This window comes from Bufo bufo, chromosome 1 (genome assembly GCF_905171765.1).
Source record: "Bufo bufo chromosome 1, aBufBuf1.1, whole genome shotgun sequence".
NCBI lineage: Eukaryota > Metazoa > Chordata > Amphibia > Anura > Bufonidae > Bufo > Bufo bufo.
This window is the reverse complement of record NC_053389.1, coordinates 743472737-743616915: the sequence shown is the minus strand read 5'-3', so window position 1 is coordinate 743616915 and position 144179 is coordinate 743472737. Positions and strand designations below refer to the sequence as shown.

The window sequence follows — 144179 nt, the reverse complement described above, 5'->3', positions numbered from 1 at the left end:
TGATGGGCCCACCTCCCCTTGCACCATTTCCCATAACTTCTATTAAGAGTATATTACACCAGAATATAAGACATATAGGATGATGTCCTTTTATATACTAGAGTTTTTTTATGAACTGTCATCCCGTTTCCATCTGTTGACTAATGAATATGTACTTCCTATATTATATATATCACATTTTTAACCTGTTTTTAGATTTTGTTTATTATTTTCATATTTTATATTGAATTATTTTTCTGTTTTGGGTCATATGGACCTATTAAGAAGTTGCGGTTCAAATTCAACACAAAACGCATGTGCGTTTTTTAAATCGCACCAAAAACGCATGAAGAAATCGCATCATACAAATAAAGGATTCCAGCCCAGATTTTGTGGATTGCTTGTGACGATATAAAAGGGGATGACGTTTCAACAGGGATATAGCTACTGAGGAAGAGGACGGAAGTCCTCGAAACGCGTTTAGCGTTATATCCCTGTTTACAGCAATATTCCGGATATGATGATAAAGATTTAAATCATCCTTCATAAGTGGAGCGCTCCATCTCTACATCTTACCGAAAGCACCTTCTCACAGGAATACCGGAAGTGAATTTCCAAGTCCCGCGATACATCTGAGAAACCACGTGTTCAATACCAGAGTGCGAGGACGCCGAGAGTGAACGGTGCAGCGAGTGACCAGAGCCTGACTGCTGTAAATCCGCCCAGGACGCTGTAAGTGAGCGGTGCAGCGAGCGGCCAAACCGGACTGTCTGTAACACTCGTCTAAGGGTAAGCGATATTTACCTCCAACAGATTCTATGTCAAGGCCGTAATACAAACCGGCCAAAGGACTGCTGAAGTAAGCATTACATTTAGGGGAGTGATATCCCCCAGCAGCATCAATATCATAGCCATTGTAACTTGTGGATGTCCTTTTGGATCCGGAACAATTGAACACACAGACTGTGGACATTGTATAGGAGACCAATTGGTTTGGCGATTTATGCCACTTAAGAGACATTATTTTCAACAGGATTGATCAGGATACACACCGCTAAGCAATATTGTTGGTATCCATATATCCCAGGAGGTCCCATGTTTTGACATATGCGTTTTTGGATTTACATATCCACACAACCAGGGCATTTAAGTATTTTTATTCCTTTTAGGGTTTTTTTTAGTGCATATTTTTAGTGTAATGTTGTTTTAAATTGTATGTGTTGCTGCTACTACTCCATCGCTGAGTGGGCAGATAATAAATAGTACGTTTGATGTGTACCACATAGTGAGTGCCAGTCGTTTTTCTATCTTTTTATTCTATACCATTGGACTGACTGAGTGAGCAGCCCCTCGACTAGAGCACCCTTACCGTATTGAGAAGGGTGGTGAGCTATCCACAAACTTTTTACATTAAGTAATTGGACCTGTCAGGACTTACCACTTGGTCCTACCCTGGGTACCTATGGGTATATATCACCGGGTGTAGGCCATTAGTATTCAGCGTCCCTCTGATGACAGTCCTTATGAAGGGGGGAAGAGAACAAGAGCTGTAGAAAAGGCACACTTTAAGCAAATTGCTACATTTTTGTTAAGTGCAATGGTTAAGTGCAATCATTATAAATAGTGCATAAATTCACATTGCGGCACCTAGAAGGATAATACACACAATGGGCATGTTATCTTGAACGTTACATAATAGTAAACTTGAAAAATTAGTGCAAAATTATCACATTATCAAATCACAAAGAGCTCAGGTATCACGTTTGAGTCTTTTCTTTGGGTGCAAGCTTTTATGTTGCAATAAAACATTTTATAAAAGTAGTGCAATTTATTAGTGCAAGGATAGGCTCAACAATAACTTGAGTCCTTTTTCTTTAAGTGCTTGAATGTGGACAGGAACAATAAGTCCATAAGTCACTTGTAATCCAAACAAGGTAGTGGTTAATTGCTATAATGGGTAGTTTTCCTTACAGGAAAGTCTGGAAAACATCCTCCTGGATCCCATGTTTGAGGAGACAAAAGTTCTTTCTTAACCTGGGTGCTCTCAGCAGCTGTAGTGGTGCACCACTGCCCTCTTGTGGTGTCTTTTGGAATTGGCCGAGCAGTCAGCCTGGTGAATGCAGCTGTGGCATGCTGCAAGTCGGGATCCCTTGCCGGTGCAGAGGTGGACAAAACCTCCGGCTGAAGAGGTTCTGGTAGGCAAACTGAGAGTGCCTGTGGCAGCTTCCAGAGCAGTACGTAGGGTTGCACTCTGGGATTGAAAGTCAGGGCAGAGTTATTTATTTGCCCCACCTGTAGAGTTGGAGCCACAGGGATTTCAGAGCTCACTATGGGGACCCCAGGATTGAGACGTCCCGCTCTGGCAGTAGTAGCAGCACTGGGCGACGGAGTGGAAGTTCTGGCCGCCTCCGCCGCACCAGTAAGTGTCCTTGGCGAAGCAGGCCTAGGCCTGTTTGGGGTATCGGGACCCTCAGGGAGCGGTGCAGGGGCAGGTACGGACCGGGCCTGGGCCTCAGGGAGCGCGTCTGCTCCTACCTGATGTCGCGGCCGGTTCCGGTGCCTCCTGGTGGTCATCACGGGGTCCAACCACCGTCTGCGGTGCAGGCTGGTCAAAAGCCTGGGCGACTGTATCAGCGGCATCCTCCGCGGGAGCAGGCTCAGCATCGGCGGCCATCTTGGTTTCCGGGTTGGCGGCCATCTTCTTTTCCGTCATGGTGCATGCAGGAGGTGAGGGTGAAGCCCAGAAGGAGTAGTCTGCACTCCCTTGGTTCACAATACAAAGTTCATGGTGGGCAGTCTTTAGTTTTCCAGCTTCCAGGGAAGTGTATTCGGCATCTTCGCGCTCTTGAGAGGGCGTTCTTGTCTTTTCCCACCTCCGACAAGCATGGAGAGGCGGCGCCATCTTGTGAATACGGCGAATTAACCTTTTGAGTACTCGTGGGCACAGCATGGTGTTTTTTTTGCACAGCAACAAGGCAATAAAGTCAATTTTCAGGGTTTTGTACAAACTGCAGCTCTTGTAATACTGTGAAATATGCGATTGGATCCGTTTTAACACAGGATTGGATTCGGTTCTTTTGGACAGGGATGGCACACAACTCAATCCGATCCTGTTCGTGACGCCAAAATATGCAGTAAGCCGGATTGGGACAGATGCACACTGGCGCAATATTATTAGTTTTTAGTTTGTGACGCCAATTGCAGCTTGCGCACGTACTTTAACAGGGCACTTTAAGATGTTATAAGCTCACGTACCAGGTGAGGAATGCCAGAGGGGGATAATGTCTCTGTCTAGAAGATATGGTAGTGTCAACGGTGTCTCCTACCTTGGTACAGCTGGACTCCTGTATCCCGGCTCACATGCAACAAATTGAGTGTTGTTAATAGGAGTAATTGAGGAATGATGGAAATCCACACAGATAATAGGGTCCAACTTGTCTTTACTTGGTGATATGCAGATTTGATCCATACAATGTACAGCAATAGTCTAGGGTCCCAGCAGGTAGTGGCAATATGTGGCAGGAATTTATATGTACAGTATTCTGCTTCTTGTACATACGCCTATTAGAATCTGGCCGGTATCTATCTTCTGCTCTGTCTTTAGTCTGCTTGATATGGGTCTGATTAGCTGAAGAGGTACTTATCTTCTCTTTGTCTTTGGATCTGTACTTACAGGACTGCTCGCAGGGAATGGTGTTGTCTTCCTGGAGATCTATACGTCTGTGAAGGGCTGCTTTCTTTGTCCACCAGCTGAGGTAAGGGCCTCAGCCGAGGCTTGGGTTCAAGGTTGGGATCCCTGTTTCTGGGAGCTCCTACTAACACAGCCTACCCCAGAAGGGGGGCTGGTTACACTCACTAGAACTTTCCTTCCTCCCCCTGAAGTAGGATGTGGGAACATTCCACTCCTCCTCAGAAAGGGGGGAGCTAGTCTGGAATGAACTATTCCAGTCTAGGTCTAGTAACTAACCATGGTCTGCTTACATATTGCTGCCACCTGCTGGTGTACATTGAGAATTACAGCAAATATACAATACAACAGGCCTGGAAAATGCACATTATGGAGAGAGTGATGCAAACTTATACCAGATGACAATATGCATATACCTAACACGTTGTAGCAGGGGGAAAAGAGTTTAGTGACATACTCTGGGATGTTACATAGGCACAGTTTAGAGTGGTCCTCCAGCATACCACCTATTTAAATCAGGGTGTCGTCACGCGGTTCTGCAACTGGTCAGTCTGGGTGAACGGAACGGTGTTCACCGATAACAGGAAGAACATTCTGTCTGCACTGCATCAGGGAGAGCTGACACTCTTAGCAGGCAAAACATACCCTCCTTGAGCTGCAAAGGCATAATGGTGTTCCCCTACATATGTGACGTCTCCACACGTTGAAACCCCACCCTCCACATATTGGACCGACTGTATGAGCAGAGGAAACCCATGACCAATTTCTTGATGATGCAGATAGACAGGACTACTCCCCAGTGTAACTTTGATGTTAGACAGTGGAAGCTCATACATGACACCTGCCGTTTGCTCAGACCTTTTGAGAAGTCAACTTTGTCAGTCGCCAGGACTACTGGATGAACGATGTCATTCCATTCCTTCACGTCCTCGAGGGGATGCTGAGAAATCTGACTATCGAGGGGACAGAAGACATGGCGGCCACATCTCACGTCCACCTGAGCCCTGTGGAGGTTGAACTGGCACAGGAGGAGGACGAGGAATAGGACATAAACACCCAGTAATTCCATGCAGAACTAGGTGGCTTATCTGCCCAAGTGACAGGAGGAGCATGAGGAGCTTGAGGTCGACAACAAAGATGACACAGATGACCCCAACAGACCATGGCAGTATACAGTGGAGATGGAGTAAGTTAATCCCTCCAAGTCCCTTGCGCAAATGGCCAGATGCGTGCTGAGTTGCTTGCGTAGTGACAGCCGCTTTATCACCATTCGGCAGAGGGATGACTACTGGCTCTCCACAATGATGAAAAACTCAACTACTATGGTGACATCCGTTGTAGTTGGGTTGGTCACTGCCTACGTGCCCCATAGCCCATTCTCACGAAGGTCTAACTGGGGGTCCCTCTGAGCTCATGCTCAACTGCCTTGACTGCTGGAGGGGAGTGGATGGCAGGAGTAGCACCAGCTCTATCAGCAGCAACCTAAGTCTTGAATCCCTGATTCATCCGCCTACTGGAGAAAACACCCAGCAGGAGCAGCAGGACATAGAGCAGAACCTGAACTAGCAGGTGGTGGCATACTTGGACTGCACCCTGTCACCCCAAATCCAAGATCCCCTGCACTACAGGGGTGAGTTATGGACATCTGGTGTTATTGGTTATTTGTGCATATAGGTTCAGCATCTGCCCTTATCTATTTGTTGTGACATGTTCATCTATGTGTCTAGTGCCAGTGTTTTCTCTGAGACTGACTACAGTTTTACATAGTCCCATGGTTTTTTGTGCGGGTCCAAGATGGAGATATTTTCTGTCACCTCTCCTTACATCATGTGATTTTAATAATTTTGTGTACAATAAAGTATCATGTTTTTAACTGGGTACATTGTGGGCTCCGTTTTTCTATGTGGGTTTTTTTCTGGTGCTTTTTGGAGCTTGTACCTTGGTCACTGTTGACTAGTGTTCTATTAATCTAGCAACACAATCGTGGACTTTGACTGTTGATTTATTTTGCTACGAGCTCTAGTTTTGGTTGTTGTTTTTTTCCTTTGCCTTCACCAGTCTGTTACGGGGCCACTAGTGTGCCTGTTTGGCCGTGTTGACATCACCATTCATTTTTCAGATCAGAAGAACGGTCAAAGCTAACAAAAATACATGGGTTCAGTATTTAGCATCAGGATTTGATTATAATTTGGAAGCCAAAAGCAGGAGCGGGTCTAAAACAAAGAAGACAAGCAAATTTTTCCATCACATTGTTATCTCTGTTTTGGACCCACTGCTGTTTTTGCCTTACCAATACTGATCAAATACTGATGCAAAAAACTAACCAAATACTGACCGTGTGATAGTGGCCATTAAAGTCCTGCATGCAGGACTTCTTTTTCATCTGAATAAAGCCGATTTCAGAGGCAAATGGCCAAAACTCACGCAAATTGAGCATGAGGCCTCTATCATACGGTCAATATTTAGCATCAGGATTTGATCATTATTTGTAAGCCAAAAGCAGTAGTGGGTAAAATACACAGAAGACATGCAAATATTTCCATCACATTGTTATCTCTGTTATCACCTGCTTTGGTCTGACAGGTTACTTTCACACTCGCGTTTGGTGCGGATCCGTCATGGATCTGCACAGACGGATCCGTTCAGATAATAGAACCGTCTGCATCCGTTCAGAAGATATTATCTTTAACATAGCCAAGACGGATCCGTCTTGAACACCATTGAAAGTCAATGGAGGACGGATCAGTTTTCTATTGTGCCAGATTGTGTCATAGAAAACGGATCCGTTCCTATTGACTTACATTGTGTGTCAAAACCGTTTGACTCAGTTTCGTCAGACGGACACCAAAACGCTGCAAGCAGCGTTTTTGTGTCCGCCTCCAAAGCGGAATGGAGAAAGAAAGGAGGCAAACTGAGGCAAAATGATGCATTCTGAGCAGATCCTTTTTCATTTAGAATGCATTAGGGCAAAACATATCCGTTTTGGACCACTTGTCAGAGCCCTGAACGGATCTCACAAACAGAAAGCCAAAACTCCAGTGTGAAAGTAGCATAATTACCAAATAAGTGAAGTGTGAACTAAGCCTAAAGCCTATTTCACACGAGTGTGAAGGATTAGGTCCGGATGCGTTCAGGAAAACTCGTACCACTTTGCAAGCAAGTTCAGTCAGTTTTGTCTGCGATTGCGTTCAGTTGTTCAGTTTTTTCCGCACGGGTGCAATGCGTTTTGATGCGTTTTTCAAAAAAACTGAAGGTTTAACTGAAGGTGATAAAAAACAGAAGGTTTACAAACAACATCTCTTAGCAACCATCAGGGAAAAACGCATTGAATCCGCACTTGCTTGCGGATGCAATGCGTTTTTCACGCAGCCCCATTCACTTCTATGGGGCCAGGGCTGCGTGAAAAACGCAGAACATAGAACATGCTGCGTTTTTCATGCAACGCAGAACTGATGCGTGAAAAAAACCGCTCATGTACACAGACCCATTGAAATTAATGGGTCAGGATTCAGTGCGGGTGCTATGCGTTCATGTCACGCATCGCACCTGCGCGGAAAACTCGCTCGTGTGAAAGGGGCCTTACAGTAATGCACAGTCATTCTTCATCTAAGGCCTCTTTCACACGGGCGTCACGGATTTGGGCCGGAAAGGATGCGGGTGCGTCGTGGGAAAATTTGTGGTGATTTTTCCGCGCGAGTGCAAAGCATTTTAATACGTTTTGCACGCGCATGAGAAAAATCATCATGTTTGGTACCCAGACCCAAACCCGGACTTCACAGAAGTTTGGGTTTGGGTTAGGTGTTGTGTAGATTTTATTATTTTCCCTTATAACATGGTTATAAGGGAAAATAATAGCATTCTTAATACAGAATGCTAAGTAAAATAGTGATGGAGGGGTTAGCCCTGCTTCTCTTCTTTCTTCTTCTTTGAAGAAAAGGACCTGTGGTGACGTCACTGCGCTCATCACATGGATCATGTGACGGACCATGTGATGAGCGCAGTGATGTCACCACAGGTCCTTTTCCTCCTGATCATCAAAGAAGAAGACAGAAGAGAACCCTCCATCCCTATTCTGTATTAAGAATGCTATTATTTTCCCTTATAACCATGTTATAAGGGAAAATAATAATGATCGGATCCCCATCCCGATCGTCTCCTAGCAACCATGCGGGAAAATCGCAAGCATCCGCAAGCAAGTGCGGATGCGGTGCGATTTTCCCGCAGCCCCATTCACTTCTATGGGGCCTGCGTTGCGTGAAAAAAGCACAATATAGAGCATGCTGCGATTTTCACGCAACGCACAAGTGATGCGTGAAAATCACCGTCCATGTGCACAGCCCCATAGAAATGAATGGGTCCGGATTCAGTGCGGGTAAAATGCGTTCACCTCACGCATTGCACCCGTGCGGAAATCTCGCCCATGTGAAAGAGGCCTAACAGAAGGGATTCAAACGCATGTGTTTGCACTGCCATAACATAGGTTAAAAAAACTTTTTGTCTCCATGTCCTTATTTTGTTCCACTAAAAAGAAATTGGGATACCCGCTGGGGCGCGCAACATTTTTATTTATTTGCTTTACAGAAGGATACTATATGATTTTTTATTTGTTATAGCTAGTGGTTAGCTAGGAATGTTGGTGGCCTGCACGATGATGTGACCTGCCTGTCATTCAGACACACAATAACAGTTTCACTACCTGAAAGAACTAGCTATGCTTGTTGCTGCACCGCACAGTGATGTACAGTCGTGGCCAAAAGTTTTGAGAATGACACAAATATTAGTTTTCACAAAGTTTGCTGCTAAACTGCTTTTAGATCTTTGTTTCAGTTGTTTCTGTGATGTAGTGAAATATAATTACACGCACTTCATACGTTTCAAAGGCTTTTATCGACAATTACATGACATTTATGCAAAGAGTCAGGACCTCTGCAATTCGACTGGGCATGCTCTCAATCAACGTCTGGGCCAATTCCTGACTGATAGCAACCCATTCTTTCATAATCAATTCTTGGAGTTTATCAGAATTAGTGGGTTTTTGTTTGTCCACCCGCCTCTTGAGGATTGACCACAAGTTCTCAATGGGATTAAGATCGGCGGAGTTTCCAGGCCATGAACCCAAAATGTCAACGTTTTGGCCCCCGAGCCACTTAGTTATCACTTTTGCCTTATGGCACGGTGCTCCATCGTGCTGGAAAATGCATTGTTTTTCACCAAACTGTTGTTGGATTGTTGGAGGAAGTTGCTGTTGGAGGGTGTTTTGGTACCATTCTTTATTCATGGCTGTGTTTTTGGGCAAAATTGTGAGTGAGCCCACTCCCTTGGATGAGAAGCAACCCCACACATGAATGGTCTCAGGATGCTTTACTGTTGGCATGACACAGGACTGATGGTAGCGCTCACCTTTTCTTCTCCGGACAAGCCTTTTTCCAGATGCCCCAAACAATAGGAAAGAGGCTTCATCGGAGAATATGACTTTGCCCCAGTCCTCAGCAGTCCATTCACCATACTTTCTGCAGAAGATCAATCTGTCCCTGATGTTTTTTTTGGAGAGAAGTGGCTTCTTTGCTGCCCTTCTTGACACCAGGCCATCTTCCAAAAGTCTTCACCTCACTGTGCGTGCAGATGCGCTTACACCTGCCTGCTGCCATTCCTGAGCAAGCTCTGCACTGGTGGCACTCCCGCAGCTGAATCCTCTTTAGGAGACGATCCTGGCGCTTGCTGGACTTTCTTGGACGCCCTGAAGCCTTCTTAACAAGAATTGAACCTCTTTCCTTGAAGTTCTTGATGATCCTATAAATTGTTGATTGAGGTGCAATCTTAGTAGCCACAATATCCTTGCCTGTGAAGCCATTTTTATGCAACGCAATGATGGCTGCACGCGTTTCTTTGCAGGTCACCATGGTTAACAATGGAAGAACAATGATTTCAAGCATCACCCTCCTTTTAACATGTCAAGTCTGCCATTTTAACCCAATCAGCCTGACATAATGATCTCCAGCCTTGTGCTCGTCAACATTCTCACCTGAGTTAACAAGACGATTACTGAAATGATCTCAGCAGGTCCTTTAATGACAGCAATGAAATGCAGTGGATAGTTTTTTTTGGGATCAAGTTAATTTTCATGGCAAAGAAGGACTATGCAATTCATCTGATCACTCTTCATAACTTTTTGGTGTATATGCAAATTGCTATTATAAAAACTTAAGCAGCAACTTTTCCAATTTCCAATATTTATGTAATTCTCAAAATTTTTGGCCACGACTGTACACCAGGACATATTCTCCCTAAACTTTAACTGCAGGCCAGGATAGGCCTGATTGAATGCGCTTCATGACAAATTAATTGGGATCGAAGCAAATTTTTGGGAAAAATTTGGAGAAGCGACCGAATCGAATTTTTGAAAACTTCGCTCATCTCTACAGATTACCATTAAAATTCCATTGAAGGGGGTTATCCCATGAGTAATGTAAAAAACTAAAATCAGACATCATATAGTACATAAAAGTCTCTTTCTAACAAGCTTGTACCTAACATGGATCCAGAGATCTATCTATTTATTCCTGAAATTGTTTGCCAGATTTATTTCAACATGGCAGCTTAGGGGGTGAACACTTTCTCACGGGGTGTGCCCTTTCTACTGCAGCTGGTGGCAGTTAAAGGACGGAACTGAGCAGGTATGTGAACCTCAGTGAGCTGGACAGAAAATTTAGAAAAAAGGCAAACAGCAGATGGATTTCAGTAAATAATTAAATGCAATTATTTAATTACATGTGATTATTCAGATACAGGTGCTGGCTTGAAAAATGTAGAATATTTTTCATTGGACAACCTTACGAAAAAGGGTGCACCATTTAAATGTCTGCACCATTATTATCTAGGTCATAAAGAATAGTGTTGAGCACGAATATTCGAATAGCGAATTTTTGTCACGAATATCGCCACTTCGAGAATTCGCGAATATTTAGAATATAGTTCTATATATTCGTTATATAGAATATTCTGCATTTTTTTCCATCTGAACACATGATTCCTCTCTGCTTCTTGCTTGTGGGCCAATGAGAAGGAAGCAATGTCAAGTTCACAACAATACTTAGTGCAGCGATCAGTAATCTACAGTCAGACCTGCTAAAATGTGAAGTTGCACGTAGTGCGAAAAAATATTCTAATCACTGCCGATTAACGCAATCGCGAATATATTGGAGCAATTGACTAGTGATGGGCGAACATCGGCCGGGACGGTTCGCGAACGCGATCAAATGCTCGCGAACCGCAAGTTCGCGGCAGGCCCCATTCACTTTAATGGCAGTCACCAAATACTTAGTAGAAGTGTAAAAATAGTCCACAAAATGGACAGTGACATACTAGAGGGGGATCAATGACAAAAATTCCAACAAAAAATATGTATCTTAATCAGGGGCCATTTTTATGCGTCTTAAAGGGAAATTTTCTGAAATGTGCCCATGGGAGTACGGGCCTTAAAAATTAGGCATTCAGCTGACATAAAAGAAATTCTGATTATGTGGCTCGAGGTACATTATGCGGTGACTGAATAACAATTTTACTGTAGCCCACCCCTGCTTCAATCAGTTTTTTGGGGGGGCAACTGGTATATCACACCAGTAGAAATTATTTGTTCCAATAGCGTGTGTCACTCTGTGTGGCTGCAGTATCGCAGCAGAACCGCACACAACTGCTGCACAATACAAATGCACTATAATATACTTTATATGTTAGAAAGTATATTATAAGTATATCACACCCCTCAGTATATAACACCTATCAATAGCACACCTATACCAGTCCTTAAAAGGACTTTTGTGGCCCTATTAGCTAGCGTTTGATATCCCTAATAGTTTGTCCCTGCTCCACACAGCAACCTCTCCCTACACTGGCAAAAGACAGAACGTAAAATGGCAGCCAGATCAGGTTTATTTATAAGGTAGGGGGTATGTCCATGTGCTGAAACGTCTCATTTGGCTGTCCTGTACCACCTGATCAGGGGCGTAACTAGAAGTGACTGGGCCCCACAGCAAATATTTGTAAGGGCCCCCACAGCGCGCTTCGCACCTCTCTCCTCCTGTGTAAACCCCACTCCTTTGGCACAGTGTAGAGGTATACTGTACATTGTGTGGCACAGTGTAGGCTATATCTGTATAACAAACATATTTCATATGAAAACTTACAATTACTTGGCTTGGCCCTTGGGGATCTCGGACGCCACTTCAACACTTTGCCCGGGGGCTCGGCGGAGCTGATGTTGTGCTTTATCCTAATGAGAAAGATTTCATAATAAGGATTTGGAGAAGGGGCAGAGGGATAGAAGAGCAGGGATACGCTGGTGCTGCTACTAGGGGGTCATACCATGGGGGAGTAATAAAGCCCACCATAATGCCCCCCCAGTATAAATAATTCTCCTTATAATGTGACAGTGCAAAAATACCCCCTTGTAATGCCCCCAGTTGAGCTAATGTCCCCATAGTGCCCCTATAATGTTCCAGTATAAAATACCCCTATATAGTGCCCCCAGTAAATTCCCCCATAGTGCTCCTCTCCCCCCTTCCTGCTGGTGCCCCCCATAATGTACCAGAATAAAATGCCCCATATATAGTGCCCCAGTAGATGCCCCTCAGTGTCCGGCCTCTGATAGGCTGCCGGCCTAGTGTCCCCCATAATGCCCCCCAATAATGTGCCAGTAAGTGTCCCCATAGATGTCCCCCCATCATGTGCCAGTTTCAAGTGCCTCTCACCTCCCCCCCACATGTCCCAGTATCATAGTGCCATCTCCCCCCCCCCCCCAATGTGCCAGTATCAAGTGCCTCTCTCCTTTCCACCCCCCATGTGCCAGTATCATAGTGCCAAACCCCCCCATGTGCCAGTATCAAGTGCCTCTCTCTTTCCCCCCATGTCCCAGTATCATAGTGCCATCTCCCCCCCCCCCAAAAAAAGTGACAGTATCAAGTGCCTCTCCCCCCATGTGCCAGTATCATAGTGCCAAACCCACCCATGTGCCAGTATCAAGTGCCAACCCCCCCACGTGCCAGTATCAAGTGCCTCTCTCCTCCCCCCCATGTGTCAGTATCAAGTGCCTCTCTCTTCCCCACCATGTCCCAGTATCATAGTGCCATCTCCCCCCCCCAAAAAAAAGTGCCAGTATCAAGTGCCTCTCCCCCCCCATGTGCCAGTATCATAGTGCCAAACACCCCCCCCCCATGTGCCAGTATCAAGTGCCTCTCTCTTTCCCCCCATGTCCCAGTATCATAGTGCCATCTCCCCCCCAAAAAAGTGACAGTATCAAGTGCCTCTCCCCCCCCCTGGGTTTGCTGGGGCAGCTGTCATATATAGAGATATAGTAGAGCTGAGTGTGCTGGTACAGCTGTCATGTGTATTAGATGTAGCAGAGCTGGGTGTGCTGGGGCAGCTATCATATATAGAGATATAGCAGAGCTGAGTGTGCTGGGACAGCTGTCATATAGAGATATAGCAGTGCTGGGCAGCCTTTATGGCTGTGTGGGTAAATGCTTTGCCTCTGATACATAAAGGTTGTGGGTTTGAATCCCAGACACATCAGGAGACTTCAGGAGACAGTAAGATTAGATCACATTAGCGAGGGGGCCCTTAGACAAGAATCGATCATATTTGACTAACTTGAAAATAAACTGTCACACACGCTGCCGGGCTCCGAAGCAGCCGCTTCCCCGGTAGTTACTCCACTGCACCTGATGGATGTGTCATGGGTCAAAGTTCTTTACAATGTAAAAGAATATGGCGCCGGCGGACATCGCCATTTGTTCGCCCATTCGGTGAACTGCAAACGAGCAAGTTCGCTGGGTGAACAGCAAGGCCATCTCTACATTTGACTCTATCTGCATATAAAGCTATTCTAATGTTCTGCTGTGCCAACCATTTTCTCCAGTCTCAGGAAACTTATACCAGCTTGAAAAATGTAGCCAAAGTGACCCACGCCTGTATTTTGCGTTACGAATTGGCATTACGCGATTTTTACATTGAGGATTTTTTGCATTCAATAAAATAATCTCGAATTCTCGAAATTCGCAAATATATGACAAATATTCTACAAAATATTAGTGAAATAACGCGAATTCGAATATAGCCCCCTGTTGCTCATCACTAATAAAGAATGTATCTTGGATATCTGTAGTGAATTTTATTTTTCAAATGTATTTTTAAAGAGATCTGTCACTTTCTGACTACTGTTGACCAGTGTGTTTGCAAGATGACTATGTGGCACTTACTAATATAGTCTTTGTAGATATTCTGCACCATTTTCTATATTTCATAAGGTATGGCCTCTTGTTTGACAAGTCTTATGTGCTGTGCATAAATGGCTGCTGATGGAAGGTCATGTGACCAGGCAAAAATAACTCAAGACACAACACTCAGCCTTCTCCATTCAAGTACACCACACCTGCCATCTGCACTTGCAATGTTGGGAGTTTATTGCAGGGGCAGTGTGTGAATAGCGAAGGCCGACCGATGTGTCTGGTCAAATGACCATCCATCGTAGGCCATCTTATGGGTAGGACCAGGGGCGTTGCTAGGGTCTCCAAAGATCCGGGGCCCAAGCCCCAATGACTATGGCCCAATTCTCTAAGTCAACCCTCCCCCCGCACACTGCATTTTACTGTACTTGCCATACAGCAGCGCACACCTCTCACATCCAGGGCCTCCCAGGTGACATCTCCTCTGATGTAGATCTTCTCTGTCATCATCTTCTCCATTCGGTCCGGACAACTTCTTTCAGCCGCGCCTCGTCTCTACAGAGTGTGACACACAGACATCTTAGCTTCCTTACTTTTCTATCATCATCCCCAACCTCGAGTCCCAACAGTGTTATCCTGCTGCTCGCTGTGCTCCCCAATACCCCCAAATACTATCCTGAATGAAAATGAATACATACAAATAGTACTCCCCCATAGTAATAGTGCTCCTCAAAGTCCCACCAAAAGTAATTCCTTACTAGAATGCCCTTATTAGTAATACTGCTCTATAAAGTGCCCCCAACAGTGATAATGCTCCCCAAGAGTGCCCCCATTAGTAGAAGAGTCCCCCAGTATTAATAATTCCATCACACAGCCCCCAGTAGAAATAGGGCCCCCCTATTGTTCCCCTCAATAGTAATAAGACCCCGATAGTGCTCTTAGTAGAAATAAGAGCCCCCTGTAGCAATAAGAATGCCTATAATGTCCCCTGGATTTAAAATGCCCCTACAGTGCCCCCAGTATTTATATTGGCTCCTACTGTTACAATGCTCTCCCTTTAGTGTAAACAACATAGCCCACTTAACATTCAGTCTCATGTAAATAATATCACTCCGTCCCCCAGCCGCCTTCAACATGGAGTCCCATGTAAATAACATTGCCTCCCTCAACATTCAGTCCCATGTAATTAAAATCACTCCCTCCCACAGCCGTCATCAACATACAGTCCTATGTAAATAACATCACGCCACCCCACAGCTGCCATCGACATACAGTCTCATGTAAATAACATCAATCCCTCCCACAGCCGTCATCAACATACAGTCCTATGTAAATAACATCACGCCACCCCACAGCTGCCATCGACATACAGTCCCATGTAAATAACATAACCCTGCCCTGGTCCCCTCCAACATGTAGTCCCATGTAAATTCTACTGTTATATGTTCTAGATGACATAGCTTAGGGTACTTTTACACTAGCGTTTTTCTTTTCCAGCACTGATTTCCATCCTAGAGCTCAATACCGGAAAAGAACTGATCAGTTTTATCCTAATGCATTCTGAATGGAGAGCAATCCGTTCAGGATGCATCAGGATGTCTTCAGTTCAGTCTTTTTGACTTTTCAGGACGGAGATAATACCGCAGCATGCTGCGGTTTTATCTCTGTCCAAAATTCTGGAGCACTTCTCAGAATGCCGGATACATTGAAATGTATTAGTGCCGGATCCGGAATAAAAAATACCGCAATGCGCAGACCGGTAAAAATGTGAAAAAAAAATAGAAACAGATCCGTTTGTCCATATGACAAACGGACAGACGGATCCGTTCTTGCAATGCATTTGTGAGACGGATCCGCATCCGCATCCATCTACAAATGCTGTCCGTTTGCATGCAGATTGGCAGGCGACGGAACTGCTGGCCGGATCACTCTGCCACAAGTGTGAAAGTACCCTAAAGGGTCTCAATACCGGAAAAAAATGCATCAGTTTTGTCCTAATGCATTCTGAATGGAAAGCAATCCGTTCAGTATGCATCAGGATGTCTTCTGTTCCGTCCCTTGTACAGTATTTGACTGGACAAAATACCGCAGCATGCTGCAGTATTTTTTCTAGCCAAAATCCAGGAACAATACCGCACTTGCCGGATCCGGCATTAATTTCCATAGAGATGTATTAATGCCGGATCCGGTACCAAGTGTTCCGGAAATTGCTGCATCGCCGAATCCGGTTTTCCAGTCTGCGCATGCACCGGGATATAGGAGGAGCGGGTTTCACTTTTGATCTTGGAAAAAAGTGAAATACCGGATCCGTTATTCCGGATGATACCGGATGAGACGGATCCGGTAAAATAGGTTATCAGTTTGCATCCTATTTGACGGATCCGGCAGGCAGTTCCAGCAACGTAACTGCCTGCCGGATTCAAACAACGCTAGTGTGAAAGTACCCTTACTTGTTCTGTTTATCTTTTACCTAATAATTACTTTAGGACTTAGGAGGAGCATATGAGCAATAATATTGCCCTTTATACATATACACACTACGTTTGAATTAGTTTGGGGTTTACAATGGGTCTCTTTGATCTATTTATTTTCTTCTATAGTTCTAAGCTATGATAATAAAGACTTTGTTCCTTATATTATTTATAATAAAGGTTATTGATGAATGAATTCTTATAGCACCGATGTGTACAATTTTTTTATAATATTTTCTTTTTATTTGAAATGTTTGTATATGTTTTTTAAAAAAAAAATTCATATTACCTTTGCTCACTGCATTGTAATGAATTTATGCTATCCTGAAAATTGTTCATTTACAAAAATAAAAAATGTTAATACAACATGCAGTCCCATGCAAATAACATCACCCCCTCAACATTAAGTCCCATGTAAATAACATCCTTCCCTTCAGCCCTAACATACAGTCCCAGTTAAATAACCACAACTCCCAGCATTACTCTGCCTCTCACACTGAGAATCTATCTCTTCACTTACCTCTCCTCATGTAGCAGACCTCACCACAGCTTCTTCCCCAGGACTTCTCCCCTTCACCGCTGAGCCGAAGGTGACATCATTGCAGGTCCTCAACCACTGCCTTCAGCGCTGATGACATGACTGTGATCTCATCACAGGTCCTTCAGCTCTTTCAATGCATTAGATTCAATTGTATTGCCGTCTCGAGGACGGCAATACAGTTGTATCTATCTGGTAGGCAGGACATTCGGGGCCTGGGACAAAACATCAGGGGCCCAGGCCACAAAAGTTTTAGCCTAGCCCCTGGGTAAAACCTCAAATGCGGGCAGCACAGAAAATTTGTGGAAAAAGGGGACATGGCTTATAAAATATAGAAAACCGCACAGAGTATCAACAAAGGTTATATTAGTAAGAGTCACATAGTCACATCTTACATACACATTTGTCAACTGTAGTCAGCAAGTGGTCAACCCCTTTAATTTATTGCTACATTGGATAAACAGAATATCTTGCTAATATTTCAGTATTTTACAGGAGCTGTTAGAATGAGATCCTCTTACTTGATCCCTTGTCTGGTACTACTCCTAATGAATATAAACGGTGGATTCTCACGCATCAAATCAAGAAACAGCAAGCCACCGATTAATAGAAAGTCCGGCTCAAATATACCCAAAATAAATACTGGCCTCCCGCTCGGTCTGCTGCTCTACAAAGGCAACCGTCTTTCCCTCCATTTTAACATGACCGATGAATCTCAGGTTTATACTGCAAATTACACCATGTTTCCTGATGAACTTCACTATCCCCGGCCTAGAACATTCAATGTTTATGAAGAATTCCTGGCTTCATGTATGAACACCACACTGGAGCTGGAGGCAAACAAGGAGAAAATATCTAAGCTCGGTTCAGATGTTTATACAAGGGTGACATACCGCATTATTGAATTTCTCTGCACAGATAATTATAACAGGGAAGGTAATAATGCTGGTCTATCTCCAAGGGGATTATGGGTAGTGACAATGGTAACTGCCATGTTATTGGTTATGAACACACTTGACTAATGTAATTGTACCATACACTATGTTGTGGCTTAGTCTGACTATCATTTCTTGACACTACACCAAAAAGGAGCATTTAGATTACCAGTCTTCATTTGAGCAAGCCAGGTCGAAGTTCAGGCCTCATGCACACAGCCATATTGTAGCTCCATTTTTCACTGAGCCTTCATAGGGCATTCATTGAAGTGTTAACGGTTCTACTGTATCTCTATAGATCTAAGAAATCATGCAGAGGTTTTTTTTATTTTACCAATCAGATTCTATAAAAATTCTATAGAAAAAGGTGTTGCTCGAGGAGCCATTACTGTTTCCCACACACATCTTCCACACATTTGCCTTGTTTAGCTTGACAGAAGAGGACAAATATATATATATATCTATATACTCTTTCAATATGCAAATATACCGCACATACTCAGCAACTTAGGTGGGGTCTTATAATATAATAAGGGGGTTATAATCTCATATTTATGGAATGCAATCCATGACAGATGTAATGTAGTACATGAGAAAAAGCATAGAAATTTGATGATAATTGTCAATGTTTTTGTGATTTTTGCTAAAATAAATGTACCATAATTCACCCCAGGGATCTTGCAAACTATGTGTTACAATGGACTCTTCAGGTATTACTTAAAGTCTGAAGTACCATATGTACTATGCTATTGTATGTCCTAATGTATCAATAAAATGTGTCTGTGGCATATGGAATAAACCTGGTTGTTTCTACAAGGACAGCACCATAAATTTTAAAGAGTCACTGTACTTTCACACAGCTTCATTTCATTTAATAGAGAATTGTGTAACTAGTACAATGCTCCAGCTTACAGATTCCACAGAAGGGATATAAACCCTACTTTTGAGAGAACTGCATCTAGCTGTGCAGCTGAAACAGGGAATAATATTGAAGAGAAAGACTTTAAGGAAGCCCAAAAAACACCCGTTCCTTCACAGTTATGAATCTACAATGAAGCACAGCCATTATGCAAACTTTTTTTTGAAAACCCAGGTATGCTTTAAACTCTGTATAATGTATTTGTTGCATGTACAGTCGTGGCCAAAAGTTTTGAGAATTACATAAATATTGGAAATTGGAAAAGTTGCTGCTTAAGTTTTTATAATAGCAATTTGCATATACTCCAGAATGTTATGAAGAGTGATCAGATGAATTGCATAGTCCTTCTTTGCCATGAAAATTAACTTAATCCCAAAAGAAACTTTCCACTGCATTTCATTGCTGTCATTAAAGGACCTGCTGAGATCATTTCAGTAATCGTCTTGTTAACTCAGGTGAGAATGTTGATGAGCACAAGGCTGGAGATCATTATGTCAGGCTGATTGGGTTAAAATGGCAGACTTGACATGTTAAAAGGAGGGTGATGCTTGAAATCATTGTTCTTCCATTGTTAACCATGGTGACCTGCAAAGAAACGCGTGCAGCCATCATTGCGTTGCACAAAAATGGCTTCACAGGCAAGGATATTGTGGCTACTAAGATTGCACCTCAATCAACAATTTATAAGATCATCAAGAACTTCAAGGAAAGAGGTTCAATTCTTGTTAAGAAGGCTTCAGGGCGTCCAAGAAAGTCCAGCAAGTGCTAGGATCGTCTCCTAAAGAGGATTCAGCTGCGGGATCGGAGTGCCACCAGTGCAGAGCTTGCTCAGGAATGGCAGCAGGCAGGTGTGAGCGCATCTGCACGCACAGTGAGGCGAAGACTTTTGGAAGATGGCCTGGTGTCAAGAAGGGCAGCAAAGAAGGCACTTCTCTCCAAAAAAAACATCAGGGACAGACTGATCTTCTGCAGAAAGTATGGTGAATGGACTGCTGAGGACTGGGGCAAAGTCATATTCTCCGATGAAGCCTCTTTCCGATTGTTTGGGGCATCTGGAAAAAGGCTTGTCCGGAGAAGAAAAGGTGAGCGCTACCATCAGTCCTGTGTCATGCCAACAGTAAAGCATCCTGAGACCATTCATGTGTGCGGTTGCTTCTCATCCAAGGGAGTGGGCTCACTCACAATGTTGCCCAAAAACACAGCCATGAATAAAGAATGGTACCAAAACACCCTCCAACAGCAACTTCTTCCAACAATCCAACAACAGTTTGGTGAAGAACAATACATTTTCCAGCACGATGGAGCCCCGTGCCATAAGGCAAAAGTGATAACTAAGTGGCTCGGGGACCAAAACGTTGACATTTTGGGTCCATGGCCTGGAAACTCCCCAGATCTTAATCCCATTGAGAACTTGTTGTCAATCCTCAAGAGGCGGGTGGAGAAACAAAAACCCACTAATTCTGACAAACTCCAAGAAGTGATCATGAAAGAATGGGTTGCTATCAGTCAGGAATTGGCCCAGAAGTTGATTGAGAGCATGCCCAGTCGAATTGCAGAGGTCCTGAAAAAGAAGGGCCAACACTGCAAATACTGACTCTCTGCATAAATGTCATGTAATTGTCGATAAAAGCCTTTGAAACGTATGAAGTGCGTGTAATTATATTTCACTACATCACAGAAACAACTGAAACAATGATCTAAAAGCAGTTTAGCAGAAAACTTTGTGAAAACTAATATTTGTGTCATTCTCAAAACTTTTGGCCACGACTGTACATGTGATTAACAGCTACCTAAGTGCATGGAGGACATACTACGACTGTGCACAGAGTGAGCTCCATGGGATTCTTCTGAAACTTTGAGAAGAGTAGGTTTGATGCAGTGCGTTCATTTAAGATTGGAAAAATTGAGAAAAAAACATTAGAAACTAATTTTCAATTTTTTTTGAGTGCATACGCTCCATGTGAATCTACAGGAATAAAATTGTCTAACGCACCAAGTATCCCTTGTAGGGGTAAATACAGCGACACCATATGGCTGCACATGCAGTGCCCACTAGTCTGTAATAGGGACTTCCAATGTCAGAAGCAATCCATAGAAATCCATGAAAACACTTAGGCCTCCTGCACACGAACATGTGCTTCCTGTTGCCGTATTGCGGACCGCTTTTGCGAAACCCCAATACACTGGCACTGTTCCATGGGCATTCCGCATCACGGATGCGGACCCATTAACTTCAACTGTTCCGCAAATCCGGAGATGCGGAATGGTGCAGAACGGAAGCACGGAATGGAACCCTACGGAAGCACTACGGAGTGCTTCTGTGGGGTTTCATCCCGTACTTCCGTTCTGCAAAAAGATAGAACATATCCTATCTTTTTGCGGAACGGGCGGATCGCGGACCCATTAAAGTGAATGGGTCCGCGATCCGCTGCGGCTGCCTACGGTCGGTGTTCGTGCATTGCGGGCCGCAGCACAGCCATGGGGCGCACACGTTCCTGTGCAGGAGGCCTTATTGGAACATTTGCCAGAATTGCATATTTAAAAAAAAACAAATGCCAACACTTCTTTCTGCGACACTGCCAGGAATTTAACAAATGCTAAATAAGATACAATATATATGACAAGATTACAATATAAAACAATTACCTATAATTGCCCCATGTACCCCTTTATCTAGAGCACCACCTCCCAGCAGAAAGGAAGAACCACAGAAGAGGCTTTGCATTTTTGCTAGAATTTGTATTCTAATGTAAAGGTTCTAAATAATCCTAAATAATCCCTCACCGCAAATAATATGTATGCCCTGCTAATGTCTCTGACAGGGGTCTGCAAATCTCCGACACTCCAGCTGTTGTGAAACTACAGCTCCCACCATGCTCCATTAATTTCTATGGGAGTTCTGAGAACAGCCAAGCAAGAGCGCATACTGGGAGTTGAATATTTGTTTTTAATAGATTGCATTTTTCATATTTCACTGATCTCCTATTAGAACCAATTCTGCTCTTTGTTTTTGTGGATGGTAGGAGATCTTCAAATTTGTGGATGACTCTTATATTTAAAGGGGAACACAAGCATTAAACTCATGATGCACCTGACTCAATGGAACTTCAAGTGTCTGAAGTAGTTTAGGCTACTTTCACACTAGCGTTCGGAGCGAATCCGTCTGATGTTTCATCAGACGGATCCGCTCCGATAATGCAGACGTTTGCATCCGTTCAGAACGGATCCGTCTGCATTATTACTTAGAAAATTTTCTAAGTCTGAAAGTAGCCTGAGCGGATCCGTTCAGACTTTACATTGAAAGTCAATGGGGAACGGATCCGCTTGAAGATTGAGCCATATAGTGTCATCTTCAAGCGGATCCGTCCCCATTGACTTACATTGTAAGTGTGGACAGATCCGCTCGCCTCCGCACGGCCAGGCGGACACCCGAACGCTGCAAGCAGCGTTCAGGTGTCCGCTCACTGAGCGGAGCGGAGGCTGAACGCTGGCAGGCGGATGCATTCTCAGTGGATCCGCCTCCCTTCAAACGGTGCGCACGAGCGGACACCCGAACGCTAGTGTGAAAGTAGCCTAAAGCAGATTGATGCAGTGTTAGGTCAAGGTCCCACGTCTATTTCATTGTCTAATGAGATGGATTGATACATAACCTTATTATTAAAATTAAATTTAATCGGATCAGAGGCACACAGTAGCTTTCAGCTTCTTAACCCCAAAATCTCTAACGCTCCCTCCACCAGCCCATTTAAAAAACACTGGTGACTTCTTATGTGACTGGTAGCAAAGTATATAGATCTCATATGGCCCTATAGCAAAACTCAATGAAAGAAATGTTTAGAGAGTCACTGTACCTTCACACATTTCATCTTATTTAATAGAGAATGGCATAATTGGCATAATTAGAACATTTCTAAATCGCTTCATTAAAAAAATATGCCTGCATTCTACTGAAAAAAGCCGTAAAGTCATGGACACTAGGGGTCTCACTTCCACCCACGTTGCAGTCTAAGATCTGTCAGGCAAGCTCTGTCCCTAGTAACAGAGACACAGAGGAGGACTCACAGGAATTGGGGCCTGTCAGAGCTAGCTGAGATGCTGAGCCTGATAAAAGAACTGCTTCTACACAGCTTATGAAGATTATAGGAGCCTCCTGTACGTCTGTATGATGGATTTTCCCCTCCTTATCTATTCTGTGAGCTCTGGAGCTGAAAACAAACATAGTGGAAAGGACATCACAGCAGTACAGTGCTGGCAGATTTCAGAGAAGGGATACACCCCCTGCTTCTGGATGAAACTCATCTAGCTGTGCAGCTGAAACTGAATAATATGGATGAGGAAGACTTTAGGGAAGTACAAAAAAGCACCCGTTTCTTCACAGTTATGATTCTACAAAGGTTATGCAAACCTTTTTTTGAAAACTCAGGTACATTTTAATTTTTAAAAAGTTTTGCTCCACTTTACCCACTTTACACAACTTCTATGTTGGGAAAAGTGGAACAGGTGCTTCATATATATGGCACTCATTCTGACCACCATATTGTTTAATGTATTTATCACAAGCAGCCATAAATACATTGCTAGCCTTCTGCAGCGGGAGTCAGCTCTAATACACAGCCAGGCTACCGCTAGCCATTTGACCCTTTTGATACTGTAATCAACTGTAGCACTGACATCTATAGTTCTGTAAGTGATTTGTCATATTGACTGACTGACAACCCCATCGACCCAACGCAACAACATAGCAACTTGCTGATGGGTTGTTACAGCAACAGGGGGCCTAACAATGACCTCCAGGTCTGCAATCAAGCAGCAAACATCCCGTTGGCTGTCGCCCCACAAACTCCAACTGGGCAAGGTGGTCAGCAAGAGTGGAAGAGACATCATGCTACATTTGGGATAAATAACATATGCTGCCTCATGGCCCACGTGATAAATTTTGTCATGCAATGCATTTTAAAACAGTACAATGGCTTGCCTAGGAGACCAACCTCGCATTTCAGCCATTATTATGTGGCAAAGAACACCTTCCTAGATTTGCAGCAACAGAACATTCCGCCAGTGCACTGCTAGATTCATCACATGACAATTCACTGGAATTCCAACATGTACAGATGTAGCAGGGTTAACACACAAACTCTTACCTCAAATTTCTTAACTAATCAAGTTATCTTGAAACAAAAGCCATTGAAAAGCAATTGAAGGTGTTAGCTTAACGCATTTAGTTTAGATAACTTGTCTCATAAAGCATGTTGGTTAACTCTACTACATCTGTATATGCTAGAGCATCTGCACGAGCAGCGGACAGCCGTGAATGATTTCGTCATATACAGCAGACCACATCAAAAGGGGACTTGTTGTTTCGAGGTCAGAAAGTGGTTGCACTTCAGTGACATCTGTTGCGTACTCAGGCCCTTCGAAGAGGCCACCAGATTCGTCAGTGGGGACAATTGCGGCATCAACAATGTCATCCCCCTGATTGTTATCTTGAATATTTATCGTGATATTTATAAGCATAAGCTCATGCTGATGCAACAAGGGAAAAGAGGGAAGAAAAACAGCTTATGCATGTTGCTGGCTGGCCTGTAGCTGTTGGGGAACCACACTGAGAAAGTCCCACGGATGAGGAGCTGCCACTGGAGGAGGAGAATGAAGAGCAGGAGGAGGAGGATTACTTTGTGCAGGAAGAATAAGCTGCTGGCTGCTGATGATAACCAACTATCTCAGTGGGGGGCAGAGCTAGAAAGAACTAGGTCCTTAGGCACGCTGGTGAGAAATCTTTATGTTTGCTTGCTTATATAATGACAGAGGTATCCTTACAATCAAGCAGTCTAATGATTAGACTGCTAATGATTAGAAGGCTTGCACAGTAAAATATAAATTTTTGCAGATGACACTAAACTGTGTAAAGTAATTAACACGGAAGAGGACAGTATACTGCTACAGAGGGATCTGGATAGATTAGAGGCTTGGGCAGATAAGTGGCAGATGAGGTTTAACACTGACAAATGTAAAGTTATGCACATGGGAAGGAAAAATGCAAGTCACCCGTACATACTAAATGGTAAAACACTGGGTAACACTGACATGGAAAAGGACCTAGGAATTTTCATAAACAGCAAACTAAGCTGCAAAAACCAGTGTCAGGCAGCTGCTGCCAAGGCCAATAAGATAATGGGTTGCATCAAAAGAGGCATAGATGCCCGTGATGAGAGCATAGTCCTACCACTTTACAAATCATTAGTCAGACCACACATGGAGTACTGTGTACAGTTCTGGGCTCCTGTGAACAAGGCAGACATAGCAGAGCTGGAGAGGGTCCAGAGGAGGGCAACTAAAGTAATAACTGGAATGAGGCAACTACAGTACCCTGAAAGATTATCAAAATTAGGGTTATTCACTTTAGAAAAAAGACGACTGAGGGGAGATCTAATTACTATGTATAAATATATCAGGGGTCAGTACAGAGATCTATCCCATCATCTATTTATCCCCAGGACTGTGACTGTGACGAGGGGACATCCTCTGCGTCTGGAGGAAAGAAGGTTTGTACACAAACATAGAAAAGGGTTCTTTACGGTAAGAGCAGTGAGACTATGGAACTCTCTGCCTGAGGAGGTGGTGATGGTGAGTACAATAAAGGAATTCAAGAGGGGCCTGGATGTATTTCTGGAGTGTAATAATATTACAGGCTATAGCTACTAGAGAGGGGTCGTTGATCCAGGGAGTTATTCTGATTGCCCTATTGGAGTCGGGAAGGAATTTTCCCCCCCTTAACACCCCTTTCACACGAACGAGTATTCCGCGCGGATGCGATGCGGGAGGTGAACGCATTGCACCCGCACTGAATACCGGCCCATTCATTTCTATGGGGCTGTTCACATGAGCAGTGATTTTCACGCGTCACTTGTGCGTTGCGTGAAAATCGCAGCATGCTCCTCTTTGTGCATTTTTCATGTAACGCAGTCCCCATAGAAATGAATGGGGTTGCGTGAAAATCGCAAGCATCCGCAAGCAAGTGCGGATGCGGTGCGATTTTCACGCACGGTTACTAGGAGACGATCGGGATGGAGACCCGATCATTATTATTTTCCCTTATAACATGGTTATAAGGGAAAATAATAGCATTCTGAATACAGAATGCATAGTAAAACATCGCTGGAGGAGTTAAAAAAAATAAAAATAAAATTTAACTCACCTTAGTCCACTTGATAGCGCAGCCGGCATCTCCTTCTGTATTCTTTCTTTAGGACCGGGGTAAAGGACCTTTGATGACGTCACTCCGGTCATCACATGGTACATCACATGATCTTTTACCATGGTGATGGATCATGTGATGAGCGGAATGACGTCACCAAAGGTCCTGTTGCTGCACAGAGATCAGATGAAGCCAGAAGGAGATGCCGGGTACGCGATCAAGTGGATTAAGGTGAGTTAAAATTTATTTATTTATTTTTTAACCCCTCCAGCGCTGTTTTACTATGCATTCTGTATTCAGAATGCTATTATTTCCCCTTATAACCATGTTAGAAGGGAAAATAATACAATCTACAGAACACCGATCCCAAGCCCGAACTTCTGTGAAGAAGTTTGGGTACCAAACACGCGCGATTTTTCTCACGCGAGTGCAAAACGCATTACAATGTTTTGCACTCGTGCGGAAAAATCGCGGGTGTTCCCGTAACGCACCCGCACATTTTCCCACACTGCCCGTGTGAAAGAGGCCTAAGTGGGGAAAATTGGCTTCTACCTCACAGTTTTTTTTCCCTTCCTCTGGATCAACTTGCAGGATAACAGGATGAACTGGATAGACAAATGTCTTTTTTAAGCCTTATGTACTATGTTACTATGATTACTGCATAAGGCCTCATGCACACTACCGTTGTTTTATTCTGTGTCCGTTGTTCCGTTTTTCGTGATTTTCTGCGGACCCATTGACTTTCAATGGGTCCGTTGAAAACTCGACTGATGCACTGTTTGTCATCCGCGTCTGTGATCCGTGGTTCCAGTCCGTCCAAAAAATATAACCTGTCCTATTTTTTCAACGGAAAACGGTTCGCAGACCCATTCAAGTCAATGGGACCGTGAAAAAACGCGGAGGCACACAAGATTTTCATCCGCGTCCGTTTTTTTCCTATCATTTGCATGGCAAACCTGTCTTAGATTTTTTTTTTACTTTCCTTTATGTCTGGTGATCCTCCAAAAATAAAGGAAGACACACGGAAACAAAAACGGAAACGGATCACGGAACAACGGAACCCCATTTTGCGGAACGGAACACAACAACGGTCGTGTGCATGAGGCCTTACCGTGCTTTTAGACCCTTGCTACCAATGCAAAATGGGAGAATGTTTGCAAAAGGCAGACCAAATTACTTTATTACACTGTGTACGTAGCTTGCCGCAGCTTTCGGCAGGCAGCCCCCTGCAGTTTGTGTGTCTGACCAGGATGCGCCTCTCTGCCCCCCCCTCCCCCCCACGGAGTCACCCAAGTCCTGCCATCTCCACTACCGTAAGCAGCAGAAGCTGCAGCAGCCAGTTCAGTATCATCAACAGCGGTGTACAGGCTGACACAAATCAGCAAATGGAGACGTACCTACCTGGACTCTGGCCTTTCTCCAGTGCATATGTATGTTCCCTGACCCCATGGACTTGTGGGCAGGCAGATTGGAATGGTGGCCAGAACTGGCCCAGCATGCTTTCTCAGTTCTGTTTTGCCAGATGAAGTGCAAGTGTGCATGAAATGACTGTCGTCTGTTATATCCACACTTTATGTACCTGCTTTTGCAATAAAGACTGGATTTTACTGGACAATGAGTGTCGAGATATCTTCACATGTGGCATTTATAACTTTCACGTTGAGCACCACCCGATATACGGTTGAACCTCTAGTCTGCATAATGGTGGAATTTGCATTTGAAGCATTTGAAGATTGAAAAGCTACAGGAGTGCCAGCCTTTTATTTGTTGGGTTTGTTCTGTTTTGCCCAGCCTCCACTGTCATCTTAGAGAGGGTTTTCAACATGGTAGGTGGCATCATGACATCCAAATGGACAACGTTGGCCTCCACCAGTGTACAAAACATCAAAATGAAAAATTAATGAGGCATGGATCTGTGAGGATTTTAACACACCTCCAGCTGAGGCTGATGAATAGATCTGTCTGTGCTGACGGTGCTCCATCATTGCCGCTGTCTGCCTGCCTACATTCATGTTCCATACAGTATGGCTGCTGCTGCTGCCCCCATTACGCCACTACCACTTTCTACCTGCCTACCATCATGTTCTGTCCCATTTGGCTGCTGCCGCCGCCATCATGCACTGTGTCAGGTATTTATTTCATATAAGATATGAAATCATAAAAATTATGATTTCATATTTTTATGAAATATGAAAAATTAAAAATTAAAATTTTTATTGGCGGACATATAAACGCCAGTTCTTTTATTGATGAGATCTAAAGTTAATTTGTGCAGATAATGAAACAGGGTGCAATTAATTATATAAAATATAATTTATTACAAATAAATACATGCAGTAAAAATGGCATACAAATGAATACAAGGTTAATATCAAAATTGACCACAAAATGATGCTCCGCCGTTTACGCCGGGCTTACTTAATTTAGTACACCAAATACAATATAATGTTATTCAAATTATCATCAAATTATTATAATGTAACAACGACAATAAAACAATAGAAATGAATCTGTGGAAAATCCCTTATGCTCAATCAAAGAATATGGCAGTAAGAGACATCTTATAAATACGCCCGTTGGCCTAACTACGGATAATAAAATCCGCTCAGAGATTCCACTCTGATAGCAATATTATAAGAATTCTAATGATGTGCACGTTCATTAAAATTTCCCATAAAATTATTGTTTTAACACTATTGACCCACTAATAATGGGGTCTCAACTATATGCCAATTGGAGCGATTTATAATTACTGCAAATGAAATAGATTATACATTACCCCTGGCTTTGGGATAAAGAACTTTTAGAATGGACCCAGCTTTCCAAGATTTAGATATGTCCCGTCCTGCAGTATGTTCCTGACGTGTGAGTGATGCTGATGAATGAATCTTTGTGAAATGTTCCTTGTGAAGAAGTCCTTGTGAAGTTTTTCTTTTTGTGAAGTTTGTGAAGTGTTTGAAGAAGTTTTTTGATCTACCCAAAAACTGGATCAGATATCCCCATCCTTATCTATGCCCATCCCCTCTTGGAATAGGGATTACCAATTAGATAAGGTGGGTGTGACGTATGTTAAACATGGGAATGATGTCACTTAACTGACATTCCTCAGAAACTTCTGCCCATCTACCACTTGATGGCACTGTTGTATCATATAACAATTTTGAATATTTTAAGAATTAACATATATACAGATTGTTTTATTACTACTTAAACTTTGCCCTTTCACACCTTAAATCAATTAGGAGGGGTTCTTTCTGACACTTTGCTCAGACTGACTGGCGGTATCAGAAGTTTTCCTAATCCCTGAATTTATGGGGCAGATAGGAGTCAGGATGGTTTTTCTGGTTTGTGTACCTTAACTGTCTTCAGCTATTGAGTAATGATGTTTGAAATAACATCAGCTCCTCTAAAATAAACCCTATTTAAGAAAATTCTATATCCCCTAGAATATATCCTCTCAATGAGATACAGACACATAAAGATACATTAATAATATTTGGTTATAATACATCAATATTGCATAGTATATATGAATCATTAATAAATTCAAACGCTAAATAAATGCACACAAGAATATATCTATATGCGAATATATGAATAGATATCTGTTCCACACCAGATGTGTTTTATGGACGTCTCTTATCAGATCATGGTTTAGCCATGAAACACCCATTGTTCTTCAGACAGACAAGTTTAGAGAAACCTGTGTAGATAAATCCATGTCTCTTAACAATAATAAAAGTATAGTCTTCTCTATATATTCACTTTTAACACATTGAACTTGCTATGAACCCATCTTGGTTTTTTTCAGGTTCATGCTGATCACATGTTGTTAAAGGCAATGATCATCCATATTGAATATAGTATCATCAGATACATTGTACACTTATGAAAATGCACAACAAATCCCCCTTCATTCCAAAATATTCCATAAAATGTGAATGTATTTGGAATGCTTAAAAGGGCTTTTCATTATCTTCTTCGATGCGTAGACTTGGCTTATAATGTTCCAACCAGAGCTTGACTAAAGTTCTTCTGGAGAACCTTATCTAACGCATGACTTGGATGGTCAACAAACTCAACCATCCCATAGATCCTGCAAAACAGGATATAAGTTCGATAAAGGTTTGTTTTGATTCTCCATCTCCACGTGAATGTTTAATAGGTTCCTTTTCAATGAACCAATTTCTAAGTTCCAATATCTTGATGGAGATGGAATCGGCAACTGTCATACCGGTAGTAATAACAGTGCCCACTACGCCAAAGATTATGGCGGCTACGACTGCAAAAACATGAATCACTTTGGTTTGTAGAAAACTGTTCTCTGGTCAAAGTCTTCCTTGCTTGCTCCAGGATTTGCGTAATCCGTTCTTGGGAATATCCGATGTGCATCTGGTACCAGGCTTGGATTTCCGGGGACTGGATTTCGGACACGTTGAATTGCCTTTCGACGAAAACGCGTGGATCCAGGCTGATGTAGACCTTCTGGGATAATATCCTCTTGTTCGTCAAGATGAACCCCGCTGTATCTTGTAGCATGATCCCCGATGAAGGACCTGGCACAGCAATCGGCTCAGCATGGAACTCCTTCCCCAAGATCAGGACGACGTAGATAATGGCAATCATCTTTGATGACATCTTACGCCTATAAAATATTATATGACACATATGAGTATATACATTTTTTTTTTACTTTATCCTGCAAGAAAAGAGTTACTAATACCATATACCTCTGATTGGCATAAGTTCTTTTCTTGAACAGAGTAAGTTCTGGTTTCAGAGGTGAGTTAGGAGACATTTTGTTACAGAGGAAACATACATCAGGATGGGTTAGTATGCGTTAAAGATGTAGAATAACAGATAACGTTTTTCCGTTCATACGATACCAATCCTTATTTCCGTCTTTAGCTGGAACCATAAAGTCTTTTCACCTCTTTTCATCCAACTCCTTCAATCTCTCGAAGTCGTGCACTGGGATGACAAACACGTAGCTGATTAATGTGCACCCATTTTTCAATAAATTCATCCCCCTTAGGGATTTTGATCTTGTAGACCACTGGAGATAATTTGTCAGTGATGACATAGGGACCTTTCCAGGAAGGTAGGAATTTTCTCTCCTTCACTTGATCCCGAGCGAAGTTATAAAGATACACCTGATCGGAAATTTGATACTCCTTCTGTGTAGTCTTCAGATCATAGTATGTCTTAGCACTCACTGCGGCTTTCTCTATATTCTTCTGGGCGAACGCAAAAGCATGCTGAAGGTGCTTGCGTAAATTTTCCACATACTGATGCGATGTTGTAGCATTGATCAAGTTATGGTCTGTTGTTCTGTAAAGTAAATGCTGGGGTAACACCATCTTCCTTCCCGTGATCATCTCGAAGGGAGAAAGTTTAGTTGCTGCGCTTGGGGTGGCTCTGATGGCCATAAGCACCAAAGGCAACTTGACATCCCAGTCCTTACCAGATTCATTGACAAACTTTTTCAGGATGTTCACAATGGACTGGTTGTAACGTTCTACTCCACCACTAGAGGCTGGTCGATAAGCTATATGTAGCTTCCTCTTTACCCCCAGGATTTCCCACATCTTTGTCATCACCTCACTGGTGAAGTGACTTCCACGATCGGATTCGATGCGCTGTGGAAGACCAAATCTAGAAAATACATGGTTAATGAGTAGAGATGCACATGCGCTTGAACTGCATGTTTTGCACGGCAAACATTCCACCCATTTGGTGAACAGACAAGTTACGGTTAACATATACTTGTTGCCTCTTGATGAGGTTGTTACTGGTCCAATGAAGTCAATTTGGATGTCTGACCATGGCATGGACATCCCCCTTTTCATCAGCGGTGCCCGATGAGTGGGTCCTTGTGGCTGGAATTGAGGGCAGATTAGACATCCCTGACAATATGTTCGCACATCTTGCAGCATATGTGGCCAGTAAGCGTAGTCCCGTAGTAACTCGTACGTTATTTTCTCACCTCGATGACCAGCTGTTGGGGCATCATGTGCATGTTGTAACATCAGACCTCGGTATGCTGCAGGTACTATCCATTGCGTGATACCATTCTTAGAGGTTCTTATCAGCAGTTCATCCTGTAATGAGAATTGGGACTTACCTTTCATCAAAATTCGTAACTCCTCCTTACCCACACAGTCTTCCGTGGTTATGGGATAGTTATGTGGATCCTCAATGTGCTTATAAAAGAGACCAATAATTGGATCCCCCTTTTGGCTTGCAATGAGATCCTCACTAGGGGAATTTTGGCTCCACTGCGCCACATTGGCTTCAGCTCCCTTTTGGGCCTGACTCCTTGTCATAGCATCCACTTGGATAGTTCCCATGAGGTCATCAACGTCAAAGACTTCTCCGTCAATGGTTGCTTGCTTGGCAAGGGAATCCGCTAGGTCATTCCCCTCTTTATCCATGCCTGGATATTTTGAATGACCTCTTACCTTCTTCCAATAAATGGTAAGACTGTGGGCGGTAACCATCTCATCAATTTTACAAAACATCTTTCCATGCTTTACTGGCTTGTTATTACTTCTCATCCAGTCTGATCTTTTCCATCCGGGAAAGTACTCCACAAAGCTGTTACGAATATAGTCAGAATCTGTGATGATTACAAACTCCTTAACATCATATTCGATAGCCATTTGTACGGCTTTGTACACAGCAGTAAGTTCTGCAACTTGGCTGCTTTTGGAACCAATCTTGTATCCAACGGATACATCCAGGAATGTATTATTCCATACGACTCCAATACCTGCAACCAATGTACGTTCGGATCCTTCATCGACATGGAAGGAGCAGCCGTCTACGTACACACATGGTAACGATTTGCAATATTCCTCTTCATAAGATTTATATGGTGATGATGATTGTTCATCCAGGAAATCATTTTCCGTTGACTCACCTTTACGTTCCGTATGGGTACAGTCATGGAGGTCTGCTAATCCTTGAGCAACTGGGTTTTTATTATTTTGTTTGTACCTGATTTCCAATGGCCATCCCATTAAGGACATTGTCCAGGCGGTTATCCTGCTGTTTGACAAGTTTCCATCTCTTATACGATCACTCTGCAAGTATTGCAGTGGCTGATGTGCGGTCTCCACAATGATCCTTTCGCCTTGAATGAAACTCCTAAAATATTGCAAAGCCCACACAGTTGACAATAATGCTTTCTCACAATCATTGAATTTTACCTCAACCGGTGACAAGGACTTGCTGGCATAGGCGATGATCTTGTTTCGGTTTTCCTGTTTTTGGAAAAGAACTGCACTTATGCTTTTATCAGTGAAACCTGTTTCCACGAAGAAAGGTTTTCCCCCTTCTGGATAAGCAAGGCATGGAGCCTGGATAAGTTTGGCCTTGAGCTCAATTACAGCTTGCTCATGACGCTCACTCCATTCCCATTTTACTCCTTTCTTTAGCAACTGTAAAAGAGGTTTTGTAATTTCGGCATAATTATCTATGAACTTACGTGAATAGTTTATCATGCCCAGGAATGATCTCAACTCTTTGAGATTTGTAGGAGATTTTGTATTGGTCACTGCTTCCACCTTCTTTTTCTGTGGGTTAATTCCATCCGCAGTGATTTCATGACCTAGGAAATTAACCTTGTTCCGGCACCATTGAGCCTTTTGCAAAGAAAGTTTTACACCTGCTTTCCTCAGCTGGGTTAGTACATGCCTCAACTCCTGAATATGTTCCTCAAAAGTTGTACTTTTTATCAGGATGTCATCCACATATGATAAGGTACCTCGTTCAGTGGCATCAGGCATTGCCTTATGCATGAACACTGCAAACTCATGGCCTGCATTTATGTACCCGAAGGGCAGTCGGGTCCATGCATACTGTCGTTTGCCAAATGTAAAGGCCAGTTTGTACTGATCCCTTTCATCTACCTTAATCGTCCAATATCCTTGTGCACAGTCAAGGGCAGTGAAGATTTTGGATCCTTGTATTTGTGCCAAACACTGGTCAATATATGGCACGGGCCATCCGGACATATAAACACGTTTGTTCAACTGTCTTAGGTCCGAGCAGAGACGAAATTGACCATTAGGTTTGAGGACTCCAAGTATCGGATGATTGAATGAACTGTGTACTGGACGGATGATACCTTTCTCCTCCAAGTTTTTGACGATTTCCGATAGTGACTCGTAAGCCGCCAGCGGAAGTCGGTATTGTTTGACAAAAACAGGGGGTGCATCGGGATCTGTCTGGATTCTTGTAACGTGTAGGTCTGTTTCCCCACAGTCATAAGAATCCTTGGCGAACATCTCCTGGAACTCTGCGAAGAGCTCCTTTAGCCGTTGACGCTTCGACTCATCGGAGCATGCGTCAGCCATGGAGATTTGTTCTTCCACCCGCTCCTGAAATTCTGGGAAAATCTCAGGCTGACTTAACTCGTAAGCTTCTTCAAGCTCACTAGTTAAATCGTTCTGGGTGTAGCATATCTTATCCTTTCCTTGCTGGTACGATTCATACTCTTTTTCATCGACCTCATGGTTGAAAACCAATGATGATTCTTCGATGTGGCATGTACCTTCTTCAGAGCTGAAAGGATAAACAGAGTGGATGTTAAATAACCCCTCAGGGGTTGAGGAAAAATGTTGTTCCACTGTTTGTTCCTCTGTCAGGTATTCATCAGGAATTATTCCAATAACATCATTTTGGAATCCAAATGTGTAGTATTCCGAATCCATAGCCAAACCAATTACAGTGTCCTTTTGTAGGGATATGCTATGGGAAACCATGTTATGAATTACCATATGTAACGGATCCTGATGGATATTGATCAGGGGAGTAGGCTTTACCTTTAGGCCGAGTTGCTGTATTCTGTTTGATAAACAGATCAACGCGTCTGTGTTCTTCAGCTTCTGTCCCTTCTTTATTTTAATGGGTAGAAGAAATGGTTTGCATCCTTCAGGAATTTCAACTTTCTCAGCAACCATGATACTTACGGCATAGGGCATCTGTTGTCCCCATCGTAAGGCTTGTTCTATATCCTGGAATCCCTCTGGGTTTCCCGGCAATCTGGACCATAAGGTGTTATTCACCAGGTCAATCTGTACGGCAAATCGGTGCAGAAGGTCATTACCTATATACATTTGATACCGTGGTTCATTTATCACGATGAAAACGTGCTCCGTAGTTTTGTTTCCTATGGAGATAGACAAAACGCATCTTGCAAACACATTATGACTTTGGGAATCTCCATCCAGATCATGAACCCATTGATCCTGTGGAGAGAAACTTTTAATCATTTTAGGATTGGTGATCTGTTTCAAGAGTCCTAGGCTTATGTAACTTGCTTCGGATTTCAAATCCAACTTGGCAAATTTCACCCGGGCTATATTGTTTACCTGTACGGGAATCAATAAATTGTCATTGACCTTTTTAATCCGTACCATCGATTGAATGTGCCTTGTCAGGTCCGCGACTTCGTGATTCCCCCTTTCAAGAGAAATGGTTAAAATATTATCATCCAGAGTTACCTTTTTGATTTCGTCCCTCTGGATGGTAATGATGTGAGCGGCACCATTGACATCTTCCTCGGGTTTACCATTCTTCAGGATTGTGACCTCCGGTGTTTGATTGTTCCTGAAATGCACTTCAATAGAGCTAGGTTTCTCTTCAATCACATGACAACTGCGTTGTGCTTGTGTGTTGCAAGAGTATTCATAGGCAATGGGTGCCTTCACCTGAGTCCATACTGCTTCATTAATGAAATCAATTATGGGACTCAATCTTTTTAATAAATCGATTCCTATGATCATCCGATCATATGGAAGATCCACAATCAATGTGGGATGTCTAATTGTTTTCTTGCCAATCTTAAATGTCAACCAGGATGTTCCTTTTACCTGTAAGGCATCTCCACCTACACTTATCAAAGATCCATCAAATGACCTTAATCGTGGCTTCTTTGATGTTAAATTCAAAATCTTTTGGAAATAACTGATAGATAAAATGGTGGCTTGTGATCCAGTGTCTATTAATCCTTTGATTGGTCCGATAAGTTCATTTTGGAGATATATATCCACAAAGTATCTGCCATCCACCTGGAACAAATCACAGAGAAAGTTAGGATGTTTACCCATCTGCTGTCTGAGAGGTTGACCTCTTTGCAGCTCCGTGACCTCTGCATTCCTGAGTCTCCCAGGACAAGCTGAAGGAGCAGCATCAGCCCCCGCCTTTGGGACAAGCTGTGTGACACCACAAGTCACAGCTGGCTCACGGCTAGATGCTGGAACGATGGGATTACACACTGGAACAGACATCTGGTCATATGAATTGACATCATTAGACTGCAAGACAAATGACATATTAGACATTTCCCCCCTGGCCCTAATTTCAGGGTCAGAGGTACTGCAAGGAAATATTGAATTATGAATCATATCAGATTCTACCACAATCAACTTAATATCCTTACAGTGGCCTGTGTTCTGACCCGGCCCAATTTGTTTTATGATGTTGAGCTGGGACCTGGAGTTGCCCCTAAAAAAGGCTCAGGCTGTTTTCCTGGAGATACCAATTTCCTCACAATGTCACTCAACTGGGCCACTTGTTCTGCCAGCTGATCAAACCTGTTTGGTCTGGGCACATTTTGGTTTTGCTGAGCACCCTGGTTATCGGTAGGTGACCTACTCCTGGGTGAATTTGAGGATTCCTGCCTATCTTCCCTCTGTTGTTTGGGTCTATTATCCCAGCGCCTGTAACCTTGATAATTCTTATAATTATAGGGTCCGTACCCCTGGGGGCCCCTATTGTAATAGGGACGGTAGTTAGACCTCCCATTACCTGAATTATTCCCCTCGGATCCATTAGTATTTTGGGGTTTGGTCTGTTTGGGCGGTCCTACCTGTTGTTGCTGGGCTTGTTGAGCAGGTCCTGTAGACTGAGGGAACCTTCGTGGCTGGCTTTCAAATCCCAAGCTAGGGTTTACCTTAGCTTCAGCTACCTTTTGCTCTGGAGATTTTTTAAACCTTCTCTCCTCTATTGCATGGCACTCACTGATATTATACAGCGTGGTGGCAGCCGTCACCAACCAATCCAGGGGGGCATCAATATCCAGATCTCTGGCTAAGTTAAATTTGATCTGGGTTGGCATAGCGTCATAGAATAACTGTTTGAATTCTTCAGATTCCCAATTTGGGGATCTATATGCCAACCCATAGGCATTTTTGAGGACAGAGAGGAATTCACGGGGACTCTGATTGGGTCTACACGTAAGGCTATATATGTCCCGTTTTGCAGCGGTGGTGGTTCGGTACGGTCCGAATTCCAATTTAACCTCATGCAAAACACTTGGCCAATCTTGAATGCCTCTCTCCCCAAATGAGGTAAAGTAATGACGATACTTATCATCAAATGCCCATGGAAGGAATCTGATCCGGTCAGCATCAGAGTATAATTTTAAAGAATCCATAGTGGATTCATACAGTTCCAAGTGATTGGCTATCTGAGAAGAACCTTTCTTAGAAAATTTGGATACTGTAGTATTCAAAAACTTAATTATGCTGGCGGAGCTCTGATCCTTATCTGAATATTGGGAATTTTTATTCCTAGAAACCACCTCAGCATATGTTGGTCGCCTGTGATCCTGTGGCAAGGAATAAGTCACATGCTTCCCTACACCACTGTCAAACTCACATGCACTTTCACAACTTTCATGAGACTTATACGGCACAGGTGATTTAACCCTAACATCTCTTCTCAGGGGAACATGTGGAGAGGAACTTCTAGGGGCTTCCATGTTATTGGCACCTAGTAAGGCGGTTGCAGTTTGGAATGCCCGATTCAATTGGGTGAATGCCTCCCGTGTAATCATGCCAACACTTTCAGGTTGCTGAGTATCTTGGATTGGGTCTGCTTTAAGAGCATGTGATGGCATGTCTGGATAGTGGGGAGTAAGACATGGAGGGTCAGGATATCCCACAGCGTTAGATGGATCCCTTTCAGCATTGACTATATTATGGGCTGATCCATCTGTCTGTTTAATTTTGGAATACTGGAGATATAAATCCTCTAAATCACTTTTTGCCTTTTGGTATGCATCATGGCTGTGACTAAGGTTGTACTCTAAGTCTTTGATCTTCGCTTCTGCGGATTGTAGTTCTGATTCTATCTTGGATACATATATTTTTGTACCCATTATAGACTCATACCTAACTTTTGAGAGAGTACTGACTGCCAACAATGCATACAAAACAGGTGGCAATGCACATAAGAGGTGTTGGTCCCTTTTGGTATTATCAGTTGCCAAATCCATATATGTCAGGTATCTATCAACCATGCCACCTAACTTCCATATATCTCCACGTTCTTCATAGGCTCTTGCCTGCAGCTCATTAGTCCATTCATCTATATTTTTATCTAACTTCAAACGGGAATAAACATATTTGATAACCTTAGAGATTATCTTATCTGGGTCAGATGGACTATCTGCTAAAACCTGGCCATTACCTGGGTCGCTGCCTGTTACACTCATGATTTTGATCAATAATCAATAACAACAACAATTTGACTTGCCAATGAGGATTAAGGAATATTTTCACTAATTGCACAAATTGATTATAGAAATATCTCAATCAATCTCGGTGGGACCTCCAAAATATGTCAGGTATTTATTTCATATAAGATATGAAATCATAAAAATTATGATTTCATATTTTTATGAAATATGAAAAATTAAAAATTAAAATTTTTATTGGCGGACATATAAACGCCAGTTCTTTTATTGATGAGATCTAAAGTTAATTTGTGCAGATAATGAAACAGGGTGCAATTAATTATATAAAATATAATTTATTACAAATAAATACATGCAGTAAAAATGGCATACAAATGAATACAAGGTTAATATCAAAATTGACCACAAAATGATGCTCCGCCGTTTACGCCGGGCTTACTTAATTTAGTACACCAAATACAATATAATGTTATTCAAATTATCATCAAATTATTATAATGTAACAACGACAATAAAACAATAGAAATGAATCTGTGGAAAATCCCTTATGCTCAATCAAAGAATATGGCAGTAAGAGACATCTTATAAATACGCCCGTTGGCCTAACTACGGATAATAAAATCCGCTCAGAGATTCCACTCTGATAGCAATATTATAAGAATTCTAATGATGTGCACGTTCATTAAAATTTCCCATAAAATTATTGTTTTAACACTATTGACCCACTAATAATGGGGTCTCAACTATATGCCAATTGGAGCGATTTATAATTACTGCAAATGAAATAGATTATACATTACCCCTGGCTTTGGGATAAAGAACTTTTAGAATGGACCCAGCTTTCCAAGATTTAGATATGTCCCGTCCTGCAGTATGTTCCTGACGTGTGAGTGATGCTGATGAATGAATCTTTGTGAAATGTTCCTTGTGAAGAAGTCCTTGTGAAGTTTTTCTTTTTGTGAAGTTTGTGAAGTGTTTGAAGAAGTTTTTTGATCTACCCAAAAACTGGATCAGATATCCCCATCCTTATCTATGCCCATCCCCTCTTGGAATAGGGATTACCAATTAGATAAGGTGGGTGTGACGTATTAAACATGGGAATGATGTCACTTAACTGACATTCCTCAGAAACTTCTGCCCATCTACCACTTGATGGCACTGTTGTATCATATAACAATTTTGAATATTTTAAGAATTAACATATATACAGATTGTTTTATTACTACTTAAACTTTGCCCTTTCACACCTTAAATCAATTAGGAGGGGTTCTTTCTGACACTTTGCTCAGACTGACTGGCGGTATCAGAAGTTTTCCTAATCCCTGAATTTATGGGGCAGATAGGAGTCAGGATGGTTTTTCTGGTTTGTGTACCTTAACTGTCTTCAGCTATTGAGTAATGATGTTTGAAATAACATCAGCTCCTCTAAAATAAACCCTATTTAAGAAAATTCTATATCCCCTAGAATATATCCTCTCAATGAGATACAGACACATAAAGATACATTAATAATATTTGGTTATAATACATCAATATTGCATAGTATATATGAATCATTAATAAATTCAAACGCTAAATAAATGCACACAAGAATATATCTATATGCGAATATATGAATAGATATCTGTTCCACACCAGATGTGTTTTATGGACGTCTCTTATCAGATCATGGTTTAGCCATGAAACACCCATTGTTCTTCAGACAGACAAGTTTAGAGAAACCTGTGTAGATAAATCCATGTCTCTTAACAATAATAAAAGTATAGTCTTCTCTATATATTCACTTTTAACACATTGAACTTGCTATGAACCCATCTTGGTTTTTTTCAGGTTCATGCTGATCACATGTTGTTAAAGGCAATGATCATCCATATTGAATATAGTATCATCAGATACATTGTACACTTATGAAAATGCACAACAACTGCCACTGTCTGCCTGTCTACCATCATTTTTGTACAGTACCATATGGCTGCTGCTGTTGCGATCATGCCACTGCTGCTGTCTTGCTGCCTACCATCATGTTCCATGCCATATGGCAGCTGCTACCACCATCATGCCACTGCTGTTGTCTGCCTGCCTACCATCATGTTCTGTACCGTATGGATGCTGCTGCCACTGCTATGATGCCACTCCAGCTGTCTGCCTGCCTACCATTATGTTCCGTACTGTATAACTGTTGCTGCCATTGTGCCATTGCCACTGTCCACCTGCCTAACAACATATTCCATACCATATTGCTGCTGTCATAACCGCAGCTCCTACTCCCTGCTGCTAATCCCACTACTGCCACTTATATTATCTAAATTGCCATTTACTTTAACTTTAGGCCTCATGCACACGGCCATTGTTTGGATCCGCATCCGAGCCGCCGTTTTGGCGGCTCGGATGCGAACCCATTCACTTCAATAGGGCTGAAAAAGATGCGGACAGCACTCTGTGTGCTGTCCGCATCCGTTGCCCCGTTCCGCGGCCCCGCTAAAAAAATATAACATGTCCTATTCTTGTCAGCGCTTTGCGGGCAAGAATAGGCATTTATATTGACGGCCGCCCGTTCCATTCCGCAAATTGCGAAAGGCACACGGGCGGCTTCCATTTTTTGCAGACCGCAAAAAACGGAACGGTCCTGTGCATGAGGCCTTACACAGATGTCACTACTACTACTACTACTCTTAAACAGCCGCACATGCATCTACTGCCTTGTCTGTTCCATGCTGTGCTGCTACTGCTACCACTACTATTGCAGCCAGATGCCAATTTTACTCTACCTTTTCTATATCCACACTGTACTGCTGCTGCTCACAGTAAAATGGGAATTTTCCAGGCTCATTCACAACAACCACTATTTGTTCTGACAATTAACACGTGTGTGTGTGAGTGTATAAATAAGGGCAGGCTTGTGCAGAACAAGCCACTGTTTCTTATGATATTAACGTGTGTAAGTATAAACAGGGGCAGAGATCTGCTCTCGTTAAAAAATTATTATTGGAAAAAAAGCCATTGATTTTTTCCCATAACACTGTTTGTGTTTCAACACCATCTGCCCCGATAAGGGACAATTTTAGAAGCTTTCTAACATGAAAAAGCATAACACATGCGTTTTTAAACATGCTGTATGTTAATACTATGAACCATGCATTTACCCATAGCTATATATACATATATATATAGAAAAATATAAAGACTGGGCAGCACAGCTGTATGTCAGGTACAGGCGGAGTGCCAGCGGCTGTGAAGACGATCCCCCTCCAAATAATAAGCACGAAAAATTCCACGGCACCTCCAAAGCGTAAAATTGTAGCAAATTTTATTCACCAGACCAGCAATGTTTCGATCCGCTTTACTGCTCGAGAAAGATCCCAGGAAGCGAAACGTTGCTGGTCCGGTGAATAAAATTTGCTACTATTTTACGCTTTGGAGGTGCCGTGGAATTTTTCGTGCTATATATATATATATATATATATATATATATATATACACTCACCTAAAGAATTATTAGGAACACCTGTTCTATTTCTCATTTGCCTTCAGAACTGCCTTAATTCTACGTGGCATTGATTCAACAAGGTGCTGATAGCATTCTTTAGAAATGTTGGCCCATATTGATAGGATAGCATCTTGCAGTTGATGGAGATTTGAGGGATGCACATCCAGGGCACGAAGCTCCCGTTCCACCACATCCCAAAGATGCTCTATTGGGTTGAGATCTGGTGACTGTGGGGGCCATTTTAGTACAGTGAACTCATTGTCATGTTCAAGAAACCAATTTGAAATGATTCGAGCTTTGTGACATGGTGCATTATCCTGCTGGAAGTAGCCATCAGAGGATGGATACATGTTCTTATTCTGTTTACGCCAAATTCGGACTCTACCATTTGAATGTCTCAACAGAAATCGAGACTCATCAGACCAGGCAACATTTTTCCAGTCTTCAACAGTCCAATTTTGGTGAGCTCGTGCAAATTGTAGCCTCTTTTTCCTATTTGTAGTGGAGATGAGTGGTACCCAGTGGGGTCTTCTGCTGTTGTAGACCATCCGCCTCAAAGTTGTGCGTGTTGTGGATTCACAAATGCTTTGCTGCATACCTCGGTTGTAACGAGTGGTTATTTCAGTCAACGTTGCTCTTCTATCAGCTTGAATCAGTCGGCCCATTCTCCTCTGACCTCTAGCATCCACAAGGCATTTTCGCCCACAGGGCTGCCGCATACTGGATGTTTTTCCCTTTTCACACCATTCTTTGTAAACCCTAGAAATGGTTGTGCGTGAAAATCCCAGTAACTGAGCAGATTGTGAAATACTCAGACCGGCCCGTCTGGCACCAACAACCATGCCACGCTCAAAATTGCTTAAATCACCTTTCTTTCCCATTCTGACATTCAGTTTGGAGTTCAGGAGATTGTTTTGACCAGGACCACACCCCTAAATGCATTGAAGCAACTGCCATGTGATTGGTTGACTAGATAATTGCATTATTGAGAAATAGAACAGGTGTTCCTAATAATTCTTTAGGTGAGTGTATATATACTGTATATAGCAAGTGTTCAGCAATTGTGAACAGCACAACACTAGTCTGTGATGGCGGGTGCCAGCGGCTGATGAAGCAATCCAGGCTTCAAAAACAATATAAATCCAGGAAATCCACGGCACTTCCTTCAGTTAAAACGTAAGTGTTTATTCACCAGAAATACAATGTTTCGGTTCGCACACTGGAACCTTTTTCAAGCAGATATATACACTGCTCAAAAAAATAAAGGGAACACTTAAACAACACAATGTAACTCCAAGTCAATCACACTTCTGTGAAATCAAACTGTCCACTTAGGAAGCAACACTGAGTGACAATCAATTTCACATGCTGTTGTGCAAATGGGATAGACAACAGGTGGAAATTATAGGCAATTAGCAAGACACCCCAATAAAGGAGTGGTTCTGCAGGTGGTGAGCACAGACCACTTCTCAGTTCCTATGCTTCCTGGCTGATGTTTTGGTCACTTTCGAATGCTGCCGATGCTTTCACTCTAGTGGTAGCATGAGACGGAGTCTACAACCCACACAAGTGGCTCAGGTAGTGCAGCTTATCCAGGATGGCACATCAATGCGAGCTGTGGCAAGAAGGTTTGCTGTGTCTGTCAGCGTAGTGTCCAGAGCATGGAGGTGCTACCAGGAGACAGGCCAGTACATCAGGAGACGAGGAGGAGGCCGTAGGAGGGCAACAACCCAGCAGCAGGACCACTACCTCCGCCTTTGTGCAAGGAGGAACAGGAGGAGCACTGCCAGAGCCCTGCAAAATGACCTCCAGCAGGCCACAAATGTGCATGTGTCTGCTCAAACGGTCAGAAACAGACTCCATGAGGGTGATATGAGGGCCCGACGTCCACAGGTGGGGGTTGTGCTTACAGCCCAACACCGTGCAGGACGTTTGGCATTTTCCAGAAAACACCAAGATTGGCAAATTCGCCACTGGCGCCCTGTGCTCTTCACAGATGAAAGCAGGTTCACACTGAGCACGTGACAGACGTGACAGAGTCTGGAGACGCCGTGGAAAACGTTCTGCTGCCTGCAACATCCTCCAGCATGACCGGTTTGGCATTGGGTCAGTAATGGTGTGGGGTGGCATTTCTTTGGAGGGCCGCACAGCCCTCCATGTGCTCGCCAGAGGTAGCCTGACTGCCATTAGGTACCGAGATGAGATCCTCAGACCCCTTGTGAGACCATATGCTGGTGCGGTTGGCCCTGGGTTCCTCCTAATGCAAGACAATGCTAGACCTCATGTGGCTGGAGTGTGTCAGCAGTTCCTGCAAGACGAAGGCATTGATGCTATGGACTGGCCCGCCCGTTCCCCAGACCTGAATCCAATTGAGCACATCTGGGACATCACGTCTCGCTCTATCCACCAACGTCACGTTGCACCACAGACTGTCCAGGAGTTGGCAGATGCTTTAGTCCAGGTCTGGGAGGAGATCCCTCAGGAGACCGTCCGCCACCTCATCAGGAGCATGCACAGGCATTGTAGGGAGGTCATACAGGCACGTGGAGGCCACACACACTACTGAGCCTCATTTTGACTTGTTTTAAGGACATTACATCAAAGTTGGATCAGCCTGTAGTGTGTTTTTCCACTTTAATTTTGAGGGTGACTCCAAATCCAGACCTCCATGGGTTAAAAAATTTGATTTCCATTTTTTTTTTTTGTGTGATTTTGTTGTCAGCACATTCAACTATGTAAAGAACAAAGTATTTCAGAAGAATATTTAATTAATTCAGATCTAGGATGTGTTATTTTTGTGTTCCCTTTATTTTTTTGAGAAGTGTATATATATATATACAGGGAGTGCAGAATTATTAGGCAAGTTGTATTTTTGAGGATTAATTTTATTATTGAACAACAACCATGTTCTCAATGAACCCAAAAAACTAATTAATATCAAGGCTGAATATTTTTGGAAGTAGTTTTTAGTTTGTTTTTAGTTTTAGCTATTTTAGGGGGATATCTGTGTGTGCAGGTGACTATTACTGTGCATAATTATTAGGCAACTTAACAAAAAACAAATATATACCCATTTCAATTATTTATTTTTACCAGTGAAACCAATATAACATCTCAACATTCACAAATATACATTTCTGACATTCAAAAACAAAACAAAAACAAATCAGTGACCAATATAGCCACCTTTCTTTGCAAGGACACTCAAAAGCCTGCCATCCATGGATTCTGTCAGTGTTTTGATCTGTTTACCATCAACATTGCATGCAGCAGCAACCACAGCCTCCCAGACACTGTTCAGAGAGGTGTACTGTTTTCCCTCCTTGTAAATCTCACATTTGATGATGGACCACAGGTTCTAAATGGGGTTCAGATCAGGTGAACAAGGAGGCCATGTCATTAGATTTTCTTCTTTTATACCCTTTCTTGCCAGCCACGCTGTGGAGTACTTGGACGCGTGTGATGGAGCATTGTCCTGCATGAAAATCATGTTTTTCTTGAAGGATGCAGACTTCTTCCTGTACCACTGCTTGAAGGTGTCTTCCAGAAACTGGCAGTAGGACTGGGAGTTGAGCTTGACTCCATCCTCAACCCGAAAAGGCCCCACAAGCTCATCTTTGATGATACCAGCCCAAACCAGTACTCCACCTCCACCTTGCTGGCGTCTGAGTCGGACTGGAGCTCTCTGCCCTTTACCAATCCAGCCACGGGCCCATCCATCTGGCCCATCAAGACTCACTCTCATTTCATCAGTCCATAAAACCTTAGAAAAATCAGTCTTGAGATATTTCTTGGCCCAGTCTTGACGTTTCAGCTTGTGTGTCTTGTTCAGTGGTGGTCGTCTTTCAGCCTTTCTTACCTTGGCCATGTCTCTGAGTATTGCACACCTTGTGCTTTTGGGCACTCCAGTGATGTTGCAGCTCTGAAATATGGCCAAACTGGTGGCAAGTGGCATCTTGGCAGCTGCACGCTTGACTTTTCTCAGTTCATGGGCAGTTATTTTGCGCCTTGGTTTTTCCACATGCTTCTTGCGACCCTGTTGACTATTTTGAATGAAACGCTTGATTGTTCGATGATCACGCTTCAGAAGCTTTGCAATTTTAAGAGTGCTGCATCCCTCTGCAAGATATCTCACTATTTTTGACTTTTCTGAGCCTGTCAAGTCCTTCTTTTGCCCCATTTTGCCAAAGGAAAGGAAGTTGCCTAATAATTATGCACACCTAATATAGGGTGTTGATGTCATTAGACCACACCCCTTCTCATTACAGAGATGCACATCACCTAATATGCTTAATTGGTAGTAGGCTTTCGAGCCTATACAGCTTGGAGTAAGACAACATGCATAAAGAGGATGATGTGGTCAAAATACTCATTTGCCTAATAATTCTGCACGCAGTGTATATATATATATATATATATATATATATATCAGTGTCACTCATTATGTACTATTGCTGTAATTACGTTCAAGAGTTTAAAAGGGCAAAAATTTGTAAAAAAATAAATAAATATAGGAAAATGAGAAATAAAAATATTATAAAAAAATCCTAGGATTCCTATGAGACCTCAGAGTGGCATATACCAATTTTCAGGCTAATTGGAGCATATTTGATTTGTGTAGAATCAATTAAGGCACAAATCAAAGTTTTTAAAAAATTTGATGAATCAGATGGACACAAAATGAATTTCAAGAAATTCTGTCATTTCTAGCTAGTGTTGATCACGAATATTCTAATCGCGAATTTTTATAGCGAATATCGTCACTTCCAGAATTCAGGAAGATCTAGAATATAGTGCTATATCTTCGTAATCGCGAATATTCTAGATTTTTTTTCATCAGTACCCTCCCTTCTTGCTTGTGGGCCAATGAAAAGGCTGCAATGTCTTTGTCTGAGCTTAGCAACATCCCTAGCAACCAATAGGAAAGTTGCCTACCCCTTACTATATAAGAACCTCCCCAGCAGCCATGTCTGCTGTTTTTTGCAGTTCTGAGAGAGAAAGCAGTGTCATTGCTGTGCTCTGTGCTTTGCTGAGTCATCTGGATCCTTATCCAATTACATTAGATAGTTAGTTAGATAGCTTATATATATAATACAGATAGTTAGTGGGAGATAGTCAGTGTAGGTTAGATAGTGATATAGTGTACCTGATAGGTTCCAGTGCAGGGTGTTAGGTAGTGTGATAGGAATTACTGTAATGTGCATTTTCTCCAGTCTCAGGAAACTTCTAGCAGCTTGAAAAATGTAGCAAAAGTGAGCCACACTTGTATTGCTCGCGCAATACGCGCATATTACATTGCCGATTTTTGCAATCAAGAAAATAATGACTGGAGATCACGAATTCTAGAATTTGCTAATTTATGGCGAATATTAGGCCAAAAATTCACAAAATATCATGAAAACTAATATTACCCATGCTGCTCATCACTATTTCTAACTTGCATACAAATTAGAGCAAGCTGTAATTAGAGCAAGCTGGTATGACTATGCTTTTTCCCTTGTAATTTATGAAGACAAGGACTAGAGGGAATCACAGACACCTCAGACTTTCCCCCAATTTCTGCCATGAGTAAGGAAATTATACCACATAAGAGATAGTCATGCTATTGATCTAGGTCTGTTCTACTCCGTATAATTGTTCTTAAGTCATTCCAAAGTCTCACAAAAATATAATTTTAGCACAAAAAAAGACATAGGGTTAATAATTATTGTGCAGGAGGTCAAGGAACAAAAGTGGAAAACATCCGTGCATGCATCTAAAAATCCTGAGAGGATGTAATTAAAAGAAAAGCTCATTATATAAACTGAAGGATACAAAAGAGAACATCTTGTTTTCTGTTACATTACTGTATTGCAGACTTAAGAGCAGAGGAAACCAGAAATCACACTGCTTTGCTGCTGCACCTAATGACAGAAACCATAACATACCACCATTTTTCTACCAAAAAACAAGTAGCAATGGCATTTTTGAAGAGGGGTGCTGATGTGGAAATATTATTATGCGGACATTTTATCTTAGGATGTGTGTGTGTTTTTATAGATTAATAAAAGTAGACCACGGCACTCGTATTTGTAATTTTGAATATTATATTTTCATTTCATTTTTCATGTCATTATTTGCAACATCCAGGAATAATAAATGCAAACTGGCCAACGTTTCGGTCCTAACACGGGACCTTGTTCACGGCCTGGGGTAGAGTAAATATAGTACATCAGGGTTTTTGATACATAATCAATTCAATACATAATCAATTCAATAATCCTAGAAGTAGTTTGTAGTATTCGCATCAAAAAATGTCTAAGATTAATGTCTAGCATATAGAGACACAGAGGATATGGAGAGAGTACACAGCAAAGTGGTTGCCAAATTACACAGCACCATCTGTAGCAGAGTCACAGAGTGAGAGTAAATCAGCCAATCAGCCAGAGGCAGCAGTGAGGACATCAGTAAACTTGGCACAGTCCTGTGATATGGAGATAGCATAGGAGGCAGAGTAGCACAGGTCAGAGACGACTCCAAGGGTCGGTTTGAGTGGCATAACCTGTGGGGTATAGGGGGCATTGGTTACAATGTTCAACAGTGTTAAGTAACACTTGCACAATGTCAATACCACTAGACACCAGGAGTCAGCATGGAGTATCATGCAGGGGCAGAATCAAGAAGCCACTGCCTAATTTAGATCGTAATGCATGAGGATATAAACAGACATATGTTGGTAAGGCTGATTAGTCCGCCTGCATTTGTGGGAGGGGCGGAGGCTCTTCATATACGAGCCACAGCCTCACTCACAGCCGTGGGTTCTCAGGTGCACAGCTGCCGCTGGGTGTCATTAGCAAACTAGCTTCTCTGGTGGTAGGAGTCTTTCTTTGCAGCATGGAGCTTGTTATTTTGCTCTCTGCTACCGTAGCATGCACGCGCCATACTACGTAAGTAGGTTGGGCCGGGGCCGTCTCTCCTGGCCGGTCGGAACCGACTTTGCTAGCGAACGGGAGGCTTCGCCTCAGAATCTGCTACCTCAGGTTTGTTCGTTGGGGCTAAATACTTCTATTTCTTTTCTACTTTGTTTGTTGGTAATAGGAGTTAGTTCCTATAAATCTTACAAGTTTCACTTCGCTTTGTTCATCTCGTATGAAAAGTTACTTCAGCCGGTTTGCTGTAAAGGAAGAGTTACCCGGGCTGCACATGACGTCATGTTTGGAGATCGTACGCAGCTGTTTTTGTTTAGGCCTCTTGCTGTAGCTGTTCCTTGCCACGTGTCTCCCCCTCCCCCCTCTACCACCATCCCAGAGCTGCAACGAGATTTCGCCCATTATCGCACACCACCAGGCCAGGCTTGAGGCTCACCGGCAGCAACCACTCGTCGGTCTGTTGTTCTATACCCTGCCACAACTCCTGCGCGGTGTGGGGCCTGTCCCCCAAACATATGAGTTTCAGAACGGCCTGCTGACGTTTACCCCGGGCTGTGCTGAAGTTGGTGGTGAAGGTGTGTGGCTGACTAGATGAGCAGGTGGAAGAAGAGGAGGAGGAAGCTGAGTAGGAGGAGGAGGAGACAGGAGGCAAAGAATGTTGCCCTGCAATCCTTGGCGGCGGAAGGACGTGCGCCAAACAGCTCTCCGCCTGGGGCCCAGCCGCCACTACATTTACCCAGTGTGCAGTTAGGGAGATATAGCGTCCCTGGCCGTGCTTACTGGTCCACGTATCTGTGGTTAGGTGGACCTTGCCACAGATGGCGTTGCGCCGTGCACACTTGATTTTATCGGATACTTGGTTGTGCAGGGAAGGCACGGCTCTCTTGGAGAAGTAGTGGCGGCTGGGAACAACATACTGTGGGACAGCAAGCGACATGAGCTGTTTGAAGCTGTCTGTGTCCACCAGCCTAAATGACAGCATTTCAAAGGCCAGTAGTTTAGAAATGCTGGCATTCAGGGCCAGGGATCGAGGGTGGCTAGGTGGGAATTTACGCTTTCTCTCAAATGTTTGTGAGATGGAGAGCTGAACGCTGCCGTGTGACATGGTTGAGATGCTTGGTGACGCAGGTGGTGGTGTTGGTGGTACATCCCATGTTTGCTGGGCGGCAGGTGCCAACGTTCCTCCAGAGGCGGAGGAAGAGGCCGAGGCGGCGGCAGCAGCAGAAGAGGCCGAGGCGGCAGCAGCAGAAGAGGTAGCAGGGGGAGCCTGAGTGACTTTCTTGTTTTTAAGGTGTTTACTCCACTGCAGTTCATGCTTTGCATGCAGGTGCCTGGTCATGCAGGTTGTGCTAAGGTTCAGAATGTTAATGCCTCGCTTCAGGCTCTGATGGCACAGCGTGCAAACCACTCGGGTCTTGTCGTCAGCACATTGTTTGAAGAAGTGCCATGCCAGGGAACTCCTTGAAGCTGCCTTTGGGGTGCTCGGTCCCAGATGGCGGCGGTCAGTAGCAGGCGGAGTCTCTTGGCGGCGGGTGTTCTGCTTTTGCCCACTGCTCCCTCTTTGTCTTTTGCTACGCTGTTGGCTCGGTCTCACCACTGCCTCTTCCTCCGAACTGTGAAAGTCAGTGGCACGACCTTCATTCCATGTGGGGTCTAGGACCTCATCATCCCCTGAATCGTCTTTCACCCAGTCTTGATCCCTGACCTCCTGTTCAGTCTGCACACTGCAGAAAGACGCAGCAGTTGGCACCTGTGTTTTGTCATCATCAGAGACCTGCTGAGGTGGTATTCCCATGTCCTCATCATCAGGAAACATAAGTGGTTGTGCGTTAGTGCATTCTATCTCTTCCACCCCTGGGGAAGGGCTAGGTGGATCCCCCTTGGGAAACCCTGCCAGCAGAGTCTTCAAACAGCATAAGAGACTGCTGCATAACTTGAGGCTCAGACAGTTTCCCTGATATGCATGGGGGTGATGTGACAGACTAATTGCCTTGGTTTTCATGCGCCATCTGTGCGCTTTCTGCAGAAGACTGGGTGGGAGATAATGTGAACGTGCTGGATGCACTGTCGGCCACCCAATTGACTAATGCCTGTACCTGCTCAGGCCTTACCATCCTTAGAACGGCATTGGGCCCCACCAAATATCGCTGTAAATTCTGGCGGCTACTGGGACCTGAGGTAGTTGGTACACTAGGACGTGTGGCTGTGGCAGAACGGCCACGTCCTCTCCCAGCACCAGAGGGTCCACTAACACCACCACGACCATGTCCGCGTCCCTTACTAGATGTTTTCCTCATTGTTACTGTTCACCACAATAAGAAAAATATTATTCGGGCCAATGTATTGAATTAAAATTCAGGCCTTTTTTTACAGACACCTAACACTATTTGGCTATCTATTTAGGTACCGTATTACACTAATACACGCACACCAGTAATGACAGATTTAGCTGAATATAAATTTGAGGCCTATTATTTAGGCGCTGGGTGACAGGTATACGTTTAATCACAGAATTAGATTTGGATCTGCACAGTAGCGTGTGTGTGAAGTTCTTGAGAATTACCCTATCAGCACCTTGAATCTAATATACCCTTTTAGGGATAGATTTAAAGTAGGCCTGATACAGCAGAAACCACTAATTTTGAGAATTGCAAATTTGGGAATTGTTTTTCAACCCAGAACAAAAACTGTGCTTTGACGGTCACTAAAAATAACTTGACCAGCTAAAACAGTACAGATTTGGATGAATATAAATGTGAGGCCTATTTTTTAGGCGCTGGGTGACAGGCTCAACTTGCCCCTGATGTAGTATATGGCCAAAAAATAACCACACTATTGATGGTTAAATGCACTGTGTGACAGGCTCAACTTGCCCCTGATGTAGTATATGGCCAAAAAATAACCACACTTTTGATGGTTAAATGCACTTGGGTGACAAGGTCAGCTTGCCCCTGATGTAGTATATGGCCAAAAAATAACCACACTATTGATGGTTAAATGCACTTGATGAAAGCTTGACCCTGATGTAGGATATAGCAAAAAATAACCACACTATTGATGGTTAAATGTACTTGGTGATAGCTTGTGCTGGTGCACCACAAGCCACAAAATGGCCGCCGATCACCCCAGAAAAAAGTGACTGAAAAACGCTCTGGGCACCCTAAAAACACTGAGCAATTGAATAGCAGCAGTTCAATGATCCACAGCTGTAGATCGATCACTGAATGAAGTCTTTTGGAGGAGTTAATCACTGCCTAATCTCGCCCTAACGTCGCAGCTGCAACCTCTCCCTACACTTGTATCAGCAGAGTGACATGCAGCGCTACGTGACCCAAGCTTATATAGAGGCTGGGTCACATGCTGCACTGGCCAATCACAGCCATGCCAATAGTAGGCATGGCTGTGATGGCCTCTTGGGGCAAGTAGTACGATGCTTGTTGATTGGCTGCTTTGCAGCCTTTCAAAAAGCGCCAAGAAAGCGCCGAACACCGAACCCGAACCCGGACTTTTACGAAAATGTTCGAAAATATACAGTTCGGGTTCGCTCATCCCTATTCATATGCTATGTTTTTTTCCTGTTTCCCACTGGATCACCCAGGCTCATACCTACCTCTGTCTCCTGGATCGCCCAGGCTCATACCTACCTCTGACTCCTGGATCACCCAGGTTCATACCTACCTCTGTCTCCTGGATCGCCCAGGCTGTCATCTCCTCAGTTATTCCTCCTTCTGACTCGACTATATTTTGTTCACCTGGGAACGGGTACGTTCGGTTTATTTATGTATCATTACCCCGGGTCCGTCCAGGCCCTGTTCTTCCTTCTCTGCCTGGTACGTTCAGGTCTGGTCTCCCTGCATGTCTACTATTCCATTTTTTCCAGGGTCTCCCGCTGTCGGCAGATCCGTCCAGGCTTAGCCGCCTATCCATTACGATACTTCCCCATGATCTGCACAGGCCCACCTACTCTTTCACACTCGTCTCACCCATGCCTTTCCCTTCCTGGTTTACTCTTTCCTGGCACTGCCAGATCGGTCCTTCACCGGGCTACGTGGTGCGGTAATTCTGGTTCACCCCCTTTTTTTTCCAGGGGATGCCAGAAGCAGATCCCGCGGAGTCCCCTCTCCCAGCCTTCAATTCCCGGGTGATGGATTAGAGTCCCTCCTTTCTCACGCCAGGAACCTGGTACAACATTCCCTCTCCTCCAACACGGCCAGGAATTATCAAGCCGGCTATAAAATATATAAATAATTCTCGGCCCCATGGCTTCGGGGGGCCCGATGACAGCTTCGGCCCCATGGCTTCGGGGGGCCCGATGACGGCTTCAGCCCCATAGCTTCGGGGGGCCCGATGACAGCTTCGGCCCCATGGCTTCGGGGGGCCCGATGACTGCTTCGGCCCCATGGCTTCGGGGGGCCCGATGATTGTTTTCAGTCCTGCTGGGCTGATTGCCTGGTTGGTTGTCCATCTGATTTGGCCCGTATGTATCACATACATACCTGCTTCCCTAATTTCCTAATAATCCATGTTGATCGCTCACTTTATGTTTTGACCGCAAACTGGTCCGGTTCGCCCTACAGCATCATTGTCATGTCTTACGCAGATATTTCGTCTTGCTTTAATTGTTCATGCTTTCTTTCGGGTCCTGCCAGAGGAGGAACAAGTAGGGTAGCATTTCAGTCTTTGATCGTAGTCATCATATCTTGTCAACCAGGTCCCCGCGCAAAGTCTTTGCCTTTTTACCACGACCAGGAATTCATTTTCGCCGGTAGCTTCATTGCAATTGCATTCCCTCACTCATGGGAGGGCATAGACAGAATCTTGTATATTATGGCTTCGTAGCTTCTTCCCGCACTAACCTCAGACTCCCTACAACCACGTTGAATCGGGTTTTGGACAAAGTTCAGCATTTCCTCATGGTAGAAGATTCAGATAGTAGGTCGGTCTTCTCGTCTCAAGCGTTAAAACAATTCTCAGGGGCACACAGTAGAACAACGCGCGGACCACAGCTAGCAGATAGCTGTTGTCTGGGGAACTATTCAAGGATTCTCTTCCTATCTACATAGTTCTTTTTGGCCCTCATTCCTGCATAGTCTAGGCCAGTGGTGGCGAACCTATGGCACGAGTGCCAGAGGCGGCACTCAGAGCCCTTTCTGTGGGCACCCACACCCTGGAAAAAGTCTATGGTGTACCAATATGCCCTAGACTTTTCCTGCCATTCATCAGCGCCAGGCGCACTGTGAACAGCACAAGCAGCGTATTGAATATAGGCAGGCTATTATTGCTGAATGACTAAGTACATGGAATATATACTATATTGGACTGTAGTATTCAGGTTAAATTGCCGTGTTGGCACTTTGCGATAAATATGAGGGTTTTGGGTTACAGTTTGGGCACTTGGTCTGTAACAGGTTAGCCATCACTGGTCTAGGCAGTTAGGTTTCGGTCCCACAATCTCCTGAGGCTAGGGCATTGCCAGTACTCCGTAGAAGCAAAACTTTACAAGGTTCATCCATTCCGCTTTGCGGCAGTATCCGCAATATTGAGCATTATGTCTCTGGCCTTGTCATCCACAAGATGGGTTGTAGGTCTCCTTCTGGCCTTGCCTCATCCTACCCGAATTTTTCGCTCTAGATCCCTGACGCCTTGCAGTTGGCTTGGGGATTAGTTTGCACATGCCATTCGAGTGCCTTTTCTACCCTACTTGGCTTGGTTTTTGCCCACTTATAGGCCTACCCACAATCATGGCTTAGGGCACACAACAAGCCATTTAGTCAGGTTAGCTAGGAAACGCCTAGCTGGGTTAGGTTGTTCCGTTGTTTCTCTCCCTAGGGTTCTTCGGATATCTCTTGGCCATAGCCATGACCACAAGTTGGTAAGGCTGATTAGTCAGCCTGCATTTGTGGGAGGGGTGGAGGCTCTTCATATACGAGCCACAGCCTCATTCACAGGCGTGGGTTCTCAGGTGCCCCACCCTCCCTCCCTTATCTTCTCATTTCCACAGGGTATGCCCACTTATAGGCCTACCCACAATCATGGCTTAGGGCACACAACAAGCCATTTAGTCAGGTTAGCTAGGACACGCCTAGCTGGGTTAGGTTGTTCCCGTTGTTTCTCTTCCTAGGGTTCTTCGAATATCTCTTGGCCATAGCCATGACCACAAATATCACTAGAAGCAGTCATATATACATAGAAACATAGAAACATAGAATGTGTCGGCAGATAAGAACCATTTGGCCCCTCTAGTCTGCCCAATATACTGAGTACTATGGATAGCCCCTGGCCCTATCTTATATGAAGGATGGCCTTAAGCCTATCCCATGCATGCTTAAACTCCTTCACTGTATTTGCAGCTACCACTTCTGCAGGAAGGCTATTCCATGCATCCACTACTCTCTCAGTAAAGTAATACTTCCTGATATTACTTTTAAACCTTTGCCCCTCTAATTTAAAACTATGTCCTCTTGTAGCAGTTTTTCTTCTTTTAAATATTCTCTCCTCTTTTACCTTGTTGATTCCCTTTATGTATTTAAAAGTTTCTATCATATCCCCTCTGTCTCGTCTTTCTTCCAAGCTATACATGTTAAGGTCCTTTAATCTTTCCTGGTAAGTTTTATCCTGCAATCCATGTACCAGTTTAGTAGCTCTTCTCTGAACTCTCTCCAAAGTATCAATATCCTTCTGGAGATATGGTCTCCAGTACTGAGCACAATACTCCAAATGAGGTCTCACTAGTGCTCTGTAGAGCCGCATGAGCACCTCCCTCTTTCTACTGGTAATTCCTCTCCCTATACACCCAAGCATTCTGCTAGCATTTCCTGCTGCTCTATGACATTGTCTGCCTACCTTTAAGTCTTCTGAAATAATGACCCCTAAATCCTCAGAAACTGAGGTTAGGACTGTATCACTGATTTTATATTCTGCTCTTGGGTTTTTACGCCCCAGGTGCATTATTTTGCACTTATCCACATTAAATTTTAGTTGCCAGATTTTTGACCATTCCTCTAGTTTTCCTAAATCCTTTTCCATTTGATGTATCCCTCCAGGAACATCAACCCTGTTACAAATCTTTGTGTCATCAGCAAAAGGACACACCTTACCATCGAGGCCTTCTGCAATTTCGCTGATAAAGATATTAAACAATATGGGTCCCAGAACAGATCCCTGAGGTACCCCACTGGTAACAAGACCTTGGTCTGAATATACTCCATTGACTACAACCCTCTGTTGCCTGTCCCTCAGCCACTGCCTAATCCATTCAACAATATGGGAGTCCAAGCCCAAAGACTGCAATTTATTGATAAGCCTTCTGTGTGGGACAGTATTGAAAGCCTTACTGAAGTCTAGATAAGCGATGTCTACTGCACCTCCGCCATCTATTGTTTTAGTCACCCAATCAAAAAAATCTATAAGATTAGTTTGACATGATCTCCCTGAAGTAAACCCATGCTGTTTTTCATCTTTCAATCCATGGTATTTTAGATGTTCCACAATCCTCTCCTTAAGTATGGTTTCCATTAATTTCCCCACTATTGATGTCAGGCTTACTGGCCTATAGTTGCCCGATTCCTCCCTACTACCTTTCTTGTGAATCGGCACAACATTTGCTAATTTCCAATCTTCTGGGACGACTCCTGTTGCCAGTGATTGGTTAAATAAATCTGTTAATGGTTTTGCTAGTTCACCGCTGAGCACTTTTAATAGCTTTGGGTGTATCCCATCAGGCCCCTGTGACTTATTTGTATTGATTTTAGACAGCTGACTTAGGACCTCTTCCTCTGTAAAGACACATGCATCAAAAGATTCATTAGTCTTCTTTCCTAACTGAGGTCCATTTCCTTCATTTTCCTTCGTAAAGACTGAACAGAAGTATTCATTGAGGCAGTCTTGTCCATGAGGAGTACCCAGCCGCACATGGCATATTTACCTTAGTTACTTGCAGCATGTTGCCTATGGGATGTGGTACCATGCTGCTGTTGTGCCTGGTTTAAATAGGGATGGTGCCGGCAAGTACCGCTAGTGACGCTGTGCGTCATGCGTCACTGCGCCGGTTCGTCATGCGCGTGACGTCACCGCGTCAATGCGAGAGACGTCACCGCGGCGTCGCAGTGCATGCGCAGAATCACGCCAGTAAGGAAACTGGCAAAGGAGTGCTGGCATAGTGGTATATAGGATAGAGGGAAGTACTGTGATTGCCATGAATGTAGGCATATATGTAAGTATGGCGGCGATAGGGCTCCTAAGGCACAATATATGCAGTGAGGTGTGATTTAGGTAATACACCATGTCTCGATATCAACAGGGTCAACATATGGATATTTAGAGCCACCATGTCGGGGGTTCAATGCCCCGAATTTCTACCAAGGGCATGTATATAGAACACTGAATTAAATTCTACCCAGGACATGTATCCAGAATACTATATTATACGACTATGATATATCTCATACTACCTGGCTAGGACAGACTTTATGAGTCATTTTGTCTGTGGAAGGTAAAGGAGAAACATGATATTAATAAACATATCAACACAGGTTATACAAGTACAGGCATTAATATATAACTGTAGGAATATGAACATCACGATGATGTATTGTCCAGTCTTATATATTCTCAAGTACGACAACATCCACCTGAGGTACACTTATGGTACAATCATGACGTGCAAAAGTCAAAGTCCCTATTCATACCGTGTGGTGACAGGGTATTCAGTTCAAAGATCCAGAAGGATTTGCGTTGTTTAAGATGCGCAATCCAGTTGCCACCTCTTCTTCCTGCAGGTATTTGCTCCAAAATTTGAAATCTAAGCTGACTGATCTGTTGTTTTGCATAGATAAAATGATGTGGAATTTGGTTGTTCAGTTCTATTGCATCGGATGTCGGCTTTGTGTTTGGAGATCCGGTCGCGTACATTTTGGGTTGTTTCGCCCACATATGCTAGCCCGCAGGGACACTTGATTAAGTACACGACAAATGAAGAGTTACAGGTGTAAAAACCCTTCGAGTAATATATTTTACCCGAACGGGGATGTGTGATTCAATTTCCTTTAATCAATGCGGCGCATTGCTTATAGCACAGACCTGTCACTTACCAGTAGGAGGAGTGCCCGGCCGGCCACAGACAGCGAAGATAAGTATAATGCTTCTAAAATTGCTAAGTAACCATGGCAGCCAGGACTGCAGTAGCGTCCTGGTTGCCATGGTAACCGATCGGAGCCCCAGCGATTAAACTGGGACTCCGATTGGAACTCTCCGCTGCCACCAATGATGGGGGGGGTGATTTTAATTAGGGGGGGAGAGGGGAGGCCGCACTTGCCACCAATGAATTTAATACAGGGGAGGGGGAGGGGGGGGCCGCACTGGCCACCAATGAATTTAATAATGGGGAGGGAGGGGGGCCGCACTGGCCACCAATGAATTTAATACTGGGGAGGGAGGGAGGGGGGCCGCACTGGCCACCAATGAATTTAAAACTGGGGAGGGAGGGGGGTCTGGCCCCTGCTGCCTGGCAGCACCTGATCTCTTACAGGGGGCTATGATACGCACAATTAACCCCTCAGGTGCGGCACCTGAGGGGTTAATTGTGCTGATCACAGCCCCCTGTAAGAGATCGGGTGCTGCCAGGCAGCAGGGCGCAGTTATGTACACAGTTCTTAGTATATTCTAACTTGAAGCGTCCCCATCACTATGGGAACGCCTCTGTGTTAGAATATACTGTCAGATCTGAGTTTTCACGATCTAACTCAAATCCGATGGTATATTCTAACATAGAGGCGTTCCCATGGTGATGGGGACGCTTCAAGTTAAAATATACCATCGGATTGGAGAAAACTCCAATCCGATGGTATATTAATAGGGACTCCTGTCTTTACATTGAAAGTCAATGGGGGACGGATCCGTTTGCAATTGCACCATATTGTGTCAACGTCAAACGGATCCGTCCCCATTGACTTGCATTGTAAGTCAGGACGGATCTGTTTGGCTACGCACGGCCAGGCGGACACCAAAACGCTGCAAGCTGCGTTTTGGTGTCCGCCTCCAGAGCGGAATGGAGGCGGAACGGAGCCAAACTGATGCATTCTGAACAGATCCTTATCCATTCAGAATGCATTGGGGATGAACGGATCAGTTCGGGGCCGCTTGTGAGAGCCCTCAAACGGATCTCACAAGCGGAACCCCAAACGCAAGTGTGAAAGTAGCCTTAGCTACATGTGCTACTAGTTTGTCATCCTAAAACATAACGTTTATTTCTTATCATAAAATCATTCCTCTAATTTTTATGTGATTTAAAACTATCAGCTGTGCTACCCTAGAGACTGCTGTTTGCCCTATGGAATAGACTAGCGCTATTTGTTTGCGGTGCAATGTGATCAGTAAGGCCCCTTTCACACGGGCGAGTATTCCGCGCGGATGCGATGCGTGAGGTGAACGCATTGCACCCGCACTGAATACCAACCCATTAATTTCTATGGGGCTGTTCACATGAGCGGTGATTTTCACGCATCACTTATGCGTTGCGTGAAAATCGCAGCATGCGAGCAAGCAAGTGCGGATGCGGTGCGATTTTCACGCATGGTTGCTAGGTGACAGTCTATTCACTGCATTATTTTCCCTTATAACATGGTTATAAGGGAAAATAATAGCATTCTGAATACAGAATGCTTAGTAGGTGATCAATTGAGGGTTAAAAAAAAAAAAAAATAATTAAAGGGTTTCTATCACTTTGTATCACATAATTAGCTCTCAGACACTAGCGATCTGCTAGTGTCTGCTCTGGCCAACCATCCTACTATAATCGCTTGCGGGACAGCGGTTTTGCTAAAAAACGAACTTTAATAAATATGCTAATGAGCCTCTAGGTGCTATGTGGGCGTCATTAGCACCTAGAGGCTCCGTCTACCTTCATAAACAGTCGCCGCCCAGCGCGTCCCTCCAGCCCGCCCATGTCCTGCTGAATGCGATCCTCCGTGTGACGCAGCGGACGAATTCTCGCGAATGCGCCGTGCGCGGCTGTATTCGGCCTATTTGAGATGTCTGAGCTAGAGGACGAATTCTCGCGCATGCGCGGTGCGCGGCTGTATTTGGCGCATTTGAGACGTCTGAGCTGGGAGCAGACATTCAATGCGCATGCGCCGAATACAGCCGCGCACCGCGCATGCGCGAGAATTCGTCCGCTGCGTCACACGGAGGATCGCATTCAGCAGGACATGGGCGGGCTGGAGGGACGCGCTGGGCGGCGACTGTTTATGAAGGTAGACGGAGCCTCTAGGTGCTAATGACGCCCACATAGCACCTAGAGGCTCATTAGCATATTTATTAAAGTTCGTTTTTTAGCAAAACCGCTGCCCCACAAGCGATTATAGTAGGATGGTTGGCCAGAGCAGACACTAGTGGATTGCTAGTGTCTGACAGCTAATTATGTCATACCAAGTGATAGAAACCCTTTAACTCACCTTCTCCTCTTGTTCGCGTAGTTCCTGGTCTCTTCTTTACTTCTTTTAATGATGAACTACCGGCTAGGACCTGTGGTGACGTCAGATCACATGCTCCAATCACATGGTCCATCACCACGGTGATGTACCATGTGATTGGAGCATGTGATCTGACGTCACCAAAGGTCCTTTAGCCCACAGCTCATCATTAAAGAAGTAAAGAGACCGGGAACTACGCGAACAAGAGGAGAAGGTGAGTTAATTATAATTTTTTTTTTTTTTTTAACCCTCAATTGATCACCTACTAAGCATTCTGTATTCAGAATGCTATTATTTTCCCTTATAACCATGTTATAAGGGAAAATAATAACATCTACACAACACCTAACCCAAACCCGAACTTCTATGAAGAAGTTCGGGTTTGGGTACCAAACATGCGTGATTTTTCTCACGCGAGTGCAAAACGCATTACAATGTTTTGCACTCGTGTTCCCGCAACGCACCCGCACATTTTCCCGCAACGCCCGTGTGAAAGAGGCCTAAGAACCAGTAGAATGATCTTCACTAGATACTGGTCACTCTGAGCAGTATTGAATGGGGTCCATGCTGACAGTGATGGGGGATGGGCAGCCACCTGGCTGATCAGACAATGGACATGACTCATCCTTCCTTATACAGGGATGGAGTGTGTACATTGCACTGTTCGGCCATGTTGGCGCCCTCCCCTGTCCTTTTGATATGTATCTGTACTTTCCGTCTCCCACTGGGCGTTGTTCTATTGCCTTAATAAAAAAGGAGCTTTTTACACTCCAGCTTGAACCAGCATTGTGTCTGGCTCTTCCTGGGCTAAAGAAGTACTTCATCTCTTATACAGAAAGAACTGAATAATAGCTACGGAATTGTTTGTGCTGGGCGCACTTTAATACTGAAGTGTTCCTTTTAGGGCACCGGAGATTTGTGCGCAAAGTCCAACCAAATTATCCATATCAACCATCTACGGAAAAAGTACACTGGATGTCACTGATATTTTTATTGGGATGCGCACACGTTACACAGGAGATAATGTCGCTGTCTGCAGCGGCCTAACTATTGCAGGATGCGCTAAAAATAGATATTGCTGCCACACACAATAGTCCTTAAAAGGACATTTGGGTCTGTAAAGTTTTAGCAATTTAGCACAGGTTGCGCTAAAAATATATATTACTGCTGCCATACAAAATAAGGGTCCATTCACACATCCGTGTGTGTTTTGCGGATGTGTGAATGGAGCCTAATAGTCCTTAAAATGACTTTTGGGTCTCTGACAACTTTTTCTACAGAAAAAAAACATATTTCACTCCCTACTCTATTTTTCCCTTCTTCAGCACAGCTCTCCCTGACTAACACTGAGCCGAACACGTGTCATTGGGTGCTATATAGCACCCGATGACACGTTCCAGCCAGCCAATCACTGTAATGCCAGTAACCAACATGGCTACGGCATTACAGTGAAGGGCAGTACTTGCCCGCACATTTATTGGCTGAGACTCACCATGGTAAAAGATCATGCGACGGACCATGTGATGACCGGAGTGACGTCACCACAGGTCCTTTTCCTGCACACAGCAAAAAAGAAGACAGAAGAGAAGCCGGGCTGCGCGAACAAGTGGGTTAAGGTGAGTTTAATTATTTTATTTTTTTAACCCCTCCAGCCCTATTTTACTATGCATTCTGTATTCAGAATGCTATTATTTTCCCTTATAACCGCACTTGCTTGCGGATGCTTGCGATTTTCACGCAACCCCATTCATTTCTATGGGGCCTGCGTTACGTGAAAAACGCACAAAGAGGAGCATGCTGCGATTTTCACGCAACGCACAAGTGATGCGTGAAAATCACCGCTCGTGTGCACAGCCCCATAGAAATGAATGGGTCAGGATTCAGTGCAATGCGTTCAACTCACGCAACGCATCCGCACGGAATACTCGCCCGTGTGAAAGGGGCCTAAGGGTCCTTTTAAATGGGCTGATTTTCTGGCGGTAACAAGTGCCGATTGGTGATCATCAAATGCCATTTTACAGCAACAAATTATGACTGACTCAATCATTCCTGCCGATGAAATTTTCACACGATGATTCTTCAAAAATAAAAAATGTTAATTTTTAACTCTGCAAAAATATAAATCACCGAACAAAAGCGCATTTGCTTATTTGTGGGAGGTGGCTGTGAGCAGGTGAACAAACGCTCCTATGACCCTTCTTTCCGATCAATGACAGAACTGTGATACGGGTACCTACTATATCCCAATAGACATTTTTTTTTATTGCTGGATTCACAATGTAACATTACTATTCCCTGTGGACACCTTTAAATGATCAGGTAAAACCCCCTATGATATCCCAATAGCATCATAATCAAGTACGACGGAGAGAATACTACAGACTGAAACACCATGTACGTTTTACTGCAAAGTGCTTTATTCCAAAGGTAAAGGGCATCGGGCAAGTAAATCAGCATTCCCTGCTGCAGAAATTCACATTTGTTAGAAAATCACACAGACATGACAGAGTTCAGAAGCTCAGCACATATACTATAGTTTAGCAGTATTACAAAACACAGACATTTGCCAATGCATCAATGCACAGGTCCATCATACACCACATATCCTTTATCTAATACAGTATCACTCTGGTAACGTGTCTCTACAGACTTACTATAATGTCTAGTGCCGGCAGTGACCCCCCAAAAATCCCTGATACCTCTGGTTGTCATTCTGTTCATATCTATAGTGGAGATGAAACGCTAGGGCCAAAGAATAGAAATATAGTTTAGGACCTTTATGCCACTAGAATTATTACCTGGAACTGTTATGGCATAGGCCTTACAACAACTATATTCCAGGCCTATACCTTAATCATACATAATACTAGTGTATTCCCTTGCATGGAGATTATCCCCAGTTTTGATATCAGGGCCCTCGCTGCTACATACACTAGAGTTTTGTGCTTTTTTTTGCATATTGTAGATTTTTTTTTACCTTTGGAGATATTAGGAAATTGCTTAAAGGCTATGGACACCCATGCAATGATACAATTTATTGTTTGGTTACTTCCTTAAGAAACTTTCTAAATAATCTTTAAAAACTCTCCAACATCTTAGTTCTGCAGAGCATATGTAAGTTCTTCAACTGGCTGCTGGTGCTGCAGAATCTGAAAAGAGGGCTGACGTTTCTGACAGCACTCTCTGACTTCAACGTCCCGTCTCTCAGTGTTAGGCCTCTTGCACATGACCGTATGGCTTTTTCTGTATTTTGCGGTCCGTTTTAAACTGATCCGTTTTTAAAAAAAATTGTTTCAGTAGTGTTTCCGCTTCCATTCCATTTGGCAGTTCCATTTGGTTTCCATTTGTGATACGTTTTTTGCAGATCGCAAACGGAAACATACAATAATATTTAAACAGTAAGTACGTAAAAAAATTGGGCTGGGCATAACATTTTCAATAGATGGTTCCGCATAAACGGATACCGAAGACATACGGATGCATTCCGTATGCATAAAAAAAAATTGGCGGACCTATTGACTTGAATGGAGCCACGGAACCTGATTTGCGGGCAATAATAGGACATGTTCTATCTTTGAACGGATCGGAAGTACCGAAACGGAATGCATATGGAGTACCTTCCGTTGTTTTTGCAGAACCATTGAAGTGAATAGTTCCGCATACGGACCGCAAACGGAACCCGCAAAAACAGAACGGAAAGAGGCGTGTGCAAGAGGCCTTATAGACAGCAATACGGAGGGGGAGGAGGTTGTACATCACGGACTAGAGAGAGGGGAGGGAAGCATCCAAGAAAGGTACCTCTCACAGGTTGTAGATAGGGAAGAAAGCTCACACAAGGCATTTGTCAGGGGGATAATCAAATAGACTGTGTACAGGTGTAGAGAGAAAACAGGGGAAAGAAATGACACATTCCTCAGCATCAGTGTCTGTCAGAACAGGTGAGAGGAGATCCCTCATGAGCGGTTGAAAAACCAATCCAGGAATGAAGTTGTGCTAATACATGAGAGCCAGTGAAGACAGCCGCATCCTAGACACACAGATCTCACACCTCCCTCATAAGAGAAGTCTGAAACTAGGCACAGGTTGTAAACTGAATATCAGGGGGTTTGAAAATGATGGAATAAAGATACAAAAGATACTTAGTGCAACCTTTTTTTTTTTACTCAAAGTAACCACTATTATATAAAAACATTTTTTCCATATCAAAGATGCCCATAGCCTTTAAACAGTGATTCCATAATAGTGGTTTATTGCAGGAATCACTCCCTTTAGGAATATGAATAGAGCAGTCGTATTACCTGTCAGAGTTTCTGACATGTCTGTTCTAGTCTTATATTGCACATAAGATAAAAAAAGTTTGAGCATTTTTTCTCAGAACTCCATATTGTGCTGTTTCTCTTATACTTCTTGCAAATGTATAAATAACTCAAAGGGGTTTTCTGGGATTTTAATATTGATGATCTATTGATGACCCGACACCCCCGCTGATCAGCTGGTTGAAGAGAAGGATAGGATATGCCACCAATTTCCGATAAGTGCGGTTCCCACTTCTGGGACCTGCACTTATCTCTAGATTGAGGACCTCAGAGTAAAGGAAAACACACTACACATGTGCGGTGTGCTCTCCATTCACTTCTATGGGAGTTCTGAAAGAAGCCGAGCGATCACTTTCGGCTATTTCCAGATCTTCCATAGAAGTTAATGAAGAAGGCACCGAACAAGCTTGACCACCTCCCATTCACCTCTATGGGAAATAAAAAAAAATAGCCAAGCCAGTGCTCAGCTATTTTGCGCTGTGCACCCTCGATCATTTTGTTCTAGAGATGGGTTGTGGTCTCAGAGGTGGGACCTGTACATATCAGACACTGGTGGCATATCCTATCAATATGCCACAAAGTGCAAAACGGGCCAACCTCTTTAACAGGGTGAAACACTACCCAAGTGGAATGCTGATGCCTAGTTATCAATTTCTTTCTTTCCAGCAGTACTAACTGAGGATCTACACAACAAAGAGATCTAAGAAAATGTTCTTCAGCATTTCTATTTAAATTACGAAACTACACTTTCTAAAAGAGACATGCCGAGAAAGCTAACCAGTCCTCCTAAAGAACGGGACCTAATTCCCTACTACATTCTGGAAAGAGTCTTCAATGAGGGAGCTGCTCTTCAAAATACCATAAAACACATTGGATTTCTCATAATGACAAAATCAAAACTGTATTTACACCTTGTGCTTCTAAACTGGAAAATTCTAAATAAAAAAAATAAAAAAATCACCTTTATGTCTTATTTATCACAATTACCCATAAGCCTTTGTTTCAGGCTATAACCGTAGGGATAGGAAGCCATTGGTTCCACATACATTCAAATGGTTTATACAAACCTTTCTGCAATTTGGTCAAATATTTTTCAGCATAGAAAAACTTGGTCCATTTCTGTATTGCCTAAAGAAAACATGGCGCCCATTACGAATCCAATGCCACCTCCAGTAGAGTGATACAGGTCCATTTCTACATACATTATACAGAGGTCACCTATTCTAGCCTAGAAATGACATACTACTCCCTGGATGACTGTGTTACTGGAAGCCTTACAATACAGTAGAAAAATTAGCTGAATGTAACATTGTTGTATTAATATTAAATATCTTAGTTCCTCGGGGGAGGGCCAAGCAGAGGAAGGATCTGGCTCATTTGATCTCAGCTCAATCACAAATAACAAAGGGGTCTACATTGTTGCAGAAGTGTTGGCCAAGTCATGCAGTTGTTGTTCAATAAGAAGCCGGAGCGACGTGTACCTAAAACATAAAAATGAACATAAAACATAATTAATTATACAACTATACAAAGATGAGGTACAACTATACTGTACAACTATACTGCCGAAGATGAGGTATAACCTGGAATTCTGAGTGACAATCACACAAATAACATGCAGAGAGGTATTTCCCAGAGAAACAGAACCGTCTCACTGGTGCCACCTATTGGAAGTGACTCCCTGTGAGTCAACGTTCACCTTTTTAACAAACTTTGAAACATGACAATGGAAAAAAAGACAAGCCATATATTTATCCGCAGGCAGCTGTCCCCGTCAGTACATAGGATTCTGGCTAGCTGAGTAAGATGCCTAATCACACACATAATAGGTTTTTAGGATTTGAACATGAGAAATACTAACGTTTTGAACCATATTTGTCCGGAGTTGCAGGGTAGAGTTTTTAATTTGGCTCGCTGGGGGAGATTTATCAAAACTGATGTAAAGGAAAACTGCCCATAGCAACCAATCAGATTACAACTTTCATTTCCCAAAGGAGCTCTGAAAAATGAAAGGTGGAATCTGATTGGATGCTGTGGGCAACTAAACCCATTATCCTTTACATCAGTTTTAATAAATCTGCTCCAATGTATTATAAGTGTCTGTACACTTGATCACAGGTAAATCTGATTATATTAACTCAGAGATACAGTCCTGATCAAAAGTTTAAGACCACTTGAAAAATGGCAAAAAAATCATATTTTACATTGTTGGATCTTAACAAGGTTCCAAATAGAGCTTCAACATGCAACAAGAAGAAATGAGAGTGAGACAAAACATTTTTTGAGCATTCAATTAAAAGGGGTTGTCCAGGTTCAGAGCTGAACCCGGACATCCCTCCATTCTCACCCCGGCAGCCCCCCTGACATGAGCATCGGAGCAGTTCATGCTCCAATGCTCTCCTTTGCCCTGCGCTAAATTGCGCAGGGCAAAGGCATTTTTAGGAGTTCCGGTGACGTACCAGGGCTCTCCATGGGGCTGACAGGAACTACGGTCATGTCACCGGCACTGATGGGCGGGATTTAGCTCTGCCCTAGCCAGTAAAATGGCTAGGGCAGGGCTAAAGCCCGCCCCTCAGAGCCGGTGACATCACCGAACACACTGCCGGGCGGAAGTTACCGCCCGGCAGTGTGTTATGGAAAACAAAAAATCCTGTGCCCTGCGTGATTTAGCACAGGGCACGGGAGCGCATCGGAGCAGGAGATGCTCAGATGCTAGCCTCAGGGGGGCTGTCTGGGTGAAAAAAGGGTATGTCCGGGTTCAGCTCTGAACCCAGACAACCCCTTTAATTGAAAATAACGATTAAACTGAAACAGGCTGTTTTTCAGCTGATCCAAATTTTAGGACCACATGCCTTTAAAAGGCCAAATCTGTGCAAAGATGTGGATTCATTGTCATTTTCTGTCAGGTAGTCACACGTTGTGATGGCAAAGGCAAAAAAACTCTCCCTTTTTGAATGTGGTCGGGTTGTTGAACTGCATAAGCAGGGTCTCTCCCAGCGCGCCATCACTGCTGAGATGGGACGCAGTAAGACAGTCATTTGGAATCCTGAGGGTTATGGAACAAAAAAGTCAAGTGGAAGACCCAAAAAAATTTCATCAGCACTGAGCCGGAGGATCCAATTGGCTGTCCGTCAAGACACTGGACGATCCTCGACCCAAATTAAGGCCCTTACTGGTGCTGACTGCAGCCCCATAACCATCATACGGCATCTGAGACTGAAGGGCTTCAAAAACAAAAAACGTCTTCAAAGACCTCGTCTCCTTGAACGCCACAGAACTGCTCGTTTGGACTTTGCAAGAGAGCACCAAACATGGGTGGAAGAAAGTTTTATTCTCTGGTGAGAAAAAATTTAACCTTGATGGTCCTGATGGTTTCCAACATTACTGGCATGACAAGCAGATCCCACCTGAGATGTTTTCTACGCGCCACAGTGCAGGGGGTGCCATAATAGTCTGGGGTGCTTTTTCCTTCAGTGGAACAATGGAGCTTCAGGAAATGCAGGGGCGTCAAACGGCCGTTGGCTATGTCCAGATGTTGCAGAGAGCATTCCTCATGACTGAGGGCCCTCGTCTGTGTGGTAATGACTAAGTTTTTCAACAGGACAACGCTACAGTACACAAGACCCGCAGGACAAGGGACTTCTTCCAGGAGAATAGCATCCATCCTGCGTGTTCCCCTGATCTAAATCCAATTGAGAACCTTTGGGGATGGATGGCAAGGGAAGTTTACAAAAATGGACAACAGTTCCAGACAGTAGATGGCCTTTGTGCTGCCGTCTTCACCACTTGGAGAAATGTTCCCACTCACCTCATGGAAACGCTTGCATCAAGCATGCCGAAACTAATTTTGAAAGTGATAAACAATAACGGCGGAGCTAATCATTACCGAGTTCATGTTTGGAAGTTGGATTTCTGTTTTGGGGGGTTTAGTTTTTTTTTGGAGGTGTGGTCCTAAACTTTTAATCAGCTGAAAAACAGCCTGTTTCAGTTTATTCGTTGTTTTCATTAAATTGAATGCTCAAAAAATGTTTTGTCTCACTCCCATTTCTTCTTGTTGCATGTTGAAGCTCTTCTTGGAACCTTGTTAAGATCCAGCCATGCTAAATATGATTTTTTGCCATTTTTTAAGTGGTCTTAAACTTTTGATCAGGACTGTATCATGAAGCAAAATGGATGCAGCTTCAAGCGTTAAATCATATATTGTGATCAAGTTTCTGCACCACTTTTCTGGAGTAGAAAAGTTGCACATTTTGGTGTAAATCTCAGTATTTGGCAAAATGTGAAACTTATTTTTTTTTTTACCCTTTCCGGTCTCTCACCACTTTTGTAAAAAGTGAGTGGGGCATGCGTAGGTGGTCTGCGGACAGGACCTGACACACTGAACAACATCTGTGTTGTAGTTTTGTCCTACAGTATCCCCCTCTATGTAATGTTCACTGATTCTCTACAATAACAATCTGGGCATGCTGGAAGTTGTAGTTCTCTCCTCTTATAATATCCACTGATGCTGTATAATAACAGTCTGGTAATGCTGGGGTTTGTAGTTCTCTCCTCTTATACCCTCCCTGTAATGTCAACTTGTGTTCCATAATAACAGCCTGGACATGCTGGGGGTTGTGGTTGTCCCCTCTTTTAACCCCTCCATGTATTGCCCACTAATTTTCACCTGTTTTACACTGCCAGCAGAACATCATAATAGGGATAAGAGAACTACAAGTCTCATTATGACCAGTTTAGGCCTGTTTCACACCGCTGGCAGTAGATCCAGCAAACTGTTCTGACAGGGTACAGCCCGTCGGAGCTCTCTGGGTACAATGGGGCTGGCGGACACTGCGATAACCTCTTGCTAGAAATGAGAGAAGTTATGAAAAATTTGATTCGGCTGCTTCACAGAATTTCACAAAGAAATTCTATTTGTGACGAATTACTTTGTCACAAAGCACATTCTTTTGTGTGTAGCGTGGGCGTCCCAGTTTCGGTATCCCTGCCAATCAGCTTTTTGAAGTAGCTCCACTGAGCGCTGCGGCCTCTTCGTAGGCCAGCAACGTCATGTTCCTTATTCACATGGCCTATGTTCAGCTTAGGCTACTTTCACATTTGCAGTAGCCTTTTCCGGCAGGCTGTTCCGACGAGGGAACAGCCTGCCGGATCTGTGCTACTGCTAGTCCACCGTGCCTCCAGAAGTCCGCTCCAGCCCCATTCATTATAATGGGGGCGGGCCGGAGGTCCGGCCACAGCACGGCAAACAAGCCGAAAGGAGGCCGGACAAAAACCGCAGCATGTTGTCGTTTATGTCCGGCCGCCTCTCGGCATGTTTGCCGTGCTGTGTGCCGTGCTGCGGCTGGACCTCTGGCCTGCCCCCATTATAGTGAATGGAGCTGGAGCAGACTTCCCGCGGAATGGTGGACTAGTGGTAGAACGGATCGAGCAGGCTGTTCCCCCACCGCAAGTGTGAAAGTAGCATTAGCCTCATTTAAGTAGATTGCAGTGAGCTGCAATACCAAACACAGCCACTGTACGGCGCTGTGTAAGCTCTGAGAAGACCGCAGCAGTCACCGAAGCGCCACAAAAAAGAAATTTCATTCACAGATTTTTCATGTGGACAGATGTAGACATCACAGGACATCCTGACATTACCTTCTCATGAGTTTGATGATTTCTCGGTCTTCCTCTTCCTTCAGCTTTTCAATAAAACTGCTCAGAACAGGCATCTCAAACTTTATGTACTGTGCCACCTGAAAAACACAGGAGGTAATTATAAGGACGCTAGTCATACATTGTTAGGGTGGATTCACCTACTGTACAGTTTTTCACAACATTTAAGAAAAGTCTTGATCTCCCTGCACTGGCGTGAGATGCACCCAATTTATTAAGAATCAGATGCCTCATCTCTGCCCTGCCATGGCGCAAGTTACAGTAAATCTGGAGGGCACTGTTAGCTACTTTCACACTAGCGTTTTGGCTTTCCGTTTCTGAGATCAGTCATGGGTTCTCACATTCTGAATGGATAAGGATCCGCTCAGAATTAATCAGTTTGCCTCCGTTCAGTCGCCATTCCGCTCTGGAGGCGGACACAAAAAACGCTGCCTGCAGTGTTTTTCTGTCTGCGATGTGGTGCTGAGCAAGACGGATCCGTCCTGGCACACAATGTAAGTCAATGGGGACGGATCCGTCTTCTCTGACACTATAGAAAACGGATCCATCCCCCGTTGACATTCAATGGTGTTCATGACGGATCCATCATGGCTATAGAAGACATAATACAACCGGATCCGGTCTTGGCGGATGCATGCGGTTGTAGTATGGTAATGGAACACTAGTGTGAAAGTAGCCTAAGTTGTCCCTTCAGAAGAGGGACGAGAAGCCTAAAAAGTCATACATTTTGTTTTTACAATGACACCAGAGGGGGTACATAGGTATCTATTTTAAAATGCATGTACTCATGGACGGATTGGCCATTAGACCTTACAGGGATATTTCCCGGTAGGCCGATGCTCAGGGGGCTGCCTGGGCCCTCCTCACAGCCTTCCAGTGAAAGTTTTTGGGGATGTATTTTGTGCTGTTGGCAGTATTTTATGATGGACTGTGGTATTTGGCTCTGTTGCGGTGCTATAATGTGCCACAATATGGTAGTGCTGGCTCTGCCTTCCATCAATTTAGACCCAACTACAAAACAGGGCCACTTTCAGTATTTTTTCCAGGGCCACTTTAAGTTCCCAGTCTGCCCCGGCATGTACTAAAAAATCCCTATAGACAAACTGCATTAATATGAAAGAAGGGGGTGGGGAATTGGCCAAAGGATCATGGAGATGGAGGGGTAAATACCCCTTCTGTCCTGGGTAACAAATCCCAGCACTAATATGGGGCCCCTTCTCTTCTCTGTACATAGCTGCCTACAGTGGCGTACATAGAGAAATAAGGGCCCCATAGCAAGTATCAAACCAGGCCCCCCACACAGGACAGAAGGGTCTCCACCTAAACCCCTATCAATGATCCTTGGGCCATTTTTTCCATTGCCTCATTTACTAAAAGTTGTTACTTTAGAGCAGGCATCCTCAAACTGCGGCTAGAGTCCTGTAGAAGAGGAGATAATCCAAACTAAGGCCACTTGCACACGACCGTATGGCTTTTTCTGTATTTTACGGTCCGTTTTAAACTGCTCAGTTTTTCAATTTTTTTGTTTCAGTAGTGTTTCCGCTTTTGTTTCCGTTTTGCAGTTCCGTTTTTTCCCATTTGGTTTCCGTTTGTGATCCGTTTTTTGCAGAACGGAAACGGAAGCATAAAATAATGTTTAAACAGTAAGTACATTAAAAAAATTGGGCTGGGCATAAAACTTTCTGCAAAAACTGAACGGATACAGAAGACATACGGATGCATTCGTATGTATTCAGTTTTTTTGGAGGAATCATTGACTTGAATAGAGCCACGGAACGTGATTTGCGGGCAATAATAGGACATGTTCTATCTTTGAACAGAACGCTAATACAGAAACGGAATGCATACAGAGTACATTCAGTTGTTTTTGCGGACCCATTGAAGTGAATGGTTCCGCATACGGACCGCAAACGGAACACAAAAAAACCGAACGGAAACGGAAAAAAAAAAACGCTCGTGTGCAAGTGGCCTAAGGCTGGGCCCCCTCTTGCCCTGGGCCCCATAGCAGTCGCATGGTCTACCGCTGTGGTAGTTACGCCCCTGGCAGCCATTTCATAAAATTCCAACTTTAACTGTAATCCCAGGCACAGTTTTGTGAACATAATACAGCCTTTTTCTCAGATATCCCATTTAAACAACATTTTTCTCTTATTTCTGCAGACTGTTGTTGTTTATCATTTGCAATGGATCAGTTATTCTTCCATTTTAAATCTCAGTATTCAATTAGCAATAGCAAACCTTTTAAAGGGGTTGTCCAGGCTACATATAATAATGACCTATCCTGCACTTCATCCCACCCCACAGCTGTTTCGGGTAGCCACTGCATGGGAAACTATACAGTGTATGGAGAGAAAGGAAACAGCGCCGCATGCTGTGTAGTGGCCTGCAGGGGTACTGCAGCTCAGCTCCAATTCAGGTGAATGTGTGTGTATGGAGCGGAAGCAGACAGACACTGTATAGTTACTGGTGCCGCTGTTACATGAAACAGCTGATCAGTGGGGGTGCCAGGTGTCAGATCCCCACCAATCTGATATTGATGACCCATCCTCAAGATAGGTCATCAAAATTTGTACCCTGGACAATGCTGCCTACATACCATCAATAGCTGTCGGTGAAACAGGTAGGGAGAGGGGAATAAGGCGCGGTCAGACTCCTCTGGCAGTGGTTCATCTCCGATGAGAACAAAGGATTGGGAATGTTGAAATCCCCACATCCGTTTTTTTCCCAGATTTCTACCATCAGGGAGAAGTGTCTGCACGTTCTCCATACACATAAGTTAGTTCGCTATTCCTGCGGAAATCAGCAGATTTGGCCAACTTTGTTCTTATGGATATATGTCGCTTAAGGGTACTATCACACTAGCGTTTTTCTTTTCCGGCACCGAGTTCCGTCACAGGGGCTCAATACTGGAAAAAAACTGATCAGGTATATCCCCATGCATTCTGAATAGAGAGCAATCAGGATGTCTTCAGTTCAGTCATTTTGACTGATCAGGCAAAAGAGAAAACCGCAGCATGCTACGGTTTTATCTTCGGCAAAAAAACTGAAGACTTGCCTGAATGATCCAGCATTTTTTCCCATAGGAATGTATTAGTGCATTCAAAATACCGGAATGGCGGATCAGTCCTTCCGGCCTGCGCATGCGCAGACTGGTAAAAATGTGAAAAAAAGATACTAGACGGATCCGTCTGTCCGCATAACAAGAGGAGAGACAAATCCGTCCTTGCAATGCATTTGTGAGATGGATCCGCATCTGGATCCGTCTCACAAATGCTTTCAGTCAGCGGCAGATCGGCAGATCCGGCGGGCAGTTCCGACGACGGAATTGCCCGCAGGATCACACTGCTGCAAGTGTGAAAGTAGCCTAATCCGTTCAGGATGCATCAGGATGTCTTCAGTTCACTCATTTTGACTGATCAGGCAAAAGATAAAACCGCAGCATGCTACGGTTTTATCTTCGGCCAAAAAACTGAAGACTTGCCTGAATGCCGGATCAGTTTTCCCATAGGAATGTATTAGTGCCGGATCCGGCATTCAAAATACCGGAATGCCGGATCCGTCCTTCCCAAAAAAAGGTGAAAAAAAAAAAATGCCGGATCATTTCAATGCATTTTTCTGACTGATCAGGCATTTTTTAAGACTGATCATGATCCTGATCAGTCTTACTAATGCCATCAGTTGGCATACGTTTTTCCGGCGACGGAACTGCTTGCCGGATCACTCTTTCACAAGTGTGAAAGTAGCCTTAGACCACTAAGCCTTACTTTGAGGCTGCTAGGCCACAAAAGGGCCTTTTACTGGTCCACCTATGATATCCACCTGGTACCTGAGGATGGTCCTCTGATGAGAAAACTCCAGTATTATATTTGGCACATGGTGGGGGCCCTATTACTGATTCAGAATTGGGGCCCAGGAGCTTCAGGTTACACCTCTGGCTGCATGTGCTACCTCTACAACCCCTATAACAGTAGCACTCAATTCACTACATTTGACCATCTCAATACTGCTCATTGATGATACAGGCTACACTTAGGCCCCTTTCACACGGGCGAGTATTCCGCGCGGATGCGATGCGTGTGGTGAACGCATTGCACCCGCACTGAATACCGACCCATTAATTTCTAAGGGGCTGTTCACATGAGCGGTGATTTTCACGCATCATTTATGCGTTGTGTGAAAATCGCAGCATGCTCTATATTCAGCGTTTTTCACGCAACGCAGGCCTCATAGAAGTGAATGGGGTTGCGTGAAAATCGCAAGCATCCGCAAGCAAGTGCGGATGCGGTGCGATTTTCACGCACGGTTGCTAGGAGACGATCGGGATGGAGACCCGATCATTATTATTTTCCCTTATAACATGGTTATAAGGGAAAATAATAGCATTCCGAATACAGAATGCAAAGTAAAACAGCGCTGGAGGGGTTAAAAAAAAATAAATAATAATAATAATAATTTAACTCACCTTAATCCACTTGATCGCATAGCCCGGCATCTCCTTGTGTCTCCTTTGTTGAATAGGACCTGTGGTGAGCATTAAATACAGGAACAGGACCTTTGATGATGTCACTCCGGTCATCACATGATCCATCACATGATCTTTTACCATGGTGATGGATCATGTGATGACCGGAGTGACGTCATCAAAGGTCCTTTACCTGTAATGGACGCTCACCACAGGTGAAACATGCGCGATTTTTCTCACGGGAGTGCAAAACGCATTACAATGTTTTGCACTCGCGCGGATAAATAGCGGGTGTTCCCATAACGCACCCGCACATTTTCCCGCAACGCCCGTATGAAAGAGGCCTTAGGGTTTAGTAAAGGATCTTACATCATAGGTGATTTCCTCTACTTGATCCTTCTCCATAAGAAACACTTTGGACACTTGTTCACATGGACCTTGCAGAATCCGGGCAATGAGTGGGTAATCCGAGTCCTTCAGTTTCATTTTCTCTGTAGGCGGTAGGATGAGAGGATAAAGATGTCATGTTACATGTACTGTCTGTGTATACGGAGATCCTGTATGTAGGTACAAAAGCTACAGATATGAAGCCTCAATTCACTTTGGTTTATTAAACATATGCTACAGTCCATGAATGATTGCCATCAACCGACCCATTCATTATGGCAAATCCTCACGTGGACAGGTAAACGGGACAATGCAAGTGAATGGGCTTTACAAAACCCAGTTCACACTATGCAGACAAAAATTGCATGGATTTGAGTGTGAACGTAATCTTCTGATGTAGAGGTCCATGTTGTCTGTAGGTGTGACTTGGTAGTTTTAACGGGGGAGATTTATCAAAACTTAATGCAAAGACAAAAGTGGCACAGTTGCCCATGGCAACCAACCAGATTCCAGCTTTCATATTCCAGTCCCTTTTTTTTATAGAAAGCTGTAAACTGATTGGTTGCTTTGGAGAACGGTTTCAATTTTCCTTTGCACCATGAAATCTCCCCATTATGATGTCATGAAACATAGTAACCAGTGACACGATAAACCGTAACAGATCGGTCTCTGTAAGGCGACTTTCACACTTGCGGCAGCAGGGTCCGGCAGGCCGTTTTTTCCCCGCTGGATCCGAGCTAATGGTAGCCCACCGTGCTGTCGTTTTTGTCCGGCTGCCTCTCTGCATGTTTGCCGTGCTGCAGCCAGACCTCCGGCCTGCCCCCATTATAGTGAATGGGGCCGGAGCGGACTACCGGCGACACGGTGGGCTAGCGTTAGCACGCATCCGGCAGGCTGTTCCCCCACCGGAACAGCATGTCGGAACCTGCTGCCGCAAGTGTGAAAGTAGCCTAAGTCTCAGCAACGGTGGGGCTGACCACATGTACTCATCTTTAAGCTGGATTTATTTGTATTACTTCTGTGTGTTACTGATCAACCACAGGTTTAACTGACCTGAACTTTCATCCTAATAGGGGTCTATAAGTAGAGTTGGGGTCAGTTGAAGAGAGTGTCACCAGAAAATTCACCAGGCACAATGCCTTGTAGGGCTAGCCCGGCTGAATGTAATGTAATGATACCTTTCACTTAGTGATCCTCATTCTGGAAAAAAGTACTTTGATTCCTATGCAAATCAGCAGTTAAGTGCACTGAGGGTGGACCCAAGCCACTCTTTGCACCCTTGCTCCTCCTGCTTCCTCTGCCAGCTCCTCCCTCTTCTTGATTGGCAGGGTCAGGCAAGACAAATATACATTAACCTTGCCCTGTCAATCTAGAAGAGGGAGGAGCTGGCAAAGGAAGCAGGAGGAGAAAGAGTGCACATTATGGTTAGGTCCCGCCTCCAATGCACTTAACTGCTCATTTGCATGTGGATTAAAAGTACTTTTTCTCCAGAATGAAGCATCGGATCGCTAAGTGAAAGGTATAATTACATTCAGCTCAGCACGCCCTACAAGACACTGTGCCTGGTTTATCAGTGGATTTTCGACTCTCTTTAATTGATGGATCCCTAAGATGCTGAGAGTTCTGGTCAGTTAAACCCGCAGTTGAGCCATAACACATGTAGACTGTTTGAAAACATGTAATCACTCCGAAAGCTGAATATTGAAAATTAGAAGCCATTTAAAGGAACTGTCTGGTTTATCAAAAAAATATTCTACTTCTTCTCCATAACCAGCTCCAGGCTTGTCAATAGGCTATGCTTGTTGTTGAAGCCGATTCCCAATCAAATAGATTAGGCGGAGTTGCAGCACTAGTATGATAAATGTCACGGATTAATGGAGTGCTGCGGACTCGTTCATGGTGTTGCCCCACTATAAATGGAGCGAAGCTGTAAGCAGACACCTGCCTCCACTTCCACCAGTGTCTATCCAGATTTGTGCCATTTTAAAGCACCAGGAGCAAAAGATGCCGTGTGAATGGGCCCTTTTAATTCCAGTTTCCAATTCTGTAGGGTGGGTTACAGAACAAAACAGTGATCTGACTAGTTGTTATGAGCAGAACTAAGGATTTCTTGTGCCTTCAGTATAATATCTTTTTAAAGGGGTTGTCAGTGTTTAATACTGATGACCTATCCTCAGGCTAGGTCATCAGTATCTGATCCGTGGGGGTCTAACTTCTGGCATCCTCGCCGATCAGCTGCCTCTTTAGGCCAGTTCATCGGTCACATGGCCTAGGTGCCGCTCAGCTGCAATACCAAGCACAGCCGCCATCCAGGGTATAGCCCTGCACTTGGTAAGCAAGAACACCATGGTGCTCACCGGAGTGCCCTGGCCCCTTCAAACAGTTAATCAACAGGGGTCGGACCCCCAAAATCATACACTTGGAAAACCTCTTTAATCATGAACATCAAGTCAAGAGAATGGACTGAAGACCCCACAGCACCCATTTCTTACCTCCGCTTGTGTGCACTACATAAAGGGCAAACTCTGAGGCAGAATTCTCAATCTAGAATTCAAAGAAATAACATATTACATCATTAAAAAAAGATTACAGTGATAGCTAATGAATGTGCTGAAGAAAGAATTCCACGGCACATCCCAGGCGTATATCAAATAAAGTGTATTTCAATCACCAAACAGCAACGTTTCGGTCCTCTCACTCTGACCTTTCGCAAGCAGTGACATTATACATAGGTGCTCAGTGCATATATATATATAGGGTTCACAATATAATTCATTAATCAACATAATTATGTGTAAAAAGGTATATAAACATGATTATAATGAAAAGAAACGAATAGTATACTAGTGTACATAATCATATAGCCTCAATAAATCTCAGAATCGTGATAAAAAAAGTTAAATACACGTTTAGGCTACTTTCACACTAGCGTTTTTTGCGGATCCGTCATGGATCTGCAAGAACGCTTCCGTTTTCACGATCTCTGTGAGATCGTAAGAAACTCAGATACAATGGTATATTCTAACCCCCAGGCGTTCCCATGGTGACGGGGACGCTTGTCGGGGAGGAGTATGCCGAAGTGGAACAACTGTACAGATTTAAAAAAAAAAAAAGATGAATATTCAAAAAAATTTATATATAGCACTGAATTCTATAGTGCTATATATTCCTTATTGATCGCGTAATATTAGCATATTACGCGATCATTACCTTGCCGATTTGTAAAAAAAAAAATATGAATATAACGAATATTCGAATTTGCGAATATTTGATGAATATTCTACCAAATATTCGCAAAATATCACGAATTAGAATATTCTAAAAAACTAATATATTCGATATAGTGCTATATATTTGTTTTTTAGAATATTTGCAATTTTTCCCATTTAAAGTCATGATTCCTCCCTGCTTAAGTTGCTTGTGGGCCAATGACTCATTGGCCCACAAGCAAGAAGCAGGGAGGAATCATGTGTTCAGATTTTAAAAAATGACGAATATTTTATATAGCGAATATATAGCACTATATTCGAAATATTCGCGAATTCTCGAAGTTGCGATATTCGAGATAAATATTTGTAATTCGAATATTCGCGCTCAACACTATTGATGAGGAGATTTATTTAGACTGGCCTTTCATGTGCCAGACTTAAACTAAAATACATTAAAGTCAGATGTGAGATGCAGGGTTCTTAATAAATGTGGTGTTTCTCTGGCAGTCCTGCTATGAGTACATTTGCACTATAATTTTGGTGCAGATTATAGTAAATTAGACTAAAAGTCAGTGAAAATATTGTTTGCACCATAATTCAACTTCACTCCTCTCACTAGAAGGTTCTGGATCAGTTAGAAACAATATATAAAAATAGAGCAGTCAGAGCCCCTAGTGGCCTGCAGATAGGGGCAAGTGTTTAGTAGGAGAGACTCTGCCAGACTGCATGAGTGTCCAGAAGAAAATGCTGAGACGGCGATACCCTGCTAACGACTGAGCCACAGATCCTGGACCACAAGCCCTTTGGCCATGTTTTCAGCCTTCTGAGAGAGGGACAGCTCGTTCAGGCCTTTCCTCAGCACAAAAATGCAGATAGCACACAGATCAAAAATACAGTCATGTACGTGAGGCCTAACGGACAGAATGTTAAACGTCAAGGGTGAAACACTGGCGCCACCTGGTGGTCTATAACCAAGAATGCAGCCATGCAGCAGAGGCCACCTTTCTTTTTACACTATATTCTTATTTTCCCTGTAGTGGCTCAACCATACTTCTTCCCTGAAAATGTTATGTTCTTATTTAGAGGATCTGACCATAAGGTAGGTTGGGTACATGCACCAGATATGAGAAGCTGCCATGGCTGGAGTGTTGATTTAGGTCAGTAACCTCTGGGACACAAGTGGCTTACCTTAAACTTGTTTAGTAGCAGTTTCAGGACCTGTGGGGTGGACATGGCGCTGTTAATCCTGACATTTGTCACAGAGCCATATGCTGGAGTGAACACAGACGTCTACACAAGAAAAGATGAAGATGTCAGCGCCATCATTTTATTAAGACATATCATGGAAGAAGACATAGTCTGATTTCAGAGAAACTCCTAATCTAAGTCTCTGTTCACATCTGCATTGTGGCTTCTATCTCTGTCATATCTCTGTCTACAAATCATGTCCTCAGAGAGTCCTGCTGCATCCGACGGATCCCTTCGACTTATAATGGGGTCCATGGAGTTTGGTGACAAGGCGCCTGTCATGCAGAAGCATACTTTCTGAGTATGTACCAGATGTATTAACAAGGCACAGTCCCTGTTGATAAATCTGACAAAAGCAAAAAATAAAAAAAGACCAAGTTGACCTGGCTTTGCTTTCCACCACTTTACCTGGTGGTACTGGAGCTTCTTAGAATTGGAGACACAGTATGTGAGGTAGGTTACAAATAAACATGTGATCAACATCAGTGGAACCTAGTGTGTGTAGGACCTCCCACTGGTCCCACGAAGGCTGATGTTGGGGAAACGAGTATGGGTCTTGTGGAAATTCAAGGTGTCCTGATGTGATCCTTCCTAAAGAAGTAAATGTGCACACTTGGCAAAGTTAGACTCCACGTTTCTGAAGAAACTATGAGTGGCTTCATGAGTGTTAGTCTGACCGCCATCTTAACAATCACAGAGCAGACCTTTCTTGGACTCTGGGACAGTAAACCTATTGAAGAACACTAGGAGAACCTATCTACGAGGTAAAATGGTTGATACAGGAAATGATAGATAAATAAAAAATAGAATATATAATATTCACTACCAAGAAAAGTGTCGGGGGAAAAAAACTGGCAGGTCCGACTTGTCGTATTTTTTTTTATTTTTTTTGCCTATGCTGGATTTATCAACTCTGTGTGTTCTATTTTAATAAATGTGGCACATATTGCATGGGGGAGACAAAATGGTCACACACTGCACCACTATACGGCATTGTCATATCTAGAATACATTTCATATTTAGAATGTACAAAACAAAAAGAAAAAAAAATATGTCATCCATGATGAGTGGGGCAGAGGGCGGGGAGATCACAACGCCTGGGGGGCTGCTTAAGAACCTTTGTTTGACTTCTTTCCCGAATCTCTCCGGCCAGGAACATTTCGTCCACAACCATGTACACCTTATAGAAGTCAAAGACCAGATCCAGCTCACATACATTGTGGAAATATTCATTCAGGACCTCTACGAAGTTCTGGATGGCTTTCAGGTAGGCCAGATTGTTGTCCGTCACGTCCACACAGATGCAGAAGTAGAGGCCAGCGTATCAGCGGTAGAAAATTCCTTAACTCCCCGAAGTTGGTGTGTTTGGCATCTCGAATGGTCACAACGGTGTGAACCTCCTCTAGGCTTCTGCTTCTCGTCATCATCAAACTGCATGTACCACGTGGCCAGGAGGGTCTTACTGGCACAGTTCTGGATCAGGATGAAACGATCATGTCTGCCTCTCCCTTCTCCTCCTTTCCTGTCACCCGCTCCGGATTTCCGGAGAAACTACAAGTCCCATACTGCTCTACAGGATACCGGAAGTGACGTCGGGGGTCAACATGTAATATGTCAGCATTGTCTTTTTTTTAACCAAATTGGCTGCAGAAATTGCTGCAACAAATATACGGAAATGTCGATCTCTCTGTGCTTGGGTGTAGATACACTGGCAATAATAGCAATATAAGCAAAATTAGCGTTTCTACAGTAAGAAATGACTTCTCAAACCCAATTTCCATCACGATTGGCTGCTCCCAATGTATAAGAGGTTACACCAGACAGTACAGATTTAACCTTCTCGCTTCTACTACGCAGCAATTATGGCAAGAGAAAAAAGGGAGAGGCGCTCATAGGGTAGCAGGCAATAATAATCAGCTAAGAGTAATGGATGGAATATGCTCACCTTTGGGTGTTGTGTATATGTGAGCACAACGTCCGTAAGGGTAGACACACAATAGGGGGGGGGGGGATGGGGGCGGTGCTGCCGGTACCCGTTCAATCCTTTTGGATGGAGTTGCCAAAACTCCTAGGGACTGTTGAGGGCGTGATGAATGATTTGTGTGCGAACACACGATAGGTACCTCTTTGGCGCACAGGAACGACCACGATTCAGAGTTTTTTTCGGTATAATTGCCATTTATTGTTCAGTGGACAACGCGTTTCGGAGTCCCAGCTAGGCGGAAGTAACCGGCCCTGGATAAGGAGACACGAGGTGGACCGTTGGGACCTTGCACTGGGAAAAGGATTTGTCCCGGCGTGGTGACTCATCCTACAATCTCCACCCAGACTTGAGAAAGGAGTTATAAACTCCGAAACGTCTTGTCCACTGAACAATAAATAGCATTTATACCAAAAAAAACTCTGAATCGTGGTCGTCCCTGTGCGCCAAAGAGGTACCCTATCGTGTGTTCGCACACAAATCATTCATCACGCTTCTACTACACAGAAGATATTAAAATGAATACTGCACCTTGTGGTTGTAAAAGTGCCCATTTATTGAAAACCTATGACGTCTGATCCGCCTCTGCTCTCCTGGGGTGCGGAGGTTACCCCTACGCCGTACTCCAACATCACTCCTTGTACGCATCAGCTGAGGAGCTTCATCCTGAGAGGCTTTATCCTCATCTTTATCATCTGGAAGTCAAAAAGACACATGGTCACACATGCTTGTTGGGTAGAGCCCCTTTTTTAAGGGATGTTGAGATTTCAGCAAATAAATTATAGTGTTTGTGTAATGAAAAGTTTTAAATTTTCCAATATGCTTTTTGTATCCATTTTGTATGGGCTTTCAAGATGCCTTTAAGAGGCATTCCGTTTTGATCCGTCATAATTTAAGTCTATGGGCAAGCATAACGGATCCGATGGTTTCCATTATGCTGGACGGAAAATAAAGTCCTGTCGACAGAAAACATCATCATGCCTGGCTCCATCAATCAAAGTGTAGAGGGTGCAGCAGTTGCAGAGCGAGCAGAGCCTCTAGGTGGGTCGGCAACGCCCCCGTTGATCTGAGGCTGGGTTCACATCACATGTTTCCCATCCATTTAACATATATATATATAATGGGTGAAAGGTGATAATGTGATATTCACATCTAATCACAGCAGAGTTTTGTAAAGGTTTTTACTTTTGGCCTCATGCACACGGCCGTGGTTTGGGTCCGCATCCGTTGCAATGTTCCGTGGCCCCGCAAAAAAAAATATAGCATGTCCTATTCTTGTCCGTTTTGGGGACAAGAATAGGCATGTCTACAATGGGCCGCCCGTTCCGTTAATTGCTAAAAAGGCACATAGGTGGCTTCCGTTTTTTGCGGATCCACGGTTTTCGGACTGCAAAAAATGGCACGGTCGTGTGCATGTAGCCTTAATATAGATTAGAATGGCACGAATAATGCCATGTTAACATGCCCTAAAACCTGCCAGTATAGCAATGCAAATATCACAAGGAAAATGCCAATAACAGAACTGTACAGAGGTGTCCTATATTAACGTTTCCCTTTTCCATGTTGAAAGTAGACATGTTTAATTCTTTAATGTATTCGTATTCAGTCCCTAGAAGGGCCTTAAAGGCTATCTTTCAGCAGATTTGTACCTATGAAACTGGCTGACCTGTTACATGTGCACTTGGCAGCTGAACACATCTGTGTTGGTCCCATGTTAATATGTGCCCTTATTTCTGAGAAAAAAAATATTTTATTATATGCAAATGAGCCTCTAGGAGCAACCGGGGTGTTGTCGTTACTCAGAGAGGCTCTGCTCTCTGCAACTGCTGTGCCTTCTCCACTTTGATTGACAGGGCCAGGCAGTAAAAAAAAATACCACACCTGTCAAAGTGCAGAGGGTGGGGTAGTTGCAGAGAGAGCAGAGCCTCTAGGTGTAATGACAACGCACCTGTTGCTCCTAAAGGCTTATTTGCACATATTAAAACACCGCTTTTCTCAGCAATGAGGACACATATAAACATGGGACCAACACAGATGCCTTCAGCTGCCAAGTGCACATGTAACAGGTCAGCCAGTGTCATAGGGACAAATCTGCTGACAGATGCCCTTTAAAGAAGTTGCACAGGCTTCAGATATTGCCGATTTATCCTCAGTATAAGTCATTAATATCAACTCGTTGGGGTCCAAAACCGCCACCGCCTGATTAATACAGGTTTTTTGTGTAGTAATAGGACGGTGGCCATTTTATTTCTCCTAATGATTGCTCCATAGACAAAATGAGCCATTATAACTAATGAAAGGTATTTGGGAATATATTTATAACTAGCTGAAGGACCTGGCTTCGCTCAGGTACAGTACAGACCAAAAGTTTGGACACACCTTCTCATTCAAAGAGTATTCTTTATTTTCATGACTATGAAGGCATCAAAACTATGAATTAACACATGTGGAATTATATACATAACAAACAAGTGTGAAACAACTGAAAATATGTCATATTCTAGGTTCTTCAAAGTAGCCACCTTTTGCTTTGATTACTGCTTTGCACGCTCTTGGCATTCTCTTGATGAGCTTTAAGAGGTAGTCCCCTGAAATGGTCTTCCAACAGTCTTGAAGGAGTTCCCAGAGATGCTTAGCACTTGTTGGCCCTTTTGCCTTCACTCTGCGGTCCAGCTCACCCCAAACCATCTCCATTGGGTTCAGGTCCGGTGACTGTGGAGGCCAGGTCATCTTGCGCAGCACCCCATCACTCTCCTTCATGGTCAAATAGCCCTTACTTTCAAAGTTTTCCCAATTTTTCGGCTGACTGACTGACCTTCATTTCTTAAAGTAATGATGGCCACTCGTTTTTCTTTACTTAGAATTTGTATTATGGCAAGAAAAAAGCAGCTAACAGTCTATTCAGTAGGACTATCAGCTGTGTATCCGCCTGTCTTCTCCTCAAAGCAACTGATGGTCCCAACCCCATTTATAAGGCAAGAAATCCCACTTATTAAACCTGACAAGGCACACCTGTGAAGTGAAAACCATTTCAGGGGACTACCTCTTGAAGCTCATCAAGAGAATGCCAAGAGTGTGCAAAGCAGTAATCAAAGCAAAAGGTGGCTACTTTGAAGAACCTAGAATATGACATATTTACCTAGAAAATGACATATTTTCAGTTGTCTCACACTTGTTTGTTATGTATATAATTCCACATGTGTTAATTCATAGTTTTGATGCCTTCATAGTCATGAACATAAAGAAAACTCTTTGAATGAGAAGGTGTGTCCAAAATTTTGGTCTGTACTATATATTTAATTTATTTTATTTAATGTTTGTGTGTCGTTAAAAGATATCAACACTGTCCACTATAACAGTGACATCTACAGCACTCCGCACCCAAAACAGTGACCTCCACAGCCCCCACCCCTTAACACTGACCCCCGTCCCCCCACAGTGCCCCGTCCCTTAAAATTGGACCTCCACAGCAGTCCACCCCCTTAACTTTGACCTTTATAGCTGCCTTGCCCTTTAACAGTGACTTTCACAGCATACCACCCCCTTAACAGTGGCCTTTACTGGATCAGGGATGTGTCTTTTTGAACAGCTTACTCTAAGATAGCAGCACTGTACTGTCTGTGAGCTGCAGGGAAAAAGTCACCCTCCCTCCCACTTCTGCAGCTGACAGAAGTTGATTTTTACCTTTATTTCTTCAATCCCCGTCGGCTCAGGAGTGGGCGTGTCCTAACCAGACCAGGGGTGTGGCTTAACACAGGACCTGGGGGGGGGGGGGGTTAAGTCTTTTGAGGGTGGACACATTGCGGCAGGGGGCGTGTCTGGGCTTCTTTCTGCAAGAGTGACGCCCTTCTGGGCACCTTACTGGCTAATTTGCATATCAAATAAACTGGATTTTCAGAGGATAAAAACATCTGTTGCTCAAACAAAGGCACATCTGGAAATAAGGTACTAAGTGCTATTAGGCCATAGCTTTATTTCAATAGCGATTATCCTGGTGACAGATTTCCTTTAAAGCTCTCCTATAGCAGTGAAGAAAAATGGCTAGGTTGTTATGGAAACCTGGAGTAAAACTGTATGTGGAGGCTGGAGGACCTGCGAGCTTCTTTTGGCTGATAAGGGTCATGTGACCAAGCTTCTATTGGCTAATGCATTTTTGGGGAATATCTCAGGAACGGTACATCCTAGAGAGCTGAGACCTGGTTTAAAACCTTCTCGGACACCCGATGTACCTGTGTGCCAAATTTCGTGATTGTAAATGCGACGGTACAGATTCCTTTAGCGGACATACACACACACACTCAGCTTTATATATTAGAATAAAGTAATATTTAAGTATTTTCATTTTCTTTAAAGGGTTTGTCCCCATAAAAAATATTCTACATTTTTCAAACCAGCTCCTGGATCTTAATAAATTTGTAATTGCATGAAATAAAAATTTTGTCAAAAATCTGTATTGCGCCATCTGCTGCTTGCTCTTTTTCTAATTCCTCTGTGAAAGGAATTGCCCCCTGAGAAAGTGCATTTTCCCCAAATGCACCAGCTCGCCCCGTCCCAAAATGCCTGGCCCATTAAAATATAAATGCATTTATCCTGTACAATGAACACTGTTAATCTAAATGGCAATTTGCCTTTTTTTTTTTTTTTTTTGTCACTTCACCTTCCCCAAAAAATTGGATAAAAAGTGATCAAAAAAAAAAATCATGCACACTCCGAAATGGTATTAATAAAAACTGCCCAGCAAAGAAATGAGCCCTCACACAGTTCTGTAGATGTAAATATAAAAAAAAGTTATGGGGTCAGAATATGATGAAATAAAAAAATAATTTCCCAAAGTTAAAATAAGAAAAACATGGTATCATTGTAATTGTACTGACCAAGAGAACGAAGGTAACTGGTCAGTTTTACCACAGAGGGAACACTGTAAAAACAAAACCTATAAAACCGTCAGAATTATGGGGAGGGTTTTCCAATTCCAACGGATTTGGATTTTTTCCAGCTTCCCAATACACTGTATGCAATATTAAATGATGCCAACACTGCCATAAAAAAATACAACCTAGTCCCATAAAAAAAAAAAACATACGGCTATGTCAACTGGAAAAAAAAAATTTATAAAAAAAGTGATGGATCTGGGAAGGCAGGGAGTAAAAAACGGAAACGCAAAAACGAAAAATCCCCTGGAGTTGAAAGGGTTAAACTATTGGGCCTCTTTCACACAGGCGTTGCTGAAAAATGCGCGGGTGCGTTGCGGGAACACCCGCGATTTTTCCGCGCGAGTGCAATACATTGTAATGCGTTTTGCACTCGCGTGAGAAAAATCGTGCGTGTTTGGTACCCAAACCCGAACTTCTTCACAGAAGTTCGGGCTTGGGATCGGTGTTCTGTAAATAGTATTATTTTCCCTTATAACATGGTTATAAGGGAAAATAATAGCATTCTGAATACAGAATGCTAAGTAAAACAGGGCTGGAGGGGGTTAAAAAAAATAATAAATCATTTAACTCACCTTAGTCCACTTGCTCGCGATGCCTGGCATCTCCGTCTGACTCTTTTACTGTCTAGGACCTGTGGAGAGCATTAACTATAGTTTAAGGACCTGGGATGACGTCACTCTGGTCATCACATGGTACGTCACATGATCTTTTACCATGGTGAATCACCATGGTAAAAGATCATGTGACGTACCATGTGATGACCAGAGTGACGTCATCCCAGGTCCTTAAACTATAGTTAATGCTCTCCACAGGTCCTAGACAGTAAAAGAGTCAGACGGAGATGCCGGGCATCGCGAGCAAGTGGATAAAGGTGAGTTAAATGACTTTATTTTTTTTTAACCCCTCCAGCCCTGTTTTACTATGCATTCTGTATTCAGAATGCTATTATTTTCCCTTATAACCATGTTATAAGGGAAAATATTAAGGTTCGGGTCTCCATCCCGATCGTCTCCTAGCAACCGTGCGTGAAAATCGCACCGCATCCGCACTTGCTTGCGGATGCTTGCGATTTTCACGCAACCCCATTCATTTCTATGGGGCCTGCGTTACGTGAAAAACGCACAAAGAGGAGCATGCTGCGATTTTCACACAACGCAAAAGTGATGCGTAAAAATCCCCACTCGTGTGCACAGCCCCATAGAAATGAATGGGTCAGTATTCAGTGCGGGTGCAATGCGTTCACCTCCCGCATCGCATCCGCGCGGAATACTCGCTCGTGTGAAAGGGGCCTTGGTGACGGGTTCGGCTAACAATGCACTATTGCTTATGGCAGCCTTTAAAGGAAAATCTTTTTTTTTTTTTTTTTTTATATAAATGATTTATAAATGGGGGGTGTTTTAGCTCACTAATTGGGCCAAAGACAACAATGAGTATTTCTAGGTAAGAAATAGCATTAAAAAATGTTTATATATATATATATATGTATGTACATCCGGGCAACGCCCGTTATAGACACTAGTTCATATTAAGATTTTTAGTGCTTTGAAGCTGTTCACACAGTCCTAAAGCCAGACTTTATTTTATACATGTACATGTATTGTGTGTGCACCGTTATGTGGGTAAAACTTCTGGATGAAGGTTGCGATGAGCACCATGTTCAGCAGACATACAGCGCCAATGTTAGAACACATTCCTGAATTATTCACATGCCCAAGCTACGACCAGCACACTGTCACACCATGTATAATTCATAAGGAAGCACCAGCTGAACGCGTTATCGCAGTAATGCTAGTGTCATGTGACAGTAATGTCTGCGGCACAAGTGACTGGAGTGTAATTTATAACGTACTATTATTGCCACTTTTACATAGGAAGGGCAGCCATGTAAAGTCTTACTTATGTTGAGATAACAATATTTGATCTTTTGTATATTATTATACAATTTATTAAAATGTATAATAAATCTTACAATTTAGCAAAATACATAGACTTTGCTATCATTTATTAAAGGGGTTTCCCAGGATTTTGATATTGATGACCTATCCATCAGTATCGGATCGGTGGAGGTCCGACAACCATGTACGCACCTTCTCCATCTGTCAGAAATTATGAGATGTACCTCTCTAGTGATAGTCGTTTAACAGGTAGCGGTTAACAGGTAGCGCCAGGGGCAGATTGAGTGCATTATAGGCCCAGGGCTTTCTACCCAACTCGAGCCCCTCCATTTCCGCTGACAGTCCCCCACTCTTCTTTGTGCCACCCAATAGTTTTTGGGTTTTTTTCTGTATGAAGAGGCTGCAGTACTCTGTGATCCCTGCAGCCTTTTCCTAGGCCATGTGACATTACATTTATCAGTCACTTGGCCTAGGCGCAGCTCAGTCCCATGACCTGCAATACCAAGCACAGCCACTATCCAATGGACAGCGCTGTGCTTGGTAAGCAGCGAGGAGGCTGCAGCTCTCACTGGAGCACCACGGTCTCCTCAAACTGCTGATGGGCAGAGGTGCCCTGAGTTGGACCTTGCAAATCTCACATTGATGACCTATTGTGAGGATAGGCCATCAATATGTTAGTCCTGGAAAACCCCTTTAACTTATGTTATTTGAGGTACCATCTACTAAATTTTCTGTAGTCAGAGAACGCTTACTCTGTTATCTTTGCCGTTACATAGGTTACATCTCAGGAACAGTACATCCAGGTTGCATCTACTACATTATCTGTACTCAGATGTTATCAGTGGTGTTGCATAGGACTGCAGGTGACATCTAAAACATTATTCAAAAAATGTAGTAGATGTCACATGCAGTCTTATGTAATACCCCAGAATATTCTACACTGCTGGGACAGCTTTTAATCAGGCCGTTTCGGCTTAGAATGCCGTAAATCAGCCGAATAAAAAACATTTATCTAGCGGATTCTCTGCATATTTGCTGGGTTTCAGCTGGATCTCCACTGGACCCTATTATAGTTAATATGGCCGGACAGCATTTCGCCAGCATACGGCAATGCCAGATCCGACAGGCTGTTACAGCCATAACAGTCTGACGGATTTGTCAACTAAAATGTGAAACAGACAGTAATAACTCTCTGGGTACATAAAATGTGGTAGATGTTTCCTGCAGTCCTATGTAAAACCCCAAAGAACACAGTGATTACCCTATGGGTATAGATACAGTATGTACTAGAGGTTCCCTACAGCCCTATGTAATGCCCCAGTTAAACAGCAATAACTCTCTTGCTACAAATAATTTAGTAGATGTTCCCTGCAGTACTATGTAACACTATAGATATCACAGGACTGCAAGGGAAATCTCTTGGCACATGTTACTTGCAGTCTGGTGCTGCCTCCTCCTACTTGCCCCACTGCTCCTCTGACTTCCTTTGCTTCTGGTTAGTTTGCAGCAGTGCGGCATGAGGGAGGAGCTGTGAGCCAGCATTCCACAGCTTAGTAGGACAATGCACCATGCTGAATTCATGTGTACATGTGGGCGTGATATGCCTGGTGGCAAAATCAGGGCAAAATAAGTCTGGGGGCAAAATCAGGATGAGATAAGTCTAGCGGCAAAATCAGGTTGAGATAGTTTTGGTGGCTAAATCAGGGCAAGAAAAAAATAGCTGCAAAAAGGCAAGGTAAACCTGGTGGAAAAATCATGGAGAGATCATTCTGGTGGCAAAATCAGGGCAAGATAAGTCTGGCGGCAAAATGAGGGTGAAATAAACTTAGGGTAAATTCAAGGCGAGAAGTCTGGCAGCAAAATCAGGAAGAGATAAGTCTGGGGGCATAATCAGGGCAAGATAAGTCTAGTGGGAAAAAAAGGGCAAGATACACCTGGCAGCAGAATCAGAGCGAGAAGTCTACAGGCATAATCCAGACAAGATACGTCTAGTGGCAAAATCAGAACAAGATGTAGTGGAAAAATCAGGGCGAGATTTGCCTGAAAGCAAAATCAGGGCGAGATGAGTTTTGGGGCAAAACCAGGGTGAGATAAGTACAACATCAAAATCAGAGGGAGATCTGCTCAGCAAAATCAGGGCGAGATAAATCTGGAGGCAAAATCAGGGCGAGATACATCTGGGGGCATAATCAGGGCAAGATAAGTCTAGTGTACAAATCAGGGCATGATACTTATGGCAGCAAAATCAAGGCAAGATATGCCTGGAAGCAAAATCAAGCAGAGATAATCCTGGAGACAAAATGAGGAAGAGATAAGCCTGCCGGCAAAATCAGGGCAAGATTATTCTGGGATCATAATCAGGGCGAGATAAGTGAGGGGGCAAAAGTCAGGGCGAGATATGCCTGGCATAATAATCAGGGCAAGATAAACCTTGCAGAAAATCAGATATAAGTCTGGGAGCAAAATCAGAGTGAGGCAAGTTTAGTGGCATAATCTGGGCATGATAAGCTTGGTGGCAAAATCACAGCGAGAAATTTTTTGCAATAAAAAAAAGGGCAAGATATACCTGGAATGAAAATCAGGGTGAGATAGGCCTGGAGGCAAATTCAGGGTGATATAAGCCTGGAGGTAAAATCAGGGTGAGATAAGCCTGGTATAAAATTCAGGAAGAAATAAATATGGGGGCAAAACCACAGTGAGATAAGTCTGGGAGCAATATCAGGGTGAGTAAATTTTGGCAACAAAATCAGGGCGAGATAAGTCTGGTGGTAAAATCAGGCAAGATAAGTCTAGCTGCAAAAACAGGGCAAGATAAGTCTAGAGGCAAAATCAGGGCGAGTACATTTTGCTGACAAAATCAGGGCGAGATTTGCCTGGATTCAAAATTAGGGTGAGATAAGCCTGGAGGCAAAATGAGGGAGAGATAAGCCTGCTGACAATATCAGAGTGAAATTATTCGGAGACAAAATTAGGGTGAGAGAATATTGACAGCAAAATCAGGGCAAGATAGGTCCGGTGGCAAATTCAGGGAGAAATAAATCTGAGGGCAAAACCACAGCGAGAAGTCTGGGGGCAATTATTCTGGGATCAAAATCAGGGCGAGATAAGTCTGGTGACAAAATCAGGGCAAGGTAAACTTGGCAGAAAAATCATGGTGAGATAATCCTGGTGGCAAAATCAGGGCAAAATAAGTTTCGTGAAAACATCAGTTCAAGTCGAGATAAGTCTGTCGGCAAAATCAGGGTAAGATAAATATGGGGGCAAAATCTGGCCAAGAGTAAACTAGGGGCAAAATCAGGACGGGACAACATTTGCGGCAAAATCATGGCAAGATATGCCTGGTGACAAAATCAGGAAATCAGGGCAAGGTAAACTTGGTGGAAAAATCATGGTGAGATAATCCTGGTGGCAAAATAAGTTTCGTGAAAACATCAGGGTGAGATAAGTCTGGGGGCATAATCAGCTCGAGATAAGTCTGGAAGCCAAATCAGAGTGAAATAAGTCTAGTGGAAGTCAGGGCGGGATAAGTCTTGGAGTAAAATCAGGGTGAGAAATATAGGGGGCATAATAACTGTGAGAAATATGTGGTCAAAATAAAGGCAAGAAATCTTGGGGGCAAAATCAGGCTGAGATAAGCCTGGGAGCAAAATCAGGATGAGATATTCCTGGAGGCAAAATCAAGGCAAGATAAACCTAGTGGCAAAACCATGGCTAGATAAGCCTGAGGAAAAATTAGGGCGAGGTAAGTCTGGAGCAAAATCAGAGCAAAATACATATAGGGGCATAATAAGGGTGACATACGTCTAGCTGCAAAATTAGAGTGAGATATGCCTGAAGGAAAAATCAGGGCAAGATAAGTCTGGAGGCAAAATCATGGTGAGGAAACTTTGGTGGCAAAATCAGGGTGAAATAGGCCTGGAAGCAAAATCTGGGCAAGATAAGCCTGCAGACAAAATAGAGATAAGCCTGGTGACAAAATCAAGACAAAAATTATTCTGGGGCAAAATCAGGACGAGATAACCCTGGCAGCAAGTTTAGGGCAAGATAAGTCTAGCAACAAAATCAGGGCATGATTTCTTGCAAAATTCACTATAAAAACTAGTGTGAGAATTCTGGAAAACTGTGGTAACCTAAGTGTGGCAAGATTAGTGTGTCATATCTAAAAACAAATATTGCAGTGAACTGGGTGTGGGTTCTGGTACAATCAAGGTGTAAATCAAGGAGTGAAATCTGGCAAAAATCATGGTAAAATAATTTTGGTGGCAAAATCAGGGTGAGATAAACTTGGTGGCAAAATCAAGACAAGATAAGTCTGGCGACAAAATCAGGGCAAGATAAGTCTGGGGGCAAAAATCAGAGCAAGATACGTCTGGGGGCATAATCAGGATGAGATAAGTCTAGCAACAAAATCAGGGTGAAAAGGCAAAATCAGGGTGAGATAAGTGTGGGGGCAAAATAAGAGCAAGACATGTCTGTGGGTATAATCAGGGTGAGATAAGTCTAGTGACAAAATCAGGGCGAGTAGTCTGAGGGCAAAATCAGGGCGAGATAAGCCTGGAGACAAAGTCAGGGAGAGATTAGCCTGCCAGCAAAATCAGGGTGAAATTATTCTTTGGGCAAAATCAGGGACAAGATAAGTATAGTCCAAAAATCAGGGTGAGAAGTCTGGCAGAAAAATCAGGGTGAGATCATTTTGGTGGCAAAGTCAGGGCAAGATAAGCAGATTCACAATAAGATAAGTTTGGTGGCAAAATCATGGCGAGATAACAATGGTTGAGAAATCAGGGTGAGATAAGTCTGGTGGCAAAATCAGGGTCAGATAATTTTGGTGGCAAAATCAGTGTAAAAAAATCTAGCTAAATCAGGGTGTGAAATATGACATACTAAAAGGTAACCTAAGTCTGGCAAGATTAGTGTGTTATATGTAAAAAAAAAAATATTGCAGTGAACTGAGTTCAAGTTCTGTCAAAATCAAGGTGTGAATTAAAAAGTGAAATCTGGCAAAAATCAGGGCAAGATAATACTGGCGGCAAAATAAGAGTGAAATAAGTCTGAAGGCAAAATCAGAGTAAGATAATCCTGGGGTCAAAATCAAAGCAAGATACGTCTGGCAGCAAAATCAGGGTGAGTTAAGCCTGGTGGCATATTCAGGACAAGAAAAATATGTTGGAAAAATCAGGGCGAGATAAGTCTGGGGGGAAAATCTGGGTGATAAAATTATGGCGGCAAAATCAGGGCAGCAAAATCATGGCATAATTTCTGGCAAAAATCAGTATAAGAAATCTAGCAAAATTAGTGTGAGAAGTCTTGCAAATTGCAGTAACCTAAGTGTGGCAAAATCAGAGTGTCTTATCTAAAAAGATTGTAGTGAACTTGGTGTGGGTTCTGGCAAAATCAATGTGTGAATCAAGGCGTGAAATCTGGCAAAAATCAGAACGAGAAATGCCTGACAGGCACAATCAGGGTGAAATAAGTCTTGGGGCATAATCAGGGCAAGATAATTCTAGGGGTAAAATCTGGGTGAGATACGGCTAATGACAAAACGAGGGCATGATTTTGGGCATAATCTGTCTCAGAAATCTGGCAAATTGCAGTAACCTAAGTGTGGCAAGATCAGTGTCTCATATGTGAAACAAATATTGCACTGAACTGGGGGCGGGTTCTGGCAAAATCTAGGTATGAATCAAGGAGTGAAATCTGGCAAAATCAGGGCAAGATAAGCCCGTCTGTAAAATCTGGGGGAGATAAACCTGGTGGCAAATTCAGTGAGAGATAAGCCTGGCAGCAAAATCAGGGTCAGACAAGACTTGCAGCAAAATCAGGACATTATTTTGGGTACAATTACTCTAAGAAATTTAGAAAAATCAGTGTGAGTAATCTGCAGTAAACCCAAGTGTGGCAAGATCAGTGTCATAACAAAAAAACAAACATTGCAGTGAACTAGATGTGGGTTCTGGCAAAATCAAGGTATGAATCAAGGAGAGAAATCTGTAAAAAAAAATCAGGGTGACATCAGTCTGATGGCAAAATCCAGGTGAGATACGTCTGGCAGCAAAATCGTGGCATGATTTCTGACAAAATCATTGTAAGAAATCTAAAATCAATCAGTGTGAGAAATCTGGCAAATTGCACTACGTGTGGCAAGATCAGCGTGTCATAGCTAAAAAAAATATTGCAGTGAACTGGGTGCGGGTTCTGGCAAAATCAAGATGTGGATCAAAGAGTTAAATCTGGCAACATCAGGGATTGAAATCTGGCAACACTAGGGAGTAAAATATGACAACATCAGGGTGTGAAATTTGACAAAACCGTGGTAACCTAAGGCCTATTGCACACGACCGTATGGCTTTTTCAGTGTTTTGCGATCCGTTTTTCACGGATCCGTTGTTCCGTTTTTTGTTTCCGTTGTGTTTCCGTTTCTGTTCCGTTTTTTCGTTCCGTTTTTCCGTATGGCATATACAGTATACAGTAATTACATAGATAAAATTGGGCTGGGCATAACATTTTCAATAGATGGTTCAGCAAAAAACGGAACGGAAACGGAAGACATACGGATGCATTTCCGTATGTGTTCCGTTTTTTTGCGGACCCATTGACTTGAATGGAGCCACGGACTGTGATTTGCGGGCAATAATAGGACATGTTCTATGTTAAAACGGAACGGAAAAACGGAAATACGGAAACGGAATGCATACGGAGTACATTCCGTTTTTTTTGCGGACCCATTGAAATGAATGGTTCCGTATACGGTACCATTCACGGGGAAAAAAAACGTCCGTGTGCAATAGGCCTAAGTCTGGTGTCTCTCAACATCAAGGTGTGCCATCTAGTAAAATCGTGGTCGCTGGTATAACTGTATTGTGATATGTGGCAAACTCAAGGTGTACCATCTGACAAAATTATGGTTTGGTATAGAAATTTTAAAAAAAATAAAAAATTATTTTTGGTCCGATTCACCATATTTTTGAAAAAGTTTAATTTAGATGCAAATCGATTCTACCAAAATAAAATACGCTCCAAATACTCCAACAGAGAGAGAGAGAGAGAGAGAGAGAGACTACTAAGCGGTCTCCATAATATAAATAGTATCCACCCAGAGGTCCCCCAAGACCTCACAGCTAGAAAAGCCAATTCTGTCCGCTTTGCTCTGATAAAAGGCTTTTGTCCCGCAACAGCTGTTATTCTACTTATGCAAGGAAGCTTGTTTAAAGGGCTAAACAATGATTGGAAAGCTAGGCCGTAGTTGTGAAACACTCAGCTTTTTAATTGCACATGTTTTTCACATGTGGATCTCTCTCTTGATTTGCCTGAAATGAACTGCTAAATATTTGGGTTGGTTAGAATCAATTTTTTAGGGGAAAACTCAGGATTTATTCCAAATTGATAGAACTAATTTGCTCATCTGTAGTATGTATATTTATACATACCTCTTGTGCTTCACAAATCTATTTTCCCTATTTTTTATCTACTAAGTTTTTGGTGGAAGCCTCCAGTAAATTTTCATAATAAAATAGTGCATTAGTGGCAGACACAGTCCTTTTTTATACATTTTTCCCTTGGTGGTAGCCTCAAACTATTCAATCAGTGCTTTTTCATAATAAGATTCTCATTTGGTGGTTGCCTGAAGCTGTTCAATCAGTGCTTTACATAATAAGATTTTTTTAAATCTATTGCTGTACATGTGTCCCCACATAACGCTTCTCTGCAAGCTAGTCTCCTTTTTGAAAAGAAAGGAAAAGTGAGTGTCATACCAGTAACCCAATTCTTTCTAACTAACTAACTAAGGGCTCGTTCACACGAACGTTTTTTGTGTTCCATTTACGGAACCATTAATTTCAATGGTTCCGCCAAAAAAAAACGGAAAGTACTCCGTATGCATTCCGTATTTCTGTTTTTCCATTCCGTTGAAAGATAGAACATGTCCTATTATTGCCCGCATATCACGTTCTGTGGCTCTATTCAAGTCAATGGGTCCGCAAAAAAAAAAAAAAACACATACGGAATGTACTCCGTATGTCCTCCGTATCCATTCCGTTTTTGCGGAACCATCTATTAAAAATTTTATGCCCAGCCCAATTTTTTCTATGTAATTACTGTATACTGTATATGCCATACGGAAAAATGGAATGGAAAAACGGAACGGAACCGGAAACACTACTGAAAAAAAAGAAAAAAAAAGAAGAAAAATGGATCCGGGAAAAACGGCCCGCAAAACACTGAAAAAGACATACAGTCGTGTGAACGAGCCCTAAGGCTACTTTCACACTGGCGTTTTGGCTTTCCGTTTGTGAGATCCGTTCAGGGCTCTCACCAGCGGTCCAAAACGGATCAGTTTTGCCCTAATGCATTCTGAATGGAAAAGGATCCGCTCAGAATGCATCAGTTCAGTCTCCATTCGGCTTTGGAGGCGGACACCAAAACTGAGCCAAACGGATCCGTTCTGACACACAATGTAAGTCAATGGGGACGGATCCGTTTTCACTGACACAATCTGGCACAATAGAAAACTGATCCGTCCTCCATTGACTTTCAATTGTATTCAAGACGGATCCGTCTTGGCTATGTTAAAGATAATACAAACGGATCCGTTCAGAACGGATGCAGACGGTTGAATTATCTGAACGGATCCGTCTGTGCAGATCCATGACGGATCCGCACCAAACGCGAGTGTGAAAGTAGCCTAACTAACTAACCTTTAATAGAGCTGAGCAAAGAAAATTTTGCTTGGCTGCTTGAGAGGCCTTGGTTGAGGTATTATTTCTCCTAATGGCGGGTGCCAAGTATGCATGAGAAGCATCATAAGCCAGTCAATGCTTCTCTGGGTTTCTAAATATCTAAATCTAAATATCTTAAATCTGCTGGCATTAGATAGTCTTAGGAAAGCTAGTTTGAATATATTTACCAGAAAACCATAAGGGACATCTTCTTGCCTAAAATACTCTGCACACATACTACGCATACTGGGCGCTTTCCATAATGAGCAAGAACACACACCAGACAACGCATACATATATTACTCAGAAACCCAAAGTGGCATACCAGCCTCCTTCTCTTTCTCTCTCTCTCTCTAATTTGCCTAAAATGAATGACAAAAATATGGATTCTTTAGATTCCAAACTTTTTGGGAAATTTGGAATGAATTCCAAACTGGTAGAATCTACTCGCTCATCCTTAGTTTGGTATTTAACAAAAATCAGAGTGTGTATCTGGTATACTCAGGGAGTGGTATTCGGAAAAATCATGGTGAAATATCTCAGGGAATAAGGCCTCATGCACACGGCCGTTGTTTGGGTCCGCATCCGAGCCGCCGTTTTGGCGGCTCGGATGCGGACCCATTCACTTCAATGGGGCAGCAAAAGATGCGGACAGCACTCCGTGTGCTGTCCGCATCCGTTGCTCCGTTCCGCGGGCCCGCAAAAAAAAAAGAAATGTCCTATTCTTGTCCGCAAAACGGACAAGAATAGGCAGTCGTGTGCATGTAGCCTTACACTGTTGTATCCAGCAAAATCATGATCATTGGATTTGGCAAATCCCCCTATCAAACTAGTGTGAAGTAGAACTGGCTTAGTTGCCCATAGTAACCAATCAGATTCCACCTTTCATTTTCCAAAGGAGCTAGGAAAGTTGAAAGATGAAATCTGATTGGTTGCTGTGGACAACTAAGCCAGTTCTACTTCACACAGGTTTGATAAATCTCCCCCATAGTGTCTATGGTAAAAGTAGGGTGTCCTCTATAGGAAATTCGGGGCTTTCTATATAATATATATATATATATATATATATATATATATATATATATATATAGCCAAATCTGATTGTGCCATCTTAAATGTCCTATATTACAAAGTAAGCTGGAGTGTGGAGATGCAGGAGATGAAGGGACAAGGCAGTACTGTAGTCAGCAGGATGCAGCCAAGAATTTAGCCAAAGGTCACAAGGACAGCAGTTTAGAAACAGAACATAGGGGAAGATTTATCATCTCCAGAAAAGTGGCTTTAAAAGTCGCAAGCTATGAATTTGTGACTTTTAATATGCGTTTTTTACAATATCCTGGCCACTTTTCCAAAAAGGGCGTGGTCAACAGCAAAGACAAATTTATCCTCATTTACGCCAGTTCTCTGGTTCAGTTGAAGCCAGAAATCTATGGCAACTCTGAGCTGTCGTACATTTCTGTTTAGGCGCACGGACAGCTGGAGCCTAATTTATGAGGAGGCCTCCGACTGCATGGAATATCAAGACTGGCGAAGTGAGCGCCTGTCTTGATAATCTCCCCCTAAGGGCTGATGCACACGAACGTATTTTCTTTCCGTGTCCGGTATGTTTTGTTTTTTTGCGGACAGTATATAGAACCATTCATTTCAATGGGTCCGCAAAAAAATACGGAAGTCACTCTGTGTGCATTCCGTTTCTGTATGTCCGTATTTCCATTCCGCCAAAAAATAGAACATGTCCTATTATTGTCTGCATTACGGATAAGGATAGTACTGTTATATTAGGGGCCAGCCGTTCCGTTCCTCAAAATACGGAATGCACACGGACGTCATCCGTATTTTTTATGGATCCGTTTTTTGCGGACTGCAAAATATATACGGTCTTGTGCATGAGCCCTAAGTCCAAAGGCGAAACCAAAAACAAGCCTCAATATATAAAACAAAAAATCTGGGCAAAAATTGGAAACCAATATATACCTACAGTGTTGTTTACAAACAAACAACGACTAAATGCCCAAAATAATCAAAAAGATAATTTATTTTATTCCAATAAATTCATAACATATCATAATGTACATAAAAATAGAAATAGCAGGGAACACCAGCAGAAAGGCAAATGCCAGAATCCACTGGCCTATGCCACTATCACCCACCAAAAGTTGTAAAACATGTCGAGCACCACTGAGTTATACATGCATACATAATCCAGTCGTAGAGGTAGTATCGATAACTATATGGCCCAATATATAACATAAAAGTATACCAGTCCCAAAAGGGTGAAACCTATCACTCCAATAGAGACAATAGCCAAGGACAGAAATACAACAAAGGCTAAGAGAGAAAAGTAAGCCCCTCAAGAAATAGCAGTGCGAGACCCTATAGTGAAAGGGTGACCTGAGCCAGATAAATAGTTGTAATAAAATCAATGTATACCGCAGGACATGATGGGGGGTGAAAAAGGCAGCACAGGTCAGGATAGGAACCTCGACGCACGTTTCGCCTCAGCTTCGTCGGGAGGTAAGTGACATGTAGCCATAAGCCCCTATTTATACCTCCCACAAAGGCCAGGTGCATATGATATTCGTATAAATCAAAAACAGCTGCTGCCTAGTATCGAGCGATACTAGGCAGCAGCTGTTTTTGATAACATAACTATTTTTGCAAAATGAGAGTGGCCAGAGATCTCACAACTAATGGTCTCGGGAAGAAGTTATTTCACAAAGTGTTATTTGGGTACATTGGCCTCAGCGGTTGACTACTGTCACCGCTAAGGCCGACCATTGGCTTCAGCAGTCACAAGCTGGTTCAGCCCAAAATCACTCCAGGAAAATAAACAAAGACTGGTGGGAACCTCTGGAGCACCGGGAAGTTATCATCTTTTTTATTTTAGAACATTTCCTGCAGCTAGTTTAATGTTTCAGGCTCTCGAACAAGACATTTTAGGCTGGGTTCACATGGGACCGATTAGCTGCGGGTCTGCTGTCGCAGATTTGTATGCGGCAAGTCTGCAGCATTGTACAGTACCTGCAAAGGGAGGGACTTTTTAGCAATTCTCATTCACACACGGCAAAAAATAAATAAAATCTGCAGCAGAAACTGACCTGTAGCGCAGATTTTAATTCTAAAGCATCGCAAATTATACTGCGAATTTCATCGTAGATTTCAGCCCTTCCAATGCAAAGAATAAAATGGTGATTTTTTTTTTCCTGCTGCAAGCAGAAACGCTGCAGATGTTCTGCTGCAGAAATTCCACAGCTAAGTACACAGATAAGTATTGCTACTTCACAAACGTCTGCCGGCCGTTCCATTCATTGGGGACCGCAATTTACGGTCCCCAAAGCATGAACACCATCCGTGAGGTTGTCGCAGACAGATCCAGACTCATTCAACTTGAGTGGGTCAGTGATGCAGTGCAAAAACATCCGGGGCCTCTATATTGCCGACCCACTGTACGGGCACGGCTGTGTGCATGAGGCCTTAGGAAAATAAAATACATAGGGTCACTTTGATCAACGCTATTTTTCATTGCACTCGTTTTTATAAATCGCCCCCATTGTATGACACACAGTTCTAAGTACTGCATACAAACAAGTCTACTATTGTTCTTTGGGTGTTTTTGCATTTACTGCTGTACAAGTGACCACACATCACATGCTGCCCATATTTCATTTCCCAAATCCTTAGAACGGCTGGAGTTATGGGCATATGCCGACTCCATGCGTTCTATATTACATTTGTAAGGGTTGTCTCATGAAAAGACAAATTCTTTAGAGTCTATGGACGTCATCTGATTGGCCCCCATGTAATACTACATTTCACAAATGTCTGGCTGGCAGGAGCTACAGGGCTTATCTCACGAAAAGTATTCATTACTTGTCCACGGGATAGGTGATAAATGTCAGACTAAATAATAATCACTTATGGTCTAACCATTGGGAACTGCCGGTTCCCGAGTCGCATGAAGCAGTGGTGCTCATATTGGTCTACCATTCCGCCAATTCCATGAAGGTGAATGGAGAGCTGTCTAGGTCAGTCCCATAGATGTGAAAGGAGCCGTGAACAGACCTGCACTACAGCTACATTCAGGGAAGGGACTTGGGATCCCTCCATTGTTTGGTTAGCTGGAGGTCCGAGCGGTTCACATTTACCACCTACCCTGTGGACAGGTAATAAATACTTTTTGTGGGATATTGTCATGGTCTTACCTTCTTGCTGTTCTCCTTCGTTTGACATGTGCTGGCGGCCATCTTGGTTTCTGGGTTTCTTGTAGCCTTCCACCCTGCGGCTCCTCCTTCCCACTGGGAGGAGCTGGATGCCTAGCTCATATATATAGGAGGTCTGTGGCTTCAGTTCCTTGCTTGGTCCTCCTGTGTTCACATGCTTCTAAGACTGCTGCTGCTTCTGGTTCCTGATCCTGGTTTCGTCTGACTACCCTGCTGGTTCCTGATCCTGGCTTCGTCTGACTACCCTGCTGGTTCCTGATCCTGGCTTCGTCTGACTACCCTTCTGGTTCCTGATCTCTGGCCTCTCAAAGACTCTGCTTCGGTTTCACCATTCGTTTGGACTTTTGCTTTACAGCTTTATTTTCAATAAAGCCTTCTTATTTTCACTTATCTCTTGTTGTACGTCTGGTTCATGGTTCCGTGACATTAGGACCAAGCCATGAGTTCTGACGGTACAGGGCCATCCTTGCTACCCATGCTGGTTGCCAGACTTGATCAGCAGGATCACCTGTTGGGTCGGTTCGCTGTGGCGTTGCAAACCCTGCTTGAACGCACGGCTCATTTCGCTCCCGTTGCCGATGGGTCGGTTGTCGCTCCTACTGCCGCTCCGGTTGTTGCGCCAGAGTCTACCCCGACACCTGTTGTTGCGCCTGCGGTGTTTCGGGGTATGACCGGTTCTGCCCCTCTTCCACAGCGCTTTGGGGGAGAGCCAACTCAGTGCCGAGGTTTCCTTAACCAGGTGGGCATTTATTTCGAGTTGCTGCCACATGCCTTTCCTACTGAGAGATCAAAGGTGGGCTTCTTGATCTCGCTGCTCTCGGACAAGGCCTTGGCCTGGGCCAGCCCTTTATGGGAGAACAACAATCCGGTGGTTGCCGAGTTTTCCAGTTTTGTTGCTTCTCTTCGGAAGGTATTCGATGTGCCGGCTCGTGCTGCCTCTGCTGCGAAGCTCCTTATGTCCATCAGACAGGGTTCACGATCCGTAGCTGAATACGCCATTGAGTTTCGTACCCTGGCAGCAGAGGTGGGCTGGAATAATGAGGCTCTGGTCGCTGCTTTCTCTCATGGTCTCTCGGATGCCTTGAAGGATGAGGTTGCAGCAAAGGACCTACCAGTGGAGCTCGAGTCTCTTATTTCTTTCCTGATTTTGATTGACACCAGACTCAGGGAGAGACCTTCCTTTAAGGAGAGCCTGCGGAGGTCTTCTAACAGATTGGCGCCTACGTTTGCTGTCCCACCCGTGCCTCCCTCTCCTCCCACGCCTCCTGGGGATGACTTGTCTGGGGGTGAACCCATGCAGCTGGGGTTTGCTCGCCTGTCCGAGGGGGAGAGGGTACTCCGGAGACGCGAGGGTCGATGCATGTACTGTGGTCTCGGTGGGCATTTTCGGTTGGCATGTCTGAACCGTCCGGGAAACGCTCGTACCTGAGATCCTGTCGGGGGCAGATCTTGGGTGGAGTCTCCTCGTCCCCGGTTTCCCGTGTTGACAAACCACTGATCACTGTTGTCCTCTCCTGGGTCGGGGGCTCAGTGACGACCCAGGCATTGGTGGACTCTGGTGCTGGTGGTTTGTTCATTGATAGTGTGTTCGCTGCCGCCAATTCCATTCCTCTGCAGGCTCGAGGTTCCCCACTGGCTCTTGAGGCGATAGACGGCAGACCCCTTCTGTCGTCACACGTGACTCATGAGACCCTTCCAGTGGGGATAGCCATTGGTGCCGTTCACAGAGAGTCGGTCTGTCTCCAGGTTATTTCGTCTCCACACTACTCGGTGGTCTTGGGGTACCCCTGGCTCCAGAAGCATAATCCGACTTTCGATTGGAGATCGGCCGAGATCCTCTCGTGGTCACCGCAGTGTGGGGCTAGTTGCATCCATGGGTCTGTCAAGTTGCTGTGTACTTCCTCGGACTCTCTGTTGCCTCCTGAATACGAGGAGTACCGGGATGTATTCGATAAGGTGCGCGCGGTTGCCCTACCTCCGCACCGCCCATACGATTGTGCCATAGAGTTACAACCTGGTGCCGTTCCTCCTCGTGGCAAAGTCTATCCACTGTCGGTAGCGGAGAATGAGGCCATGGAGGAGTACGTGAGGGAGGCGCTTTCACGCGGACACATTCGCAAATCCTCGTCCCCGGCAGGGGCTGGATTTTTCTTTGTGAAAAAGAAGGGCGGTGAGTTGAGGCCTTGCATCGATTACAGGGGTCTCAATCGCATCACGATCAAGAACGCTTACCCGATACCCTTGATTTCCGAGCTGTCCGATCGCCTTAAAGGGGCCACGGTCTTTACCAAACTCGACCTGAGGGCGGCATATAACCTGGTAAGGATCAAGGCGGGCGATGAGTGGAAGACCGCGTTTAACACCAGGACCGGTCATTATGAATCCTTGGTTATGCCCTTTGGGTTGTGCAATGCGCCCGCAGTCTTTCAGGAATTCATCAACGATGTTTTCCGTGACCTGTTGCAGCAGTGTGTGGTGGTCTATTTGGATGACATCTTGGTATATTCTGAATCCATGGAGGCCCACATTCTGGATGTCAGACGAGTGTTGCAACGGTTACGAGAGAACAAGCTGTTCGGTAAGCTTGAGAAATGCGAATTTCACCGATCCCAGGTAACCTTCTTAGGTTACATCATTTCCGCTGAGGGGTTCTCCATGTATCCTGAGAAGGTTTCGGCTGTCTTACAGTGGCCCCAGCCCAGTGGTCTTCGTTCCCTGCAGCGCTTTTGGGCTTCGCCAATTATTATCGGAAGTTCATCAGGGACTTTTCCATGCTGGCCAAGCCTCTCACGGATCTGACCAGGAAGGGCAGTGATTCCCAGGTCTGGCCGCTCGAGGCCATCCGAGCTTTTGAGGCCCTAAAGTCCGCTTTTGTGTCGGCTCCGATTCTGTCGCATCCCAACCCTGGGTTGCCCTTTGTCCTCGAGGTGGACGCGTCTGAGACGGGAGTAGGCGCCCTTCTGTCTCAGCGTAGAACACCAGATGGTCCTCTGCTTCCTTGTGGGTTTTACTCCCGGAAACTGTCTTCCGCGGAGTGCAACTATCAGATTGGTGACAGGGAGTTATTGGCCATCGTGCAGGCCCTTAAAGAATGGAGGCACTTGCTCGAGGGTTCGGTGGTTCCGGTTCTCATCCTGACGGACCATAAGAATCTGACCTACCTTTCTGAGGCCAAGAGATTGACACCACGTCAGGCCAGATGGGCTCTGTTCTTGTCACGTTTTAATTACGTGGTCTCCTACCTACCCGGTTCCAAGAACATCAGGGCGGATGCCCTATCACGGCAGTACTCCGAGCTGTCCAGGGAGGAGTCGATTCCGACTTCGGTCATACCTCCGAATCAGATCCTGGCCGCCATTCGCACCAGCCTGACCTCTCCCCTGGGTGAGCAGATTTTGGCGGCTCAATCTGGTGCTCCCTCTGGGAGACCCAACGGCAGATGTTTTGTGCCTGAGGAGTTGCGCACTCGGTTGTTGCGAACCTACCATAACTCCAAGACCGCGGGGCATCCTGGAAAGAATCAGCTGTCCTGGGCTGTTTCACGTCTGTTCTGGTGGCCTTCCCTACGTTCCGACATCGCCGCATATGTAGCGGCATGCTCCGTTTGTGCCCAGAGTAAGTCCCCTCGGCACCTTCCGTTGGGCCTTCTGCAACCCATAGCCACCGGGGAGCGCCCATGGTCACACCTGGGGATGGATTTCATTGTGGACCTCCCTGCATCCCGAGGCCATACGGTCATTCTCATGATTGTGGATCGGTTTTCCAAAATGTGCCACTGTGTTCCTCTCAAGAAGTTACCCTCTGCACAAGAGTTGGCCACGATTTTTGCCAGGGAGGTCTTCCGGTTGCACGGTTTGCCCAAGGAGATTGTGTCGGATCGGGGGAGTCAGTTTGTGTCCAGGTTCTGGCGCGCCTTTTGCTCCCAGTTGGGGATTCATCTCTCCTTCTCCTCGGCCTACCACCCTCAGTCCAATGGGGCCGCAGAACGATCCAATCAGGCCTTGGAGCAATTCCTTCGTTGCTATGTCTCCGATCACCAAGACAATTGGGTTGACCTTCTGCCTTGGGCTGAGTTTGCCAGGAACACGGCGGTGAACTCTTCCTCTGGGACGTCTCCCTTCATGGCCAATTATGGGTTCCAACCTGCCGTGTTACCGGAGGTATTCTCTCCCCAGGATATTCCGGCGGTGGAGGATCACCTTTCCGTCCTACGTGCTTCTTGGGTACAGATCCAGAAGTCCCTTGAGGCCTCTGCGCAGCGCCAGAGACTCCAGGCTGATCGCAGACGAGCGCCTGCTCCTTCCTACCAGGTCGGAGACCGTGTATGGTTGTCCACCCGCAACCTCAACCTTCGAGTGCCCACTCCCAAGCTGGCGCCTCGCTTTGTTGGTCCCTTCCGAGTGCTTCGCAGGGTAAACCCGGTAGCCTATGCCCTTGCGCTTCCTCCTGGCATGCGGATCTCCAACGTGTTTCATGTCTCCCTGTTGAAGCCACTGGTGTGTAATCGTTTCACTTCCTCGGTTCCTCGGCCTCGTCCTGTCCGAGTGGGCAATCATGAGGAGTATGAGGTGAGCAATATCCTGGACTCACGCCTGGTCCGCGGTCGGGTGCAGTTTTTGGTCCATTGGCGTGGTTATGGTCCAGAGGAGCGTTCCTGGGTTCCCTCCGCAGATGTCCATGCTCCTGCCTTGCTCCGAGCCTTCCACGCACGCTTCCCTCAGAAACCGTTTTTTGCTCCGCGGAGGAGGGGCCCTTGAGGGGGAGGTACTGTCATGGTCTTACCTTCTTGCTGTTCTCCTTCGTTTGACATGTGCTGGCGGCCATCTTGGTTTCTGGGTTTCTTGTAGCCTTCCACCCTGCGGCTCCTCCTTCCCACTGGGAGGAGCTGGATGCCTAGCTCATATATATAGGAGGTCTGTGGCTTCAGTTCCTTGCTTGGTCCTCCTGTGTTCACATGCTTCTAAGACTGCTGCTGCTTCTGGTTCCTGATCCTGGTTTCGTCTGACTACCCTGCTGGTTCCTGATCCTGGCTTCGTCTGACTACCCTGCTGGTTCCTGATCCTGGCTTCGTCTGACTACCCTTCTGGTTCCTGATCTCTGGCCTCTCAAAGACTCTGCTTCGGTTTCACCATTCGTTTGGACTTTTGCTTTACAGCTTTATTTTCAATAAAGCCTTCTTATTTTCACTTATCTCTTGTTGTACGTCTGGTTCATGGTTCCGTGACAGATATATTAGGCATTAGTGTTGAGCGAAGTTATAAGAACTTTGATTCGGCTGCTTCGGCGAATTCCACAAAGAAATTAGGCTATTGACAAATTACTTTATTACTAAGTGCATTTCTTTGCAAGTAGCGGGTGCAATGACGGGGAACGGCGATTGGGCCTCCCCCCGTCATTAAAACGCTTCAGATGCTGCGTTCATCTCTGATCCCGGCATCTGATGTCAAAATGAAGCATTTCTTAGGGTGTTTTCTGCCTCTAAACTTACACTTTATCATAGAATGTAGGTGTGAATGATGCCTAAAAGGGTTGGGCGAGTATCTGAAGTGGACTTCAATCCGAAGTTCAGGAAAAATTTGATTCGCCGCAAAGCCAAATTTCGTGGTAAGGAATACATTTTCCCTGAAATTAAGTAAAAAACAAAACAAAAAGCACATACTCACTTCATCAGTTTGAGCACAAACAGGCTGCCGCGACCATCTTGATTAAAGATCCTGCGCGAAATCATCATGCTGGCCAGCATACGTCACCGCGTACGAGATTTTGCGCGGGATCTCCAATCAAGGTGGCCGCGGCAGCCTGTTTGTGCTCAAACTGATGAAGTGAATATGTGTTTTTTGTTTTGTTTTTTACTTAATTCCAGGGAAAATGTATTCATTACCACGAAATTTGGCTTTGCGGCGAATCTAATTTTTCCTGAAATTCGGATTGAAGTCCACTTCAGATACTCGCCCAACCCTTTTAGGCATCATTCACACCTACATTCTATGATAAAGTGTAAGTTTAGAGGCAGAAAACACCCTAAGAAATGCTTCATTTTGAAAGAACCATCACCGGGGCCAAACATACTTTTATAAACCAAAACTAATTGGACCTTAGTTATTATGGAGTTCATGCCAGGTTTTGGTGCAAACCGCACTATTATAATGCGGCAAGTAATAACGGATTAGAGGTAAAATTTGCTTGATATAAAAGTGGGATTGGTCTCCAAAGGAGATACGGTAAAAAGCTCCGCCACCCCTTGTCCTGGCCATGTATACAGACAAAATTCTTTACCATCCATTGAAGAAGTTCAGAGGACTGCACATCCACCCAGTTATTTCCACATACGTAACCCTGTGGCCTATTGAAAAATCTATCACACAGCCCCCCTACAATGTGCTGTTCCCAATACTGGTGATTTCTGGACACCCAGGCACGGGTGCGACTGCTACTGCTACACCCCAGGTGAAATCTTGACCTTCTCCTTCACCAAAAATCTAATGTGTCCTAATTTTTCTTTGTCTAATGTTTGTGATTTTTTTTTTTTTTAAAGACACTTACAGGTAAATACTCTATATACTCTAATAAAATAATCACTGTATGTTAGTGTCAACTTACCATCGGCTGGGGCCTCCTCAACCTCAGTCACCTGGATGTCAGGGATGGTGGCTGGCGTGGCAACTTTTCTGGAAGAAAAACAGATATTTAAGAAATGTATTGCTGATCAAGTCTATTAGGCCTCTTTCACACGACCGTATGGCTTTTTCAGTGTTTTGCGGTCCGTTTTTCACAGATCCGTTGTTCCGTTTTTTGTGTCCGTTGTGTTTCCGTTTTTGTTCCGTTTTTCCGTTCCATTTTCCCGTATGACATATACAGTACACAGTAATTACATAGAAAAAATTGGGCTGGGATACGGAAGACATGCGGATGCATTTCCTTATGGCCTCATGCACACGACAGTATTTTTTCACGGTCCGCAAAACGGGGTTCCGTTGTTCCGTGTCCGTTTTTTTTTTCCTTGATTTTTGGAGGATCACCAGAAAGAAAAGTGAAAAAAAAATCTAAGTCAAGTTTGCCTTGAAAATTATAGGAAAAAAACGGACACGGATCACGGACGAGGATGACAATCTTGTGTGCCTCCGTGTTTTTTCACAGACCCATTGACTTGAATGGGTCCGCGAACCGTTGTCCTTCAAAAAAAAATAGGACAGGATATATTTTTTTGACGGACTGGAAACACAGATCACGGACGCGGATGACAAATGGTGCATTTTCTGAGTTTTCCACGGACCCATTTAAAGTCAATGGGTCCACAGAAAATCACGGAAAACGGAACAACGGACACGGATGCACACAACAGTCGTGTGCATGAGGCCTATGTGTTCTGTTTTTTTTTTACTTGAATAGAGCCACGGAACTTGATTTGCGGGCAATAATAGGACGTGTTCTATCTTTCAATGGAACGGAAATACGGAAACGAAATGCATATGGAGTACATAATTTTTTTTTTTTGCGGAACCATTAAAATGAATGGTTCCGTATACGGCCCGTAAATTGAAAAGAAAAAATGGTTGTGTGAAAGAGGCCTAATACATAGAGAGATAACCCCATGAAACATTTCTGTAGACTGTATAATGTGTGTCATCGCAGCATCACTTTGAGGGCTCATGCATACAAACCGCCCGTGTGCCGTTTATGCCATGCATTGGGGTCCTCAATGCACAGACACCGTCCACGTGGCATACGCTGATAGATGTATACCCATGTTCTATTTTTTTGAGTGCGGAGGCTTGGACCGAAATGCCATGGAAGCACTCTGTAGTGCCTCTGTGGCCTTCCACTCCGTATCTTCTGGATTGCAGACCCATTCAAGTGAAGCCTGTTTGCGGGCCACAATACGGCCATGGCTGTATGCATGAACATGACCCCTGATACTGGGATGTGTTCTATATGATTTTGCACAGGCCTGAAAACCTATTGATACCACACCACATCTAAATGACAGATAGATGACAAAATTAATTCTGCTCCATAATGAAAAATTGGTTGGGTGGAACTGGGAAAATTCATTGGGTGTACATTCTGGTGTGGTCCCCCCAAAAAAAAAAATATATTTAAAAGGGATTGTTGAAATGCAGAACCAAATACCACATTGCAGCACAAAATACTGCCCCAGCAGAACCAGATACCACAGTGCAGCACAAAATACTGTGCCCGCACCACAGTATGAAACTGTATCATTGTCCTGAGGGTGGCAATACAGTTGAATTCAGGAGGGCACCTGCAGCAGCTGGCCAGTTAACGAGTGTCTGATGCTCCTACATTAATTAATGCTGAGAGCATCAGATCGTATGTACCTGGCTAGCGGCCAAGAGGAGGGCTTGGGCGGCCTCCCTGGGCATCGACCCACTGGGAAATTTCCCTTTAGAGTCTATGGCCAGTCCGTCCATGGAGGTAAACAGATACCATGGATCAAAAGGTAACCATTCACAGCAGATAAAAGTTGGTCAAATACTATTACATTTCTTTGGGATCAACCAATCATCTAATATGTATGAGGGTCTTTTTATTGACTGCCAATAGCAGATATTAGTGGAAAGCAGGGTCCCTTTTTTCTGCTCGTCTTTCCCTACCCACTAAAGAAACACATGCACACTTGGCAGAGGCAAGCATGCAAGTTTATGAGGGAGTCCAGAGGAGTAGCTGTTGGTCAACTGATATCTTTGGATGTATCATCACAAAGTAGGTCAATTCAGGCTTTGTGATAAGAAAAGCCACATATAAAGCAGCCAAATATGCAGTAGTACTCTCTGCAACCGCATACAAGATACCAGAAATTACATAGAAATACAGTTTGTTGATTTTGGATGTCTTGACTATGACTTCAAGTGTTATGATGGCTATAGATACTTATTAATCATGCTCTTCATGCATACAGCCAATAGCAAATTCCGATCTGCCATGTTGGATTTTTTCAGCAGGTCGTTGGACGTAATGGCGAGGGTCATTTTTTTCCCCTGAGACAGTTGTTTTTTTCCGTTTTTCTGTGTCGGTATGGCTGTAAATGCTTGTATCACTGTGCCAGTAGAACAGCAGCGCTGATCAGTCGTGAGAAGAAAGTTCACACTTCCCAGTTTAGCCAGCTGACACATTTATACTGTATCAATGGGACGTGCATAAATCAATGTCCATGCCACTGGAACAATAGCATTCAGGCTGGTTTACAGTAAATCTGCTCATGTGAATAAAACCTAAGGCTTCATTTTTCACAACAATATTATGGCTTCCTACAAGTGCAAAGAAGAATAAAAGTTCGGCCACACGGTCAGGTTTCCTGGTGCGGTTTTGGAAGCCAAAATCAGGAGTGGATCATAAAAGGAGAGAAAAGTATAAAGAACAATTCCTCTTTTTTAAATTCATTACTGGTTTTGGCTTCCCAAACTGCATCAGGGCATGTGGTCATACCCTAATGACGTGCTCATAGGCTTCAGTGAGGCCCTACTGTACCTACCTATGAACGTGCAACAGCAATTATCTGGCAGATTCTCGAACCCTGTAAAGGGCCCTTACTGAGAGCTGTCCAGATTGCTGAGATATGGGGAGTTGTTAGGTATCGTCCTCCAACTGGAGAGTTGTGGTCACTAGTGCTTTTAGGGTGGGTTCACACAAGTTTTTCACATAAGTTTTTATTGGCATTTTTTGTGCACTGTTGAGTTTTTTGTGGCGTGTTTCTCACATGCTATTTTTGGGGCAGCTCCCTGTTTTTAGTATGTGGAAAATATGAAACTTAGGACATGCAAGCGTTTTTTTTTCTACTGGCTTTTTGTTAATTCAATGTCATTTTTGAGGTCTTTGGCATTTTTTTTTTAAATGCACCATGCTGAAGTTTTTTTCCATCTCTTTTTCTATGGAAAAACACGCAAGGAAAAAAAAACATGGTTCACAAAGTCATTTAGAAAAACAAAATGTAAAAAAACACGTGCAGAAAGAATAAAAATCAAACAGTTTCCGTGTTTTTTTTTAATGGTAAATGCCAATGAAATGTTGTGAGTATTGGCCCTTATTCTCGACTAACAAATGAGTGATTCCACGTGGTTAAATTGGGATAGTCAAATCTGAGTTATACCTCAGTCTGAGATAAGCAAGGTACAAGCTGACTATTTGCATTAGGCCTCATGCACACGAACGTTTTTTTTCACGGTCCGCAAAAACAGGGTCCGTAGGTCCGTGATCCGTGACCGTTTTTTCGTCCGTGGGTCTTCCTTGATTTTTGGCGGATCCACGGACATGAAAAAAAAGTCATTTTGGTGTCCGCCTGGCCGTGCGGAGCCAAACGGATCCGTCCTGAATTACAATGCAAGTCAATGGGGACGGATCCGTTTGACGTTGACACAATATGGTGCCATTTCAAACGGATCCGTCCCCATTGACTTTCAATGTAAAGTCCGGAGTCCCTTTTATACCATCAGATCGGAGTTTTCTCCAATCCGATGGTATATTTTAACTTGAAGCGTCCCCATCACCATGGGAACGCCTCTATGTTAGAATATACTGTCGGATATGAGTTAGATCGTGAAACCTCATTTCCGACAGTATATTCTAACACAGAGGCGTTCCCATGGTGATGGGGACGCTTCTAGTTAGAATATACTACAAACTGTGTACATGACTGCCCCCTGCTGCCTAGCAGCATCCGATCTCTTACAGGGGGCCGTGATCAGCACAATTAACCCCTCAGGTGCCGCACCTGAAGGGGTTAATTGTACTATCATATCCCCCTGTAAGAGATCAGGGCTGCCAGGCAGCAGGGGGCAGACCCCCCCCCCCCCCCCCTCCCCAGTTTGAATATCATTGGTGGCCAGTGCGCCCCCCCCCCTTCCTCCATTGTAATAAATCGTTGGTGGCACAGTGTGCGCCCCCCCCCCCCTTCCTCCCTCTATTGTAATAATTCGTTGGTGGCACAGTGTGCCCCCCCCCCCGCCTCCCCCCCCTTCCTCCCTCTATTGTAATAATTCGTTGGTGGCACAGTGTGCGCCCCCCCCTTCCTCCCTCTATTGTAATAATTCGTTGGTGGCACAGTGTGCCCCCCCCGCCTCCCCCCCCTTCCTCCCTCTATTGTAATAATTCGTTGGTGGCACAGTGTGCGCCCCCCCCCCCCCCCTTCCTCCCTCTATTGTAATAAATCGTTGGTGGCAATCATTGGCCCCCCTCCCTCTATAGCATTTTCAACATTGGTGGCCAGTGTGCGGCCTCCCATCTTGCGCCCCCCCCCCCCCCCCCCCCCCCCCGATCATTGGTGGCAGCGGGTTACTAGCAATAGTACAAGATTCATACTTACCTGGGAGCTGTGATGTTCGTGTCCGGCCGGGAGCTCCTCCTACTGGTAAGTGACGGTTCATTTAGCAATGCGCTGCACAGACCTGTCACTGTCACTTACCAGTAGGTGGAGCTCCCGGCCGGACACGAACATCGCAGCAGCAGGTAAGTATTAATCTTCTACTATTGTACTATTGCTAAGTAACCATGGCAACGAGGACTGTAGTAGCGTCCTGGTTGCCATGGTTACCGATCGGAGCCCCAGCGAATAAACTGGGACTCCGATCGGAACTCCGCTGCCACCAATGATGATGGGGGGGAGGGGGGGGGGGGGGGAGATGGGAGGCTGCACACTGGCCACCAACGTTGTTAATGCTATAGAGGGGGGGGGGGGGGGGCAATGGGGGGCGCACACTGTGCCACCAACGATTTATTACAATAGAGGGAGGAAGGGGGGGGGGCGCACACTGTGCCACCAACGAATTATTACAATAGAGGGAGGGGGGGGGGGGGGGCCGCACTGGCCACCAATGATATTCAAACTGGGGGGGGGGGGGGAGGGTCTGCCCCCTGCTGCCTGGCAGCCCTGATCTCTTACAGGGGGATATGATAGTACAATTAACCCTTTCAGGTGCCGCACCTGAAGGGGTTAATTGTGCTGATCACGGCCCCCTGTAAGAGATCGGGTGCTGCCAGGCAGCAGGGGGCAGTCTTGTACACAGTTTGTAGTGTATTCTAACTAGAAGCGTCCCCATCACCATGGGAACGCTTCTGTGTTAGAATATACTGTCGGTTCTGAGTTTTCACGAAGTGAAAACTCAGCTTTGAAAAAGCTTTTATGCAGACGGATCTTCGGATCCGTCTGTATAAAAACTAAACTACGGCCACGGATCACGGACACGGATGCCAATCTTGTGTGCATCCGTGTTCTTTCACGGACCCATTGACTTGAATGGGTCCGTGAACCGTTGGCCGTGAAAAAAATAGGACAGGTCATATTTTTTTCACGGCCAGGAAACACGGATCACGGATGCGGCTGCAAAACGGTGCATTTTCCGATTTTTCCACGGACCCATTGAAAGTCAATGGGTCCGCGAAAAAAAACGGAAAACGGCACAACGGCCACGGGTGCACACAACGGTCGTGTGCATGAGGCCTTACTCTGCCTAGGGACGATCCAGCTCCAGACTAGGAACGATCCAGAGTCATTCAAGACAGACTGGTAGCTATGGATACAGCCTTTTAAATGGCATTGTCACATTCCCTAGCAACCAGTCTGTCTCAGTTAAAGGGAGCAGATATGGGGCTAAGAGGCTTGGTGTTACTTAGGTCCCGCTTTTCTCTGCTGTACTGTAATTTTAATTAAAAAATTTAATAAATAAATTTGGGTGGAGAATTTCTTAAACAAAGCAAAAAATTTACCACCAACTCTGCAGTGTCAGGGTGTCGCCAGGCGAATATAGAAGATCTCTGTGTTATACAGCTGAAACCGATTATAGGGAGATTTCTCTATGAACAGAGAGGTTTAATGTGGACAATGCTCCAGATGTTTTCTAGCACAGGGTTCTGCTCATTGCTGTATTTGGAAGAAGCATCTGGAATGCAGAAAGGAAAAGATTTTGCCAAAAGTCTGGGATCAGTCAGTCCCATGCAACTTCCAGCACATCTCTGACTACGAACAATCACGGTGAAGATCTAGAAGTACAGATGAGCCTTCTATAGTCAGAAGCTCGGGCAAGGTTATACTCCTCTCCACTTCACTAAGGGACTTTACAAACAATACCTTCTGTTCTTTAGCCATAATGGCACAGGAAAGCAGGTTACACAATATAATATAGTATGCTACTTGGCCTCAGACCACCTTGTGTGTCCCAGGTTCTTGGTTGGGAATCTGGACCTTTCCTAGACTATACAAGAGGGCCTCATACATATTTATGGGCTCCTCAAGTATCATGAACTTCTACACTTCTGATGCAGTATGGGGAATTATGAGTTGCAGCACAATACAGAATAAAAAATCTGGAAGATTCACATTGCTGTTCACCAAGTATAAGAGGTTTATGACATGGTCAGTAGGACCTTAGCATGTACAACATACATTTACAGCATGCACCATTCCTGGCGTCTCTTAATACTGCATATTTGTCACATGGCATAAACTACTTTATGAACTATTATTGCATTTATAGGCATCTGATGACTAAAAGAAGCTGGGCAATCTTTCTTTATCATAAGGGTCCGCCAGACAATTAGCATCCCCCGGGCTGTTCTGAAGGGGGAGTTCCAGTATCAGATGTGTCCTTCCTTACATGGTGGCTTGATGTACCTTCATATGAGTGGCAGAAGATAACCAGCTTGAAAAAAATAAACATTAAAATGCCTGACCGAGTACCACATCTCCTGCCACTCACTTTGGGATAGCTATAGCTAACAGGAAAAATAAAGAAGAGCACATCTATTATGAGGAAATCTAGCAACAAGAGTCTACAAGGTCCACCATGGAAAGAGATGCTCTTCAAAGATTTGCTGGCTTCAGGTTAATTGATGTTGGTCATGCATCATGGAACCCCTCTCTAAACCGATGATGCTCTTAAACCAGAAAAGTCCTTTTCTTATGGATTTGTCACATTAAATTGCTGCGATTACAAAAATTGAAGAAAAAAAAAAAGAGAATTCAACATAAATCTCATGTAAGTATATCCAGAGAAAGTTATTTGGCAAACATAAATCCACCCACTGTACCTTACATTACACCGTGATCGAATACTTTTATCATCCTTTAATGTAAGAAAAAGAAAGCTATACATAGAGGCTACGAAGCCATACTGACCCTTCAGTGAGCAGATTGCATCCAGAATGCCAAGATGTAGATGATGGAGGTGGCCGAATTCTTTCATGGTCATCTTGCATCTGAAGCCGAATAGGACGTCTCAGGCCCCAGAAAATATTGAGTAACCCTTCTATGATCAACTCCCCCTCTTCCTATGAAAGATATATGGACATATAATAATCATCAAAATTTACTGATGCAGCAGTCTGCCATTCATACAGTAAGGCGTTCAGCCTTTCCGTTCTGCTCCGTTATAGGAGCAGGAAAACTAAAGGACAGATTCGGCACATAACTGAGCCGAACTGAGCTTACAGACCCCATAGACTATAATGGGGTCTGTTAGGTTTCTTCTCAGAGAAAGATTTTTGAAGCGGAGACAAAACTCCTGCATGCACAACTCTTGTCTCCACTTCAAAAATCTTCCTCTGAGTAGAAACCTAATGGACCCCATTATAATATATGGTGGGCATGCTCAACATGCGGCCCTCCAGCTGTTGCAAAATTACAACTCTCATCATTCCCGGACAGCCTACAGCTATCAGCCTACAGAAGGTCATGGTGGGAGTTGTAGTTTTACAACAGCTGGAGGAATGCAGGTTGAGCATCCCAGGTCTATGGGTTCCATAGGCTCCGTTCGCCTCAGTTATGTGCCAAATCCGTCCTTTCCGTTCTCCTGCTCCAATAATGGAGCAGAAGAACGGAAAGGCTGAATGCTGATGTGAACTCAGCCTAAGGCCTATTGCACACGGACGTTTTTTTTCCCCGTTTACTGGACGTTTTTTGCGTTCCGTATACGGTCCGTATACGGAACCATTCATTTCAATGGGTCCGCAAAAAAAACGGAATGTACTCCGTATGCATTCCGTTTCCGTATTTCCGTTTTTCCGTTCCGTTTTAACATAGAACATGTCCTATTATTGCCCGCAAATCACAGTCCGTGGCTCCATTCAAGTCAATGGGTCCGCAAAAAAACGGAACACATACAGAAATGCATCCGTATGTCTTCCGTTTCCGTTCCGTTTTTTGCTGAACCATCTATTGAAAATGTTATGCCCAGCCCAATTTTATCTATGTAATTACTGTATACTGTATATGCCATACGGAAAAACGGAACGGAAAAACGGAACAGAAACGGAAACACAACGGAAACAAAAAACGGAACAACGGATCCCTGAAAAACGGATCGCAAAACACTGAAAAAGCCATACGGTCGTGTGCAATAGGCCTAAGATATCTGTGAGACCATGAGATGTGTGACCATCAAATACTGAAGAAAAGTAGTCTTATTTCCATACAGAGGTAATATTCCCATCGGTGGACTATCAGAATACTGCTTTTGTGATCTGTACATATGGGCCAAATTATTCCCTTCATCACCTGTCAATGACAGGGGAAGAAAGCTATTGTGATATGCTCACGGCCATGGTGAATACTTGTTATTCTGGTCTTGACCCAGACTGTTTCTACCTGTCTGGATCAACCTGTATCCATACACTTGAATCCACACTTGAAGGGCATTGTGAACCTTGCCTTGTTTCACCAAAAACACTCGCTTCTGAGGCACATTTGTAGAAGGTCCACCTTGTCTGGGTTCATTTCAAAGTAAAATTGAATGGGTTGAGAGGTATATCTAACTGTCAGCTACCACACTTCTGTGTATCGATTCTGGTGCTTCGGGAACACCATGTGCAAGTCTTCATGGTCTTTTCGAGACCACACCAGGGATGCAATCTAGGGATTCCCTGTATGAAGTCCATTCATATCCTTGCAAGGGGTATTTTAAGATTACGACTGCAAAATTTCTTAGACTCCACAAGTAGACAATACCCCAACACCACCACCAGAGACAAATCCAATTGCAGGTCTACTGACAAGGTAAATAGTAATGCTGGGTTGCTGGGATAACAGAGGAAGAATGTACTACGTAAATTATTTAGAAATGTTATTTTATACAGATTTCATGTATTTACGAAAAAGAGACATGTCAGGAATCATATTAAAGGGGTTGAGCAAGAATGGGGGAGGGGTTTGTCAAAAAAGGGAAGCTTACTTACCCGCTTCCCAGCACCGACTCCTTGCCCTTCTTCTCCCGGCCCGCAATGCATCTCTGGGCTCCCTCGCTGAAAACATCCAGTTTGGCATGGCTGCAGTCAATCACTGGCCATGGTGGTGACCGGCTCATGACAAATAGTCACATGACACAAGGGGATCTGGTCACCGCAGCCAGTGATTGGCTGAAGCCATGTCAAACTGGATGTTTTCAACAAGGGAGCATCACAGGCTGGGAGTAAAATGAGTGGGGGGCCAGTGCCGAGACGCAGATAAGTAAGTTTCTCTTTACATGTCCGGCCAAGTGAAGTGGTTTGCCAAAAAACTCCCCATTCTTGCACAACCCCTTTAAGCTGTGTGCTAATGCATCCACATTGGTTCATGGTGATCGGAATTCTTTTCCCCAATTTACAGGGATATTAGTTATGAAATAGTAAAATATTCATCACAGTTGAAGACATACAGTATGCCTGGACTTCACAGGATTATTTCTTTACCTCGCGATGTCGGAGCTGGAGGTTCTGTCCTTCATAATAGAAATTGTAATTCTTCAGATGTGCCAGCAACTCATTCCTAGAGGAGGCAGATTTATTAAATGTGTGCATTTAACACAAATTCCCAGACTTCGAGTCAAAACTAGAGCAACTAAATATAGAACAATCCATCATGTGTGTTCCATCATGGAGAAGGGGAAGAAAGTATGTTGCGGTTACACCCCCCATCATGCATCGGGCAAGCTATCCGCCGTCAACATTTATATTACGTGTTTTCACTAGAGGGACGATAGATAGATAGATAGATAGATAGATAGATAGAACAGTGAGATAGAGTTATCTAGGTCACATCAGCCTTACTGCAGGCAAATCATAGGAGCCTTGACCGAGCAGTGAACAGTGGTTACTCTATATCAGTGTATAATATTCTGCATATTTCACAGCTAATAATAGTGTATTTAGAAAAGAATGTCCTTCGAGACCAAATTATAAGCAGAAAAGCCTTGTGTGAAGCCAAAAAAAGAGAAAAAAAATATGTTTTGTATTCAGAGTAGAAAAAAATCCTTCCTTACCACAGACTGCACTGTATTTACTGCCATGTCCAAATTACTTTGATTTTTATGTATAGTCTTGGCTAATACTAGATCCAGTGGGAAAGAATCTAAGTACCCCTGCTACCTAAACAGACATGTAACTGAAAGGGTTGTCAAGCTTAAGATATATTACTAAAGACATTTTTCAAAGCAGTACCTGGATTTGAATACTTTTGTAATTGAAAATCATTAAAAATGTAGCATAGCTACTGAGTTATTCAATAAAATGTACTTGTATAGCGCCACCTGCTGTTTTTCCTTTTCCTTATTTTAATATCCACCTTGCTGAGGTGGACACACATGCTCAGTTCCATCCTTCAACTGCCCGAACTCTATCTATTGTTAGAAGCTGTGACTAGGGATGAGCGAACCCGAACGGGTTCGTGTTCGGTGTTGGGGTGGGTTGCCAATTTCATTATAAGTCTCGTTATAACGGACTTCGCAGACTTTAAGAGGCAGTCCATTTTGATCGATCATAATAGAAGTCTATGGCCAAGCATAACGCATCTGTTTTCCGTCCTGCATAACGGAAACCAGATGCATCCGTTATGCTTGGCCATAGACTTCTATTATGGCAGATCAAAACTAATGCCTCTTAAAGGCCTCCATTTTTGCATTCCGTCTACGAATTCCATTATATTCCGTTATAACTGAACCTATAACTGAATTTCTAATCCACCTGTACCCCGAACCTGGTGAAGTTCGCTCATCCCTATCTGTGACAGTTACAGGGAGAGATCTGCAGAAGAAATAACACACCCCTGAAGAAGGACATGCCCCCTGAGCCGTAATACCCTACAGGAGGATCTGAAGAGGTCAGAGAAGGACTAGGTCAGTCAGATGGCCGAGAATAAATACACAATAAATAAAAAGGTTATAAGTAATACATTGTACTTTAGTGGAACACCTCCAGCATTACCACCAGCATCCTTCTGCAGATACAATTATATTTTCATTGCCTATTCTGTATTAACAGTATCATATGATAGATACGTCACATGCCCATGAAAGAAGATGACTTTCTGTTAAAAGTCTTTGCACAGGAAGTGTTAAAGGAAACTGCTGTTCTACTTTTCACTAGCTATCATCCATGATCCCAACAATGTCAAAAGCCAGAAGATAAGACTGAGAGATAGGACAGATGATGATGAGGCCGGAAAGCATCAATAGGAAAAACTCACTTGGGAATGTATTTGTCCTTCCCGCAGGGGACTAATGATGTGTCAAAAGACTGCTCCATGTGTTCATCCCTTGGTCTATGGAAGGAAGAGCCTGAAAGAGAATAGGATCAGGTAGAAATCAATAGTCTGTGAGTAATATTGCTCAGGCCGGGGGCCTTCATCAGTATAAGCCAAAAATATCAAGTGTCATAGGTTACCCCAAATTACTCCCAAAGGCCTCAAAACTCCTTCATTACTGGAAACCATATTTACAATAGAGTGATGCCGTATTTTGTCAAGGGAAGAGGGATCAGGGTCATACGGGCACACTGAGGCAAGCACTGAATTGACTAGAGACAGCCACAGTACCGTCATAACATGGAAGCAGATGCAGAAGATCTGGAAGAGCAGGTTGGGCAATGTCACCAGGAGGCTCTAAGAATGAGGCCCACTGCTGTGAATATATAATATAACATCAATATTTTATATCATGCCTATTCATTTTGAAGGGGTTGTCCCAGTTTTTACAGCAAGGCACTACTTTAGCTAATACATAGTTTTTCATTGTGGGCCGTAAATGACGACCATACTTAAAAGTGCTCCTATGTATTCCTTACATACATCCTAATTGCCCTTCCACACATATGTGGCCACTACTGCCATAGTATTGGTAACAATTAAGAATAGTCACGTCTCAATCAGAGGGATTGTGGACTGGGACCACCTTGCTTCTAGAGACCAGTGGGGATCTCTGCAGTAGGGCTTCCAGCAATCTAGAGTTTAGAAGAATCAATGATATTGAAAGCTGGATCTACACTTGCATTTTTGGCAGCAAGTTTTTGTTTTCAGCCAGTCATGGGCACCATGTAACGTTATGATTTTTGCTATTGAAGACACGGTTGCATTTCCAGGAATTTTTGTACGATTACCTGTTCTGGAAAGCTCTAGTCTATACACTCCACAGATGTGTGGACTTCAGCGTGTCGTTACAATATTAGAATTTCTGTCATTTTTTGAAATTGTATTAGGCTTCCTGTTTGCATTCATGAAACTATAGATGCGGCCTGTCATCGAGCCGTGTGATAGGAGAGTCACTTCCTTCCTAAAGTCACAGAGTTTCCTCTCATACATGCTGATGGGGGAGCAATTGACAAAGGAAAGGGTGAATATGTTGTAATAGCTGTCACAATGGCATCTCCTCGCCTTCTATTTAGATAAGACGATGTAGTTCATGGTCATCAGGACAGTGTCAGAGGTTTGTCTGAAGAAATTTTGCTTGCGACACATTTCATCAGGTTCATACATGTGCTTATGACTGAGGGTGGACATAGTTGGTACAGTGCCGCTACACAAGAACGATGTATGGGACTATCACAGAGCCATTCCTTATATTTCTCCAAAAATCCAGTAGTAATTGTGGACTATGAAATGAGTTCCCTAAGTCCTTTCTATGCATTCTAATAGAAGCTACTAGCTACTTGGGGTGGCAGTGGGCACCATAGGGTGGCTTTGGGACAGACTGTTTGGTTCCTTGTCTCCATATCCTCCATCTGTCGCAGGGCCTGGATGAATATTTGGGTGTCCTCTTTTTTTGTGGCTCCACACTCAGACACTGGCATTGCACCAGGTGTGCGCTACATCTACAAACTAACTCCATGGTGGGAAGTGGGCGGGAACTCCCCACCGTATAATTAAGGAAAACGGCAAAGCTGCTAGACCTGAACACAGGGAAAGGGAGCTGGAAACCAACTAAGCATCCCTAAATCCTATCCCTCCAGGTTTGAGAGTATGAGCCCCCCTACCATCGAGGGCAGCCTATACAGTCAGGAGGTTAGGGATAGGATGTAGGGATGCTTAATTGGTTTCCAGCTCCCTTTTCCCTATGTTCAGGTCTAACTGCTTCCCTGCTTTCCTTAATTATACAGTGGGGAGTTCCCCCCTACTCCCTACCGTGACACTTTCTCTCACAAACAGTCAATCACTAGAGCCGGCCAACACTGAATGATTGAGGGTGAGAGAAGCACTCTGGGCCCCAGTGCAGCTCACATTAAAGGAAGTCTGTCACCTCCATATGGCCATATACAATGCTTACATTGCCCTATAGCACACCTATACATGAATGTTATGGTACCTTTGTCTCTGTCTTTAGACTTGCAGAAGCTGGAAAAACGAACTTTCATATGCAAATGAGCACTCGCAAGTGCCCAGGGGCGGCATTCACCGTGTTGGTGCCCAGGATGCCCTGCCTTCTTTCATTGTTCCCCCGCCCCAGCCTCTGCATATGCCCGCCCTCCTATTCCCTTGCGTCATCCTAAGGTCCGGCCGAGATCCCGCGACTGTGCACTGCCTTGCCGGGCCGGAGCATGCGCACTGCGATGCCCATTGTTGGCACGGCATCGCTTTAACTACTGCGCATGCTCCGGCGAACGGCGCAAAACCAGCCGTTCGCCGGAGCATGCGCAGTAGTTAAAGCGATGCCGTGCCAACAATGGGCATCGCAGTGCGCATGCTCCGGCCCGGCGAGGCAGTGCTCAGTCGCGGGATCTCGGCCGGACCTTAGGATGACGCAAGGGAATAGGAGGGCGGGCATATGCAGAGGCTGGGGCACAATGAAAAAAGGCAGAGCAGCCTGGGCACCAACACAGTGAATGCTCATTTGCATATCAATCAAAGTTCGTTTTTCCAGCTTCTGCAAGTCTAAAGACAAAGACAAAGGTACGGTACCATTATATTCATGTATAGGTGTGCTATAGGGCAATGTAAGCACTGTATATGGCCATATGGAGGTGACAGACTCCCTTTAAAGTCTCCCCCTATTTTATTTTTATTTTTTCCTGCTGGACACTAAGAGGGCATGGTCTCAGTGTCCTCCTTTTTGGGGTTAAGCAAGTGGCCACCCTAACCGGGCTCCTGTGCACCTGTTTGGATTGCACACAAGGTATGTCCTCCAATGGTGTTGACAACCATGCTATTGCAAAACCTCATGTTTGTCCTGGAGATATTTCATGGGATTTTGGGGTGCTTCCATTCCAGGAAGCGTCAGCATTACTTAGAAAATCCTAACAGCAGTATCCCATCTGTAAAATTTTTATATACACTAATGTCCACTGAAACCAGGGGTGGACACTAATGTCCACTGTGGAGACAAATTTCTACAAAACTGCCATATGTAGAGCATGCAAAATGTAACTTACAAATTAAAAAATGAAATGCACCTCACCAGTGATGGTAGGACACCAAGGGCAACAACATGGTCTTCCATTTGGGACAATCCCACTTATAAATGATATTCTTATAAACTAAATTCCTTTTAAAGAAGCCAGTAAGTACACCCCCTCTTACAAGGAAGAGTTCCTTTCAGTTAAGCACTGCTACTGTGGGTTACCATTTAACCCTGTTGTGTTGGACACTACCTAATTAAAACTAGTGGATTCGTGTAAGTCTGAAACTTAAATAATTATGTCCATATTTCCGCATTGGATCATATAAATCTATGATACGCCATGTTGGATCAGTTATGTGAAGTATTACACATGTGCTGTGTTGGTCATACACTGCAGGTAAAAGTCAGTTTGAGTACCACAACAGTAGGGTACTGCATTAAGTAGGGTAAAACACCTTGTGTATATATATATATATATATATATATATATATATATATATATATATATATATATATGTAAATGTATTGCACTGTATTGTAAGGATATAGCCACACATACCAAAATTTTCTGCTGTGGAATTTCCATTGTTGATTTTGCCATATGTCCACCACAAAATAAATAGCAAAATATGCATGTTTTAAATGTGTATTTGCTGCAAATTTTCCGTGGATTTTACCCACTGCATTGCACAGGGTGAAATCTGTAGCATAAATTAACATGCTGCGGATTTCAAACAAAGCTAGTAATATTCCTGCGTAGTAACCAGCTATATAGTGGAGGTATAGAGATTAGCTAGGGTATGTGAAGCTGAACATCACAGAGGAGTTGAGGCCAGAACACAGCCTCCTAGCTCGTGCATCCTGGAAGCCGCCATGTACACAGCCAGAAAACTCCAAGCAGTATGGAGGAATAATACAGTGCCCACAGACTGTTATGGAGACCTACAGAGTGTGTCGCACCAACGTCACGCAACATTTATTGTAGTGATAGTTTATGGTGTTGCACTGCGACATGCTGCAACTGCAACACAACAATCACAAAAAATCCATCCAAGTTGGATTTTCGTGTGACTGTTGCATCGCAGTATGTCACATGTCGCAGTGCAACACCATAGACTATTATTACAATAAATGTTGCGCGGCATTGGTGTGACACATGTCACAAGGTAGTTCTGCCCTTTTTGTCACACGACACGTGTCACAGTGTAGCCCTAGTCTTGGATGCTACCAAAGTTACCCCAGAGCAAGCAGTTCAGAGATCAGAAGTTGCACTCAGTACCTAGTACATGAGGGGGCCAAAGAAGGCCCCTCTGCTACATAGGAAGACACCAGAATTATAAATGGCACATGGTAGGTGGGGGCCTTGGTGCAGACTTCTGCACTGGGGCCTAGAACCTTTAACACTGCTAACAGTAGGAACCAGTCATGAGCGGCAGGGGCAATATTCGAATTCCTGATATTTCGCGAATATTTGGGCGAATATTCGTCATATATTCGCAAATTCGAGAATTCGTGATCTCCAGTCATTATTTTCTTGATTGTGAAAATCGGCAATCGGAAAATTCGCAGGCAGCAGAAAGGCTAGGTGCACCCCTGAGTAGGAAACAAAAGTAAAGTAGGTGTCCATAAGGGCTTATGTACACAAACATATTTTCTTTCCTTGTCTTGTCCATTAATTATGCGGAACCATTCACTTCAACAGTGACGGCCAGTTCGCATTTTTCGCCCGCGAACATGTTCGCGGGATGACATCTTTTTTTCACAAGTCCGGCGAGCCGGTCTGAGAACAAATGCGGTCACCGGGAGCAGGCAGTTCCGAGAACAGCCTGATGAAGGCCCCCGGTGGCGGATCTCGGAACTGCCTGCTCCCGCTGACCGCACTTGTTTTCAGACCGGCTCGCGCACAGGCACAGGTAAGGGCTGTGCCATCACTGCACTTCAATGGGTCCGCAAAAAACTGAAGTTACTTCATGTGCATTCCATATGTCCGTATTTCCGTTCCGCCAAAAAATAGAACATGTCCTATTATTGTCCGCATTGCGGACAAGGATAGTACTGTTCTATGAAGGGCCAGCTGTTCCGTCCTGCAAAATACGGAATGCACACGGATGTCATCCATATTTTTGGCGCACTGCAAAATACATACGGTAAGGTGCATGAGCCCTAAGAAAGTGTCCTCTTCTAGTTTCTACAATTTGTACCCAGGATCCCCTTAAATTTGCAACCCCTGAAATACAAGGCACACATGATACAACCTTTGTCATGATTCAGACATGGCATAAAAAACAACAACAACACATGGGATAGAAAAAAATGGTACTTTTTTCCGTTCAACCTTTCATTGGGGCTTATGTTGCACTACCATAGTTGTGCTCCTAGTTCCCGCCATATATTTCCCTGCTAAAAGGCGAGAAAGCCTCCGACACCGAGAGAGAAGTAGTGAACGCTTTCCTACCTCAGTGATGGCATACATGAAGAGGACACATGTCACAGCAAGTAGAGGCGCCCTTCTATCAGATACAGTAGAAAGATAGATTTACATAAATGTAAGTGCAGCTGGATCGTTTGTCATGAGACCGACTCTGTATGTACATGAAAAGAAGAAGTTCTAGTTACAGCATCAAGTGGCGGAAACAGCGGTGAAATGCTGACAGGAAACCACATTACACAGCAAGGAAGCGTGCACAGCTGACAGCACAGCTTCTCAATTCTTTGTGCGTCTCCTTATTTTGTGAATATGATGTCTTTTGTGTGTAGTAGTAGTCGCAAGATTACAAGAAGAGTCTACTTTTTCCTCTTACAGAAACAGCGCCACTATTGTCAATGGGCTGCATGTAGTATTGCAGTTCAGTCCCATTAATGTAAGAGGAGTTGAGTAGCAATACCAGAAACAGCCAGTAAACTAGGGTGGAGCCTTTTCTCTAATGTCATACACCCGCTTTTAATGTCTCATACACAAATAAAACTAAACAGGTACATAGTAAAAAATGTACCTTGTCCCTAAAACTAGAAAAATATTCCCAATATACAGTCGAGTTAGGGCGCATTCACATCACTGCGATGTTTTTCGTTCTTCTGATGAGGGGGACCTTTTCTCCGGTCCAAAATAACGGATCTCTGACCAAATGGATGAGAAATTTGCTCAAAATAAAGGAATATTTAAAAAAACTTTTTTGTTCTTCTGACGAATCAGAAGATCGTAAAACATAACGGTGATGTGAATGCCCCCTTCAGGCCTCATGCATATGAACAGGGCTGGCACCAGGACCTGGCAAACCCGGGCAAGTGCCGGGCCCACTCGTTTCTGCACGGTCCCTTTAAAAAAACTGTTGCTGGCGCTGGCATAAAAGATCTCCAGGCCTGCAGCAGAGGAAGCCGGCGGGAGCTGGAAGAAGGAGGGCTCCCAGTGTGGCTGATGGCTGTAGTAAGGAGAGCATGGTGCGCTGTGCAAGGACCCATGGAAACATGACAGTGCCGCTGGAAAGCTAGGGAGCCCGGCCTGTCAGTCTTCAAGTAAGTGATTCCCCCCTCCCCCAATCATGGTTCTGTCCAGTCTCACAGTTCCCTGCTCCCCCTCCTCCTGTCTCCCCACTAGTGACCCTGCTCCCCCCTCCTCCTGTCACTCCACTAGTGTCCCTGCTCCCTCCTCCTCCTGTCACCCCACTAGTAACCCTGCTTCTCCTCCTCCTGTCACCCCACTAGTGACCCTGCTCCCCCCTCCTCCTGTCTCCCCACTAGTGACCCTGCTCCCCCCTCCTCCTGTCTCCCCACTAGTGTCCCTGCTCCCTCCTCCTCCTGTCACCCCACTAGTAACCCTGCTTCTCCTCCTCCTGTCACCCCACTAGTGACCCTGCTCCCCCCTCCTCCTGTCTCCCCACTAGTGACCCTGCTCCCCCCTCCTCCTGTCTCCCCACTAGTGTCCCTGCTCCCCCCTCCTCCTGTCTCCCCACTAGTGTCCCTGCTCCCTCCTCCTCCTGTCACCCCACTAGTAACCCTGCTTCTCCTCCTCCTGTCACCCCACTAGTGACCCTGCTCCCCCCTCCTCCTGTCTCCCCACTAGTGACCCTGCTCCCCCCTCCTCCTGTCTCCCCACTAGTGTCCCTGCTCCCCCCTCCTCCTGTCACCCCACTAGTGTCCCTGCTCCCCCCTCCTCCTGTCTCCCCACTAGTGTCCCTGCTCCCCCCTCCTCCTGTCTCCCCACTAGTGTCCCTGCTCCCCCCTCCTCCTGTCTCCCCACTAGTGACCCTGCTCCCCCCTCCTCCTGTCTCCCCACTAGTGAACATGCTCCCCCCTCCTCCTGTCTCCCCACTAGTGACCCTGCTCCCCCCTCCTCCTGTCTCCCCACTAGTGTCCCTGCTCCCCCCTCCTCCTGTCACCCCACTAGTGACCCTGCTCCTGTCACCCCACTAGTGTCCCTGCTCCCCCTCCTCCTATCTCCCCACTAGTGTCCCTGCTCCCCCCTCCTCCTGTCTCCCCACTAGTGACCCTGCTCCCCCCTCCTCCTGTCTCCCCACTAGTGTCCCTGCTCCCCCCTCCTCCTGTCACCCCACTAGTGACCCTGCTCCTGTCACCCCACTAGTGTCCCTGCTCCCCCTCCTCCTATCTCCCCACTAGTGTCCCTGCTCCCCCCTCCTCCTGTCTCCCCACTAGTGACCCTGCTCCCCCCTCCTCCTGTCTCCCCACTAGTGAACATGCTCCCCCCGCTTTCTGTCACCTCACTAGTAACCCTCCTCCCCCCTCCTCCTGTCACCCCACTAGTGTCCCTGCTCCCCCCTCCTCCTGTCTCCCCACTAGTGACCCTCCTCCTATCTCCCCACTAGTGTCCCTGCTCCCCCCTCCTCCTGTCTCCCCACTAGTGTCCCTGCTCCCCCCTCCTCCTGTCTCCCCACTAGTGACCCTGCTCCCCCCTCCTCCTGTCTCCCCACTAGTGAACATGCTCCCCCCTCCTCCTGTCTCCCCACTAGTGACCCTGCTCCCCCCTCCTCCTGTCTCCCCACTAGTGTCCCTGCTCCCCCCTCCTCCTGTCACCCCACTAGTGACCCTGCTCCTGTCACCCCACTAGTGTCCCTGCTCCCCCTCCTCCTATCTCCCCACTAGTGTCCCTGCTCCCCCCTCCTCCTGTCTCCCCACTAGTGACCCTGCTCCCCCCTCCTCCTGTCTCCCCACTAGTGTCCCTGCTCCCCCCTCCTCCTGTCACCCCACTAGTGACCCTGCTCCTGTCACCCCACTAGTGTCCCTGCTCCCCCTCCTCCTATCTCCCCACTAGTGTCCCTGCTCCCCCCTCCTCCTGTCTCCCCACTAGTGACCCTGCTCCCCCCTCCTCCTGTCTCCCCACTAGTGAACATGCTCCCCCCGCTTTCTGTCACCTCACTAGTAACCCTCCTCCCCCCTCCTCCTGTCACCCCACTAGTGTCCCTGCTCCCCCCTCCTCCTGTCTCCCCACTAGTGACCCTCCTCCTATCTCCCCACTAGTGTCCCTGCTCCCCCCTCCTCCTGTCTCCCCACTAGTGTCCCTGCTCCCCCCTCCTCCTGTCTCCCCACTAGTGACTCTGCTCCCTTCTCCTCCTGTCACCCCACTAGTGACCCTGCTCCCCCCTCCTCCTGTCACCCCACTAGTGTCCCTGCTCCCCCCTCCTCCTGTCTCCCCACTAGTGTCCCTGCTCCCCCCTCCTCCTGTCACCCCACTAGTAACCCTGCTCCCCCTCCTCCTGTCACCCCACTAGTGAACATGCTCCCCCCGCTTTCTGTCACCTCACTAGTAACCCTCCTCCCCCCTCCTCCTGTCACCACACCAGTGACCCTGCTTCTCCCTCCTCCTGTCACCCCACTAGTGACCCTGCTCCCCCTCCTCCTGTCACCCCACTAGTGACCCTGCTCCCTCTCCTCCTGTCACCCCACTAGTGAACATGCCCCCCCCCCCCTCTTTCTGTCACCTCACTAGTGACCCTGTGTGTTCCTGTACGGAGAGGAGCCTGGCTGGAGTGTGGTGAGGCCTAGCTGTGTGTGTCTCTCCCTGTGTGTGTCACAATCACCATGCCCACAGTGTTCCTATGTCTTGACGCAGCTGCTTCAGAACGTTCTATGCGGGGCAAGAAGAAGAAGATGGAAGAGGAGGCAGCGCCGCCAACATGGAGTCCGTGGGAGAGACACAGGGAGGCACACTAAGGACGTAGGTAACACTACCACATGATCTACACTAGTGTTATCTGTGGTTTTACATAGGACTGCAGGTAACAATACCACATTATCAGCATTAGTGTTATCTGTGGTTTTACATAGTACTGCAGGTAACACTAACACATTATTAGCACTAGTGTTATCTGTGCTGTTACATAGGACTGCAAGGGACATCTACTATATTATCTGCACTCATAGAGTTATCACTGTGTAAGGGGGCCCACTGAGACTTTATCGCCCAAGGGCCCACATGAACCTGGAGCCGGCCCTGCATACAAACGTATTTTGTTTCCGGGTCCATTGCGTTTTTTTTGCGGATAGGATGCGGACCTATTCATTTCAATGGGTCTGCAAAAAATGCGGACAGCACACCGTGTGCTATCCGCATCTGTATGTCCGTTTCGTAGCCCGGCAAAAAAAATATAACATGTCCTATTCTTGTCCGTTTTGTGGACAAGGATAAGCATTGTTACAATGGATCCGCCCAAAAAAAACGGATGCCATGCGGACGTCATCCGTTTTTTTTTTTTTCGGACCCGTAATTTGAGGACCGCAAAATACATACGGTCGAGTGCATGTAGCCTTAGGCCTCTTGCACACGACTGCAGGGCTGTTTTACAGCCGGGCGAGGGGTGCGACCGCACGGGGCGCATCAGTCAGGACAGAAGAGGGGGGCGCTGTCAGCAGGGCCCAGCGCTGGAGGAGGGCCCTTTCTGTCCGGAGGCAGCAGGAGTGGAGATGAGCGCTTCCATTGTGGAAGCGCTCATCTCCATATTAATCTGTATCGCCGTCCTCAGGACAGCAATAAAGATGAATGGTACAGAGGAGCAGTGGAGAGGCGTTTCCCTTGCCCATTCCTCTGATAGGCTACAGGCCTAGTGCCTGTAGCCTATCAGAGGCCGATGCAGGCGGCGCGATGATGTCATTGCGCCACCTGAGCCGTACAGTGCGAGACACAGGCCGAAAGAGGCCTGCATCATATAACTGACAGCAGCATAAGGTAAGTATACGTGTTTATTGTTTTTATTATTTATAGTATACTGTGGGAAGAAGGGGGGTGGAGGCCCTATATACTGGCACAATATGGAGGGGTACTATGGAGAAGAGGGGAAGCACTATGGGGGCCCTATATACTGTTACAGAATTACTATTGTTGGGATTTTGGGGAGCGCTATTACTGTGGGGGCACTCTGGCACAGTATCAGGTTAGCACAGTTATTTTTGGGGGACAATACAGTTACACTATTAGTGTCAGGGGCACTATTTGCTGGGTGCAGTTATTTTTTAGAGCATTGTGTTCCAATAATTATTGAAGGGGGCACTATCTGTGTGTAACTAGTATTTTCAGGGGATTTATCAGTATATGCAGTATAGTTTTGGGGATGCATGATGGGATGTTGAGAAGGTGGGAGGATGATGGAAAAGTAGGAAACTAAGATACCTGTCAAACTCTGCAGAGAGAAGAGATGGCTGAAAGAAATCATCATGGGGGTCTGGTCTGAATGGAGAAGATAAAGAGAGAGAACATCTACATCAAAGGAGACATCACACTGGATGTAAGAGGTATGTGGCGCTGTATTAGGCTACTTTCACAACTGCCTGCCGGAATTCACTGGATCCGGCACTGCAGACTGAATGCCTGCTGCCCCCATCAACTACAATGGGATACTGCAGAGATCCGGCCATAATCTGGGGGGGGGGCTTTTTTGATGTTCACCCTGTTGGTAAATTTCTCTAGAAACTGCCCTGCACGACCGTATGGCTTTTTCAGTATTTTGTGGTCCGCAAAAAACAGATCTGCAAAAAATACGGATGACGTCCGCGTGCATTCCGTTTTTTGCGGAACAGAACAGCTGGCCCCTGATAGAACAGTACTATCCTTGTCCGTTATGCGGACAATAATAGGACATGTTCTATCTTTGAACGGAACGGAAATACGGAAATTGCGGATCCATTGAAATAAATAGTTCCGTATATGGAACGCAAAAAAAAAAAACGTTCGTGTGCAAGAGGCCTTAGGGTCCATTCACACGTCCGTGGTGTATAACCGGGCCGCACATGGCCGGTACTAAATAGAGAAGTCCTATTCTTGTCCGCAGCTGCGGACAAGAATAGGACATGATCTATTTTCTTGCAGAGCTGTGGACCGGAAGTTCGGGGCCACGCTCCGGAAATGCGGTTGCGGAGAGCACATAGTGTGCACTCCGCATCCATTCCGTCCCCATAGAGAATGAATGGGTCCGCACCTGTTCCGCACAATTGCAGAACGGATGCGGACCACACTTGCGGATGTGTGAATGGAGCCTTCCAAGCCGCATCCAAGCCGCAGTTTTTGCAGCTTGGATGCGGACCTATTCACTTCAATGGGGCCGCAAAAGATGTGGACAGCACTCAGGGTGCGTTCAGTGAAACTCGCACTATTTTGCAAGCACGTTCACGTCACATAGTTTTTTTTTAAGGTCCGCAAAAACGGGGTCCGTAGGTCCGTGATCCGTGACCGTTTTTTCGTCCGTGGGTCTTCCTTGATTTTTGGAGGATCCACGGACATGAAAAAAAAGTCGTTTTGGTGTCCGCCTGGCCGTGCGGAGCCAAACGGATCCGTCCTGAATTACAATGCAAGTCAATGGGGACGGATCCGTTTGACGTTGACACAATATGGTGCAATTGCAAACGGATCCGTCCCCCATTAACTTTCAATGTAAAGTCAGGAGTCCCTTTTATACCATCGGATCAGAGTTTTCTCCAATCCGATGGTATATTTTAACTTGAAGCGTCCCCATCACCATGGGAAAGCCTCTATGTTAGAATATACCATCGGATTGGAGTTAGATCGTGAAACTCAGATCCGACAGTATATTCTAACACAGAGGCGTTCCCATGGTGATGGGGACGCTTCAGGTTAGAATATACTAAAAGAACTGTGTACATGACTGCCCCCTGCTGCCTGGCAGGTGCGCTCCTCCTACTGGTAAGTGAAAGGTCTGTCACCTCCTACTGGTAAGTGAAAGGTCTGTCACCAGTAGGAGGAGCGCCCGGCCGATCACAGACATCGCACCTCGCAAGTAAGTATAATGCTTCTAAAAAATTGCTAAGTAACCATGGCAACCAGGACTGCAGTAGCGTCCTGGTTGCCATGGTTACCGATCGGAGCCCCAGCGATTAAACTGGGACCCCGATCGGAACTCTCCGCTGCCACCAATGATAAGGGGGGGGAGATTTTAATTAGGAGGGGGAGGGAGGGGGGCCCACTGGCCACCAATGAATGGACAGTAATACAGGGGAGGGAGGGGGGCCCACTGGCCACCAATGAATCTACAGTACCACAGGGGAGGGAGGGGGGGCCCACTGGCCACCAATGAATTTAAAACTGGGGAGTGAGGGGGGTGTGGCCCCTCCTGCCTGGCAGCACATGATCTCTTACAGGGGGCTATGATACGCCCAATTAACCCCTCAGGTTCAGCGCCTGAGGGGTTAATTGTGTGGATCACAGCCCCCTGTAAGAGATCGGGTGCTGCCAGGCAGCCGGGGGCAGTCATGTACACAGTTCAAAGTATATTCTAACTAGAAGCGTCCCCATCACTATGGGAACGCCTCTGTGTTAGAATATACTGTCGGATCTGTGTTAGAATATACTGTCGGATCTGAGTGAAAACTCAGCTCTGAAAAAGCTTTTATGCAGACGGATCTGCGGATCCGTCTGTGTGAAAGTAGCCTATGGCCACGGACCACGGACGCGGATGCCAATCTTGTGTGCATCCGTGTTTTTTCATGGACCTATTGACTTGAATGGGTCCGTGAACCGTTGTCCGTCAAAAAAATAGGACAGGTCTTATTTTTTGGACGGACAGGAAACATGGATCACGGATGCGGCTGCAAAACGGTGCATTTTACGATTTTTCCACGGACTCATTGAAAGTCAATGGGTCAGCGAAAAAAAAAACGGAAAACGGCACAACGGCCACGGATGCACACAACGGTTGTGTGCATAAGGCCTAACTAAGCAGTTTTGCAACTCAGGGCTTTGGATAGATTGGGTGCACTTACATGTGATGGAAAATTCTGGTAAAAAATCTGCAACATAAATATTCCAATAATTGAAGGAATATGGTGGCTCACCCGGTCAATAACTCTGGAGTGGGTGCTACAAAGCCTGCTGACTCACCCAGTCAAAAAGAATGTAAAATGAAGAATTGATTAAGGCTGTGCACTCACCACCTGGGCCATGGACGACAATATAATCGTTAAAACGCCTGGGTAATTCAATTATAAAAACACCTGGGTATTTTATTATTAAAAAAATACACATATATTGCATAAAAAAACAATAGAATAAGGTCTAAAATATGAAATCACATATAATGCTGGGATAATGTTAATTATGGATTGTCCGATCCTAGAGCATGAATGCTGGGCAGTGACTACGATAGGGACTTGTAATGTCACTTGTGTCCATCCCAGTTTTGATCTCTCCCGTGTGTTAAAGGCAATTGTATTGCACAAGAAGATTAGGCATAAATGTGCTGACATATAATGTTAAAGTTACACTCTACGGTGCACGCGTAACCTTATTGTAAGGCTGAAAATAATTGAAGTGCTGTACGACTTGCGCTCACAGTGGCGTCCCACGTGGCTGCAATGTCAGATACAGCGGTAACTTGTTACGAGTTGTCAGCTGGAACGGCTTGATGGTCGCTTGTCTGTGCGGTCTTTGGTTGATTTGACAACTCGTAACAAGTTACTGCTGTATCTGACATTGCAGCCACGTGGGACGCCCCTGAGCGCAAGTCGTACAGTACATCCGCAATACCCAGTCCCCATAGCTCTGTGTGCTTTTATTGTGTAAAAAAAACAATTTGATACGCATGCAAATTAACCTGAGCTTGAAAATAGGACTCTTCTCTGGTCACACAAGTAAGATATGACTCTTTTATGTTAATTTGCTTATGTATCAAATCAGGTTTTTTTACACAATAAAAGCACCCAGAGCTATGGGGACTGGATATTGCGGATGTGCTAGCGGCCATCTAGCAACCCATGTCCTCAGCTCTATGCCCAAAATCCAGGTGACAGGTTCCCTTTAACATTATATGTCAGCACATTTATGCCTAATCTTCTTGTGCAATACAATTGCCTTTAACACACGGGAGAGATCAAAACTGGGATGGACACAAGTGACATTACAAGTCCCTATCGTAGTCACTGCCCAGCATTCATGCTCTAGGATCGGACAATCCATAATTAACATTGGATATCAGACCCTGCCCTACACAAATCCAGTCAGTGACCCACTACAAGCGCTTCCTCTTGTTTGTTTTATTCTTTTGCTACATGTATTTATCCCAGCATTATATGGGATTTTATAGTTTAGACCTTATTCTATTGTTTTTTTTATGCAATATATGTGTATTTTTTAATAATAAAATACCCAGGTGTTTTTATAATTGAATTACCCAGGCGTTTTAACGATTATATTGTCATCCATGGCCCAGGTGGTGAGTGCTCAGCCTTAGGGCTCATTCAGACGGCCGTATGCTGTCCGCAAAAATACTGAATGCTATCCGTTTTTTTGCGGATCCGCAAAAAAACGGATCTGCAAAAAAACGGATAGCATTCAGTATTTTTGCGGACCCATAGACTTCAGTGGGGCCATGTCCTGATTTTCACGGACAAGTATAGGACATGTTTCATTTTTTTTGCGGATCCGCAAAAAAACGGATAGCATTCAGTATTTTTGCGGACAGCATACGGCCGTCTGAATGAGCCCTAATTTAATCAATACTTCATTTTACATAAAGATTCCCCCATGTTATCCCATGGAGGTGAAAAGTATCAATCCCTTTGCTGTGTTAGGCCTCATGCACACGACCGTTGTGTGCATCCGTGGCCGTTGTTCCGTTTTCCGTGATTTTCTGCAGACCCATTGACTTTCAATGGGTCCGTTGAAAACTCGGCTAATGCACCGTTTGCCATCCGCGTCCGTGATCTGTGGTTCCAGTCCTTCAAAAAAATATAACCTGTCCAATTTTTTTCACGGAAAACGGTTCGCGGACCCATTCAATTCAATGGGACCGTGAAAAAACGCGGAGGCACACAAGATTGTCATCCGCATCCGTTTTTTTCCTATCATTTGCATGGCAAACTTGACTTAGATTTTTTTTAACTTTCCTTCATGTCTGGTGATCCTCCAAAAATAAAGGAAGACACGGAAACAAAAACGGATCACGGAACAATGGAACCCCATTTTGCAGAACGGAACACAACAACGGTCGTGTGCATGAGGCCTAAATCATGATTTGCTGTGTTTTTTCTGAAGCTAAATGTCTCCATCCATTTCAATGAGGGATGTACCGTAATCCTCACAGAAATTTGCATCAGTCAGTGTTAGGCTCTTGCACACGGCTGTATCCGGGATTTGTGTTGTACCTCAGTGTGTCTCCGATTTAGGCCTCCAAACAACTGAAGTTTTGGTCTGCTAATCTGCATTTTTGGCTTTCCGTTTGCGAAACCCGTTCAGGGCTCTGACCAGCGGTCCAAAACGGATCATTTTTGCCCTAATGCATTCTGAATGGATAAGGATCCGCTCAGTTGGCCTCCGTTCCGTCCCCATTCCGCTCTGGAGGCTGCTTGCAGCGTTTTGGTGTCCGTCTGAAGAAACTGAGCCAAACGGATCCGTTCTGACACACAATGTAAGTCAATGGGGACGGATCCGTTTTCACTGACACAATCTGACACAATAGAAAACGGATCCGTCCTCCATGGACTTTCAATGGTGTTCAAGACGGATCCATCTTGGCTGTGTTACAGATAATACAAACGGATCCGGATGCAGACAGTTGTGTTATCTGAACAGATCCGTCCAAGACGGATCCACACAAAACGCGAGTGTGAAAGTAGCCTTAAGGGTCCTGCACCAAATGCTGACCGCACGCAAATGTCACCCGTGTGCTGTCCACATCCGTGTGGCCGTTCCATAAATGATGGAGAATTATAGAACATGTCCTATTCTAGTCCATTTTGTTGACAAGAATAGGCATTTCTACTGGTAGTTGTCAGAAAATTGCGGGATGCATATGGCCAGTATCTGTATTTTGCAGATCCGCGATGTACGGACTGCAAAACGGATGCGGTCGTGTGCAAGAAACAAATGTGAGACATTCCACTGCATATTATAGCAAGAAGCAGTGTAAGGCCGGGTTCACATCACTGTTTCATTTTCCGTTCTTATGATCCGTCAGAAGAACAGAAAAAAAAAAACGGATCCTGGAAAAAAGCAGATCCTGAACATCTGTGATGCACACATTTTGCATCCGTTTTAGCTATTTCCATCTGAGATCCATTTTCTTTAGACAGAAAAAAAAGTCCTGCGTGCAAAATGTGCATAACAGATGCCTAAAATACAGGATCCGTTTTTTTTTTCTTTCTTTTCTTCTGACGAATCAAAGAGTAGAAAATGAAACAGTGATGTAAACCCAGCCTAAGGCACTATACAGTGGCACATTGATTGCCCATAGGTGCCACCATCTAGGGCAGGCATCCTCAAACTGCGGCCCTCCAGCTGTTGCAAAACTACAACTCCCAGCATGCCCGAACAGCCTACAGCTAACAGCCTACAGCAGTGCATTGTGGGAGTTGTAGTTTTAAAACAGCTGGAGGGCCGCAGTTTGAGGATGCCTGATCTAGGGTCTGTTCACACTTGTTCACATTTGACTGCAATTTTTACTCTGTTTTTTATTTTTTAAAGGTGTAGCTGCATTAAATTAAGGACTCATTCACACGGCCGTTGCCCCTCCATTGCCGCATTGCGGCCTGCATACGGCGGGTCCGCAATGCACAAGGCACCGTGGATTCACTTGAATGGGTCTGCAAATCTGTAGATGCGGTGCGGAACAAAATGGAAGCACGGAACGGAACCCCACGGAAGCACTAGCCGTGGGGTTCCGTTCTGTGCCTCCGCACCGCAAAAAGATAAAACTTGCTCTATCTTTTTGCGGAACAGACTGATCACGGACCGTTTCAAGTGAATGGGTCCGCGATCCGCAAGCGGCTGCCCCACGGTCGTTGCCCGTGCATTTGCGGACCACAATTTGCAGTCCACAGCACGGGCAGCACACGGTCGTGTGAACAAGCCCTAAGGCCCCTTTCACATGGGCGAGTATTCCGCGCGGATGCAATGCGTGGGGTGAACGCATTGCACCCGCACTGAATCCTGACCCATTCATTTCAATGGGGCTGTGTACATGAGCGATGTTTTTCACGCATCACTTGATGGGACTGCGTGAAGCAAGTGCGGATGCAATGTTATTTTCACGCATGGTTGCTAAGGAGACGAGGGATGAGCGACCTGGGTCCCCATTTACTTATTTTCCATTATAACATGGTTATAATGGAAAATAATAGCATTCTTTAATACAGAATGCAAAGTGAAACGTCACTTGAGGGTTAAAAAATAATAAAAACATAACTCACCTTATCCACTTGATCGCGCAGCCGGCGTCGTCTTCTTTGTTCTGCTTGAAGGACCTGCAAAAGGACCTTCACTAACGCCATGTGGTGACCGCGGTGATGTCAGCGCAGGTCCTGCTGAATGAAGATAGAAGGTCCTTTTGAAGGTCCTGCAGGAAGAAGAAAGAAGAGGATCCCGGCTGCGCGATCAAGTGGATGAGGTGAGTAATGTTTTTATTATTTTTTAACCCTCAATGGACATTTCACTTTGTATTCTGTATTCAGAATGCTATTATTTTCGCTTATAACCATGTTAGAAGGGAAAATAAAAAAAAATTGACAGAACACCGAACCCAAACCCGAACTTCAGTGAAGAAGTCAGGGTTCGGGTCTGGGTACCACATTCAGTTTTTTCTCACGAGCGTGCAAAACATCGGAACGCAATTGCAGACAAAACTGACTGCAATTGCGTGCCTACTCGCGTGGGTTTCCGGCAATGCACCCTGATCGCATCCAGCCCTCACCCACGACGCCCATGTGAAGGGGGCCTAAGGGTACGGCCACACGGTCAGGTTTCCTGATGCAGCTTTGGAAGCCAAAACCAGGAGTGAATTCAAAAAAAGAGAAGACATTGTATCTGTGCTTTGGGCCTCTTTCCCACGAACGATACAGATTGTGTCAGGATCTGTTCCAGAAAAAAACTGAAGGTTTTGCACGCAAGTTCAGTCAGTTTTGTCTTAAATTGCGTTCAGTATTTCAGGTTTTTCCACACTGGGTGCAATCAGTTTTTTATGTGTTTTTTACACACGGGGAAAAAAAAACGGAAGAATTACAGACTACATCTCATCAGTGAAACACGCATTGCATCCAGGTTGCGTCCGGATGCAATCCGTTTTTCATGCAAGCCCATTCACTTCTATGGAGACAGGGCTGCGTGAAAAACGCAGAATATAGAACATGCTGCGGTATTTCCTGAACGCAAAAATGATGCGTGCACAGACCTATTGAAATGAACGGGCCAGGATTCAGTCCGGATGCTATGCATCAGCTTCACGCATCGCACCCTGACAGAAAACTCACTCGTGTGAAAGAGGCCTTATACTTCCTTGCCCGATTTTGACTTTCAAAACTGCATGCAGAAACCTGACCGTGTAACCGTACCCTAAGGTCGCTTTCGCACAGTCAGGCCTCGTGCACACATGTTCTATTTTTTTCCGGACCCATTCAAGTGAATGGGTCTGCATACGTGATGCGTTGAGCACACGGCCGGTGCCAGCATATTGCGGACCCCCTCTTAGCGGGCCGCGATACGGGCATGGCCGGGCAACGTCTGTCTGCATGAGACCTCAGTGTTTGGTCAATGTCTGATTTCCATCAGTGATCGGGAGCCAAAACCAGGAGTGGAGCCTACATAGAGATAAGTTATAATGGAAAGATTTGGCCCAGTTCTGTGTTTTTGACCCACACCTGGTTTTGGCTCCCAATAACTGATGGAGACAGTGACCAAACACTGACTGTGTGAAAGAGGGGTTATAGGTGGCCAAAGACTAAGGGGGGCATTTATCAAACTGGTATAAAGTAGAACTGGCTGAGGTGCCCATAGCAACCAATTAGATTTCTCCTTTCATTTTCCAAAGGAGCTGTGAAGGATGAAAGGTGGAATCTGATTGGTTGCTATGGGCACCTAAGCCAGTTCTACTTTACACCAGTTTGATAAATCTCTCTCTAAATTTGGCCACAGACATGAGATTTGAGAGCAATCATTCATCCCGCTGTTAGTACGGAGAAAACACATAGCCAGCCATACCGTAAGGACTAATGTAGATGGCAGCACTATATGCACTGACCCTGCTTCTTGTATGATGGTGCCTCAGTGTAGTCCTGACCTGAAAAGTCCAATTATCCAACTCATCTGAAGCTTCAGGTTCTAGTTAGAGATCATTAACCCTTTCAGTGGACTTACATGGGTCAGCCAAGCTGTTTTTCCTAAAGGCTCATGCACACGACCATATGTATTTTGCGATCCGACAAAAATACGGATGACGTCCGCGTGCATTCCGTATTTTGTGGAACGGAACAGCTGGCCCCGAATAGAAAAGTCCTATCCTTGTCCGTAACGCGGACAATAATAGGATGCGTTCTATTTTATTGCAGGACGGACATACGGAAACGGAATGCACACGGAGTAACTTCCGTTTTTTTGCAGACACATTGAAATGAATGGTTCCGCATGTGGTCCACAAAAAAATTGGAATGGACACGAATAGGAAATACGTTCGTGTGCATGAGTCCGGGAAGATTCATTTATTCAGATGACCATCTTGCCATGTGTCATCAGACAGGAGAACGGACAGTAGGATGCGCCTGTTACATAATATATGTAATGGCGGTGAGGTTATCACAAACCATATACTGCTTGACAGGTCAAGGACCAACTTAAAAGGCGTTTCGAGACAGTTTTGTGAAGCTAACACATCATAACAGCACTGCGATATGTGTCAAATGACTAACCCAACTCTGCTACATCTGTACGCCGCTAATACAAACATGTAGCTTTCAAATAAAAAACCTGGGGCTCATCAATACAGGGGTTAACGCAGAATCAGCAGCGGCGGAGAATGTAGGAAAGTTGCCGTCCTGCCAGCAGAATGCGTTTTACTCACATACACAGCCTGCGTGTCAAGGAATTGAGTTTAACCCTTTCTACTAGACATTCGAGCCAGTAACTTCTTTATCTGTAAGGCCTATCTGTAGATCAGCGTAGTGGAGTATGTTATTTGGCACGACTCGCCATAAAATCACGGTGGGTTATCTGGTTTGACATCAGACTGACAGCAAGCCTATGTTATCTCAGTGGCGTGTTATCATCCTGCTTCAAATGCATAAATGACAAACTCAGCTCTGCTACATCTGTGTTACTCTATAGGATCGGTGAAGGAAATAATACGAGAACTGGTGAAATAAGGATACAAATAGAGTTAGCGACAGACAATGACTATACAGGGAAGCGGATAAAATGAGCACAATTAGGGTCTTCTCACCTTCCAGTGTCCTCCCAGGGTGCAGGCTCTGCCCCTCTCCCCATCAATATAGGGAAGTCAGTGTATGGTGGAGCAGTGTCTATACTCACGCTGTGATAGATGGCCCAGTATTCCTTCCTGCTGCCCAATAACAGCTGGCGGTGGTGCCTAGGCCTGCCACTGATTGGATGGCCCGGGCTCAACTGGGCGTGCCCTCATCCAGACAATGCTATGAAAGGGAGGGGGTGTGCTGGTCACAGCATCTGTCTGAGAAATACTGGTGCAAGGCAGGAGGAGATGGAGGGGGGGCAGCCTTTGTCATACTTCAAGGAACGTGGGAAAGTTGCTAAGTGATACATAGGCCATCCGATATGTCCCAGAAACATGGAAAGACGTGAAGCCCACCAGTATAGACCATAGCGGGGCAGACAAGAAGATACCATGTGGTTATACAGACAGCAGTGAAAAGTTTACAGCGGGCACTAAGATAAAGAAAGGGCTATGAGGGGCGGTCCAATCATACGGTGTATACGGTGTTTTCTACACCAAAAATCTGCAATAATGAGCAATATAATAAAGCAAATGAGGTTTTTAAAAAAATCCAGTGAGTAGATAGATAGATATGAGATAGATAGATAGATAGATAGATAGATATGAGATAGATAGAGAGATATGAGATATGAGATAGATAGATAGATAGATAGATAGATAGATAGATAGATAGATAGATAGATAGATATGAGATAGATAGATAGATAGATAGATAGATATGAGATAGATAGATAGATAGATAGATAGACAATAGATAGATAGATAGATAGATAGATAGATAGATAGATAGATAGGTAGATAGATATGAGATTAGATATATAGACAGATATAGTGAAGACACCTACCTTCTCAGGAACGCTAGGTGACTGTTCCCACCTGCTAGCACAGGATACAGGGGTATCAGGTGTCTCCTTTCAGGATCAGACATGGAAACTGAGTGTCAGCAGCAAAGCATGGACAGCAGCTGCTAGTATGTACGGGGAAAAAACACAAACGTGGTGTAAAGTAGAACTGGCCTAGTTTTCCATAGCAACCAGTCAGATTTCATCTTTCATTTTCCAAAGGAGCTCTAAAAAAATGATAGGGGGAATCTGATTGGTAGCTGTGGACAACTAAACCAATTTTCCTTTACACTAGTTGTGATAAATTTCTCTAAGATGCTTCTTACTTGCTATGGCGGTCCCTCAGTAGGTGCACCTCAACTGTAGGGCCCACATACACTCACTGAAAAAAAAAAGAATTTACCAAGAAGATGTTGGAAAGAAACTTTCTCTCAGTGACTGTAATGATGATAAATGTAATTGATCACAATATTATAAGGAAAGGATACGTGTATTGGGGAAAACTGTACAATACAAAGAGGCTAGAGGCTGTATCCAGGCTAGAGGCTGTATCTCATCTTGTATCCAGGCTAGAGGAGGCACAACAGGGTCCTAGAGGCTCTAGGACCCTGTTGTGCCTCCTCTAGCCTGGATACAAGATGAGATACAGCCTCTAGAATGGATGCAAGAATGAGATATGGCCTCTAGCCTGGATACAAGGTGAGATACGGCCTCTAGCCTGGATACAAGATGAGATACAGCCTCTAGCCTGGATACAAGATGAGATACAGCCTCTAGAATGGATGCAAGAATGAGATATGGCCTCTAGCCTGGATGCAAGATGAGATACAGCCTCTAGCCTGGATACAAGATGAGATACAGCCTCTAGCCTGGATACAAGATGAGATACAGCCTCTAGAATGGATACAAGATGAGATACAGTCTCTAGCCTGGATACAAGATGAGATACAGCCTCTAGCCTGGATGCAAGATGAGATACAGCCTCTAGCCTGGATGTAAGATGAGATATGGCCTCTAGCCTGGATGCAAGATGAGATACAGCCTCTAGCCTGGATACAAGATGAGATACAGTCTCTAGCCTGGATACAAGATGAGATACAGCCTCTAGCCTGGATGCAAGATGAGATACAGCCTCTAGCCTGGATGTAAGATGAGATACAGCCTCTAGCCTGGATGCAAGATGAGATATAGCCACTAGCCTGGATGCAAGATGAGATACAGCCTCTAGCCTGGATGCAAGATGAGATACAGCCTCTAGCCTGGATGCAAGATGAGATATAGCCTCTAGCCTGGATGCAAGATGAGATACGGACCCTAGCCTGGATACAAGATGAGATACAGCCTCTAGCCCGGATACAAGATGAGATACGGCTTCTAGCCTTGATACAAGATGGGATACGGCCCCTAACCTGGATACAAGATGATATGCGGCCTCTAGCCTGGTTACAAGATGAAATACGGCCTCTAGCCTGGATACAAGATGAGATACGGCCTCTAGCCTGGATACAAGATGACATATGGCCTCTAGCCTGGATGCAAGATGAGATGCAGTCTCTAGCCTGGATACAAGATGAGATACAGCCTCTAGCCTGGATACAAGATGGAATACGGCCTCTAGCCTGGATACAAAATGAGATACGGCCTCTAGCCTGGATACAAGATGACATATAGCCTCTAGCCTGGATGCAAGATGAGATGCAGTCTCTAACTTGGATGCAAGATGAGATACGGCCTCTAACCTAGATACAAGATGAGATACGGCCTCTAGCCTGGATACAAGATGAGATACAGCCTCTAACTTGGATGCAAGATGAGATACGGCCTCTAACCTAGATACAAGATGAGATACGGCCTCTAGCCTGGATATAAGATGAGATACAGCCTCTAGCCTGGATACAAGCTGAGATATGGCCTCTAGCCAGGATACAAGATGAGATACAGCCTCTACCCTGAATACAAGATGAGATACAGCTTCTAGCCTGGATTCAAGATGTCGGGGATATAAAGCAAAAGGCTTTATATAAAAGAAGTGATCAAAGAAAAAATTTCAAATGATTATTGATCCTCGAGGTGGACATATTTAACAGGGGCCCCCTGGAAGAAGCGCACTTTGCGAAACGTACATCGGGCTTTTGGCTCTCCCCAAACTGGTTGGTATTTATTATTACAGGTATTTTGTCTCTTGTATTTATGTTCAGGGTGTGGTTGGTTGTCGGCCATGCCACCACAGATACCCTGCTATACCCAGTTTTTCACCCAGTGCATATTGAGCTGCAGAGGGAAATTTTTCCTGGGATAAGGGATGATCCATTTATGGGGTAGATTTATGTTCATTTTCACCCCACTATCAATATCTGGTATCCCCACACTACTATTACTGTATTTTACCTCATTGATCAGTACTTTCTGTGTTGGATTAAATAGTGATACAATATGTCTCAAGTTATGCTTATATACCTACCACATATTACCTCTGCTTTGGGGTTTGCCTGTTTTTCCAACTTTTCAACACTCCCTGCATTTTTTACTCATTGTTGTATTGATTAATAAAGATGTTATTTTTGTATTTATCTATGTGTGGCTTTGATTACTTTTAGGTTTTCTGATATGATCCCACACATGTTTTGTTATATTGTATATCTATGGATAATTAATTCCTCCTCTGCTACACTAACGGGTGATTTATGGTTTGTTAAAATACCACTTCTTTACAGATACTCATTAACAAAGTCCATTTTAAACT

At 44.4% G+C, this 144179-nt stretch overlaps 1 protein-coding gene and 1 pseudogene across 1 annotated transcript; both read right to left on the bottom strand.

Annotated features, from left to right (window-relative positions):
• Positions 1-65089: 65089 nt before the first annotated feature.
• RASSF2 (Ras association domain family member 2) lies at positions 65090-140677 on the bottom strand. Its single transcript, XM_040414463.1, has 11 exons — positions 140565-140677; positions 119763-119853; positions 117992-118067; positions 115446-115597; positions 107918-107985; positions 82086-82249; positions 79513-79614; positions 77608-77659; positions 75098-75219; positions 70249-70346; positions 65090-66092 (listed from the first exon to the last, which is right to left on the bottom strand). The coding sequence occupies exons 2-11, from the start codon at positions 119819-119821 to the stop codon at positions 66023-66025; spliced, it is 963 nt and encodes a 320-aa protein (XP_040270397.1). The 5' UTR covers positions 119822-119853; positions 140565-140677; the 3' UTR covers positions 65090-66022.
• On the bottom strand, positions 80423-81354 carry LOC120986767 (annotated as a pseudogene).
• Positions 140678-144179: the final 3502 nt, after the last annotated feature.

Excerpts from the sequence above, each read along its gene's own strand:
- RASSF2 (XM_040414463.1), bottom strand. The coding sequence starts at position 119,821 with ATGGAGCAGTCTTTTGACACATCATTAGTCCCCTGCGGGAAGGACAAA. Across the intron at positions 115,598-117,991 it reads TCCAGCTCCGACATCGCGAG|GAAGAGGGGGAGTTGATCAT; the intron begins GTAAAGAAATAA and ends TATCTTTCATAG. Across the intron at positions 66,093-70,248 it reads ATCATCAAACTCATGAGAAG|GTACACGTCGCTCCGGCTTC; the intron begins GTAATGTCAGGA and ends TTTATGTTTTAG.